Raw genomic sequence first — 125,435 nt, forward strand, 5'->3', positions numbered from 1 at the left:
CTTCTTAACTCCCGCTTAACTGGGCACTATTATTCTGAACCTATGACTCATGTGGGGAAATATTCTCTCAGAACTTCTCTCCCTACAGAATATAAATAAATCTATTTTCTTCCCAACAATCTTGTGGTTTCATAGTCACAGTTACTGATATTAGATTATTATACCATGTTTAATTTCAGTTGATTAAATGAATAAAAAGAAACATCTGTGGAGAATTAGTCCTGGTTTATGGATAATTAGTCTGGACATAATGTTACTGCAAACTAGTTGATGGCAAGAGGATACATTTTCTCAACACCTGATATGTTTCTTAATCTTGAAGAGGGTCACCCATCTGCAATATCATTTCTGAAGAAAAAATACTAGCCTATTCAGCATTATTTGATATATATCCCCTTCAGTTCTGGCACCATCCTCGTAAATCTCTATTGCACCTTCTCCTGGTGACATGTGGTCCAGAGAGGGCTTGAAAGTTTGTCTCCGGCCATGGTTACAAACCAAGAAACACCATTTAGTAAAGAGACACAGGGAGTGGCCAATACACAAGAGTTTGTACTCCAATAAATTCTTGTCCCTTCAAGAGAAGAAGGAGAATATTTTAAATCGCATTACCAGCACTGTCACTTTGAAACAATGGGGAATTTTGCATTCACCTTCACAAGAACATTAGTTGCAGTGACATTCTGTATTTTGAAATATAGTTATTAACTTGGTTTATGAAACCAAACAAAATGCAGGTACAAGTCAATGTACTCTGAAAATTTTATTATCATCATCAAAAGAGCAAATACAATAAATAAACTTACATTCTAAGGCTTCAAATTAAAGAAAATAGAAAAGTGACTTAACAATAACCTATACTAAGGAAGAAGCTTTGTTACAACTATATTTACATATTAGTAGTTTTATTATTTTCACTGGTACAAAAGCATTAACCTTGCTTGCACAATAGGACAGAACAGTATTATTTAGACCGACATAGTTTTGCCAATCTGCAGGTAATTCAAACGAATTACTTTTATGCAAGTGTAAAAAGATTTTCTATTCTGCCGTTTTGTTCTAGTCTATGCATGCAAAACTGTTACAAACAAAATGATAGGCTATTCCTTTTACAAGATTTATTACTTTTCTACATTTTTCAAAGACTTATGGGACCATAGTTTATTTTCTTCTTAAAAAAGTGAAGCAATGTATGTACAATATTGACCCATACAGTAAAGGATTTACAAAAGAGAAATCATTTTGCTGATAGTTTTTTTTGCTAAATGGGTACTAAATGGATGTTTGCTACAAAATACATGTTCAATTAAGTAAGCCTACAGTACTTAATGTGAGAGCTTATATGAGGTGCATTACAGAGAATTTCAAGAAAGCAACATCTTTTTGCTTATAACAGTTCACAACTAAGTAACGATAGACTAGGCTAATGGCATACATCACCTCTGTGACATTTTGACCATTAAAATAATCTAAACTGAATATTTATTGGTCAGGAATTTTTTAAAATTCTGAAAAGCAGTTTGGATGAAATTACATTGTAAAAATGCAGCATCTATTGTGCAATCCCAACTCTTTTGAATAGCAGTGTGTCCAAAATTTTAGCAAAACAATCATTAGAGCTACAAGATGATAAATTAAATCCTTAGGTATATATGAGAATGATGTTATTACTCTATGCAAATTGAAGCTAGATTTTTTTTTAAGTACAGAGACTGCCAACTTCACAGTAGAATAAAAACAAAAACAATCAGGGAATAATACTTGTAAAATTGGAATCTGGCAGATAAAACTAGCACTTAGCATGCATATTTCAAATAATGCAAATATTGTAGATAATTGTTCACTTCTTGAGCAGTTAGATTTAAAAGCTTTCATCCCAAAGTACTGCATTAGCATCTAGTTTAATAAAACATAATCAATAGAACATAAATCAAAATAATGGCCAGTAAGGAATTTGCTTAGTATGGGGGTCATCCAAAATAATTCACCTTACATGGTGGACTACACAACACCTTATAGGTTACGTTATTTTTTTCCTAACCCACCTTTTTTCCATTATTCATTCCATTTGCATTAATCTAGTTTAATCAGGCACATTTTTAATTCAAATGATACATTATTACTATTAAATCATGAAGGAGTGATTGATGCTGCAAGACCAATGATCATGGAATGAAAGAAAGACAAGCTTTTCTGAATTAAACTGTATTTGCCTAATGTGGACATGAACTTGTTATCATCATCTCCTCCCTTTTCTTATTGCTGGTAGCAGAAATACTGGTACATCCAACATTTTTACCAATTTGGCTCATTTATTTCCACCTATTCATCACCATTAATAAAAGCTGGATTTAGGTTTGCTCCTTCTTTGAAGCTTTGTTTAATGATACAGCTGCTAAAGGTAACTACTATTTGGTGGTCTTCTATGCATCGTGTTTAAAAATGCTAGTAAGTTACTTTAGGAAGAAGGACTTTGTGATTGGTTAAGCATGTAAAACACTAAAAGTAGTGATCCACAATGTGTAGGAAGATGATTTATAAGGATTTGCCAGAAAAAGATTCAACAGCAGCCTTTTACCTCAGCCCTACAATGTAAAATTAAAAGTGCTAGCACATAAAATTTCCATAAATTCGGTTTCTGATCAAAGATATGTAAAAATAAACATCTGGGTAATGGCTGCTAGATCACTAAAGACTAAAATAATTGAAAACTCTTTCAATGGTGTACATTGTCTATAAATGTCCATTGATTTCTGGCTAGTTCTGACAAAATATCTGCATATAATCTGCATTTTTGTTCAAAGCCACAGCTACATTCTGCTTCACATTTCATGATGCATTCTATAGTGACATCATTACGTTTAACAGAAATGCTTTCTCTTCAAAAAAAAAGACTGTAGGTTACCCACACAATGGTCCAGCCACTGCATCATTTGTTTGCCTGAAACACAAATGCTTAACTGGTCAGTTAGTACAATACTATCACCAATGGTTGGCTGTCAGCAGTTAACCTGGTATCACAATCCATTTTCTTACTACGTTTAGTTCCATCATAGTCTGAATGACTTCAAGCCATCTCTCTGAAGGATTCTGGTATAACAAACTCTAGTTCGGAATTGCCATCTAAGGAATTGTACCTGTAAACTGGGGTTCCTTCCTGAGGAAAAATATCATCCCAGCTAGAAGGCTTGCCACCCCCTATGGTCTCCGTGGCCTGCTGTGCAGCTCCTTCATCCTCGTCTTCTACATGATATACAATCCCATCCTCATTAATCTCAGCCATTGCGCCCGATGCACTTGCAGTTAGGAACCCATATTGTCTGATCTGTAAGGTTTTGCACGGCAGCAAGCGGTAAAGTTTTGAATCGGAAACAGTCTCATCTTCAGCTGCGCTCTTTCCAGTCTTTTTGCTATGGACTGACCTAATGTGTGATGCCATCACCTGGTAATTAATGAAGGTCTCACCACAGGTTAAGCACTGGTATCGCCGTTCACCAGTGTGAAGAATTTCGTGCTTAGTACGATACTCTGCAAGAGGAAAGACTTTCTCACAGTAATGGCAAGGATATTTCTTCTCCCAGGAATGAACATTGAAGTGCCTCCTTAGGCTAGTCAGGCATGCATATGATCGCTTACAAACAATACAAACATAAAACACTCGTCCATCTACAATTAACTCATAATGATCTTGTTCCCTTTTCATTCGTTTTGCATCTGGAAAGTTCTGTTCATTGATGAACATAGGTCTTGAATTATTTATATGATTACCGGAATTTTCAGGCGTGATTTGAATGCTTGAGTGGCCTCCATCATCAGGTACCTTGTCTCCGATCAGAAGCAATTTCTTGTCAGGGGATCCAGGCTCCTTGTTCTGCTTGGGTTCTCGGTTGGCAAGATCGTCTTTGTTTGGTACCACGATGTGATATGTGTTAGGGTTTGTGTCGATATTTGCATAAACTCTGCAACCTTTAGACAACGTGTCAATGCCAGCCATTTTATCTACAGTTACAAGTTGTTTGCCATCCTGAAGATACTTCACATTTACGGTCTTTGTGCTTTGCTGGGTATTTACAGTATTCTGCCCACTCTCTGTGCTTCCATCAGAGATTTTGACTTTAAAATCCCCAACTTTCAAGGATGTCTCTGGCACCAGAGCAACATGTTTTGTCTGAGTTCCTAAATTGTCAGAACTTACTGGTATATTAGGAATAATAATATTTGTCTGCTTTGAACCCATGCTAACTACACTGGAGGATTGTTTAGGTGGTGAAATTTCACTGCAGAAAATGACATCATCGTTATCCTCGGAGTCTTCACTACTGGGTGAGTCTTTACTGTTACCTTTCGAATCCCTAAACTCTGCACTAGACAGGGAGAAAGCATCAGTTATTCGTGGTCCCAGACCTCCTTCTTCAACGTGTATAATCAAGCGTTCAGGTTCCACTGTTGGATCAGCAGCAACCTTCTGAGAGGTCTCAACCTTGGAGTCTGTCACAGAAGCAGCACTGTTGACACCTGGTGCCGATCCTTTTAACTTTGAAAGCGATTCCCCTAAGTCAGCAAGGAATTTTAGCCCCAGGGCCTGCCCAGACTGAATCAACTCACTTACAAGTTCAGCATTCACACGGACCAACTTGGAGGTGTAGATAAAATTCAGAACCTCTGCAAATACCTCAGCTCTGACGAAGTTCAGTTCAAGGACTTGTCCGTTTACATTGCTAGTGCCATCGAGACTGAAAAGCTGATGGAAGTAGCTACTAGCAGATGACAAGACATTCTTATGTGCTCGAAATTTGCGATCTTCCACAATTATCGTAATATCACAGAACAGTCCTTGGACCCGCTGCTCATTAAGAAACTTCAACAATGTTCCCGAGTGATGAATGTCAGTTGCACTAATCAGTTTTTTGCTCTCCATAACTATATCAAAAACAAAGATAACATTTCCAATGAAAATGAGTTGGCTGACAGACCGTAGTCAAATCCTGTTAAATGAACAAATTTACTTCAAAAATTGTACAATTGTAACAACAGTAAAAGTCACTTGTCAGAGATTCACAGGAAGCATTGGGAAGCCTTTTCTGCTGTACTCCCATATGAAACAGTTTTATTCATTTTACTTTCTTTTAATTGTCTAAAAATAATAAGAATCAATGCAGTATAATGTACAGAATGTGATGGTGAATTTGGACTGTAATCTACAGTACATAAATTTTGAATGCAGGAATATAATCCCACAGGAATACACCAGAATACAGCTTTACAACAATCCCATTTCCACAATTACATCCAGGTATTTTCTCTGATTATCTTGAGGTTAAAAGGCTAATTTAAAATGTTTCACTCAAGGATGGATGTTCTCCCAGTCAGAGCTGCCAATCCAGTGACACATCTGCATTTAGTTTTAACCTCTTAATATTTACCCATTGCCAAGTCACTGATGTTCCACCGAAACTCCTCAGAGTCTCCAAACATTGAAAGAGACTAAGAACACTGACTTTTGAGGAAACAGCCAAGACGGGGATTTCTGTTAAACTCCTGGGGGTACAAATTTGTCCTCAGTCACCTGTCCTGAATGCAAAATGGAACCGAATTTCAAAATGGAAGTACAACCTGGAGCCATTACTATACATGGATGTTTAGCGCAAGCAGTCGAGGACGAATTTCTACCTCCTAATTTTTAAATTAGAATGTACTTTCCATTTGTTAAAAAAAATGGTAATGTTAAATTTCTACAGGGTCTCTCCTAATCTCACCCATACATGGTTTCTCTGATATCGTTGGCCAAACTTTTGGCAAGAGATCAGAAGAATCCCATGGAAATTTTATCCCAATAGTTACGGTGCAATATATTCAGATCATGCCAAAGAAAACAGTTAAAGGATGCTTGTTAGATAATAGATAAATGGTTATCCTGTGGCACTGATGGTAAGTGAGCAAACCTATGAATGGAATGATGTTATGTAAAATTAATTCTAATATATTTCATCTTCTTTGGCACTTTAACATATATCCATCTTTCTGTAATTACACAACTGCTTCTTTACCATTCAAACAGTTCTCTTACTCTGCCTTTGGCTACCAGTTTTTTATTTGCGACCCTATCTGTCCTCTTGGCTTCACTTTCCACAAAACAGTACTGTTATCGCTCTTACTACTTTTTGTTTCAATTTCATGTTTTCTGAAAGCACCATCTCCTCTCTCGCCTGCATGTTTTCAGTATGTGTGTCCTCCCAATGTTGTCCCCCTCCCTTTCTTTTATACAAGAGATTGGCTGCAGTATGATAAAGTGAAGCTAAGGGACGGTGAGTGACACTCTGTGGATCTAAATAAGCCCAGTGTCTGCTCTACTTAGCCTGAGAGGAAACGAACCGAGGGAGATGCAGCACGAGCAGGCTGTCGTGTGATAGGGAGGAGAGGGGATAATCACAAATAATGATAAGCAATTGCTGAAATCAGGAGGCACAAACAAAGACAACAGATCCTTGGAAAAGGTTTGGGGCAACAGGACAGAGTGTAGCACACGTGGGATCACTGAGACCTGTGAGACCATGGAAAATAATGGAGACAAAAGCATTTCAGTGATACACCGCAGTTAGCTTTACCTCCTAATACTTTCACAACCACAAACCACTGCACTTAATCCACTCAGGTGTCCCTAAAAATTGAAAGAACACTGGGCTACAAATGTATCTACATTTCACATACTCCTTAAAGCACTGTGATTCTGGGCAGAAAAATTGATCACAAAAAGCAATCGCTAACTACTAGCAAATCCTGGGACCTTCAACTGTAAACTGCCAAGTGCATGGCACACCTACTGATGGAGCAGCCAAGGCATGCATGGGTAATATCAATCCACATGCAATGCACGGTTGTTAGCTCCCTGTGAAATGAAACAGGGGAAGATCATTAATATTCACCACGCACATGAAAGAAGCTCTTAACGGCAGGGATATGTCTTGCACCTGTGCAATTTAGTTAATTGCGGGGTTGTTGAGGGTTGAATTGCAGATAAGCACACTTCTTTTTAAAGGCCTAAAGACTTCAGGTGCAGCTTATTGTCAGAGTCCAGATGAGCACCGTTATCTATTCACTAGATTGGTGCTGAGCCTGCAGCATTGCAAGGAGAGGTCCAAACAAAGGACAATTTGTCAAAGGAACCCAAGGGTGGAGGAGCAGAAAGGCTCCATTTCACCAAGAATCTTCCAAATGCCTCACTCCTACTTCCAGTGTCACAGATCTGTCATTTTCTGAAGTTACACATCCATGCTAGGACAACCCTATAAGGAAAGGTGAAGGCCAATGTCACCTTGAACTTTGGTTCACTGCAGGTTATGGCAGCTTCTGGTCCATGCTGCATTAGGGATGTTGGAGGTGCTCACTACTCAAAGAGAGCAGACTTCATATCCTTCTTCTTGAGTAGAAACCAGCAAGCATTTCAGGAATCTGCATTTGTCAGAATAGGGGCTTCCTGAAGGCTCAGCAAATGATAGGCAGTACTTATGTGGTGCTAGGACTCTACACATGTACCTGGAACTCATCATGAATTGCAAGGTTTATCACAGCCTGAATGTCCAGCTGGTATATAACCATCAGCAGAAAATACTGATGGTCAATACCATCCATCAGAAAATTCCACCATTATGCAGCATGTCCCTGCCATATTTCAGTAGGAATCATGGTTCTTGGGGGAAAAGGAAATTCCCCTTTATCCTTGGCTCCTCACATCAGTCCAGGAATACTGCAGAGTTCAATTACAATCACAGATGGCACTACGAGGCTAGAGCTGTGCATTGAGATCCCCAAAATGAGATACCCCTGTTAAGATTACTTAGGGGGCAATCTGTCAAATTCTCCAAAGAGGATCTCAAGCTTTATTATCTTAGGTGAAGGCATAGTCATAGAGCACAGAAACAGGCCCTTCGGCCCACCTGAGTCTATGCCGAGCATCAAGTACCTATCTATACTAATCCCATTTACCAGCATTTGGCCCACAACCTTCTATGCCTTGGAGATTTGTGCTTGTCTAGATACTTCTTAAATGTTGTGAATGTACCTGCCACCACCATACACTCAGCCAGTGAGTTCCAGATTCCAACCATCCTCTGGGTGATGAAGTTGTTCTTCTGATCCCCTCAAACTGCTTAAATCTATGCCCTCTAGTGTTAGATGTCTCTGCAATTGAGAAAAGATTTCTATTATCTACCCCTATTTGTGTCCCTCATAATTTTGTATACCTCTGTCAGGTTTCCCCTTAGCCTTCTTCGCACGCTGTGTAAAACAACACTCAAGTGAGCAGAGCCCTTACATGGAGAAGAGGATGAGGATGATCCTGTATAAGGATGACTGTAGCTAGGGGAGCCCTCTCCGGTCATACTTTCACAGCACAGCTTAAAGCCTCAATATTCTTGCGAGGATCCCATTCTCACTAATAGCACCCACAAGAGGTAACACTGTCTGTATCCAAGAGCTGCAAGATTTTGCCACCACTGAAATGCAGAACTTTAAACAGTAAGTTAACATCGTATCACACAGGTGCCTGGCAATGGCCAAGCTCATTAAGTGGAAGTCTCAATGTTATTACCACAACTCATTCCCTCAAGAAAAAGATCCTAGTGATCACCACAGATCATAAAATAACTTCAGTCACTTAATTATCAAGGCTGTATCAGAACGTTGGAGGCTGCAGAAGCTCCAGCGAGAACCTAAACTCCTTATTGCACAAAATCATAATACTGTTTTTAAGTCTAGGTTATGAGAGGTATTTTAAAGCTCCAAAGACACTAAAGAAAGCTCTTCCCCTTTTGGGACAAAGATGGCCACTGCACATGAACCACCCTGAAATAATACTGCAGTCTAACAAAGACACAATGACTCTACTGAGTGCCATTTTATAACTAGACTGCAATAGCTCATGATAAGCCCTTCTCCATCAAAAGGAGAAGCTCTGATCTATGTCACCTATTGGCCGGACACTCTGACACCTGCAGGATGGAAGTCACCAGTGTTGGAGCTGCCCTTATAACAGCACCGTCAAAGTTGCTCCACCACAAGCACTGCAGCAAGTCTTACAGGAGGTTCTTCACTGATCCCAATGAAACATAGGCATGATCAATATATGCTGGCCTCCCCTTGACTCCTAAAATCCGCAAGTGCTAATGAATAACGAGAAACACAAATCCCCATGATGACACAGCTCATATTCCCGTCCTTCTGTCAGTGGTCATCTTAGTGTCCCTTTCTGTACAAATTACGAAAGTCAGAACTAAGCAATTAAACGTCCAAGATTTTTATACATCCAGACAATACCCAGACCATACAATCTTTTTACCAATCACCCTTACGCATTCTTTTAGCGCCCTTCTCCAAGTGCCTTTGCCCGGCCTACTACTTCTACACAGGGCTCCCCACTGTGATTCCAGCCAGGCTGGTGAACAATTGCTCCCTTGCAGCGGAGGAGGTTGCAGATGTCCACGAAGGGCGACCGCGAACAGCTCTGGGCCTGGATGGCTTGGCTTCAGACTGCACCGTTTCTCCATGAGCGGAAACAGTCTAGGTTAAGCTGGCTGACAGGCAACTGTGAGGGCACTGTCAGAGTGAGAGTGGTGGGAGCGTGAATGAAGTCGTTCTGAGAGAGGACAGCCTATTCGTACTCCATGGGCCCACTGACACTCCCCTGGGCCATGGTGTCAGCTAGCCTAGCAATCAGCTGATCGCAAGAGTGCCTTCACAGCCTCAAAGCCCCTGCCAACAGTGGAATCCAGAGCCATGATGGCAGCGGTCTGAGCTTGACTGGCAGCTGTCTGAGCTTCCACTGCAGCACTCAGTCTCTGGGTGGCCTCTGCCTGCGCTGCAATGGAAGCTGAGACTTCTGTCATCAAACACTGCATCGTGGTTGGGTCCGCAAGTGTTGACATGGAGCTGGCCACCACTTCCATGCTGGAAAGGATGGGCTCCAGGCTCCGTGCAAAGACATGTGCAAGGTTGGAGCTGGACTCCCCCATGCTTCTTGACATTTCACGCAGGCTTTCGGGCAGGTCGGACAATGCCCCAAGCATGTCCACGTGCATTCTCATCAGCCTTCGCCTGTAGGCTGCCCCATCAAAATCCTCATCTGAGTCCTCCGGGGCAGAACTGGTGTACGACCTCGCCCTTCGGGAAGCTGGCGCTTGAGCTACCCTCCCCCCCTGGCCTGGCTGACGTCCACACGTGCCTGGTGATTCACCACGTGTAGATCTCGCCTCTAAACTGTCCTCTAGAGTCCGCGAGGTGCCAGGATCTGAGCTGGTGGATGGGAGTGACAAATGCAGTGATGGCGTATCTTCTTCTTCCTCCTCGGACTCCTGCAGCTCATCTGCTTGGGCAAAGCCAGGCGGTATGTCCTGTGTATCTGAAATGAGAAAGGTACAAGAGTATGGTCACGGTGAGGGAAGGGGGCAGGCAAGGGAGCACATCTGAACCACTTGTTATCGGGCAGAAAACATTGTGTTTGGGGGGGGGGGGGGTGAGGGAGGGAGGTGTGACACGGGAGGATGAATTGGTTATGAGCATACCGTCATTATCAATGATCTCCAGTCCACCGGCGGCCACTGGATGTGTGGCATCCGAGCGCATAATCGCCAGCACTCTCTCTTCCAAGCGACTGAGCCTCTGGGCACGGGCAGGGGCCCCTCCAGACTGCTTCTGCTGCTGGCGGTTGCGAGCAATCTTCTCCTGCAAGAGAGAGGGAAGAGTATTAATGAGTGTGTTTCAATGTGTGTGCATGAAATGGCTGCCATAGTTGAATAGTTAAGTGAGTGTGAGATGTGAGATGTGTGTGTGGGTGTCGGGTAATGGTGAGTATGTAACTGTAGGAGTGCATGTGGTGGTAGATGGGATTGGTTGCAGTCTCCACTGACCTTGACCACACGTGTGAGGTCATTAAACTTTTTGCGGCATTGGGACCAGGTCCTCGGGGCATCACTCTGAGCATTGATTTTTCTGGCCACTTCCTCCCACTGGTACTTCATCTCTGTCCTGAAGGGCTTCCTGGGTCCCCTAGCGTACAGGATCTTCCTGCGGTTTTCCACCTCTTCCACTAAGATGTCGAGGTCTGCATCCATGAAACGGGGTGCCCGCTCCCGTGCCAGTGCTGCCATTCTTCTGTGCAGTGGTTCCCAAGCTCCACAATGACTTCCAGCAGTGGTTGGATTCAGTGGTCACCTCCCCTTTAAGAGGTGCAGGCATGACATCAGTTTCAGCAAGTGTGCAGGACTCATGAAATTACTCACGCTTAACTCATGCTAAAGGGATAAGCAACGCAATTGGCTCATCCTAAGCACACATGCTCATGCATGAGGTGTGTGCATGAAAACCATGCACCAATGGCACCAGGACCACCTGGTGCCGGTCCCCTGCGCAGCACCATTTTGGCACATGTTTCTAGGGAACAATACAAAATCTGGCCCAACAACTTTTGAGTAAATAACCAAAACAGGGAATTTTGTTAAACTCCTGTTTTTATTACATTAAAACCTAAAGACTGTACATCTGTGATGTAAAACACGGAGAATTAAATTCCTTCAGGGGCCCCTCAAGCTCCTCTCATGCCTTCAGCAGAAACAGCTGCTTACACTGTTTCTACTGAGCTTCTGTCAGTTATAGCAGGAGATCAGGAGAAGGCCCATAGAAATTTTACCCCATGAACGTCCTGCCTTTTACTCAGATCATGCCAAGAGAACCATTCAAACAGCATTTTTTAGATATTTTTAAAACGTTACTAAACACATGTAGTTCTGCTTATGGTCAGTCAAGGAATCTCCTGCTGCAGTCACAACTAATGAACATCTGCTATGGAAAGAAATGTTACCATTATCTCACTGTAACCACCTCACTTAATTGTTCTGTTTTAGTCTCTGGTTTTTACTTTTCTCTCTTTGGTTGTCATTTTACTCATTGCAGCACTGATATCAATGTCATTTCTTGTGTCTGATCCTATTCTTTTCCATTTTTCACTTTCTTCAAGTCTCATTTCTTTCCTGCATAGCTCCACTGTCTATATGCCATTCTCAAAGCTTGCCTCTTACTTTTCCCTTGTAGGAAATTGAAAAGCAACACCTACAGGGTTGGATGTGTAGGCTGCAGGAGATCATCAGGTTGGTACGCAACACAGCTGAATGACGAAGTAAGTGGAGCCAAGGAACTCCTGTGACTGGGATAAAGCACTTTGATTTTTGTATCAGAACTTGGGGGGAAAGTGGTCAAAGAGCAATGGAGTTTGGGTGGGTAGCAGTGGAAGAAGAGATGATCATGTGAGGTCAGGGAATGAACATGGGTGAAGGTCCGGAGATTCCGCTGAGGTCTAAGAACATTTGACAGTTTGCATTTTGAGGCAAGGTAAACTGGAAGGCTCTCTGACAAAAAAAGATGGAAAACTGGTAGATTACCTGGCTGCTGTAAATTCCACCTTTGTGTAGGTAAGTGGTAAAAAGAATCATGGGGGAATTGATGGGCATGTGAGAGAGAATAAGTTGTTAGAACTACAGGATGTAAAATGTGGGAATGGAACCGATGGGATTTGCTCTGCTGTGAGCTGGCATGGATGCAAAGGGCTGGATGGCCTCCTTCTGTTTTGTAATTTGGAACCAAGGAAAGCATGCGAGTCGAACTGAGACTTTGATGTTCAGGGAGTGACCTGGGCTAGGAACATGGAATATTGTTTGAATGTGTGGAATTACTAAGGCAGCAAGGATATGTAAATATTCAGCACAAAACCATGGGCGTGTACAACAGAGGAAAATCAATATTAAGCAATCAGGATTACAGACCCAGTCCTAAACAAAAGGCTAATTCCAAGAACAGACAAACCCAAGAAACATTCATCAGTCACCGGCAAAATAGAAGTATACTGGTACATATAGCAGTGTCGACAAGAAACAAACCATCTGCTAGGAACACAGACATGAAATGGCGGTAACAATATTTTTGGATGGGGGCAAGATTCATTTAAAGAGTGGCCACTGCACCTTATGGGAATAACACAACATTTTAATAGAACAAAATCTTGCAGCTCTGAAGAAAAATTCTGTTTTATATTTTTAAGTTCACATTCATTCTTAAATCACCCATTGCTCTGTCCACCCTGGACAATAAATATTTCCAGCGCAGTGGTTCTCAAAACCGTTTTGAGCTAAGCCCTCCCAAGGAAGCTCTCAGCATCTAGTTCTGTCTGTTCAGATGTCTGTCTTCTCTTTCACTTCCTTCTCTCCTTCTTCACTTTCATGCATCACTTTCCTCCAGTTCTGTCTTCTTTTCACCCCCAGCCCCTTCAGTCTTTTTTCTCCTTCAACTTCTGCTAGTTTTATTCTCCTTCATCTCTCATTTTCTCCTCACGTTTCAGGAGCCAGGGAGTTTTTGAGGCAGGCAGGTGAGCCAAGTTAGCATGTACTCCAGGAAACACTTAGGATTTGCTTGAGATGGAGGGATAAACAGACATATCTGGAAGCATTCATGGTTTTCAAGCAAGAAATTGGGTTAAATTGGTGCTCGGGTGAGCACGTTGCCAAGTCAATATTCTTAAAAAAGAAACAAGAGCTGTGGATCAAATAGACAAAGGGGAGGGAGCAGGGTGAAGTGAGAAGATGGAGAAACAGTTGAGCTGGAAGGCAGAAGTGGCAAGTAAATCAGCACTTGTAATCTGCCCTCCTAAATGAACCTGTTGATTATCATCACGATGCTGCAGTCAGCCACAGCATTGTAGATATAATTGGAATTTCATTATAAGAACTGGGCACGTGCTGAAGATAGTTATAAACATATATTGATTAGGAATGACTGGCTTCAGTGTGCCAGACTCGAGTGGAAAGGAAATAAGAACAAATAACGCTACAAACGCTCAACAGGTCAGGCAGTACCTGAGGAGAGAGAAACAGAGTTTCATCAGATCTAAAGTGTTAATGATTTCTCTTTCCATGGATTCTGCCCAACCTGCTGAATATCTTCAGTACTTTAATATCAGGTTTCCAGGTGCCACAGTATTCTGCTTTTCTAGGCAACTCAAGAACCACAAAAAGCCAGTCAGGCTGTGGAATGAAATAACTGGAGTGGACTAAGATAGGCTTAGCCTGGTCACTACAGGGATATGGTTGGGTTGTCTAGGAGGCCACAGAGATCAGCAAATTCAGTGAAGTCAAAATAAAAAGGGTATCAACCACAGCAAATCAGGAAACTGAAATATCAGCAACAAAACCAAATCCAGTAATTCAACCACCAAAGAAATACTGTAAATTCATGCCTAGATAATGAATATATTTTCCAGATATTTACAAATCTTTGCAAGGAGCACCAAGTAAGAACAAGAACTATAAATTGGATCATGCAACACCACGTGCCTTGGCATTATGCAATCCAATTTCAATGAAAAATAAAATGCAACTGAAAATTGGGGACTTCATGCAAATTGCATGAAATCTATGATTTTTGTTCTTGGTCCTCTGTGGGCCATGCCTGCTAACACACAGGAGACCCTGAACGTGCACAGTGACATCCAATATACACCTGAATGCCAACATCTATAGTCTTAATAGCTCGTTCACAGCCCATCTATTCACAGGCCAGTCATCCATAAACAAGGTTTCACAGTGCCTGCTTCTGCAGGACCTGCCTGAGAAGGTCACTGCTTCGCATTCTTATTGTGACTCGGGTAGATCTCCTTTAAAGCAGGTAGTATCCTGACCTTCAGTTAACCCCCTCACCCCTCCCCATCTATAGTATGATCACCACCATCCCACAAACACCCTTTGCCTGAAATCCATGTCATTCCTGGCAAATCTATCAATCTAAGAACAAACCAGCGACGCCAGCATTTCCCTCCCTGTCAAACCACAACTTCCAATTACACAGCCCGAATACATTTAGCCCCCAAACTACCAAGCCTTCCTCTCCACCTCCCATTATCCCTACCCATTTACCCATTAATCAGCAATGGCCCCTACTTTTCCAAATCCTACCCTTCCACTTCAGCCCTGGGTCATTCTCCCCATGACCTCAGTGAAGCTAACCACTCAACTATGTCTCTACAATGGTGCAGTGTATGAAGGAAAGGCCTGAAATAGGTAAAGACTGCTCAGCAGTGCACACTGCTTTTGACCATGAGCCCTACTGAATTTCCCATTTGCTGCCTACAAACAAAATTTCCTTAAATTGTCTGACTAATGCACCTTTGGAGGAGCTGAACAAAATTTAACAATTTTATTCTGAAAAGATTAATTGTACTCTGCTTTATGTTGCATTAATAAATATAATTCAATTAGCTGAAAAAACAGGAAACATGCTCAAAGCAAGGTCAGTACTTCACTTGGGGCGCTGGTGCCACTTGCTAATTCAGGGCAGGTTGGTCAGGGAAGAAGACAAGTAATGGAAATTTCTCAGTTTCCCACTGCAACTTGTGCACACTCAGCAAGAGAAGCTAATTGCCTTTGATTTCAACCACATTCTTCAATTGGTCTATGAACTCAATAGGTCAACATTTCACCATTTTCTAATTTTTGGACTTGCAGCACTAAGGAGTGACATCTCTGACAACCTTGAGTGATATCTGAGGCAATGGATGCAGTCTAGTCATGTAGGTAATTGAATGCCAATTTATTATTCAGAAAAAGAGCTAAAATTACATACATTGAAATGATCCTGTCCAAATAAATGAATGAACATGTGTCATTTAAGTAGGCAATTATTGGGTTTCATATTTACCTTGTATAATTATTTTCTTAGGTCAAATTTTCTTTGAAATAATCTGCAAAAAGCACAAATATATTTTAGATTGCAATTGAAGCTTCTACAAAACAACAAAATGTCAGAAACCATTCTTTTAAAATAAACAATATCATGCTCTCATTACAAATTGAATGACAGAGATCAATGCAACAATTAAAGCCATTCATCGTTCAGCTTATTCTGAAACTATGGTAACAAATTAAATTTTAAGGTTATCAAATTCCAGTTCAGTTTCTGGGAGCATTTCACATTTCACAAACTATTATGCCATTACATTGGATAAGTGGACTAGGTTTAATTAAATTCCTGTACTTTTGTCATCTCGGTGGTTCCCCAGGAAAATCTCAAAACAATACTTTACTGTACCTCAGCCTCATAATTTCATGTTTAAAATGTAGTTTGGCCAGTAAGGGTAGAGCAAACTTATTCTTCGGTACTTAAGGTACAATGTAGTTCTCCAAAAGCTTTTTAACAAGCTACGTTATTGAGATTGGTTGAGAGCACATTACAGCCGGGGATATAATTACAATATTTTGTTTTTCACTTTCTCCTCCTTGTCCTGCTTACCACTTTTCTGTGGTGTACTTCCAAAGACTTGAATCACACCACCACACCTCCCCCAGCATACGCACACAGGGACAATACTCATTATTTGCCAGAGTCTTGATGTTGACAGAAATCATGCTAGCAAACAGTTGCACAGAGGACTGCAGCCCTCTTCGAGCGAGTGGCCATTTCCTCTGGGCGAGCATCATCACGATGTTTGGTATGAAAAGGTAGCATCATAGCCAACTCCTATTATGTCTCAATACCTATAGAAATGTTTTCCAGCATTCAACTTCATTGTAGAGCTCACTTTATAAATGAGAATATTTGGAAGTTACATTTTCCCTTCGTAATCGCTACAGCATCCTGACCATTGTCCAACTAATTCAAGAGATCCAAGTCAGACCAAAGCATTACTGAGGAATGCAGTAATCCTTGTACAATCAAGGCACCTCCATTCCTATATTCACTGCACAATTATGATGAGTGATTATTTTAAACATTGTTCCCTTCTCCATCCATGCTGCACCAAAAATGACAAATCATCCAATTAAATGTGTTATGTAACTCTAGATTATATCATCAAAAAATACACAGATGAATGGGTAGGGGCAGCTATCACCACTAGTTTCTGTCCCAATCCAAAATATTTGATTTCCACATCAAATTCAAAATTCATATGGACATCAGACCTGAAAGTATTGTTACTATCAGTATTGCGCATGTGAACTTTAGATTGTAAGATATTAATTTATAGTATATTTATTACCTACTAAATAAACAGAAGATGCATAATTACCTTATTGCTAACTAGAACCTTAAGGTTTAGAAGGCCCAGGAGCGCCATCATATTGGCTTTTCTCCATGAAGTGTCTTAGTGCACTGGTTAACAGTTGTGTTGAATTGAGTGTGGGATATTACTAAAATAATTCCTTATCCTTTAATTTCTTCAAAGAAACACCACACACAGGAATTTGACATTAATGTGTAACCACTGCATTAAAAATAGCACATGGGGCAGCCAACAACTTGCTGTTCCATCTGTAGGTTAATGACTGTTGAAAAATTGCATGTGATAACTGCTTCACCAATAGTGATGCACAAGGAATTACAACCTGAGACATGGAGAATTTTCCAACACACCCCAATGTGATACCAGCTCTTGGAAATTAAATGATCAGCAATCATTACCAACAAATTGGCTTCAAATGTGCCTCAAATAAGCTGTTTGTACTATTTGTGTCCCTTGAACAGCTGCAGTTCTGCCCCTCCCTCCTCACAGAAGTTTCTACTTATTTTTAACAGGTGGAAAATGCCTAAAATAATGCCTTTTCTGTTAATGCAAACACAGAACCAGCTCAGCTAATTCAATCTGACTCCTCAATTACCAATACCCACTATGTAGTTTGTAATCTTCTGCATTGGAACTCTTAAGCTGTTTAAAATATTTTGGCTGTACAGTTCAGCATATAAGTTTATGTTATAAGATAGTTTTATTTACTTAAAAACATAATATTTAAATATTCATTAATAAGAACAAAAAAGGAACTAAAATTTCCCAAGCATCTGTCGAGGCATTTTAAATGGTCACTGCACCATTTAAGCCTGCTGTTGGAATTACATAGTACCCAAGGTATCAGGTGCTACATAATTGGCTTTACTCAAAGCAAGGTATGTTCCTTAGCAGGTTGCACTAGTATAGAATGCATAATGGAAATCAGGTAATCTCGGGGGCAGTGGTCTGCTTCCAAGAGGGAGAGAGGTCCTGAGGTGAGAAGGGGCAAGGGAACGGATGGAATTGGCAATCAGCAGGGAGGTGATTTCTGGTCAAATGACTGGTGGGTGTGCATTGCTGCATGGGTGATGGTTGGGTGGATAGCGAGGAACAGGTGTAGCCAGGGGCACCAACTTATGGAGTGGTTGGGGAAGGTGTGGCTGATACCAAAGAAGGTGAGGCTGTTGGTAAGGAATTAACCTAAAGGAGACCCACACACATTGGGTGGCCAGGTGGGGACTATTTGGAGAAGTTCCCTGAAAGTCACACGGAAACAGGATCACAGGCTCTTAAGAAGGCCTGCCGACAGCACAGGCCACTCTGTAAATAATGAAAATCCTACAGTGTCACACTGAATGCTCTGTGTTCTTCCAGTACTTCCATAATACGCATGGAGCAACCGAAGAGGAAAACTGCAGACTTCCCAATCCACACAGGAGATCCCTGATTTTCATTCATGTTTTATTTTTGATAGAAATTAGATTGTTTAGTGCAGAGAAACGTGGCTCTATGCAGTCTAATCTCTAGAGAAAAGTAGAATCAGGTTTATTATCACTGACATATGTTATGAAATTTGTTGTTTGTGGGCCCAAGATAGACCCTCTGAGATGTTGACGCCCAGGAACTTGAAGCTGCTCACCCTTTCCACCGCTGACCCCTCAATGAAGACTGGTGTGTTCTCCCGACTTCCCCTTCCTGAAGTCCACAATCATACTTCTTTCTGAGGTACCACATTTTCTCCTGGAATTGGTCACTGACACCTTAATGGAAGCCAGTGAGTGAATATCACTTCCCAATAATAGGTGCCTTAGGGTTCAAACTTTAAAAAATCACAAACAATCTAAATCTGCATACTCCCAAGTTAAACTGAGACACACAAAGCTTGGCAGCTGAACAGAGGTGCGGATGGCTTTGAGAAAAACGTAAGAGCTTTTATGGCTTTATTTGTAAGGACCAAGAAGGGTTCCTCCTGGTCACCCAATTCCCCCCCGCCCCCCAACACCACCACAGTTTATATCTAATCCCTCCACTCATCCCATCAGACTCAGTGTTAAGGATCAGTTCACCATCCCAACTCTGTGCCAAGGGCTGCAATTGGACACTCTCACATTTTCACTCGCAGGTACAGACAAATTACTTGCAGCCACGGCCACTTCCAGAGTCCTGAATGGAACCCTTTTGGGTAGAGAACCAGTCAGACCTAAATGTGCTAGCTGTGGAGTCAAAATTAAAGGAAATCCAAACTTCCAAGTTTTAGATGGAAACCCCACATTGTTCCCACTGCCTACTCAGATTCCCTCTGATAAGGCCTAGCCCACTAACACAGAAGTACATTTGCTCTAATTAATCACCAACTTCCACAATTGATGTTTTAAAGCGAGACAGTTTGTATTTACACAGTACCCTTCATGTAGAAAAACAATCAAGGTACCTCACTGGAACATCATCGGACAAAATTTGACACTGAGCCACATGAGATGTGACAGGTAACCCAAGGTTTGATCAAAGAGGTGAGTTCAAGGGGGGGGGTCTCAAGTAGAGATTTCTGGATTTCTGCAATAGTCAAAGGCATGGCAGTCATGGGGTGGAGGCAGGAGACAGGGTGAAGAAAATCAGGTATCAGAACTGAAGCAGTGCAGAAATCTTGGATGGTACAAAGGCCGAATGAGATTCCAGATATAGGGAGGGAACACAAGGATAAGAATTTCAAATTTAAAGTGTTGTTATAGTGAGGACACATAGGTCAGCAAGTGAATGGGAATTGGTACAGCTTAGGATATAACAGCTGCAGATTTTTGGATGCACTCGGGTTTACGGAGGATGAAAGACAAGAAATTGGTCAGGATGCTATTGGAATGTTTACATGAAGGTGTGTAGTACTAAATATTGTTTCAATAGACAGATCTGAGCAAGCGTGATTTTTCAAGCATCTCACTCAGTGCTTCATTCACTTACTCATGTTGCACTGAGCCATGCAGAGGTTTCAATTTGAATCTGAGCAAAGGTCATTGATCTTGATAGGTTAAGCGTTTCCTGCTCCACAGATGCCTGACTCGCTGCGCATTTCCAGTACTTTCAATCATATTTTTATACTTTCAAGATCAGAAGTATTTTGCTCTCTCTCACTTTGGTTCTCGGGAAAGTGAAGTCAGCTAATTCCAGCCAGAACTGCAGCACAGCTCATCCAGCATCTCTGGTTTGAGGGACTGAGTGAGACCAAGCAGGCTTCTCACTCCTAATCATGATCAACTGATTTCATTGTCAAGTTCAGCAGCTTGGAAGTTATTTAGGTTCAGTGGCAATGCTAAACTCACACACAAGAACTGATCATTTGAAAAAGGCACCTGGTTTCATATTCCAGCACAAATTTTGACAGAATAATTTTAAAAAAAGGGCTTATGGCACAAATTCAAATCTACTTTTTTCCTTAAAAACAAACCACATATCATTTTGAAGATGCTGCCAAATGCTAGAGGAATTGGGCCTCAAAATCTAATGAATTTAGCTGACAACTCCAGCAAAGTATTGTTTAAAACATCTGGAAAGAAGCTCTGAACAATAACTGACAGGAAAATATACACCGTGGTAAATATCACCCATCGTAATTGCTAAACTTAGTCTCTTCAATACAATGGAAAAAGATCTGGAACAACTGTTTTTCCTTTTTCCAAACAGACCCCTCCACAACATGTTGCCTGGAGACTTGTACTTGTGGCTTGTGACTGGCCAGGGGTTTGGCTGAAGTACATTGTTTTTGTAGTTCTGAGTCATGGCCTACATGTTAATAATTTGATTGCACAGGCAGAAAATAGTTAAGAATTTGCAGCCTTGACTGCCAACAAAAAAGAAGTAGGTCGTTCTGACTGGAAGTTGGATACTAGATTGATGGATTTCTTAACAGAACCATATTTGCTATGCGGCACTAATTTTTTTTTAAAAATGCACACTTTAAGCAGGATGGGAGAAGTTAATACTACTATCTTACATAACAGTAAAATCAAAACTTCACTGAAAAACCTGAAATAAACAATGCAGTTTTAATTTATTTTGTGGATTATTTAATCATAAAAGCACCTGGTGGTTAAGGAATCTGCAAATGCCTTGGGTTAGCCTGGTACTACATCTTGGCAACAAAACTTTGGGTAATTACTGACTACTACTCTATAGCATGACTTGTTGTATTACAATGCATTACCTCACCAGGCCATGAAATGATTTATTTTTCAACCATTTAGCCATAATGCCCTGGAGCCCTGAAGTGCAGTGTTTTACGTGCCAGACCATGGAGCACACCACAGGTTTCTAAAGCCAGTCATACTGCTGTGAAAAGGTATTTCTTAACAACTTAATCCACAGTTTCATCTTCGCCATTCTTCAGATCCAGGTACATGCACCTCTCGCCCTTCCCCCCTTTGTCTAGATGAGAATTAGTGAAATCTGCAATCTGAAGACAAATTTCTAACACCCGAGAATGCCTTTATTTATTCTTCTTCCTATTCCTCCAAGCTCTTGCAGCAAAGTTTCAAGGTGGTCAATAGGAACCTCCTTGCAAGTCTCTATGGAACATGGCAATTTTGAATGTAAGTACCATAAAAGGTACAGGAGTACACCACATGAACTCAATCTCACATTCTCCTTTTTTCCTTCTTTATAGGAAGGTATTCTACATTTCAGCAAGTTCCCCAACTCCACAATAAGAACAGGTAAAGAAAGAAACATAACACATGACTTTGTTGAACATCAAAGATCAATAGTTTCAGTCATATTAAATACACAGTATTTTAGAACCAGTTAAACAGTTATAGTAGGGGGTTCTTATGTTGGCTCTATGAACCACACCATCCAAAATAATAGAAGCTTCAATCTCCAGTCCTCATCAAGGTAGCCCTTGGGCAAGTTTGGTACATCCAATTTCCAACTAAACAAATGGATAAAACTGGTCACGGTTCCCAAACCTGATTTGAATTTAGTTTCCCTCGCTCAAAAGGGATTATGTGGGAAAGTTATGTGAGGGGATAATCCTGAAAAACTAAAACAACAAGAAACATTTCAAATCAAAATGTTGCTTAACACAAGTCAACTGGAGAAAATTCTTGAGAGGACTATTTTTCACTCATATTACTGATTGCTTTGGATCACAGTCGAAAAGGAGGGCAGGAAACAAAGACCCCTGTGTTTTAAAGAAATGCAGGAAACAGGTCTGGTGAATGTAAAAAAGTGTGGAAAATAAAGGCCCCATGATTTTAAAAGGAGAAGAGGAGACAGTCTCCATATGTGTAAACAAGTATTTGGTTAAGTAAATTAGTAAGTAATTTAATAGTAAGGGTGTACTAAGTCTCTTGTTTATCTATTAAGTGAATTAATCTAATAAGTAAAGGCATGGCAAGGCACCTCAGACCCACAGAATGCACATCCAATATTCTGGTCTACCACAAGTGCAGGAAATGTCATCAGCTGGAGAAGCCCAACTTCCAGCTTATGCAGCTTGAGCACAGCTGACATCAGTACAATCCATTCACAGGGCTCAGTGTTTCATGGATGGCACATTTCAGAACAGGGTCACCCCAAGGTTCAAGAGAATGCTGACTGAGTGACTGCCACAGAGACAAAGGGACATGTAGTTCAGGAGACCCCCAAGGTTAGCTTATTCTTCGACTAGCATTCAGTTCTGAATACTGATGGGAGAGCATTCCTCTGGGGATTGACAGCCAAAGCCAGATCACAGCACCAGAGGTGGCTCAGCTGTACACAGAGGGAAGAGGAAGTTCACAGCAGCAGTAGATATAGGGTAGTTCATAGTTAGGTGAGCTGACAGGAATTTCTAACGTCACAAAAACATAATTCCAGGTTGGTATATTGGTTTCCTAATGCCAGTTCCAACACATCAAAAATTCTGAAGGAGGGGGTGAACAGAGATTGTGGAGCAAATCAGTACCAAGAACACAAATAGAAAATAGGATGAGATCCTGCAGGCAAATATTATGAAGTGAGTAAAGGCATTAAGAAGCAGAATCTCAAAATTAATTATCTCTGGATTATTGCCAGTATTACTCCTCCAATGGGTACGGAAGTGGATGATAGTACACATGAATGTGTGGCTAGCAAGATGCTGCAGAACAAAGGGCTTTAGATTCTTGGGCCAATAGGAGTGGGTCTGGGAAAGGTGGAAACTGCACAAATCAGAAGGGGTTGTACCTCAACTATGGCAACATTTTCTGGTACTGTTTTTTGGGGAGAATTTACACTAGTTTGGCATATGGATGGGAATCTGAGGAAAGATTCAAAAGGGAAAAAAGCAGGCCTGGAAATAGAAGGAAGGAAATTAATAGGACAGTTTGCAAAGTCAAGCAAACAAAGGTTGGAAAAAAAGATTTTAAAAGTCTGTCTGTGCTTAATGGCATATACCTAAATGCAGGAAGTATAGTGTATAAAGCAAATGAGCTGAAAACATTTATAAACACATGAAAGTATGATATTATAGCTATTACAAATGTGGCTTAAAGAGTAACATGAAAGTATGATATTATAGCTATTACAAATGTGGCTTAAAGAGTAACAGGAATGGCACCTTAACATTCCTGGTTACAGGGTTTTCAGGCAAGGTAAAGAGAGGGATTAAAATGGAAGGGGTGGCAATATGGTTCAAGGTACAATCAGAGCTGTGAGAAGGGACGATTTGTTAGAAAGCTCATCAAACGATGCTATGTGGGTTAAACTAAAGAACAAGCAGGGGCAGACCCACTCATACTGATATAGCCCTCTTAGAAGTTTACTATAGACAAGGGAAATGGAAGAGTAAATTTGCAAGAAAATTTCTGGCAAGTGCAAAATCATTTGGGCAATAATAGTGGGGGATTTTAATTACCTAAATATTAATAGCACAAAAGATATAGAAGGCACAGAATTCATAAACTGCATCCAGGAGAACTTTCTTAGCATCTTAAAAGTAGATAAATCACCATTCATGGATGAAATACATTCCAGGATGCTACAAGAAATAAGGAGCAAATTGCAGATGATCTGACCATCATTTTTCAACCCTTTCTAGGTAAAAAGGTAGAGGACTGGTAATGTTGTACCTTTGTCTAAAAAGGGTGGAAAGGATAAACCAAGTAATTACAGATAGTTAGTTTAACTTTAGTGGTGGGAAAATTATTGGAAACAAATTGAAGGAAGAGTATAACCTTCATTTAAGAAGCCCAGATTAATCAGGAACAGTCAATGTGGATCTATTAAGGGAAGTTATGTCTGACAAACTTTATTGAACGTTTTAAGGAGGTTGTAAGGAAAGCTGATGAGAGCAGGGCCTCTGGTGTAGTCTACATGGATTTCAGCAAGATATATGACAAGGGCCTTTTTGGCAGGCCAGTCAAAAAAAGTAAAGACTCATGGGATCCAAGTTAGTGACTCAGTAGCAAGACACAGTGAGTAATAATTAACAGGTGGTCTTATGACTGGAAGGGTATTACCACGGGGTACCAGTACTCTGTCCTGTGCTTAGACTTAAATCATTGATATATACAACAAAAAATATATATTTTCAAATGATACAATGACTGGCTATGTCATTGACAGAGAGGAAGAAGGCTTTCAACTTCAGAAGATATAGGTAGTCTAGTCAGTTGGGCAGAAAAGTGACAAATGAAGTTTAATCCAGAGAAGTGTGAGGAATTATATTTGGGGAGGTGCAACAAGCCAAGGATCTATGGAATAAATGGGAAGATATTCATTGAGGTGTATAAAATTATGAGGAGCCTAGATAAACAAGCCAAAATTCATGGGACATAGATTTAAAGTAATTGGCAGAAGGATTAGAGAGGATGTGAGGAAGTGTGGAGGAAGAGAGGGATCTTGGAGTGTATGTCAACAGATCCATTAAGGGAGCAGGGCAGATAGATAAGGTGGTTAGAAGATACCTAGGTTGCTGTTCTTTATTAGCCAAGGCGTAGAATACTAGAGCATGGAGATTATGCTAGAATTATATTAAACATTAGTCAAGCCACTGTTTGAGTATTGTGTACAGTTCTGGTCACTACATTGCAGAAAAGATATGACTACCCTGGGCAGGGTGCAGAGGACATTTATGAGGACTGGAAAATTGTAACGATGAGGAAACCGGGATAGGTTGGTGTTGTTATCTTTGGAAAAGGGAAGGCTGCTGGGAGACTTAATTGAGGTGTATAAAATTATGAGGAGCCTAGATAAATAAGCCAAAATCCATGGGACATAGATTTAAAGTAATTGGTGGAAGGATTAGAAGGGATATGAGGAAAATCTTTCATCCAGAGGGAGGTAGGGTTCTGTAATTCACTACCTGAAAGGCAAAAACACTCAACACATTGTCCACCTGAAAAGCTATAACCTGCAGGGCAATGGATCAATACCAGGTGCAACACCTGCCCCTACACCACCTCCATCTAGGGACCCAAACAGTCCTTTCAGGTGAGAGAGATTCACCTGCACCTCCCTTAATATCATCTACTGCATTCGGTGCTCAAGAAAAAACATCTCCGCTCTCACCCCCACCCCTCCCAGACCCAACAGGGATAGGGTCCTCCTTGTCCTCACATTTCATCCCACCAGCCTACATATCCAACACGTCATTCTTCGCCACTTCCGCCATCTCCAACGGGACCCCACTACCAAGCATATTTTCCCCTCCCCACCCCTTTCTGCCTTTCACAGGGACTGCTCTCTCCGCAACTCCCTAGTTCACTTCTCCTCCCCCCACCAATCCCGCTCCCACCCCGGGAATTTTACACTACCCCCGCCATTGGTGCAACACCTGCCCCCACACCACCTCCATCCAGGGACCCAAACAGTCCTTTCAGATGAGACAGAGATTCACCTGCACCTCCCTTAATATCATCTACTGCATTCGATACTCCAAGAATTTGTTTCTCTAGGGCTATGGATCAAGTCTATTAAGTGAGTAGCTCTATTTCAGCGTGGACACAATAGGATGAATGGTCAAAAATGTTCTATGATTATACAAATTTGTGTTCAATCTATGAGAGAGCTTAGGTTCAACCAAGATGGACATCAAAATTAAAGCATACTCATTCATGTCAGGATAATATAAAAACATATAAACAGGAGTATAAAAAGTGGCTGAAGAATTTAAAAAGATGAACAACCATATTTTAAACTCTGAATAGAGTTTTCTGTTCCATCAATTTTAATCACACCTCATCGCTTTGTATCCTAAAGAAAATGATTCTTTACTGAGTGGAGTTGCCAGGGATGTGGGCAGTCATTCTTTAAAAGTTAGCCTAGGCAAGAAATCTGAAATCTGATCATGGGTATATCACAATCATGCCTAATCATGTGCTCACCAACATACACAAGTATGGCTAACTAGCAGTACCGTATACAATGGGGAGTGGCAACCTTTGCCCTAAACTAGAAACCTCAAGGTCAAATGAAGGAAGTCAGTATGTTCCCAAGTGAGGATGAGCCAATAGAATATCACACTGGGGCCTTTTTATTTTTCTGTACATGGTTCACCTATTCACCACCGTAATCAGCTAATTCACTTGGAAAGCAGTGTATTAATTTAAATTGTAGTCTTGCTTTATGTGATGCAAATGAAATCACAGAAGGTTTATATAGGTAACATCTGGTGTCCTAAAATAGTACTTGCATAAAGTGATCTACACTTGCCCAACTTGACTCAATTCAGAAAGACTCCATATCAGTCAAATCTGATTTTGTATTATTTGTCTCCTTACGGAAACTCACCTAAGCAGATGTTGTTCAATAAGCATCATTGGTTTGAACAGAAATGTTTTGACCGTTCCAAATATGACCTTAATTCCTAGCTCCAAACCATTAACGTTTGAACAGTTATTATGCAGGACATAAGTGTAAAAAAATTCAATGGAAGATTTGCATCTATGCAATACCATGTCATTTCCCACAGAACCCTATCAAAACATTTCACATTCAATGAAGTGCAACCATCTATGGAAGCAAGCAAACAGAGCAGACATTTTGTACAAGCACTCTCTCGCACAACATTTTTAACACTATTGCTTGAGGACCACTGATCAAAACTTCTCCAGCATGTAACTAAACAGACATTTTGTTCAAGCACTCCCTCACACATTTTTAACATTATTGCTTGAGAACCACTGATCAAAATTTCTCCAGCTTGTAATTTAACAGACACATGATGGCTCAATTTAATCCCTCATTCAAATAACAATAATTTAGGCAATAGAGCTACTGCTCAAGAATTCTTACCTTAAGAATTATAATCAGCAATGAATAGGCATTCTTAAAATGCCCTGAGAAGAGTCTTCCAGAGTGACAACTATTGGGCAAATGGTACTGCCTTAGGTTTTGGGGCATCTTTCGATTGTTCCCCTCATCATTCCTCCTTTATGACAGCGTCCATTTGTATTAGTAAATACTAAAGTCATTGATTAAAGAAAAGTATACCACTAAACTACAAAACGATAATTTAGTCAGCAATCTATTCCAAAAAAGTTGGCAATTAGGACTCACTTTCTTTGTCCTTCTTCAACAGTCTCAAAAGTAAAACATCAGCACAGCAGATTTTCGACGAGAAAAGATTTAGAAATTGTCCTTCAAATGAGAACTTAATCTAGAGATCAGTTCTTTAGATTTTGTGGTTAGAAGCAAATAGCTTCAGACTTTCATTACACCTCCATTTGCTGACAGAATTTTTATGAGATTTAAAGCAGAAATGCAGTAATTATAAATCTATTTCAGCACAGAGTTCTCTACAAATGATCTAGGATTTGTATGAACAAGACAAGTGACCATGTGTCAACTGATCACACTGAAGAATTCTTTAAATCGAGCAGCTCACAGACTAAATCAGAAATATTAAAATCAATACCAAATCAGGTGTAGAGTGCAAAATAATGAGATGGTAATACTGAATTAAGTGAGTAAAAGTTAATCAATCAATGCATAAGTTAATTTTCAGTGCCCGAGAGGTTGTTTGGCAGTAATTAATACTTATCAGGGAATGAAAAATGTCATTACAGTAAAACCATCATTTACTCTAGCTAGTTCTATGGCCATCTGATGGGTAAGTACAGCAACCTTACACCTAGCATGTCTCCGAGCAAAATACTCTCGCAGTGAAGTTTGTGGAGGAACAGCAATTTTCTGGATTCCATGTATAACTACAGTTTGATTTAGTTATTAATAGCAAGCAATGCCAGGCTCAACAAGCAACCTGCTGGAAGAACTCAGCAGCGGGTCGAGCAGCATCTGTGGGAGGAAAGGAATTGTTGACATTTGGGGTCAAAACCCTACATCAGATCCTGATGCAACACACACAAAACGCTGGAGGAACTCAGTGGGTCAGGCAGCATCTATGGAGGGAAATGAACATTTAGGCCAAGACCCTTCATCAGCTCCTGATGCAGGGTTTTGACCTGAAATGTCCACAATTCCTTTCCCCCCCACAGATGCTGCTCTACCCACTGAGTTCCTCCAGCGGATTGTTTGTTGCTCCAGATTCCAGCATCTGCAGCCTCTTGCGTCTCCAATGCCAGACTCAAAATTATTTCTACCACAAAATTCGAGCCATTCCTTTTACAGGCCAAAAGACCTGCCTCTAAACCTCTAAATGCAGCTCATTCAGACTAATTTAAGTGCCGTCATCTACATTACCTAGAAGTTCCTCTTCAGTAACAATCAGCTTCCAGAAAAGACATTCAGCCTCCAAAAATGACATTCAGCCTCATCTCCAAAACAGCTTTTGACTGTGACCTTCCTATCAAGTCATAGAGGTGATAATAAACATTTTCTTCAACTCAGTGTTAACCAATCCAAAACATGCCAGTACCACTATTCCTTCTGCCCTTCTCAATGACAAATCTCAGACTACAAAGCACATAATACCATTCAACAATTTCAGATGATCAGCATTCTTACTTCAGGTTTCCAACATTCATACCACGTTCCTCCAGTAATTTCACAGAATTATTTTGCATGTACACTTCCTCCAGCCTTATTCCTGGCACTATTTTCTTTATTCTCTCTATTATCCCTCTTGTCATTTAATCTTTCAATCTTTCACATTATCACAGACTTTCCCTTTTGTTTCTTCCCTTTCCTTTTTTTCTCCCTATTTTGTAAAACTTGTTTGAACTCCAACTTATCCCACCTCTGATGAAGGTCATTGACCTGAAATGTTAACTCTGTATCTCTCTTGTTACACATGGTGCACACATCGAACACGCTGCTCAATGGGTTTGAGCTATTCAATCCTCTCGATCAATTTGGCCATATTCTGCATGTTAAAAATCCTTGTAGGTCCCTTACTACTGCTTCGCATCTTCATTTAGGATCACATTTTCCAATATGCTTCTTATTTGCTCCTCTTCAGAACTGCAATGAATCCAAAAATGAATGCATGCACCCTTCCTGCAAAAATTCAGGATTACTAATCACTGGCTCCACCTTCCAACCACACATCCCATCCATCCAAACCCCAGAATCTGTGCTTGGCATCTTCCACTGGTTCCTTGTACTGCTGGAAACAAGCTCATTGTCTGTCACTTCAAACCCTTCCAACAACTTCGTCCCACCTGCTTTCTCCAGCTACAAGACCTTGCCTACATGCTCCCCTTGTCTTAAGAAATCCCTCTAAAGTCCTAGTTCCGTGATTATGCCTTGGATCTCCTCACTCGTTCCACCCCCACATTTCTAAATTTCATCCTTTTCCTGCTGGGTGCATCAGTTTGCCTCCTCGTGAAATGTGCCAAACCTCTCCTGGCAATAATGTGAAGCACATTACTAATGCAAGTTGCTGCACTCCAAGTTGGCACCAGTATAAACAAAATTCATTGCAGGGGTTGGCTTCACACCAGTGCAAATTTGGATCCATACCACTATAACCTGACTGTCTGCAGACTTCACATTGAATCACCTCAATTCTTGACTCACACTCTTTGCCCATTCCCTCTGAGTAATTTAGCTAACAGCTGGTCTCACAAACCATCAGCCATTCTTAGTGCTTTAATTTAAAATTTAATTTCTTTTGCATTTGCAAACTAGTAATTGCTATGATCTGACTGCACAACATACCATTGCAGAATTATCATAATGATTCTAAATTCTGTCACTTACCTTCAATAAAATCACAATTCAACTTGAAATGTGCAAAAATTGACCTTAATTCATTGAGTTTGAAAGGGTTGAATGGGAAATACAAAAGAACATTGCCTGCCACCAATTTAGTAATCCATGACCAGAAGTCACACGTAAGTATCGCGTGGAAGTATCCTATTATATCAGCGAAAGTGCATGTAATAATAGAACTGTTCTGAAACCCAGTAATACTCCTACAAGCAGCATACTGCCAGAACATGCAGACAATATGTTTAAATATTGCAATCAAAAATTGTGTTGGAGTTGTTATAAAGGCCCTGGTTGGTTTGATCACTATTGTGCAGCTCATTTATGCTGTCAGTTTATCCAAGTAGCAGCCACATGGGGCCTACTTCAGACGCATGCCTGGCATGCCACAGTACTGATTTTAATTCAGACTGTTCACTGCAACAGAAATCAGGTTTCAGGACAAGTTTCCCATTCCAGCAAAACAGAGGGTCAATTTTGAAAGTATAACTGAAAGGAACAAATCTATTTCTACCAGTCTGTTCTCCATAGGTGTTAACAACACAGCGAAGCCAGAACAATTGTCACGTGTGATTAATAATTCCGCCAGCTGCTGGCAACAGTAAACGGAACATGATAATGGTCTTTAAAAAAACTATGCCTCCATCATACAAAAGGGAAAGGTCAAAATCTTTTAGCTCTATTACCAATCAACTGGAAGACTGAACATCAAGATTCAGTCCCATGTATGTCGACTGCAAGTCACACAACAAAATGGATTGACTGAGTCAAATAAACAGCAATTCTAAAATTTTGTGTGTGATACTACTTTGGTACATCCTTGTTGTGCTGACAAACCCTGCACAACAAAATTACAAGAACATAAGCAATGCTGCACTTCTGACCTCACTCAGTCGGTTTCCTTCAGCCTTTTCTCATTCCTCCATGCTCACTGTACTTTAAGGACCAATACTTTCCCAACTGCTGCCTATAACATCCCAGTACAAGCTGAGTATAACAGTCGATCGGCAATCGAAGAAAATAAATACCCAATCAGCCTTATCTTTTCCAACCTTTCAAAGGGTTAATGGATTTTAATGATTAATTTGGCAAATTACAGCACTGCACATTGAGAAAACTCAACTAAGAACAACGCTCTCAGTTTCTGTAGCTCCACTGCATCTGCTGTGAACAATGCAACCTCCATACATGCTTCCAGTGTGTTTTTCTTCAGCTGTGGATTCCCCTCTGCCGTGCCTGACAGGGCAAAGACCAGTCCATTCAATTTCCAGCACTTCTGCTCTCATGTCCCCTCACTTTTCCCAGATCCTGGATAGGATTCCACATTCTCACTTTCCACCTCCGCCTCCAACTCGCATCCTTCCTCTCCCTCTCTGTTCACCATTCTATAGGATTCCTTGCCTCCAGCACATTCTGGATTAGTTGTCCATCTCCACTGGTACCTTCTCCCTTTCCCATGCCACTGTCTGCCTTTTCACCTCCTCCCTCCCTCCCTCCCCACCATCCAGGGCCTCAAGCACTCTTTCCAAGTGAAACAGAGCAATTTACTTGTGCTTCTTTCAATTTGGTAAGTATATTTTGATTTTTTTTCTTTATTCATTCGTCAGAATCTGGGCTGCAATGCCATCTATTTACTGCTCCTGATATTGTCTTCTCTACATTGAGAAGACAAATGCGGATGGGGTGACTGCTTTACAGAATGCCTCTGCTCATCCACATTAGTGACCTCAGGTTTCCAGCTGCAAGTCGATTTAATTCTCTGTCTCATCACCGTTCTAACCTTTCTATCCTTGGCTTCCAACAAACCTCAATTTAAGTATTTCATCCTCAGATTAGGCAGATTACAGATATTACAATTCAACAATTTCAGATGATTAGCATTTTTACATCAGATTTCCTGCATTCATCACACATTCCTCCAGTAATTTCACAGAACTATTTTGCATGTACACTTTTTCCAGGCTTTTTCCTGGTACCCTTTCCTTTCACACTGTATTATCATCCCTCTTGACATTGAACCTTTCTGTCTTTCACCTTATCACAGATACATTTTGTCCTTTTCTTCCTTTCTTTTCTGTTTTGTAACACTTGTTTGAGCTCCAACTTATCCCAGCTCCGATGAAGGTCATTAACCTGAAATGTTAACTCTGCATCTATCTTCACAGATACCTGACTTGCTAACCTGACTCATCAACTCCTACACCTGGGACTCAACACCTCCCTTTGCAATTGGATCCTTCACTTCCTGACCAACAGACTGCAATCAGTAAGGATAGGCAGCAACACCACCAGCACGATCATTCTTAGCACTGGTGCCCCACAAGGCTGCATCCTCAGCCCCCTGCTCTACTCCCCATACACTCATAGCATGGCTAGAATCTGCTCTAACTCCATCTACAAGTTTTCAGATGATACCACCATAATGGGCGATATCTCAAATAACAATGAGTCAGAGTACAGGAAGGAGATAGAGAGCTTAGTAACATGGTGTTTTAAAAGCAACCTTTCCCTCAATGTCAACAAAACCAAAGAGCTGGTCCTTGATTTCAGGAAGGGGGGCGGTGCACATGCTCCTGTCTACATCAACGCTGCTGAGGTCCAGAGGGCTGAAAGCTTCAAGTTCCTAGGACTGAACATCACCAATAGCCTGTCCTGGTCCAATCACTAGATGCCACAGCCAAGAAAGCTCACCAGTGCCTCTACTTCCTCAGGAGGCTACAGAAATTTGGCACATCCTACCTGTTCTTACCAATTTTTATTAATGCACCGTAGAAAGCATCCTATCCGGATGCATCACGGCTTGGTATGGCAACTGCTCTGCCCGTGACCGCAAGAAACTGCAGAGAGTTGTGGACACAGCTCAGCACGTCATGGAAACCAGCCTCCCCTCCATGGACTCTGTCTATGCTGTTCGCTGCCTCGGTAAAGACCCCACCCACCCCAGGCATTCTCTCTTCTCCGATCTCTCATTGGGCAGAAGATACAACAGCCTGAAAGCACGTACCATCAGGTTCAAGGACAGCTTCTATCCTGCTGTTATAAGACCATTGAATGGTTCCCTAGTATGATAAAATGGACTCTTGACCTCACAATCTACCTCGTTATGACCTTGCACCTTATTGTCTCCCTGCACTGCACTTTCTGTTACACTTTATTCTGTATTCTGTATTGTTTTACCTTGTACTACCTCAATGCACTGTAATAATGAATTGATCTGTATGAACAATATGCAAGTTCATAATTCACAAGTTTTTCACTGTGCCTCGGTACAAAATAATAAACCAATTCCAATTCTTTTCCAGTACTTTCTGATTTATTTCAGAAGTTCCAGCTTCTGCAGTATTTTGATTTTGTAAGAAAATGCTCCCTTAGCTACTATTCCCCTCCGATTTTCTCATATTCCCCTCACCTTCCAAAAGGAATTACTTAACATTGACGCAGCTGCAAATGCACAAACAACTAATATTTCAAAGAAACTCCTGTTTCCTGTGAGTCCATGTAAGCTTGTTATCCTGGATTTATAAGGCAAGTGATGATAAAGCATTTGGTTGCCTTACAACTGTAATCTGCTTTTCCCCAAGTGATTAACAACTATTATTGAGTGCTGGCCAACCTTTCAACTCTAAGAGCCTTTATACTTGATCCCAACCTGTAACATTAACTCTATGTCTCTTTCCATAGATGCTGCTTGACCTGCTGAGCATTTTTAGCATTTTCTGTTTTGTTTCAGATTTCCAGCACCTGCAGTTGTTTGATTTGCATTTTCAATGGGAGGGGGGCAAAGACCGTAATCCACAGATGGAGGAACATTAAACTGACTTATTTTCCCCTCCTCAGCCAAAATCCTAATTACAGTGCTCCAACCAGTCCCTTAGCAAAGAATGGCTTCTTCAGCAAAGACTTGGAATCAATCATGGACCTTCTTTCAGATTTCCCACATCTGCCTTTTTTTAAAACATTGTATTCCTAAATGATTTAGGTCAAGAGTACTACACAATGGACTTAGACACTGAGATAGGGAATGTAACTGCTGAAAGCAAATTATTGGTTATTACCAGTTAATAGATCTTTTTGGTGTTTGTTCTCACTGTAAACTATTGGCATTTGATTTTATTTCCCTCAAAAGGGAGAAACTTCAAATGATGGAACTCAAAAATAAAACAGTAAATGATGGAATGTTACAGCACCTGTCTCTGACACAAGTGGATATCTTGGGTAAATCTCAAAACCAAAATAGTCCAGCAAAAAAATAGTTGGAGGAATGGGGAACTGCAGAAAGCTATCATGGGTTAAATATGCTAAATACTAAGACAGGTAATGGGCATAATCATGTACAATTTCTTTTATTCTGAAAATCAGGGAGAAAGGCTAGGCTATGAGGTCATCTGAGTCAGGCTTTGAAAAAGCACTGGTGGGACAAAAGTTAAGCCAAATTTAAGTGAACAAAGTCTTTGCTGAGTTTGATGGCAGGTCGGTTATGCAATTGGACTCATTTATATTGCATGAATTGGGAAGACAATATTCACAATGCTCCATAGAGTCTTTTGCATATTAAAACAATTGTAAGATCTATGCTTTGCTGGGGCTGGACTAGCAGATTCCTACACCTTTAACCTGTTTACCTGACAATGATGAATGGCATTTGCGTACTAATATATCAATCACTCCACTTACTCAATTAATGTTGGATCTATACAAGCAAACCAAAATTGCATCCTATCCCCTGACTCCCTCCTGCATGTATAAGAATGTGCTCCAGAGAATTCCAGAGAAGAGGCTGCTTTTGGGATGGAGATTAGTTCAGAGGGATTGAGATGGCCAGCTGGGATGTACGCTTTATGTGAAAATCACACCACAGTTAAAATAAAAATGGTCCTTCTTGCAATAGCTTGTCCCCATTGACTTTTCCATCACCAATACTCTCACACTAGTCTTTTTGTGCCAACTGCACAGAGTTATATAGTTGAAAACAAAAAGTGTTCCAATTTAAATGAACTGAATTAAAATTACATATTTTAAATTTCCACAATGGAAACACTTTCCTGAAAAGTTTCATTTACAAAAACAATGTCGGAATACAGCAGCAGACAATACCCCAAACAGAGTTGGGACTTTACCAGTACAGCAAGGACACTTGACGGGGAATTAAAATCTGCATCCGAAGATAACGTTTCACCAACTCTGAAGGGATGGTGTGTCAAAGTGTTTTGAAAGCACGTTTTGAAAGAAACCAACTTGCAAAGGAAAATTACCACAATGGTACAATACTTGGAAGAATCCTAAAGTCAATGCCAGTATTTAAAGCCCCCCACCCCAAGTCACTGCAAGGCCTAAAGGCCTGTAAAACACACCACTGATTTATAACACACACAGAAAGAGGAGATTGTGCCTGCGTATTTTAAACCTCTGACTGGATTTTCCTCTTGTGCCGTCTGCCTGAATCTTTTATAAGGGAGGAGGGGAGGGGAGGGGAGGGAGGGAGGGAAGGGGGGTGCACTGCCACTGAAGATAAAGCTCCAGCCCTGAGAGGAGGGAAATTACCCCTCCCCCACAGACCAAATACCTGAAAGATATGTCGATATAAAACGTCAAGAGGCAGATAGAGGCGATAGTGACAGGTTTTTCTCTTCCTGGTTCATTGGAGGTGGCAGCGCGGCGCCCATCTCCCACCTCACGCCACTTTATCCCCCCTCGGCTTGGGTTTCCGAAAACTCATTTACATTGAGACAGAAGCAGGCAGGAAGTTGCGGGTAATTTAATTTGTTATTTCCCCCCCCCCTTTCTCTCTTTCCCCAGCCTCCCCTCTCTCATTCTGACTTGTACTTACGGTTCCTCTCGGGGCCTTGACAAGCGAGCAGAAGAAAGGAAAAAGAAGAAAGGGCCCGTGCTCGCCGGCCGCGCCGCCCCGCCGCCGCGCTCCGCGCCTGCGGGGGGCGCTGGCGAGCCCCGCCGCCGCGCTCCGCGCCTGCGGGGGGCGCTGGCGAGCCCCGCCGCCGCGCTCCGCGCCTGCGGGGGGCGCTGGCGAGCCCCCGCCGCCGCGCCCCGCGCCTGCGGGGGGCGCTGGCGAGCCCCCGCCGCCCATCCACACTGGGTCACAAGCAGAACTGAGCAATGCTCACAGGGCATAACTAAAAGTTATGTGCTTGCACAGTAATACTGTATGCAGGGCTGCACTTTCAGCAAATTACCACAGGAATGATGTGCACCCAATGCAGTTAGAAGCTCCACTGGTCGGAACACTGTGCATTTGGGCTATGAGGTGTGTAAGCAACAAACCAATGGAGGAACTCAGCGGGTCAGCCTGCCTCTGTGGATGGAAATGGACAGTCGATGTTTCGGGTCAAGACCCTGCATCTGGACCTCCAGCAGATCGTTTGTTGCTCCTGATCCCAGCATCTGCAGTCTCTTGTGCGTCCCTGGAGTGTGTAAGGCTGGAGAAACTGCTGGAGGAACTCAGTGGATCGAGCAGCATCTGGGGAGGGAAAGGGATGGTCAATGTTTCAGATCGAGACCTGACATCAGATCCGATGTTTCGACCCGAAATGATTACTATCCCTTTGCCTCCACAGATGCTGCTCTGCTCGCTGAGTTCCTCTAACAATGTTTTGGTTTTGCTCCAGGTTCCAGCAGCTGAAGGCTCTTGTGTCTCTGTCATTAAAATCCATTTGCTTCAATAACGTTCCTCAAAAATCTGCCCAGTCTGGTCTCTCTGTGACTCCTGACGCATCAATGCAGTTGAATCTTAACTACCTCTCCAGTTCAAGGGCAATTAGGTTAGACTGCCGTTGGTAGCAACTGCGGCTGGAAGATTACCAGCTCTGTGAAAGACACAGTTTGGTCCACCTAAAATTTGTTGGCCTTCCAATAAAAGACGTCCACAACCAAACTGGACCATGGCAAGGTGCTGATGTACATACTGGAGGACGTGCTGAAGACTGGTGTATTGTGGGAAAAGACCACAGTGCCCCACCACTGGACACTGAAGGCAGAACCTGTGTTACAGCCTCTCAGATGTTTCACTGATGCAGTTTTTGGGGATTAAACATTTGTGACATTGACGCAAGTGAATATATTGAATTGCTTGGTACGGTGAATGAAGATAATGTCATGTCCTGATGGTATGGCTATATGTTTTATGGATGTTTTATTTTTGGGGGAAAATATGGTAGTCAAATATGTTTCTCTCTGGCATTATATATTCCCTGATATGGCCAATAGGATTGATTAGGTGAAGGTAAAGCTATAAACCTGAAGAACTTAGATTTTCTTTCTTGTAGTTACCTAGCTTTCAAAGGAAAACTTAACATAGTAATTTCTGCAACTGTATTACTTGACACTGGCACACAAGGGTTTTTAGCAACATGAAGTCAAGATGGCCATATCCCAACTGAAAAAATAACAAGGCTTCCATAGCAGATAGTATCGACCAGCTATATAGGACCATGCCGTATGTATGCCTGACTCATGAGATGGGCACTCTACCCTGTCACGTCTCTGTTAGAGGGAGAAAAAAATTTAAGGATATGTTCCTTCACGGTGGCCATGTCTGCAAAACGAGCAGGCAGACAAAGCATCCACAAGATAATCAGAATGGCAGTGACGAACATGGAAGAAGGCCGTGAACCACGTCTTTTTACATAAGAAGATAGGAGAGGAAGTAGGCCACTTGGCCTCTCAAGTCTGCCCTGACATTCAATATGATCTTGGCTGATCTGCCCCAGGCCTGACCTCCTCTTCTGTGCCAGTTCCCCATGGCTCTCAATTCCCTGATCTTCCCAAAATGTACCTACCTCCTCTTAAAATGCACGCAATGATCTAGCCTCCAGAACCCACAGGAGTAGAGAATCAGAGTTTCATCACTCTCTGCAAGAAGAATTTTCTATGGACTTCAGTTTTAAATTACTGTTCCCAGTAATTTAATAGATCCAGAATTAATAGGCTAGTATTGGTAATAGCAAACACGAAATTGTGGTAAAACCCATCCGATTCATCACTGTCTTCCCCTGCAGAAAATCCGTCATCTTTACCTGGTCTGGGGAGTGGTGAGGGGGAGGGGGAGGGGTGAGAGGGGGGAGGTGGCGGGGTGAGGGGGGTTGGGGAGTGAGGTGGGGGTGGGGGGGTAGGGGGTGAGATGGGGATGGGGTGAGGGGGTAGGGGGTGAGGAGGAGGAATGGGGTGAGGGGGTGGGGTCAGGGGGGGTGGGGGAGTGAGGGTGTGGGGGAGGGGTCAGGGAGGTGGGGGAGTGAGGGGGTGGGGGAGTGAGGGGGTAGGGGGTGAAGTGGGAGGAGACACAGAGAAGGTGGGAAGAAGTAATATTTGCCATTGACATAGGAATAGACACATCAGTGCACAAATAGACCACAATGAACTTTGTTGCACTACAGTGGACTTTAGTTTTTTGTTCTAATTGTGTTCTTTCTTGTATAACTTTGTATAATTTATGTTGTTGGTTTATGTTTCTCTTGTCCCCACCGTGTATCCGATGCTCTGCGCCAGTGATGCTGACGGAAGGTGTCAACGTGTACTGGTGCCTACTGTGTAAACCCGGCTGTGGCTTCACTCAGTCTGCACACCTGATACAGCCGGAGCGCCTCCACTTGCCCGTGGCCCACGTCCCTGCACACCCTTCCCCTTCCCTCCTCCCCTCCCCTCCCTCTCCCTCCCCCCCCTCCCCCTCCCCTCCCCCCCTCCCCTCCCTCTCCCTCCCCCCCCTCCCCCTCCCCCTCCCCCCCCCTCCTCCCCCTCCTCTCTCCCCTCTCCCCCCTCCCCCTCCCCTCCCCCTCCCCTCCCCCCTCCCCCCTCCCCTCCCCTCCCCTCCCCTCCCTCTCCCTCCCCCCCTCCCCTCCCTCTCCCTCCCCCCCCTCCCTCTCCCTCCCCCCCCCCCCTCCCTCTCCCTCCCCCACTCCCCTCCCTCTCCCTCCCCCCCTCCCCTCCCTCTCCCTCCCCCCCCTCCCCTCCCTCTCCCTCCCCCCCTCCCCTCCCCCTCCCTCACTCCCCCTCCCCCCTCCCTCCCTCACTCCCCCTCCCCCCTCCCTCCCTCACTCCCCCTCCCCCCTCCCTCCCCCCTCTCCCCCTCCCCCCCTCCCTCCCCCCCTCCCCCCCCCCCTCCCCCCCTCCCTCCCCCCCTCTCCCCCTCCCCCCCCCCTCTCCCCCTCCCCCCCTCCCCCCTCCTCCCTCCCTCCCTCCCCCCCTCCCCCCTCCCTCCCCCCCTCCCCCCTCCCTCCCCCCCTCTCCCCCTCCCCTCCCCCCCCTCCCCCCCCTCCCCTCCCCTCCCCCCCCTCTCCCTCACCCTCTCCCCCTCTCCCTCTCCCTCCCCCTCCCCTCCCGTCCCTCCTCTCTCCCTCCCCTCCCCTCCCTCTCCCCCTCCCTCGCCTCCCCTCCCTCTCCCCCTCCCTTCCTCCCCTCCCTCTCCCCCCCCTCCCCTCCCCCCCTCTCCCTCCCCCCCCTCCCCTCCCCCTCCTCCCCCCCCTCTCCCTCCCCCCCTCCCCCCCCTCTCCCTCCCCTCCCTCTCCCCCCCTCCCCTCCCTCTCCCCCCCTCCCCTCCCTCCCCCCCCTCCCTCTCCCCCCTCCCTCCCCCCCCCTCCCCTCCCCCCTCCCTCCCTCCCCCCTCCCTCCCCCCTCCCTCCCTCCCCCCCTCCCCCCTCCCTCCTCCCCCCCTCCCTCCCCCCTCCCCCCCCTCCCCTCCCCCCCCTCCCCCCTCCCTCCCTCCCCCCTCCCCCCCCTCCCCTCCCCCCCCTCCCCCCCTCCCCTCCCCCCCTCCCCTCCTCCCCCCCCTCCCCCCCTCCCCTCCCCCCCCTCCCCCCCTCCCCTCCTCCCCTCCCCCCTCCCCTCCCCCCCACTCCCTCCCCCCCTCCCCTCCCCCTCCCCCCCGTCTCCCCCCCTCCCCCCCTCCTCCTCCCCCTCCCCCCCGTCTCCCCCCCTCCCCCCCTCCTCCTCCCCCTCCTCCCCCCTCCCCCTCCCCCCCCTCCCCCCCTCCCCCCCTCCCCCTCCCCCTCCTCCCCCTCCCCCTCCCCCCGTCTCCCCCTCCCCCCCGTCTCCCCTCCCCCCGTCTCCCCCCTCCGTCTCCCCCTCCCCCTCCCCCCCGTCTCCCCCCCCTCCCCCCCGTCTCCCCCCCCTCCCCCTCCCCCCCGTCTCTCCCCCCCTCCCCCTCCCCCCCGTCTCTCCCCCCCTCCCCCTCCCCCTCCCCCTCCCCCCCGTCTCTCCCCCTCCCCCTCCCCCTCCCCCCGTCTCTCCCCCTCCCCCGCGTCTCTCCCCCTCCCCCTCCCCCCCCCCCTCCCCCTCCCCCCCCCCCTCCCCCTCCCCCCCGTCTCTCCCCCTCCTCCTCCCCCTCCTCCTCCCCCTCCCCCTCCTCCTCCCCCTCCCCCTCCTCCTCCCCCTCCCCCTCCTCCTCCCCCTCCCCCCCGTCTCTCCCCCTCCTCCTCCCCCTCCCCCTCCTCCCCCCCCTCCCCCTCCTCCTCCCCCCCCCTCCCCCCTCCTCCTCCCCCCCCCGGGGGGCCGGGCTCCAGCTGCCCCTTCCCGCCCACTGCGCATGCGTCCGACCGACGCGCCCCCGCCCATCGGCGAATCAGGGGCGGCGAGGAGCTGAGCCAATGAGGAGCGAGGGTGACATCCGGGTACTGGTGTTTCCGACCTGTGACCTTTCGAGTGCTTGTTGTGCGACTTGTGATGGTTCCGTCCGGTGAGGTCGGTCCGAGTGTGGGGTGAGTGTGGAGGGAGGGAGGGAGGGAGGGAAGCAAGCGGGGGGGGGGGGGGGGGGGGGAGGGAGCAGGGAGGAGAGTGGGGGGGGGAGGAGAGTGGGGGGGGAGGAGAGTGGGGGGAGGGGGGGGAGGAGAGTGGGGGGAGGGGGGGAGGGGGGGGAGGAGAGTGGGGGGAGGGGGGGGAGGAGAGTGGGGGGAGGGGGGGAAGGAGAGGGGGGGGAGGGGGGGGAGGGGGAAGGAGAGTGGGGGGAGGGGAGGGAGGAGAGTGGGGGGAGGGGGGAAGGAGAGTAGGGGGGAGGAGAGTGGGGGGGGAGGGGGGAGGAGAGTGGGGGGGGAGGGGGGAGGAGAGTGGGGGGGGAGGGGGGAGGAGAGTGGGGGGGGAGGGGGGGGAGGAGAGGGGGGGGAGGGGGGGGAGGAGGGGGAGGGGGGGGGAGAGGGGGGGGAGGGAGGGGGGGGAAGGAGAGTGGGGGGAGGGGGGGAGGAGGGAGGAGAGTGGGGAGGAGGGAGGAGAGTGGGGGGGAGGGAGGGGGGGGAAGGAGAGTGGGGGGAGGGGGGGGAAGGAGAGGGGGGGAGGGGGGGGAAGGAGAGTGGGGGGGAGGGGGGGAGGAGAGTGGGGGGAGGGGGAGGGGAGGGGAGAGAGGGAGGAAGTGTTGGGGTGGGGGGATGCAGGGGTCAGGGGAGGCAGGTTAGTGCCTGTCTTTAGATGGTCATTTCTCAAGAGGCATTAATGTGATGGTGCGAGGAGCAGCTTCAGCTGGAGGACCCGGTGGGGGGTAGTTGGGCAGTGGGGACAATCACAGGGGAGGCGGGCAGTGGGGGAGAGACCCTGCAGAGTTTGTGGGGCCCTCGGTTGGTGAGAAGTGTCCCCGGTGGGTTGGTGAGGGGTGGGGAGGCCGGTGGTCGGGGAGTCACAAGATCACAAGACAATGGAGCAGAAGCAGGCCATTCGGCCCATCGAATCTGCTCCAAGGAAAGGGGAAAAAAGAAATGGGGAATGGGGGAAAGAGAAAAAAAACTTATTCTAATCCCAATTTCCGGCCTTATCCCCATATCCCTTGATATCCTGACTATTTAGATATCTATCTATCTCCTCCTTGAACGCCCCCACTGATCTGGCCTCCACTGCTGTATGTGGCAAGGAGTTCCACAAATTCACCACCCTCTGGCTAAAGAAATTTTTCCTCATCTCTGTTTTGAAACTGTACCCTCTAATTCTAAGATTGTGCCCTCTGGTCCTGGACTCACCCACCAAGGGAAACAGCCTACCCACATCTACTCTGTCCTTTCCTATCAATATTCTAAATGTCGCTATGAGGTCCCCTCTCATTCTTCTGTACTCCAGTGAGTACAGTCCAAGAGCCGACAAACGCTTCTCATACATAAGCCCTTTCATTCCTGGAATCATCCTCGTAAATCTCTGAACCCTCTCCAACGTCAACACATCCTTCTTAAGATGTGGGGCCCAAAACTGCACACAGTGTTCCAAATGAGGCCTCACTAGTGCCCCGTAGAGCCTCATCGACACTTCCTTACTTTTATACACTATACCTCTCGAAATGAATGCCAACATAGCATTTGCTTTCTTTACCACCGATCCGACCTGGTGGTTAACCTTTAAGGTATCCTGCACGAGTACCCCCAAGTCCCTTTGTACTTCTGTACTTTGAATTTTCTCTCCTCATTGAATCTCATCTGCCATTTCCTTACCCATTCTCCTAAACTGTCTAGGTCCCTCTGCAACCTTCCTATCTCTTCAATGCTCCCTACTCCTCCGCCTATCTTGGTGTCATCCGCAAACTTAGCCACAAAACCATTTATTCCATTATCCAAATCGTTAATGTACAAGGTAAAAAGGAGCGGTCCCAACACCGACCCCTGTGACACACCACTAGTAACTGGTAACCAGCCAGAACGAGATCCTTTTATTTCCACTCTTTGCTTCCTGCCAACCAGCCAATGCTCCACCCATTCTGTTATCCTACCCGTAATTCCATGACCTCTCATCTTATTAATCAGTCTCTTGTGAGGCACCTTATCAAAGGCCTTTTGAAAGTCTAAATACAGAACATCTGCCGCCTCTCCCTTATCCACCCTACCTGTGATTTCTTCAAAAAACTCAAATAGGTTGGTCAGGCAGGATCATCCCTTCACAAAACTATGTTGGCTAGGACCTATCTTGCCTTGCGCCTCTAGGTATTCCGTAACCCCATCCTTGAGGATAGATTCCAATAATTTTCCCACCACTGATGTCAGACTAATAGGTCTGTAATTTCCTTTATGCTGCCTCCCACCTTTCTTATACAATGGAACTACATTTGCGACCCTCCAGTCCTCTGGAACCATGCAGGAATCTATCGATTTCTGGAAAATTATCGCCAATGCATCCGCTATCTCTAAAGCCACCTCATCTGGTCTGGGAGACTTATCAGTCTTTAGCACATTTAGTTTTCCTAGCATCTTCTCCCTAGTAATCTTAACTGAACTCAGTTCCATTTCGTGAGACTCCTGACTAACCGGCACATTGCTGATGTCCTCCACGGTGAAGACCGATGCAAAATATTCATTCAATTCCTCTGCCATCTCTCTATTGTCCATTATAATAGCTCCTGCACTGTTATCAATTGGTCCTATTATCAACCCGTGTCTCTCTTTTACTCCTTATGTATTTAAAAAAGCTTTTAGTATCCTCTCGAATGTTATCTGCCAACTTCCTTTCATAATTCATCTTTTCTTTCCTAATGACCTTCTTAGTTTCTCTCTGCAGGTTTTTAAAAGCTTCCCAGTCTTCTGTTTTCCCACTAATTTTTGCTTCTTTGTACGCCGCCCCTTTTGCTTTTATTTTAGCCTTCACCTCTCTCGTTATCCACATCTGTGCCTTTTTTCCATTCAAAACCTTTTTTCTTGGAATATATCTATCCTGCATTTTCCTTATTTCCTGTAGAAATTCCTTCCATTTCTCCTCTGCTGTCCCTCCAGCTAGCTTACTCTTCCAATCAATTTGGGCCAACTCCTCTCTCATACCATTGTAATTTCCTTTGTTCCACTGAAATATCGATACACCAGTTATCAGCTTCTCCTTCTCAAACTTGAAACTGAACTCAATCATATTGTGATCACTGGTTCCCAGTGGTTCCTTTACCTTTAGTTCCCTAATCACCTCCGGTTCATTACACAGCACCCAATCCAAAACAGCCGATCCCCTGGTGGGCTCTTCAACAAGTTGCTCAAGAAAAACGTCCCTTAGACATTCCACAAACTCACTCTCCTGAGTACTACCGCCATTCTGGATTTCCCAGTCCACCTTCATGTTAAAGTCCCCCATAATTATCTTCACATTGTCACTCTGGCATGCTTTTTCTATCTTAAACTGCAACTTATCGTCCACTTTCTGACTGCTATTAGGGGGCCTATATATGACTGCTACTATTGTCCTTTTACCCTTGCTAATTCTTAGCTCCACCCACAAGGATTCCACCTCCTCTGACCCAATATCCTTCCTTTCTATTGATTTTATATCACTGAGTCGAGAGGTAAGGGTCACTGCAGATCCTTAGTGTTGTTCACACTAGCAGTGTGCCCCTTCCCAAGTCTCCAAGTTCTTCCCTTCTGAACTTGAGCAAAAAAAAAGCTGCTGGAGGAACTCAGCAGATCGAGCAGCGTCCATGGGGGTAGAGGAACTGTTGACAGTTTGGGCTGAGACCCTTCATCAGGGCTGAACTTAAGTCCAGTTTGACAACTTGGGTAGAGGAGGGTTGTGGGATTGCTTTCAGTTAGCTTGGAGGGTTTGTGTGGGTAGAAAGGGAATGATGGACATGTATTCTGAAACATTTCCTTAAGTAACTTGTTAAACCTTTCGGCTTTGTTTGGAAAACTCAAACTGTTGTAGGGGCAAATCCTTGAATCGTAAAACAAATTTACAGTTAGTACTGGCCAAAGTGGACATCTTTTCGGCTTGTCTTACTTCCCAGCTCTTGAATCGTTGTCTTATGTAGGCACTTCAGTACACACTCATGGCTGCCTTGAAAGTGATGGAGATATCTGCCTCTACCACCTGTGTGGACAATAAGAATACTACTACTTGAGCTGCAGCTAATAGCCATTGGTTCTTCTAGAAAATAATAACCAGGATTCCTTTTCCTAATAATTATATGTTGACATCACTTCAAGACAGGTCTGATTTCATCAGCAGTGTTCGTACTCACACATTAATAAAGTGTTAGTGAAGAGGGCCAGTACTTGTGAACGAGTACCCACAGTGGGGGGGGGGGGGGAAGGAAAATAATTGTCTTTTTTTGTACAAAGCAGTAATAAAATACCTAGAACTTGAAAACAAGTAACACTGAATTTAATAAAAGGATTACATTTTAGGTAAATATTCCGAGTCATTGTATTCAGTGAACTTGATGTAGAAACCAAACAATATAGTGCAGATTTATCAGTTAATGGCAGTTATTTCAGACATGGATTGAGACAAACATAAGTAATCAGAAGCGATTTTCCTCACTCTTGTGAAATTTGGGGGTGAATCAGTTCCCTTAACAGATGTCTGTCATGCAAGGCACTCATCAACAAGCCCTGTAAACAAAAAAAATTCTCAATTTCCATCACTTTGGATTGATGTACCTGGATTATTATATATTAAACTAAAGTTACGTATACATGCTTAAGGTGTTCCTGAATAATCCAAGTAAATACAGTACTAGAAAATGTCAATGAATCTATTAGATTACAGGTCCAAAATAAAATCCCAAAATAGATACCCCACTGTTAATGGAATATTTTGTTATTATTTTACACATAATGTTTTGTTTTACAGGTAATATTGAATATAAATGAGCAACATTCTTTAAACCTGATGATAGACGATGCCTCCTGTGCGTCGGTCAAGGAGTGGCAGCCCAGACTCATCCTTCAGTCCTAAGAGAAGGCGGCACAGCAGCAGCAATGACAGTAGGTCCCGTAGCCCTCCAGTAAAATGTAGCAGTCATCACTTGGGTCTCAGGCAATCTCCATCAGTTGACAAAAAGCTTAGAAAATCCAGATCTAGGTCAAGAGAAAGATCCAGCACACACAAGCATGAAAATGGTGTACATCGTTCAAGGTCAAGATCAAGAGATCAGAATTCTCGTTCCTATCATGGGCACTATAACAAGCTTTATATGGCACATTATGGAAAAGAGCAAGAAGATTTACTCCAACAGAGACATGATGCCTTTATTGCCAGGTCAGACAAGTTATAAATATTTAATGTCATAATCTGTAGATTTGTCTAGAAAATGTCAAATTAATAAGACTTCTCTGTCCCCAAGTATGGTATATTTCTCTAAACATAGAAATCCATTATAAATCTCTCCTCCCAAGAGGTTTCCTTTTACCATTAGTATAATAACACAAGGTTGCTGTTGAATGAAGGATAACTCTAGTGGTGTAATTTAAAAACAATGCAAGGAGAGAGGGTCCTGAGCATATCTCACTTCTCAGGACGCGAACTTGCTTACAAACCTAGCATTTAGTTAGTACCCTTCCTTAATTATCTAAAAGCTGAAATGAAGTGCTAGGCAGTTAAGAATTAATTGCTCTGGGCATGGAGCCATAAATGGTCTAGAAATTTCGCAGCTACAATGGTAGAATTGAGACTCGTGCCTCTAGATTGTTATTCCAGACCTCTGGTCTGCTAGACCAGCAACTTGTATATCCACTTGAGAAAGCTGATGAGGCCTTTGTTACAATATTTGGTTCAAAAATTGGTATTTCAAAATATAGTATTGGAGCAGCAGCCTGGATATTTATGGCTCAAGCCTCAGCAGTGGGACTTAAACACAGAATCTCCTGGCTCAGTCCTGAGTGCAGCAATTAAAAAAAGTTATTAGATCCCTGGCTTTATATATATTAGATCCAGGAAGTTGCATTAAACTTAAATAAAACACTAGTTCAGTCCCATGTGAAGTATTGTGTCTAATTCTGGAAACCACATTTTTGAAAGAGCGTGAATGCTTTAGAGAAATTATGAAGGAATTTACTGACTAGCTCCAGAATGTGGAATATTCCAGAGTGTGGAATTACCTGGATAGACTGGGAATGGTCAGGTTGTTCTCCTTAGTGCAGAGAAAGCTGAAGGGAAACTTAACAGAAGTGTTTGAATTCATGAATTAGTTAGGTAGAAAAAAATCAGAAAGAAACTGTTCTGGATGGGCAGAGAGTCAATAACAGAGCAGAGGGCACAGATTAAGATTGGTGAAAGGACATGAATTTCTACAAAGAAAACTACCACCGTTGGAGTGAATATGATTTGGAATGCAATGGCTGGTGCATTCTGATTCAGCAGGAAATTAGATTTTAAAAAATGGAAGAAAAAATTGCAAGGATGGAGAGAAAGCATGGAACGGTGATGTTGAAACTATTGGATTCATTATCCCGACAGATGGCGTAGGCTTCTACGTTGCACGATGCTGTTGAAATGTGAGAACAGTTGCGTTTGTGTTGTTTCAATGTGGTCCTTTGCGTTCCATGCTGCTCCTTAATCAGATTCTCATGGTAGGCACAAACTTCACTACGAATTTTAGATGGTGCTGAATACCCTTTGGATAGAATAAATTACTTGAATGCCTTTGTAAGTCGCTCCATTGATTGGAAGGTCCTTTTATTGATACTCATATGATGGCGTTAGGCATGGTATTCCACTCATGGTCTTCCACTTAGTGATTGGGGGGAAGAAAGCTGTTATCTGTCACCCCAACAGCAATGCTTCCCGGTCTCCACTAGCCATTTGTGGTTCCAACCCTTGTCTGACTGAATGTGATAATCCAGATCAGTAAGTGACTATATCATCACATCCTGCCCTTGATACAAACTCAAAGGGGATGTCTTTGAGTTAAACTTCCTCTCTGTAAAGGCAAACAGTGGCTTCTGCACCTCAAACTCAATGTAGAAATGTGGCTCCAGCCTTGCACCAGAAGATTGCTCAAATTAGAATCAAACATTAATGCATCAGCTAAACCGCATGCTGCATGTTGTAACATTGTTATTTCAAATCAGGAACAAAGTTCTTTATTTCAGGACTTCACATAACAAGTTAGTCTGCCGTGAAAGTTACAGCTTGGATTGATTTGTCCCTTTCTGCAGTTTCTTATATTTTTAAAGTCCTTCCTAGATTTCCTGTGTTTCACATATCTGAAAATCTATCTTATTGGTTATGGCAGATGACTGACCCTTTCAACTAGAAATAACACTCCTGAACCCTAGTTGAATTTGAGAAGTAGCCCACAGTACATCTTGACTTAGTTTTGTTTGGCTTGCAGAGGTGTTGAACAACCTAGTCTATGTAGCCCCGGCTTGTTTTGTTTCTTGGATGCCTTGCCTGAATCTGTGCAGACAGTACCCAGGTTATGACAGGTTCTGTTCCTGAGACCCTTTCGTAAGTCGGAAAGGAACAGTGTGTGGGAGAGGATCACAGAAACAGCTGTGACCGGAGAGTGAGCAGGTGTGGGAAGAGTGGCTGCTAGCCGACCTCACTGACTCGGTTAGCGAATGAGTCTGCTTGGTGCTCCCAGCTCTTCTCCACTCAACACAGGCCCTGATTGTTGCGGGTCAGGTGGGAGATTGAGGTGGCAAGTGGGGAGAGAAGGCACACAGAAATGCCCCATTCCCACCTGGTACAAGATGCCTGCAGCAGCCATTAAATCCATCCCCATCCACCTCACTGGGCTGCCAAACGCTCATCCCTATGTACGGGATGCCCATAAGTGGGCTCCCAAACCTTCATTCGTATGCATGGGATGTGCATTGGTGGGGCATTCATAACCTGGGGAGAAGCTGTATTGTGATACTTTCTCCTACTTCTTTGTTAGCTTATCTACAACTTCAATGAAACCTGAAGCTAACATTATTTTATTTGCAAGAATTTTGAATGTTTTCATGTGCAGTATTCCAATCTCTAACTGCAATGCAACAGTGTGATTCACTTGGTTTGGATTCCAATACAATAGACTAGGCTTTGGTTTATTAACTAGCCAGAATTATCATATCAGTGCAGATCTTTCTAGAAGATCTTCTACAAAACAAAGCTATGAATAAATTTAGTTTGAGAGCCACTATCTCTTCAGTAAAACATCACGCAGATTAAAATGTAACAAGTGAACTCCAGCGGCAAAAAATGAAAGGAAACAATAGCAACGTTTAAGAGGCATTTAGACAGATGAACAGGCAGTGAATGGAGAGATAGAGACCATGTGCGGGCAGATGGGATTAGTTTAAATTGACATCGTGGTCAGCACAGACATCATGGGCTGAAGGGCCTGTTCCTGTGCCGGGCTTATGTTTTATGAAAAAGAAACAAAAATATCTGCCTTCCATATGATTGCTTTTAATAGTCTATATCTTCTGATGTGAGCCTTACCACAATTCTTTCAATTGTAGCTTATTCTGGGAATTGTTGCTCCTTTTACTGCAGCTTTAAAACTTTCTATTTCTCTGTTTATAATTTTTTTCTTTTGTAGTCCTGATTTTTACTTTGGTAGCAGGCAATAGGAATTTACAAAACAATGTATTGGGAGTCCTGGATCCTCCCAGTTTGTCTCAGATGTCTCCCTAATTGCCAGTTTGAATTGAGACATTGTGGTGCAACTTAATGCAATGTGTAGCAAAACTTCGATAATCCACCATCCGATTGTTTGGAAATCCTGAGAATTCAGCACCTGGTTCCCGTGCTCCCTCTAACACACCAGGGCCCTGGTTCTGCTATTCCCTCTAACGCACCTGAGCCACAGTTCCCATGATCCGTTGAAATGTACTGGGTTCTAGAAAATTTGTTATACTACTGTGTAACATGTAGAAAAAAGTGAATGGAACATGTGTTGGTGTATTATTTGGAATAACATCCAATAGACTGGAAAATTAGGCAGTCTGACCCCATCAAAGTCCCAAGCGTCCTGGATTAATAAGAGTTTTACTATATGTACAATACATCTGGATGATTGATGATTTTGCATGACTTTCTCTAATTACCCAAATCATCAGTGCAAAAATACATTCTACTTTAAAGCAATAACTAAGAAATGCAGGGAAGACTTGGCACATCATGCACATCTGTGATAAGTTAACATGTCACACTCATCGACTCTGAAGGGTTATGCCTGAAATTGTAGCTTGTCACATTCCATAGGTGCTGAGCTTAACTATTGGAAAAATATAATTTAAAGGAATTCATATTTACAATATTCATTAGAAGCAGTCTATTCAACAAAAGTTAACAAGTGATTGTTTTGTGAATGTTTCTTCCAGGCGTCTAAAGGAACGAGAAAGAATTGGAGAACTTGGTGCACCAGAAATATGGGGACTGTCTCCAAAGTTCCCGGAACCAGAGTAAGCCCCTTGCCAATTTAACCAATTTAAATGACATTTGTGCTTACAGCTTGTAGATTAATTTTTCAATAGTGTCATCTTCATTTTGATGTAATCAAACTTTTAAATGTGTGGCTTTTTACTGAAACTTGACCAAAAGTAAGGAGCAGTACTTAGTTCAAAAGTAATAAAATAATTCCTCCAATGTTTATTAAGCAACATCCCTGCCCTATTATAAACAGAAGATCAATAAATTACTAAGCAGGGGAGGTGATATCTGTGGCAAAAGAAGCAAGCACTAACATTTCAGGTCAATGGCCTTTCAGAACCCAGTTCTGATGAAAGATCATTGACCTGAAATGTTAACCCTGTTTCTCACGGATGCTGCCTGATCGGCTGAGTATTTCTAGCATTTTATATTTTTATTCAGATTTCCAGCAGCTATGGTAATTTGCTTTTGAATCCTGTTTGTATTCATTTTGATAGCCATATGGCATTTGTACATTATTTCAGGATTCAATATTTTAAACAATATAAATTATTTTAAATTCCCATGAGTTTGAGATTATTTTTGAAAGAATGTGTCTTATGTTAATGGAAATTCTAGAGTGGAATTTTGCTTTTGTTTGTTAGTTCAGATGAGCATACTCCAGTCGAGGGTGAGCAAGGCGAGAAGAGCAGTGGTTCAGACTCCAGTACAGAAGGTAACTGTTTATAATGTTATATTTCCAGGAAATCTGCAGTGGAGCCCTTGTGGTGGGTAGTGGAAATTGACCGATAACTCAGAAACTTTCATTTTTATTGAATCAGCCCTGGCTGTTGGCAAACTATTCTGATGACAGTGTCTCTCATAAAAAGAAATGTTTCATATCCAGGCTCACAGTGCAGGCTTAATTCTTAGTGTTAATTTTCAGTTTCCAAGAATGTGTCAACAAGTTTGGGTGCATCAGTCTAGTTTTTGCATACCAATCCTGTGGCAGCAGAGACCATCTCAGTTCACGCTGTAAACTCCAAACTAATTTTTAACTAAGTGGGTGATCCACTTTCCTTCCAACAATTATTTTAAGTGGTGGTATTTCTAGTTCCTGTTGACCTTTCTTACAAGTCATTGTTCTCCAGATGAATTATTTTCAGGTGTTAGAATGCAATTGTTAATCTATGCAAATAGGTTACACATGATGTACTTCTAAACAACTATGTAAAATAAAACAAACTTATTCCAGGTATTAACCTTTCAGAAATCCAATTTTATTTTTGCTTGTGGAAATAAGATGAGAAATAGCATGAGAAAACTGCTTTATGAATGACAAGTATTATACAAAGTGTCTTGGACATTTGTGATACATAAATTTTTTTGATCTAATAAAAGTAGAAAATGCTGGGCTAACTCAGCAGGCTGGGGTGCAACTATGAAGGGGGAGAAAGAGTTAATGTTTTAGTTCAGTGATCCTTCATCAGTGCTGAGTATCCCCAGCATTTCTGTTTTTCAGATTTTCATCATCAGCATTTTTTTTTGCTTTTCAGATCTTTTCATGTGTCTGAATTGATCAAACCCTGCAGGGATATGATAACAAACTTTACGATATGTAAAATTGGTGCCTATATTTTTCTAAATAAGACTGATCTAATTCTTTTTGGAGAAATTAGATCCATCCAGATGTCACTGAACCTTGGACGTGCCTTCATTAAGTAGATTTTTAAATATTATTTGATACTTAAATCTTCATTTAATCTGCAATATTAGGTTGTCAATATTTCAAACTGTATATAAAAAATGATTTTGCCACAATCTAGTTTCTCTTGCCATTGTCCCAGTCAAGAAGTGTTAACTCCTTGCTGGGATATGGTTCTTTAATATCTAGTTTGATTGAACATTACTCCTGGGGGTCCTAATGGTGAAAGTAAGCTGCATGGTCAGAGTTCGGCTAAGCCCAATTTTGCTCCCCTCTAATACCTACATCCAATAGGATAGCAACCTGAAGTGGAAATATTGATTTCTCACCCCCTAAGTTACCAGCAATGATGCATGACTGAAATCAACTAATGCCAGACAAGCGATCATAGCTTTGGCCAATTTGACTCATCTACTCACTCAGGTAAACCCAGTGAGAAGTCAGGGAGTGAACCCATATTCATTACTACTCAATGTATGCCACCTTCAGTAGGGGTTCATTATTCTTGTGTACGAAGTAAAGCATTTTCAGCATGTGTACGTTAGGTATAAATCTTGTAATATCCCATGGTCTTTTAAATCTCCTGCAGAGGAAAAAAAGAAGAAAAAGAAAAAAAGGAAGAAGAATAAAAAGAAGAAATCAAAAAAGAAAAAGCATAAACATTCAGAAGAAAGTGAATCAGATTCTGACAGTGAAAGTGACTTAACTGGTAAGATATTAGCAATCAATTAGGCCCCCTATTCACACGCACTCACCCACTCACACTTTGTGTTCTGGGCACACAGAACAGAAAGGAAAGAAACAGGCTGCGGAGAGTGAGTGGCAGTGGTGGTAGGGGGGAATGTACTTTGCAGTTAGTGCACATTGGGTGTTCGTCACCTGTCTTCAGAATCAACCTGCAGAGAGCTATGAGCATAGCCCAGTCCATCCCAAAGCAACCTCCCCTCCAGTGACTCAGTCTACGCTTCCCGCTGCCTCAGGAAAACAGCTAATATGATCAAGGACCCCCCCCCCCAGCCCGGTCATTCTCTCTTTTCCCCTCTCCTGTCAGGCAAGATACAAAGGTCTGAGAGCACGAACCACCAGGCTCAAGCACAACTTCCATCCTGTTAACAGACTCTTGAATGGACCTCTGATACGCTAAAGGATGAACTCTTGATCTCCCAATCTAGCTTGTCGTGGCCCTTGCACTTAATTTGTCTACCTGCACTGCAGTTTCTCTATAACTACAACTCTATATTCTGCATTATGTTTTCTTTTTACTACCCCAAAGTAATTACGTATGGCAGGATCTATCTGGACAGCATGCAAAACAGAAGTTTTTCATTTTTCTCTGTATCTCAGTAATGACCTAATGCCAATACACCACTGTTGAAGGGCAGTCCTTGGGCTGGAGGGATCTTCTTCTGGGGTTGAATCAGGCACACTATCAGGTGTGAGAGGGAGCAAAGCAACCCAATCTTCAGAGCTAAGCTCCACCCTGCTTACTTGCTGCCTCTAAGCAGATGAAGAACAGCAGCGTGTACTCAACATGAGCCACAGGATAGCATTATTAACAGGCATCAAATGTTTTTAGCAAGTGTTTGTAGTTTAAGCTGCTACCTGCCTCCATCCCCCTCCCCCACATAAGAATTTGCCTATTGGTGTTTGCAATTTGCCATTATTAACCAAAAGTCAATATTACTTTTCCACAATTTTGTCTCTTGTCCTGAATTTAGGTAGGGCCTTAAAAATGAAAGGAAAAATAATGTCCCATGCATTATCATCTAAGGATTTAAAAATTTCTATTAATTTCCTCTGGAAGCCCATCACAGCAGTGGTCAATTTAAAAGTAGGTTACTGGATATGGGCAGTAACCTTAGGGCAACGGGGGGATGTGATACAAGTCCCATGTTATTTCTACTCTATCAATGCACTTAAAGATTTATTGAATGCACAACAGACAACAAAAGAAATAGTTGGAGCAGGATGATCAAGGGAAAAGTAGGTAAGAAAAGGCTGAAAAAACTTGGAAATTTGGTGTCAAACCTCCCTTTGGGTAAACTTTATCTGTATTCTCTAATGGGTATGATGGCCATAGTTACATGTTCTTGTCTTTAACTGGAAGGCTGATTATTAAGCAGTTCAATAATTTATTCACGTCTATACATTAACTGTAAACTCTTGACCAATACAACAACAAAACTTCCATTTATATAGCACCTTTAGCAGAGCAAAAACATTCTAAAGAATTTCATGAGAACATTGGAAACCGAAACATTCTGCTTGGCCACCTTGAAGATGACCAAGAACAAAGAGATGAGTTTTAAGGAGCGTCTCAAGGAAGATGAGAGAGGTAGTGAGATGAAGAGATGTGGAGGTAGAATTTCCAGTCTTGGAAGCTGAAGACGTAGCCAATAGTAGTCAAGCACTTAAATCCAAAGTTGAACAAGAGGCTAGGATTAGAGAAAGGAGACCATGGAGAAAATTGAAAACAATATTGTGTTCAGTTCTGGTCGCCACATTATAGGAAGGATGTGGAAGCTTTGGAGAGGGTGCAGAGGAGATTTACAAGAATGCTGCCTGGATTAGAGAACATGTCTTATGAGGAGAGGTTGAGTAAGTTTGGGCTTTTCTCCTTGGAGAGACAGAGGATGAGAGGAGATTTGATAGCGGTATATAAGATTATGAAAGGCATAGACAGAGTGGACAGCCAGCATCTTTTCCCCAGGGTGGTAATGGCCAATACTAGAGGACACCCATTCAAGGTGTGTGGAGGAAAGTTCAGGGGGGATGTCAGAGGTAGGTTTTTTTTTACACAGAGAGTGGTGGGTGCCTGGAATACACTGCCTGAGGGGTTGGTAGGGGCTGATATGATAGGGCCATTTAAGAGACTCTTAGATAGGCACATGGATGAAGTAAAAATCGAGGGTTATGGGAGATGAAGTAGAGAGAGAGGATAGATAGAATATGGATAAGGTTTATAAAGGTCGGCACAATGTCGTGGGCCAAAGGGCCCATACTTTGCTGTACTGTTTTATGTTCTATATACATTACAGTGCGACTGGGATTTATTCTGAGTTATAATACAGGCAGCGGCATTTTGGAAGGCCTCAAATTCGCACTCCCTTTAAACTCCACTGGGTTCACTAGAAAATGTATTATACCGCTATGTAACATGTTTAAGAGTGTGTTTGCATATTAATGGGAGTAACGTCCATAGTCCGAAAATGTGTTATTTTGCAACAACCGAAGTCCCAAGTTTGCCAGATTATCAGAGTTTTACTGTTTATTAATTGTGCATTAAATTTATTTCTTGCATGTTTTATAGATCAAGATAAAAAGAAAAAGAAGAAGAAGAAGAAGAAATCCCATAAAAAGTAAGACATTTATTTTGTATCCGAGTCCAGCTTTTATTTGCTTAACCTAATGCAAATTAATATTTTTGGCATTTATTTTTACTGTTGGTTTATACTTCCCACGGTGTTTTTCTGTCATTGGGCAGATTGAAGTAAAAGACAGGGAGGGTCAAGATCATGGAGGGAATTTAAAACTGTTGTAAAAACTGATGAAATTGAAAGAACCACAAACTAGTTTAACATGAGTTTCTCATTCAGTGTGAATTGGGATTCAGTTGTAAACCTTTACCAAGTTCCAATAGTTCATTTTTGGAGAGATCAACAATTTGAATTTTTATTTTCATAAGAGCTATGATTTATATGTTTTCGTTACAAGATAATGAAATGATCGACAGAAGTAGACTATATAAATTTCTGCAAGTGACTTGATATGGCTATCTTATTTCGTTGAAAGCTATAGCATTGACCTTAGGAATGATACTTATTTTCAACTTCCAACTAAGTTTAATCGGTAATCAAATGCTATAGAATAACTAGTAACTTAACTTGTATATCCAAATCATAATTTCGAATACTCTTTATTTTCTGCAATCTGTTTTGTAAAATTCATTGTCATTCATTAGTTTTCCTCATATCATACACTAATATGCAGACAGAACCTCTTAGCTATTTTACGTGGCCCTTTGACTTATGGCTGCCATTACACCTGGTGACTGCACTAAAGTATTTGATCTTTGAACCATCAGTAAAGAGTTTTTTTTATGCTGGGGTTGCTGGTGGGGTCGAGGTTGAACAGGCTTTCAGAGGGAGTGATCTTGCACACCCCGTCTTCCAGAACTTTTAGTGGAGCTAGGAAATGCCCTGTCCCTAGTTGTGGTGATGTCACTACAAGCTAAATGACACAGCCAACTTAAACACGTCTAAAAGCAGCCTCACCTGCTGCATTCAATTTGCTGGAATGTGGGCTGCATATTAGGATGAAAAAGTGGTCCATTTAAGTTGGTTTGAGGTCAGGGTTAAGGTAGGTTTCTGTACTTGCAGAATAAAAGTAAGGAAGCTGTTCCCATCCCACTTTTATGTTTCATTCCTCTGACCATAACATTTTTCTACTTTTAGATCAACTTCATTTCAGGGAAAAGTAAATGGACCTGGTCTTAGTTTCAAATGGTATAATGGCATTCACAAATAGATAAATACTGTGGCCTAGTCGGTTGTGTGCACACAAGTTAAAGATGGCAGGCAGGGTGACTGGAGTGTATATTGGTGAAAGTATTGTTGTAAATTCAGTGATTCAACATTGCCTTTCATTGGATTTACCCATTACAGTAAAATAAGATGTACTGTATGCTCGTGAACAAAATCTTTGGATGCAAATCACATAATATCACCTCTCCCTCCCCCTCCTCTCTACCTCCCTTCTTTATCCTTCCCTGCTCCCACTCCACTCCTTCCCCAAAAAGCTTTAATAGCAGGGGATTATGTTATGGGGAGAAGAAACAATAGTATCTTTAAGAAAGTAAATGTCTCTATTTAATTTAACAGAAAGAAGCCAAAGAAAACAAAAAAGAACAAGAAGAAAGTGTCAGAATCCAGTAGTGACGAATCTGAGGAAGAAAATTCACATGAAGCTATCTGGGTAGAAAAAACACGTAAGTATGTACAGACAACCACCGTGTTACAGCAGTTCGATTAACAGAAATTTGCCCTTACAGAATTCACAAAACACTGCCAAAAATTCGGGTATGGAATAAAAACTTGCTCTTTTGACATTTATGTAGAAAAAAAGTAAATAAAGATTTTTTTCAACTCTCATTTCTTGACACATGCACAGATGACGCTTTATCGTGTTATGAAAAATTGCAATAGGGACATTTTCAAGGAACGTAACCACTCTCTCTCTGTCCCGTAATGCAGGGATCGCCTGTAGTTGTATATATTTTCAATCAAAATCTTATCATTTTTCCTGCTAGCTTTTTGTGTTGAGTGATCTTTACGGGGGCTTGCCTACGTAAAATTTTTTGGATTGAGGAAGTTTCACCAGAAATTGAAAAACTAACTAAACGAGTTTTAAAGTGTGGCGAAAAGGAAGGGGAATAAAAGGGGATGGTCCATTGACAGGGTGGAAGGTAGAACATTGTTGGTCAAGTCAGAAGGGAGTGGCAATCAGTCGAATAAAGAAACAAAGTGAGTTTAGAGGGGCTACAAATGGAGATAGTGGAATGGTTTATCTAAGATTGTTGCATTCAGAAAGCTGTAGTGTGGCTAACAAAACATAAGGTGCTGTTTCTGGAGCTTGGGTTAAGCTTCATTAGAACAGCACAGGAGGCCAAAGTTGGGTGGAAAATTAATGATTTTTCTCAATTTCAGTCTTTTTGTGTTAAATATGCAATCTAATTAATACCTTTCTTGAGAAATTGGTAAACATTTTCCTTTTGAAGGTGCAAATGAGGAGAACACCTTGTATGGACCTGAAGCTCCAATGCAACAGGCTGCTCAAGATGATAAGCCTTTGAAGTAAGTGATTGTATTTTCTTTAGAGTTAATTTGAAGCTCATTTTTAACACACAATTTGATTTCAAATTGTAACTGGTAATGAATGGTACCTTTTAGCAATGTTATTTAAAATACTGACACAGAGACTCGAGACTGCAGATGCCGGAATGTGGAGCAAAGAAACAAACGGCTGGAGGAACTCAGCAGGTCCAGATGAAGGGTCTCGACCCAAAAAGTCAACAATCCATTTCCCTGTACATATGCTGCCTGACCTGCTGAGTTCCTCCAGCAGCTTGTTTTTTTAATTTTAAAATACTGATGGTTTCCTTTTTTGCTCAGTTTCAGCCTCATTCTGAATTTCATGGGGCATATCTTCTTCCTATCCCCATAGTGCTGGTCACCTGTGTCCTGGGGCACACTGTTTCTTCCAGTGTGGCCCTGATGCAGTTTTGCTCAGGGATTCTGCCTCCCAGCTTATTGGCAAGACCCAAAACAGCTTTGGAGCAACAAACAATCTGCTGGAGGAACTCAGCTAGTTGAGAAGCATCTGCGGGAGAAAAGGAACTGTCGATGTTTCGAGTCGAAATCCTGCATCAGGACTCCATTCCTCCCACAGATGCTGCTCGATCTGCTGAGTTCCTCCAGCAGAGTGTTTGTTGCTCCAGATTCCAGCATCTGCAGTTTCTTGTATGCCCAGAAAAACTTTGACAGGCAGGGAAACCATGAGCTCACCAGCTATCAGAAGTCCATGCACAGCCAGATGTGTGCACACTTAATTTTCTTTTTCCCTGCACCCAACTTCATTAATTATTTCAATGAAGTGGGAGCTGGGAAACCTGCAAAGGTTCCCATGAGGAGTCCACCAGGTATCCTGCAGCCAACAGTTTGCTGAGTGGAAGGCTGTGCTGCAGCCTCCGCATAGAAATGGCCCAGTCATGGGCTTGCCTGTCACCAGATCTATTTGGATATCGGTGGAATGTTAGTCCCAGCCCATCTATATGTTGCTCACCATCTTGAGGGCAGTTAAGCATGGATCATAAATGCTGGCCTTGCCAACACTGCTCCGATCCCAGAAAGTGAAGAACTAAAGGTCACTGCTTGTGTACTTTACCATGTCTGTCTTCTAGTTACGGTCACGCTCTGCTTCCTGGTGAAGGGGCTGCCATGGCTGAGTATGTGAAAGCCGGGAAGCGTATTCCCCGAAGAGGTGAAATCGGTCTGACCAGCGAACAGATTGCTTCCTTTGAACATTCTGGTTACGTAATGAGCGGTAGCAGGTAAGAAACTTATTCTCACACTGCACTTTAAGTTATAAATGCACGTTCTGTGGGATTTATTTATTTAAACCTGGTGAAAGGAAGGAGAAGGTCAAGTGTCAATTATGTAGATTCCAACGTCTTTTGTATTTTCACCAAAAAAAGGATTAAAACTCCTCTTCTCAAGGGTACACCAGATGAGGGTCAGCTGCTCAGCAGTAACATATTGACGTAGCAAGCTGGAGGGATGAATTCAGTGGAAAATAAATATCTTTTAAGGGTTGATTTGGTGTGCGAGTTCTTTTGCAACTAAGAGATAAGTTTAAAGGGCTTTGAATTGCATCAAGGAGCAACTAAGATATTAAAGACAGTAATGCAACCAATTAAGGAAGTGATCTTCTTTGCTATCTTAGATCAGCCAAATCTGTGTTGGATCTAAAGGTGATCTCAGCCAATTCATTGATAGGAGGGAGTCTATTGGAATCTTTGATTAAAATAAGATGCATGTTTAAATGTCCTTCACTACATATGAGAACTACTCAATTTTTTGCATTACTAATATGCATGCAAACTATGTATAAAGTTATGAAAGTGACCTACTTTGCAAATAGTCTTGGAGCCCAAATGATAGATTTATATAGAAAATACTGAATATTGCTGCGTTGACTCTTGTTCTGTACTTTTGTTCAAAACATCGGATGCTGTTCGGTATTATTTAAAATAGATGCAATTAGAACTCCTGATCATACAGAGCACAAGGGGTGCTAAGTTGTAAAATTTGCCGCTAAATTATTGGTTAACTTATAAAATGCCTGTTTAATAACTCAGTTGTTGTAAAATACCAGGTGAATGACTGGAGCATAAAATAAATATTAGACGAGTAGAAGTTTCAAAATTTAAGCAAATGACAGGTTTTCAATGACCATTTTGCTTCTAACATGCATCCAGTTATTATTGGATATTACAGTCATCATTTTATTCCTTTCGGGTGTGTGAATAATGCTGACAATTCACATTTAACCTCTGACTCGAGTTTTGGCTTTCTTTCGTGTTCAGACATCGCCGTATGGAGGCTGTGCGTCTCCGTAAAGAGAACCAGATTTACAGTGCGGATGAAAAGAGAGCCCTAGCTTCATTTAACAAAGAGGAACGACTAAAGAGGGAGAACAAGATCCTCTCTGGCTTCAGGGAGATGGTGCAAAGAAAGACTAAGGGCAAGGAAGAAAAATAGAGATTAATTTTTAAATAGTTTCTATAATATTTAAAACCTGGGAATGTGCAGCAGCTCAGTCACTCGAAAGAGGTTTGCTTTTCAGATGGTTGATTATAATGCTGGCCATTTTCAGATTTTATTTTTAATCTTCATTTTCAGCATCTAAAATGCTTTTGTTCAAAATCTTAATATAATCTGGATGTTTCAAGCTTGTTTTCACTGTAGTTGGTTCAAATTGAATGTTAATATTATATACTTAACCTTAATTTCCTATCACCTTTCTAGTTTTGTATAAACTTTAGCTCAGTGCTAATTTGATGTAAAGTTATGATATTAAAATGATTAATATAGCTTGGTATGTGATGGATTACTTGTCATTTGTATTCCACTCGTATTGATTAGTCAAGTGAAGAAAAAAAGTCCTTTACAAATGCTTGATTCTACTGGCACAGAGACCCAAGCAACTTAGAAATGATTTCCAACAAATGTTTGATATATATCATTCTGATTGGTGGTGATATCCATGATCAAAGATCCACCATTTAATTATATAAGTGGTACAGTTAACCTTTGATTAACTGGAAGTCAGCACAGCCCCAGGTAAGTTTAGGATGGTGAAGATTGATTCTGCCATGCTATTGATATGACCAGATAAAGATAGCATTTGATGTTTAGAACATACAAGAGAATTATTTGCTCCTACCTGAGTAATGATTCAAACAGTGACAAAAATTAACACATTGCTATTCCAATTTACAAACTGATTTCCCCACAAAATATACTAGTGATGCCCAGTGGGATGGAATGAAGTAAAATGGACATTCGACTCTTGCAGTGTGGTTATGCACTGTTGCACTTAACCAAAGCAAAAGTATTTCCTGAGTAAATGCTCATTTGCAAATTAGTTTGTTCCTGTGGATATTAAGTGTCTTCAGTCACATCACATATTAAAACAACAGTATTGAAGCTGGTGTATATGAAACTGGTTTATTTAAACGTAAAGATCATGAAACATTTTTTCAAAAATTATTTTATTGTACATTAATTTTGAAAATCATGCAATATAAAATATCTTGCTCCATGATGGCTCAATCAGAGAAACTACCAGGGTATTGCTGAGCTTACAAAGCCAGAGATGCCCTGGCTTTGATTCCAGGCCTGTGATCAGATATCTGGGGATTTGCATTTACATTGACCTTGTGCCTCCAGGATATGTTAAGGAAATGCTCCCAATATTATTTGAGAAATGGATATTTGTCATTGGAGAGGGCAGCTGTAATGCTTCCTGGGTGACACCTGTGGTTGGTACAGCAAGAGTGCTCACTTGTATGGGTGAGGTAAGCTGGAAGTCTTGAAATCATGTCCAAGAACATGTTGGCACTCTCAAAAAGGGAGATGACAAGTTTTAAATAGCGTGCTGCTATTCACATCATGATTCACAAATGGATAATGGGAATTTAGGCAAAAGGGAGCAAAGAGTAACTGGAGACTATTGAACCATCTCCGTGTAAATCATATTTTTAAAAGAAAAGGTTGTTAGAAGTAAAATCAAAACACAAATCCACCAAAGATAACTTGGCTTCTTCCAAATATGTGCACTGAACCCTAAAAATCCACTTCTTCCATTAGTAGAATTTTGCTTTCGATGATGTCTTTTAGCCACCTTTCTTTGAATCTTGATTGGCCAGGTCTTTAAAATAAAAGGCACTGCTTAGTTCTCTGCTTTTAAAATTAAGTTGTTTCAGCATAATCCCTGGATAAAATATCCAATAAGTTGAAACATTTTAAAAGAAATTAAATCACTTTCACTAGCTGTTAATGTCCTAAATCGGATTAGCAAAAGCAACTGCAGATATCATAAAGAACACTATGACCAATGGAGATGATAGCTTTGATTATGGTTTGAAAATCAATCTCCACCCATCCATTGTCGTACAAGTGGTCTCAAGTGTACAATACTATCACCAAGTTTTAACTTGAGATGTCACAAGCCACCTTGGTTACTTAGGTAGTCCTACATAATCAACAATGTCAATCAACAAATTCTCATTTATTTACTCACCTTTTTCTTAAGAAATAACTTTGTCTTTTTAAGATGTAACAATTTTACCTTGAGTGTTAATTCATCAAATTATGTCAATAAGCACTGAGTACATCAGCTGTCAGCCTCTAATATGACATCTTGAACTAGAAATCCTATCATTAAACACAACTGCTATGCAACGTTTTGTTTAGATTGAAAGCTGATTGTTAAAAGTGAGTGGTAATTTAGTACATGCATAGTGTGCTTTGGGAAGCAGTAGTGCAGACTACTGTGCATGTGGTACTTTCACACAAAGATTGCTCAGTCCGTAACGGTGACATCAGTCAGTAGTCAACATGTATCTTGTATCTATGTTGCAAAATCCTAATATAAGCAAGCAATTCAGAAATGGTCTGGGCCCTAAGCAGGAGTAGACCTTAACTTTTAACAATAGATAAATCTCATTTTTAAAATTTGTTATTTGATCTTTCAATACAGATAATAGGGGATTTTTATTTAGAATTAATTACTGGTACTCCAGCCAGTTTAAGTCTCCATATGTAAACATTTCTACATGCTCTAAGTCCTTAATGTTCTATAGTAACTCCCTGAAATCAGTTTCTCCCAGATAAGGAATGCTTTTATGGCCCATTCAAATGTATCACAATTCTTGTAAGGTACATAGTGCTATTTTTAATCAATAAGCAAAACTGCTGTTAGAAATCAGAAATTAGGATGAAAGGTCATCAACTCTTTTCTCTGAAACATTAATTCTGTTTCTTCCTCCACTGATGCAGACTGACTTGCTGAGTACCTCCAGCATTTTCTGTTTCATGATAAAGTATGTAATGTTCCTATGAATATGTATACATTGTAAAGTGCAGATAAAAAGTCTATGGTGTATAAACAACGATTGTTCCTTCATTAATAATTTAAATGTCTAGATCAATGAAAAAAGCAAACAAAATCGCAGATTATGGAAATCTGAAATACAAGCAGCAAACAATAGAAATACTGAGTGGGTCAGACAGCATCTATGGAAGGAAGAAAAGAGTTAATATTCCAGATTAATGACCTTTCATCAAAAGTTAATTGTCTCTCCACAGATACTGTCTGACCTGCTGAGCAGATCCAGCAATTTCTGTTTGGATTAATGACCCAGAGGCACAAGTTCAAACCCCACTGCAACTGCTAAGGAATGTGGGCAGAGTTAATTAAATAATTGGGAAAAAAATTACCAGCAATAGTGGCCATGAAATTTTTAACATCACAAAACCCATTTGGTTCACTGTAGCTTAGGGAAGGAAATCTGCCTTCCGTCCTTCATGTATCTCCAGACGTATAACAATGTTGTTGACTCTTAACCATTCACTGAAATGATTTAGCAAGCCAATCAATTCAACGACAATTAAGAATGTCCAGCAATAAATGCTGATCTTGGATTCTGATATAGGATTTATCCCGTATTGAGCACAAGTACAAGATCTTTCTAAAGCTCAATCTTCTTGATATTCAAAACAGGAAAAAATCAGCCAGAATTATATGTAGAAATCATGCTTTACCCGGGCTTTTTGGATGGTATTGCCATGGGTAGTTCCGTGGTCTAAAGTTTAGACATAATACCATGTACAAATCTAATATGAAGGTTCAAATATTGGAACATATTTACTTTCTATCCATGATGTTAGTGCAACATTGAAATGAAAACCAATTAACACTGTCACAGTTTGGCCATCTATCAATAACAGATTTCATGGAATTTATATTCCAGATTTTAGTTTAAAGTTGATCACGAGCACATGGAGAACATGAATGATAGAACCATAGGGAATATTGAGGAACAGATGGTGAACAAGTCCAAAGATCCCTGAAGGTGTCAGCACAAGTAGATAAGGTGGTGAAGAAGGAATACAAGATAAGATTTCTTTATTAGTCACACGTACATCGAAACAGTGAAATGCACCTCTTTGCGTAGTGTGTTCTGGGGGCAGCCCGCAAGTGTCACCACGCTTCTGGCGCCAACATAGCACGCCCACAGCTTCCTAACCTGTACGCCTTTGGAATGTGGGGGGAAACCGGAGCACCCGGAGGAAACCCACACAGACACAGGGAGAACGTACAAACTCCTTACAGACAGCAGCGGGAATCGAACCCAAGTTGCTGGTGCTGTAATAGTGTTACGCTAACCACTACGAAACACAGACACAGACACAGACACACACACAGAGTTCTCTCCAAACCCCTGCCCGAGCCCCCCTCCACCCCATCCCCCCATTACCCAGTTTTGTTCCCCTATCTGCCTATCACCCATACACTTCACCCACTGGGTCTCCCCTCCTCCCCCACCTAGCTCCATCTACCTATCACCCCCCCTCTCTTGCCTGGTTCCACCCATCACCTTCTAGCTCCACCCTTCACTTCATTATCCAGGCCACAGAATTTAAGAGCAGGGAGTTCAGGGTACTACTTTATAAAACACTGGTGAGGCCACAGCTGGAGAACTGTGTACAGTTCTGGTCACCACACTATACAAAGTGTGTGATTGCACTGGGGGAGGATGCAGAGGCAATTCACCAGGATGTTGCCTGGAATGAGTATTTCAATTATGAGGAGAGACTGGATAGGCTGGGTTTGCTTTCCTGGCAGTGGAGGAGGATGAGGGGGGACCTGATTGAGGCATACAAAATAATGAGGGGCAGTGACTGGGGAAAAGTTTCTTACTATCTACTCAAAGTATCTAAAACTAGAGGGCATAGGTTTAGCATTAGTCTTCAGAGACATGGGGGAGGGGGAGGGGGAGGGAATCTGGGGAAGAACTTTATCACCCAGAGGATGGTTGGAATCTGGAATGTGCTTCCTGAATGGTGGTGGAGGCAGTACTCCCATAACATTTAACAAGTAATTAGAGAGACACTTGAATCGCCAAGGCATAGTAGTCTGCAGACCAAGTGCTAGTAAATGGGTACTTAAGAGTCAGCATGGACACGATGGGCTGAAGGGCCTATTTCTGTGTGGTAAGACTTTGTGACTCTGAATCCTAACATAGTGAACTTGTGTGTAATTTAGTTTGGTAGGATACTGTATAACATTCTGTTATAACATTAGCTTGGGACTTTAGTTTTGTCTTCAGCTGGAATTTGTGATATCTGAAGTGGTTGAAGTGGCTTGGAAATCACTTACCTGTTAGTTAATTCTCCCTGGGGATGTCGTGGGTAGCTTTAAAGAGGTGCACCTCTCTCTATCAATCATGAATGACCCTATTGTTTCTGCTGTATGCAGTATGATATTATTTCATTTGAAATAGGACAAATGGGTAATCAGAACCTAACTTTAGTTGATTGTGAATGCAGTAAATGGCCACTAAACCGCTCCTTTATGAAAAGCAAATTATTACTGCTGAACTTGTATGTTTTTGGGACTGGTTTTCAGGAAAACTATTAATTGTACTAATGTACAGTGGAAAGGAGATTAATACCAGGCTACTGCCACCACTCAGTATTCAAATGGGAATTCTGGAGAATGGATGCACTGGTAATATATAACTGGGTCAGTTCTGTTCCCCACAAAGAGAAATACACAACTCATTCATAGCTGCAGGAGCTGCAAGTCTGTGAAACTCGTGAAATGGAGCTGGTCATTCAGATATTTTAGTGCAATACCCTTGGCATCAGCATCTCTCTTTTGAGTTACACTGGTGCGAAAAAGGAGCTTTGGAAAGAGCAGGTAATGGACTGTGCCACCAACACAATGGATCCCATTCACCTGTGGTGTAGCCTGACCCATGATCTGTGGCTCTGGACATACCCATCCCACTGACGGCTCAGTTGTTTTCTGCCTCGTGCACGACACCACTCTAAGTATGGTTTAATCCACTACCTTGTCAATTGGTTTAGTATTGTTGACGCTAAAAACGTTTCGGTATTCTGATTTGATATTCAGCAATAAGTAAAAATAGATCTGAAAACTCATAAAAGAGACTTAAAAAATTCAAAGAAGACAAGCCAAATTAAAATAACGTGAAAATATGGCAGGAGCTTCACAGTGACAGAGCCCAAATTGCATGCACCTGCTCTAAGCTTAACTTCTTCCCATCAATGCAAAGGATTTGCTTCATGACCCATAATTGTTCCCTTATTTTGGGTGTAAAGCTACCACTGTTCCCAGGGACACAGGAACCTTCTGAAACACAGGTCCCTCTGTGCAATCTGCATTACTAGTCCAGGAATCCAGACGTGTACATTCAAATTCCACAATAGCAATTCGAGAACGTAACTTAGTTTTTAAATATTTTCAATAGGAGATTGCTTAAGACTGCCTGATTGTTATAAAAATTCAACTGGCTCACTAATGTTCTTTAAGGAAGAGTAACCTGCTATCATTGCCTGGTCAGGCACTATACATAACTCCAGATCCATGCCAATGTGTTCACCAGTAGACCACAAATGGACTAGCAAGTTGTACAAAACCTCTGATAAAGCTGAAGGCAGCACATCAACAAGGGATGGGCAATAGATGCTGAGCTTGCCACAAACAAACACGTTCTGGAAATGAATTAAAAACACGCAGGTAATTGCTGTATATTATGAATAAATTATCTACCTGTGCAGAAGTCTGTTTGATTCACAAAAGAAGTAAACTTCAACTGGAAAAACCTAAAAACATTCAGATGTTTATATTAGTAAAACCTTTGCACTGTACTGCTATCGCAAAACAATGAATTTCACGTCATATAAGTCAGTGATAATAAATCTGATTTTGATTCTGATAACTGACGTTACATCCATTTTAAAACCACAAGGAACAATCATTAACCGGTTCACATTTTCGTGTGCTTGTTACTACTTTAGCTTAATCCTTTAGGTCTTCAGTAATACTATGTTTCAGAAATTCACGCAAAGGTGTAGAATTTCAGGTTTTTCAGAGCATTGTCACTAGTAGGATATATTGCATTGACTGGAGTTTAAGGATCAAGAGATCATGGAACTTTTTTCCATATTTTTCTGAAAAGCTGGATTGAATACCCTAATCCCAATCACATTCAACAGACAGCAACCTGTTTCACTCACTGAAAACATATACCTCACCAATCACCGGAAAAGTCATCCAGGGACACATTATTGTCATCTCACTGGCAGCAAGCACAGATCTTCAACCTTTGGTATCATCTCCATTGGAAAAGTAAATTAAAACCCTTATAATTTAATGGTTAAAGCACTGATCCTAAGTCTGTGATGGGTCCCTGAAGGTTTAGACACTGATACCAGATTGGTGATGTTTCCCCAATTGATGAGACTCTGATCCCAGGTCTGTGCTGGGTCCCAGACGTTTGGACTCTTGTTCCCTGGTCTATACTGGTTCCCAACAGTTTTGGCACTGATCCTGGCTCTGAACTATACCCTCAACAGTTTAGGCACTAATCCCAGGTCAGTACTGAATCCTTGAGGGTTCAGGCACTGATCCAGGTCCATACTGTGTCCCTGATAGTTTTGTGGCTAGAGGCACTATTCCCAGGTCTGTGGTGAATCCACAGTAGTTTTGTGGTTGGAGGCATCCATTCCCAGATCAACACCAAGTACTCAATGTTCCCACTGGTGCACACAGGCCTCTCCTGTCCCTTCCTGACATAGACACAACTTCACCAGATTCTGTTACTCTCATAAACAGCAAAAGCCCATTCACCCTCACAATCAATCTTCCACATCTATTCCTGTAAGGAAACCCTGTAATATTGACTGCATAAAACCTGAAATCTCATCTAAACAATGGTGTGGATGTACGTCACACTTTTACTCACAGGCGGTTTAACTTTAGAGATTTCAATAATAAAATAAGTAGAGGCTGTTGCTCGTGGTATGGGCTTCCTTCGTGTTGGAATACTCCATCGCACTCGATAATGATGATGAATGTGGTATTCCAATTCTTCTTCACTCAGGTAATCCAGGCAGTGAAGCCAGCAATTGGAGAACTCCCATGTCTGTTAGAATACAGTGCAATTCTTAGTAATTACATTATGATTAATTTACTGTCAGGATTGTAAGCTTGTTGTGCTACAGTTGCCTCTCCACACTCACAGCAGCTCAGATCTTTCCATTTCTCAGGTGGCTGAGGTTCCACAAAACTATGCAGTGCTACCCATGCAGTTCTTCTATGTGTGACCTTACAGCACTTGTCAGTAGGATTTTCCAAAAGCAGCAAGCATTACAGCCGTCACATGTACATCAAAATGCACAGTGAAGTACATCTTTTGCGTAGAGTGTTCTGGGGGCAGCCCGCAAGTGTCGCCACGCTTCTGGCGCCAACATAGCATGCCCACAACTTCCTAACCCATACGTCTTTGGAATGTGGGAGGAAACCAGAGCACCCAGAGGAAGCCCACGCAGACACGGGGAGAACATACAAACTCCTTACAGACAGCGGCCGGAATTGAACCCGGGTCGCTGGCGCTGTAATAGCGTTAAGCTAACGGCTACACTACCGTGCCTGCCATTGACCACGTGTGCATGTGTAGAAATTGAAATGGCACAAATAACAACTTTTATCAAAGAGTATATAGCACCAGGTCCTCCTCATTGCAAGTGTGGTCAAAGTAGCCTTATTTTTTATCTCCACTCTAAATAGTGTATCACAAAATCATATTAGTTACTGCCCATTTTAAGGCTTGGATTGCACACTCTTCCAACACTGACAGCCATACTTATTCACACCATTGACATTGCTCACCCAACCTCTGGCCACATGTGGTGCTCTACACAAGCCTTCATTCTCATTGCCAATCACATCCACTTGTGCTTTGCTGTGGTGGATAAGAGTGACATGCCTTTTAACACCAGCCCAACACTTCCATACCTGCCTTCCAATGACACGGTTTAATTCGAGGGCTCTACATGAAGAACTGGCCTCCAGTATCATAAAAAGGCAATATTTCTCTGCCAGCATATTCTTTTAATGTTTACAACGACAACGTTAATCATCATTAATTAACAATATGAAAGTTTGTCACAAAATGAAATGGTCAAAAAAAAGAGCCCAATTTATACCATACGTCCTTACAGTTCAGAAGGTGACAGCTCTCGGAGAAATCCTATCAATCCCACTTCTTTCCCTGTAACCTATTCTTTCACGTGTTCATTCACATCCAATGTTTCTCTGACCAGCCACTGACACCAGGGGTAATTTACAGGATCCAATTAACCTATTAATCAGAATATCTTTGGGATATGGGGAGGAAACCAGGATGCACCAGCTAGAAACCCACACAGCCACGGGGACACCGTGAAACTCCACACAGACAGCAGGGGGGTGGGGATCAGGACACAACCTGGGTCACTGTGATTCAGATGCACTTACCTGCAGGGTCACTGTGCTACCCTGCCCTTGCATTCACAATATACTGACACTGAAAGTAAAACTTCCATTTTGGCATGTCCCTGATGGATGCATCACAGCTTGGTATAGCAACTGCTCTACCCAAGAACACAAGAAATTGCAGAGAGTTGTGAATGCAGTCCAGTTCATCACGCAAACGAACCTTCCCTTCATTAACTCCATCTACACTTCCCGCTGCCTCAGGAAAACAGCCAACATAATCGAGAGCCCCTCCCACCCCAGTCATTCCTTCTCCTCCCCTCTTCTGTTGGGCTGAAGGTACAAAATCCCGAAAGTACAAACTACCAGACTGAAGGGCAGCTTCTATCCCACTGTTATCAGACTCTTGAATAGACCTTTCATATGCTAAAGGAAGAACTCTTGAATTCTTGCCCTCACAATCTACCTCCTCGTGACCCTTGCACCTTATTGTCTACCTGCACTGCACTTTCTCTGTAACTGTAACACTATATTCTGCATTCTGTTTTCTTTTTACTACCTCAATGTACTTATGTATGTCATAATCTGTCTGGATGGCACACAAAAGTTTTTCACTGCATCTCAGTACATGTGACAATAATAAACCAATACAATATTGAGTGACTGAATCCTAGTATTTTAATTTGTACATTACTAATACCACCACATCAGAACTGGTTAGGCCTGGTAGAACTTACACTCAAATCCACAATTCTCTACATGGCTAACCCCCCTATAATACTGTCCTGGAAAGGTGGGGAGATGATCAGAGCAAGTTATCTCGGCTTGTTATTGCAAACCTTTAAGAGACTGACCACTGAATGGCAAAGCTTGAAGTCTATATAAGCCATATGTTGCCAAAGGATTTTAGGGACAAGGGGCAGCTGATAAAAAGAGATGGGAAGATAAAAGCCAAAGGAAAATCACAACACAAAAGAAAGCTGAAGCCCATTATCTGCATATAATAAACTTACAGAGATATATTCTTCTATTTGCTTTGCCCCAATGGTAACAGTGAAGTCCTTGCATGTAACCCATTGGATGTTACGGATTTGATAAGGGCTTTTTCCTTACAAAAGAGATGAAAATTGTATAAATGGTTAAAAAAATTGCCTGAAGACATGAGTGACACAGAATGCTACTTTATTAAAATAAGAGTGCATGCATTTAAATGCACAGCTTATTGCATCAATCCATGTTGTACGATTGCAGTATGTTTATGGGAACTATTCTGCACCAGTGTGGTTCTGGGAACAGTGTCGGGATACATCCCTGCTAAATTATTACAACTGTATTCAGAGTACAAACATACATTTAACAATACTAGGCAACATCCATCCAAGCTCTGACCATCGGGTATTTATTACCTTGAATATCATTACAAGTCTTGTGTCTAGTAGACATCTGTACAAATGCTTTTCATTTAACACTAACATTCTATAACCTTGGAAATACCCTTATAAATCTGCAACCTCTCTAGTGTTACTACACCTTCCTGTGCTGTGGTGATCTGAATTGTACACAGAACTCTAGCTCTGCCCTAACAAACATGTTATACCACTCTGATATTACCTCCCTGTTCTTATATTCTGTTCCACAGACAATAAGAGAAGTATGCTGTATGCCTTCTTAATCTCCTGTTCTACCTGTCCTGCCACTTTCACAGAACTGTGGACATGCAGTCCGAGGTTCAGCTGAGTTTTACACTTCTCAACCTCCTATCAATCATTGTGCATTCTCCTGCTTCATTTGTCCTCCCCAAATGCAACACGAGGTTTCACCAAATCATATCCCTCTGCCTCTGCAAATGTCTGTCCAGATGCCAACTACCCATTACCCATTGCTTCCTGTCACTGAGCCAGTATTGGATCCAACTTGCCATTTTTCTCTGGACTCCAGAGGTTTTGAAGGGGCCATGGGTGCACAGCCTGAATGTTACCTAGCAGTCATGTGCATAACCTCACTGGGTTATTGGGTAGGAATGTGGGGAGGGGGAATGGATTTATGCACCTGCACTTTTCAAACCTTTTCAAACTGACAAGTGGAACCTTCTCAAAGGTTTTGCAAAGCACCACACAGCCTCAATCAAATGCATCCCCATCATCAAACCTCTATGTTACTCCTCAAAATTGAAATCAATTAATTATTTCTAGAACTAAGCAATTTTGCATGTGCCACATTAGGGTACTTCTAAAGATATGATAAGGAGTTATGTAAATGACATCACTGAATTATGTGAACATATAAAGGTCTTTTACTTACCCTCTTTTATCATCTGTTCTTCAAGGTACCTTTTGGCATTCTCCAGTACTTTTGCTACAAGAGCTTCAGCCTGTTTTCGCAACCTTTCGTCGAAATACTCCTCATCCATGGTGCCCTGCTGAAATAAAACCTTTTGCATGGTTACATTTAACCAAACGAGAGTTGGTGGTTGAATTATTGTTGCTAAAATTTTTCATGCTCTAGAGACCCCACCTCTTTAATTAAGTTTTAAATCAAATAATAATTTATGGCGGTGGTACAATAGCAACATGCTGCAAATGTTGGGCATCTGAATGGGAGCAAAATGCTGTCAGGAAGCCTCTGTGAAGAGAGGAACGGGGTTAAACATTAAGGTCGATGATCTTTAATAAACCAGATTCTGCAGTTCTGCTGAAAGATCTTCGCCCAGGAACTTTAACACGCTGCATATATTCAATTTTTAAAGTCCTAACGATAATTTATTACCGCTCCACGAAGCTGTTCCGCTGATTGTTTGCATGTGTTGCTGTTACTGAGTGGTACAGTCCCTTCACAGGTAATTCCATGACAGCAGTGTATCCCGGTTACGCAAAGTAACAACAGTAACCAGGGCGACGCCAATTTCCACCAATAGGACGTCTTCAACGTGTAACAATGTTGAGTCAGAACCACTGAAACTGATCGCCCAGTGTGAGTTCGGTGAAGACTAGGAGATGGGAGGGATCAATTCTTTTGGAAAGTGTAAAAAATTCTGAATATGTTAAAATTAAAAATATAATGTAAGCTATTGGACTGTAGATCGATGAACCTAAATCCCCTTATTTGCAATTTGTTAATCTTCGTGGACTGGTATTTGCAGATTCAAATCCACAATCAGTGAGTACCGAAGGGTGTGCAAAGCACAGCTGACATTATGCATCAGGATGCAATGTTGCACGATGAAGCAATTAATGTCAGCGTGGACGGGATCTGGATAACATTCGTACTAGTTCTGATTTTGTGAATGAAGAATTGTGTACAGTTTTGGACTCCTTACCGAAACAATGATTCACTTGCTGTAGAATTAGTACAGTGAAGATTCACCAGCGCAGTTCCTAGGGTGGCAGGTTTGTCACATGAGGAGAGATTGGGTTGGCAGGACCTCTGTTTTTGAGAACTTAGAGGATTGAGAGGTGACCACACGGAAACACACGCAGTTCTTAGAGAGCTCAACGTGACAGACAAGGAGGAGGATTTTTCCTGTATCTGAGGAATCTAAAAGAAGGGGTCACACTTTTTATATAAGGAATAGGCCATTTACGGGGAGATTTCTTCACTCGAAGGATGATGAATGCTTGAAATTCTCTAACCTGGACTGCACCGATTTCATTCCAAACTGAGGTTGACCTTAAAAGAATCAAGGGATGTGGGAATAGTGCAGTAAAATGGTGCTGAGATCTTGCAGCCATGATCTTGCTGATCAGGCTCGAAGGATCATATGTCAGGTGTAGCTTTGGCAGGACAGCTGTTCAGTAAGGCAAGTCAACAGATGGAACTTCTAACCAAGCATTGGTTACTGATGGGGAACACATCTCACCAATAGCAGTAGCTGACGCATCCATGTGTCAGAAGTCGTACACATAATTCTTAAAGTTATAACCCAACTTTAATCCAACATACTGCACTGGTTTCTTTTTTAAAAATTAGCAAATTTGTGACATTAATAATTATCTGCATACATTAAATTGCTCATTCAATAAGCTATTTATACATAAAACTATACAAATAACTCATTATTCAAAAAAATGCATGTTTACACAGTCAACAACCACTAATTTAGCTCAACATATATCCATTCATTTTCCAAACCTCTCAACAATGGTGTTGGTTTATTACTGTCACTTGTACCGAGGTACAGTGAAAAACTTGTCTTGCGTACCGTTCGTACAGATCAATTCATTACACAGTGCAGTTACATTGAGTTAGTACAGAGTGCATTGATGTAGTACAGGTAAAAACAATAACAATACAGAGTAAAGTGTCACAGCTACAGATAAAGTGCAGTGCAATAAGATGCAAGGTCACAATATAATCTTAACAATGGACACATGATATGGATAAATTCAATAAACGTCTTCCCCTGTACTAAAGGACACTAAAGCGTGTAGTAAGTATCCTGAAATGTCGGCCAGAGCTGGGATCAAATGTGTGTGTGCGCGGATGGAAGGGTGACCTGGGTGCTGGGTAACCGAGGTATTGTCTCTGCAGACATGAGCCTGCAGTGCCCGAGGCAACGGTCACATGATGGGTCAACCTGGATAAAAGGTCGACGCAGGTAGGGGCGGAGAGAAGTGACCAGGGTATAAAAGAGTGAACACACCAGTGGTGAGGTCTCTTGGATTTGGGCTCACCACAGGTTAGGTCGCGACTGACGCTGTGGACCGATTGGAACGGGGCGCTGCAGTCAAACGGGTTCAGGCGCGCTTCCGAGATAAGTACCTTAGCAACAAAATGTGTTGTGTGCAGCATTGCGTGTGCAAGACTTATTTCTATCGGATCTGCGAACAATCCTGCTTAACTTTGGTACAACAAAGTGTTATTATAACTAAACATAATCATGAATATAGCTTATCACATCAATTTCTAAACACCAATTGTGAATGCTCAAACTTTACATAGACCAGTATACCCATTAACTTCTACAGTTATTGCAACTACAGTGAAACTCCCATAATAAGAAAAGCTCTGGATTTTGGTGGAGCCAGATGAGCAGCTTTTCTGGACTATTGGTTGTTATTCATATTAATGCCCCAACACGTTTTTATGTTACACAGTGTCATAATAAATTTCCCAGTGAACCAGGTAAGCTTAAAAGGAGGGAGAGAAATGGGACCTTAAGTCAGTTTAAGGAGAGTGTGGAACTGAGGCCTCAGCAAGCTGGGAAGGAAAATTTGATTCAGAGCCCTGGTGGGCTGGATGGGATCCAGGGTCCCGGTGAGTGGAAGGGAACATGGGGACTGGGGCCCCAGTGAGTAAAAGGGAGCGGAGGAACCAAGACCCTGGCAAATCAGAAGGGAGGTTTGGATCCTAGGCCCTGGTGATTTGGAAGAGAATGTGGAAGATAGAGCTCTGGCAAGTTGCAATGATTCCAAAATTCAATAATACCACGAGGTCAATAATACCAATTTCTAATTCAACGTTGTCTTAGTGCCTCCTATCTCCCTACCTTCATGCAGACTCTATCTCCCATCGCAACTCCCCATGGACCTTTCCTTTACAATATTTTTATTAAATCCATGAAAAAAATACAGAGTACATGCATAAAAAAGAGAGTAAAAATACTACAGAATACATTGTGTTAGATCATACTTGAGATCACAATACTCTAAATTAATAATCACATGTAATAGTTAGTTAATAAAGGAAAATTGGAATATTTTATTATAAAACAAAACCTACTCCCATTACCAAAACCCGAAGCTGTTTGATAAAAAAACAAGGAAAAACCCTTGAAATGTAACAATGTCAGCCAATGTCTGTATTTTAGTCACCAAATCAAAGGTTTTGAAAATAATTCAAAAAAGGTTGCCACAGGGTTTAAAAGTCTAAATTAGATTCAAAAACTGAACAACAAATTTTCTCTAGATTTAGGTATGACATAACGTCCCGTAACCATTGAGCGGGAGTAGGCGGAGTAACTTCCTTCCATTTAAGCAACACAGCTCTCCTGGCTATAAGAGAAATAAAAGCCAGCATGTGTAAATCAGAAGCCTTCAAAGTTATATCTTTTTCTCCAACAATCCCAAATAATGCAGTCAAGTTCAAGTTACTTTATTGTCATTCATCCATGCTATAAAACCACATGGCGGAATGAAATGTCATTTCCCCTAGACTCACACAACAGAGGACATACATAAAACAGACGACATACAATAAACATGGACAAAGAAAAATTGTGCAAGTACAAATAGTGCAAAAAAATGGTATATACAAAAAACAAATTTAGTGCAGAGTTAGTGCAAAACCGAGTTGGACGAAGAAAAATAAACATGTTCAGCAGCAGCCAAAGTTCTTATATGTCATTGTGCAAACCAGGGCTTTTGATGCGGCAATTGTCTGAAACTGTCTCCAGGGTATTCAGGAGCCTGATAGCCTGGGGGAAAACACTGTTGTACAAAGGACAAAGGTCAAAGGATTAAGTTTAAAATTTATTTTGAAAAGTACAGAAAAAATTTGAAAGACCTGACACGTCCAGAACATGTGAATTAAAGAAGCCACTGCGTTACTGCATTTGTCACAGTAAGGAGGTATATCGGAATAAAAAACAGGATAGTTTATCTTTAGACAAGTGAGCTCTATGGACCACTTTAAATTGAAGAAGAGAATGACGGGCGCATAATGACGAAGTATTAACCAATTTAAAAATTTCATTCCAAGTTTCCTCAGAAATTGACATCTGCAAATCTTGTTCCCAAGCGTTTTTAATTTTATCTAGTGGCACCTTACTCATTCCTAGTAACCTGTCATAAATATTAGATATTGAACCATCGTGAAAAGGTTTCAAATTTAAAATTACATCTAATAAATTTTTATCAGGACTCATAGGAAAAGAATGTAATTGAAATCGAAAAAATCTCTAATTTATAAATATCAGAAAAAATGAGTTTTTGGTAAATTATACTTGGTAGACAATTGTTCAAACGAAGAAAGGTTTCCTCCAACAAGCAGATCCTGAAAACAAGTAATACCTAATTTGTCCCACTCTTTAAAAACTACAATCAGTCATAGAAGGTTTAAAAAAATAATTAGAGAAAATGGGACTGGACAAAGAAAAACTCAATAAGTGAAAATATTTTCTAAATTGTAAACAAATCCTTAAAGCATGTTTAACTTCTAAATTATCTTTTAGTTTATTTAATGAGATAGGAAGTGAAGAACCAAGCAGAGAAATAATAGAAAATTTTTTTTAACAGAGTTAGCTTCCGAAGAAACCCACACTGGACAAGCCTCTTGTTTAATGTAATGTAACCAAAACGTAAGATTTCATATATTGACTGCCCAGTAGTAAAACCTAAAATTAGGTAAGGCTAAACCTCCGTTCTTTTTAACCTTCTGAAGGTGAACTTTATTTAGTCTAGGATGTTTATTATTCCATATGTAGGAAGATATAATTGAATCAAGAGAGTCAAAGAAAAACTTAGGAATAAAAACAGGTAAAGCCTGAAATAGATATATGAATTTAGGTAAAATATTCATTTTAATAGCATTAATTTGGCCAATCAATGATATAGAAAGGGGAGACCAACTTGATAAAACCCTTTTTCACATAATGCAGTAAGGTGAAAAAATGTTCTTTAAATAAATGTTTATAATTTTTAGTAATTGACATCCCCAGATAGGTAAAATGATTTCTTACAGTTTTAAAAGGAATGTTAATATCAAATGGTACCAGGTTATTCAGAGGAAAAAGTTCACTCTTGTGTAAGTTCAATTTGTAGCCTGAAAAATGACTAAAGCGAGAAAGCAAAGAAAGCATAGGAGGTAAGGAGGCTTCAACATTAGATATAAAAAGTAATAAATCATCAGCATATAATGAAACTTTGTGGTTAATACCTCTTCTGGAGATACCAACGATATCTCTAGATTCTCAGAGAGAAATAACCAGAGGTTCTAAGGCCAAATCAAAGAGCAAAGGACATCCCTGTCTGGTTCCATGTTGAAGTTTAAAAGATTTAAAATTTTGAAAATTAGTAAGAACTCGAGCAGAAGGGGATGAATAAAGTAATTTACTCCATTGGATAAAATCGGGCCCAAAGTTAAATTTCTCTAAAGTTTTAAATAAGTAATTCCATTCAATCTGATCAAAGGCCTCCTCAGCATCTAGAGATATCATACATTCCGACATTTCCTTAGAGGGAAAATAGATAATATTCAATAAACGATGAATATTAAAATGAGAATATCAATTTTAATAAAACCAGTCTGATCATCGGATATAATTGAAGATAAAATATTTTCCAATCTACGAGCTAGAACTTTAGATAAAATTTTAACATCCACATTAAGTAATGAAATTGGTCTGTACGAAGCACATTCCGTTGGGTTCTTATTTTTCTTAAGAATGAGTGAAATAGAGGCTTCATAAAAAGATTGTGGTAATCTACCCAATTTAAAAGAATCTGAAAAAACAGCACTTAAATGAGGTATAAGCAAAGAGGAAAAGGCCTTATAGAGTTCTCCAGGAAATCCATCAGGACCTGGAGTCTTTCCAGAATGTAAAGATTGCACAACCTTGGCGATTTCCTCGTATGTAATAGATTGATCCAGCTGTTTTCAGTTTTCAGTAGAAAGTATATGAACATTTAATTAGTCAAAGAAATTATTCATTACAGTTCTAATTTTCCTAAAGATAATACTGTAAAGTTTAAAATAGAATTCTCTAAAAGTATCATTTATTTCTAAAAGATCAGTTGTCCTCTCACCATTGGCTTTCTTTAATTTGCCATCTAGCTCTGGAGATTTTTAATTGGTTAGCCAATAATTTACCTGTTTTATCTCCATGAACATAAAATTGACTTTTATCTTTTAAAAGTTGACTTTCAATTGGATATGTTAAAAGAAGATCATATTTAGTTTTAGTTTCAACTCGCCTTTTATATAAATCCGGATCTGGATCCAAAGTGTATTTTTGATCTAATAGTTTCAGTTGATTAACTAGATCGGCTCTTTCTCTGTTAGCTTTTTTCCTAATGCTTGCCGTATAAGAAATAATTTGACCTCTAATAAAAGGCTTTAAAAGCATCCCAAACGATAAGACTAGAGATCTCTTCTGACGAATTCTCTTTAAAAAAAAGAGTAATTTGTTTCTCCATAAATTTTAAAAAGTTTCTAGCAGATAATAAGGTTAGGTTAAAACGCCAAAATCTGTTTGTCTGAGGGAGCCCAGGGAGATTTAAAGATTGAAGCACGGGAGCATGATCTGAAAGAGCAATCTCTTTATAGTCACAGGATCAAACTGATGGAATCATTTGATTATCATTAAAAAAGTAGTCAATCCTGGAATATGTGTGGCGAACATGAGAGAAAAAAGAATATTCCTTATCTTCTGGGTGCAAAAAATGCCAGGCATCAATGACACCACTTTTCATTTAAAATGATTGAAGAAATAAAGCTGATTTATTAGGAGCAGCTAATTTAGTGGATGACCTATCTAGTTTGGGATCTAACCAGCAATTAAAATCTCCTCCTAACACCAAAGAGCAAAAATTCAAATCTTGTAGAAGTAAAAAATATCGTTCAAAAAATCCTGGGCCATCTGTATTTGGAGCATAAATATTAGCCGATACCATTGGTCTGTTATTTATTTTCCCTGATACTATAACGAAACGACCATTAGTATCAGTTATTACCTTATGTTGATCAAATGAAACTGTCTTATCTATAAGAATTGAAATCCCTCTAGATTTAACTTGAAAAGAAGAATGAAATTGGAGCCCATTCCATCGATTAAAAAAACGTGAAATATCACAGTTACGAATGTGAGTTTCTTGTAAAAAGATAATGCAGGCTTTGAATTTTTTAATATAGGCAAAAATCTTATTTTGCTTCAAAGGATGATTTAAGCCTTTCACATTAAAACTAAGTAAATTAATAACTCAATCCATTATAATATTATTTAAATGTAGGTAAAAAGAGAATGATGAACAAACCATTGGAATGTACCATCAAAAAGTACTACAGTAGAGTTCCAGATAAGGTAACTAAGCAACAGATTTGGCTGACAGCCCAAAACAGCTTCCCAGGAAACACCCCCCCCCCAACACCCAAAGAGAACAAGCCATCTAAGAAGCAACTGGCACCTACCTAAAAACAGTTTAACTCCAATTATCTCTGCTCAATAACTTCAAGGTTAGTAAAATTCCAACCCAGTCACAATAAGACAAACAAAAAAACCACAGTTACGAATGTAAAAAACAAGTGTTCTTAGTTCAGCACAGCTTTTACTTGTTGCTTTTTTCTTATTTCAAAATGTATTGGAAAAAAGATTTAAAAAAAGATTTAAAAAAAATCAAAAAACATAAGCATCCCAAGTATTTGTCACGAACCAGCAACAAAAGAAACACACTGAGCATGATTCAGTGTTAAAAACTATTTTCTTAATCACTACTTATGATAATACGTAAAATAAAAGTAAAAATGTTAGTATGTTAGAATTCAAAAATGTTAAACCTTGAACGTTAACCCCAAAAACTAAACTCTTCGTGTGCGTGTGTGGCAAAGTCCCAAACTCCAAGTTCAGGAATGGTTCTTAAAGTTCAGTTCCGCAAGCCATAAGGTGAAACATGATCAAGGGCTTCTTCAACAACCACCGTTGTCTGAAGATAAGACGTAGATGTAGAGAAACAGAGAGAGAGTAAATACGAAATCCAAATGTTCCACGATGGAACCCAAGCGACACTTCAGTGTTTACTCGGTAGTGACTTCCTCACCCCGAAAAGCATCCGAACCGTGGTCGTCCACACACAAATACCTGTTTCCTTCTACAGGTCAGCAACAAAGTGAACTCCACCGGATTACTTCCAACTTCCATACATGGATTTCAGTGGCAGACACAGTTATTGTTTCTCATCCATCGATAGAGAAAACTAGCAGGCTGGTGTCTCTCTCCCTTCTCTCTCTCTCTCTCTCCTTCTTCTTCTGACCTCTTCAACAACGTCATTATGTCCTTTATCTTCTATTGACGTAAGCACGCCCCACACACACATACACACACACTCTCTATCTTAAAAGGACTTTCACTGAGTCCGTAACATATTAGTAAGTGATTACTAGAAAAAAAATAGAAAACAGAAAATGTTCATAGCAAGGAATATGAAATCATTCAGTGGGAGTTTCCAGAAATATCTGGGCTTCTTCGGATGATCAAAACCATTTTTGCGAGCCTTTTTTCAGTATAATTCTGAGTCTTGCAGGGAAGCGAAGAGACAGCTTGTACCCTTTCTGATACAGAACCAACATAACCTTTTTAAATTTAACCCGTTCCTTCATAACCTCAAGTGAGTAATCTTCAACGATTCTGATCTGACAATCTTGATAGTTAATCATTCCTCTACAACGTGCTTCACGAATTAGAAGCTCCTTAGTTTGAAAGTCATGGAGAGAGATGACGATTGATCTGGGTTTGACTTGCGTAGGAAGTTTAAAAAAAGGTATTCTGTGTGCTCGATCAATCTTAGGCAAAGATTCTAGAATAACTGAGTCAAAAACTTTGCAAAGAATTCCGTAGGTTGATTACCTTCAGACTTTTCTGGTAATCCTAGAATTTGGAGATTGGATCTTCTGCTCCTGTTTTCTAAGTCGGTAATCTTCAGCTTTAATCTTTCATTATCTTTGGCTTGCTTTTCACAAAGGTTCTGTAAGTCATCAATTTTCCCATCCAAAACTGAAAGAGAGGCTTCATTCACTTTAACTTGTCCTTCACGATCTTCCAGGATTCTTTGAATAGAGTTGACCTTGGCATTAAGCTGTTGAAACTGCTTGAAAATAGCTTCCAGAGTTGCAGGAGGAACATTTTCCTTAGTGATTTTCATAGCCTTAGCACCCCTTGTATTCATAATAAGATAAAATTGCATTTAAATTTGCTACTGAGGATGAAAAGGAAGGATTTCAAATCGGGTTGAAGAGGTTAGGTATAGTGACAGCAACAGCAAATAGCTGTTACTCCATCAACAGCCAGCAGAGACTCCCCCATGGACCTTTCCTATTCTCTGCTGACCCTTCTAAAGTGAGGACGTCATCACTCTGGCATTCCCCCTCTGGATGGTCTCCAGTGCCTACAACTCAGCTATCGTGGTTCCCAGCCTCACTCTCTGGACCTTGCCGACAGTGTACCGAGCTGAAATCGGCACATCTGGGCCTGGGATCCCCAGGCTATATAAATCACCTTTGCAGAGCAACACAAGCTTCCCCTGAAGGCGTCCAAGTCAATCTGAGCCTGGTTCAAGCCACTTAGCAGATCTGTGAACAGCAGGAACCCCATAGACCTCACACCATTTAACAAGATCTCTTCCACTTAAGCAGCACCAGTTGAAGTGGTGTCACTAAAAAATCCCACATCAAGCTTGTCACCTTCCACTTTCTAGTGGATTCAGCAATGATGCAGCCCCTATCCTACCAATCTGGTCAAGCAGGTGTTTTGTATTATCTAAGCAAATTGCAGGGTCCTCCTCAGAACTCCTTGTTACTGAGGACTGAAAACTCACATTGCTCACAAAAGGGAACAATCATTTTCTGCCCATGCCATTGTCTCAAACTGCTCATCAAGGATTATTTGTCTGGACATCTCACCATGATTTACATTTCTGGTTTCCCAGAGCTTCCTTTCCACCTTATGGTGAAATCCACAAGTGCTCTCATCACGGACACCCTCCACCTAAGCATCTCTCACTGCCATTATACTTCCCCACAGTGAAGTAAACATGGGCGCAATTTTTACTGATGGGCACTTGAACTTTAAATTTTCAGCTTTCAAAAACAGTCTTGCAATTCTTTTGATGTTGTGGATATTCCCAACTAGTATCATTAATACTCCCAACTCAAACCAAAACTATTAGAGCCAGAGCGAGTGGGGCCATGAAAATCAGTTCTGTCGACCTGAAACATTAACTCTGATTCTCTTCCCACTAATGCTTCCTGACCTACCGAGTATTTCCAGCATTTCCTAGATTTTATTCCAGTGTGGCCAGGGAGCTTCTTGGCACCCGCCAGGCAGAATGGAACTCCTTGTGATGCTGAGTTTCTTGAAGACCACTGTTGCTTTACCAACATGAGTTTATACCTTGTCACATATAAATCTGTCAGATCTAATTAATTCCCAGTTATGTGATTAATTATTTAATAAAGAACAACAAAAAGAAAAAAAAACAAAGGAAATTAATGGAAATAAAATCAAGTTGCACAAACTTTGAATTTCAATCTTTCAAAAAGCAAGTTATCTAATATATTTATTGCAAAACCAACATTATTTTGGTCAATGTTGTCGATTTGAACTATCATTATTCCAGGGAATTATTTGAACTTTTGCCCTTAAGTAATTTGCCATTTTATATTATGATATTTGATATTTTATGCTATCACTTAGCAGATCTGTGAACAGCAGGAACCCCATAGACTTCACCATTTAACAAGATCTCTTCCACTTAAGCAGCACCAGTTGAAGTGGTGTCACTAAAAAATCCCACATCAAGCTTGTCACCTTCCACTTTCTAGTGGATTCAGCAATGATGCAGCCTCAATCCTACCAATCTGGTCAAGCAGGTGTTTTGTATTATCTAAGCAAATTGCAGGGTCCTCCTCAGAACTCCTTGTTACTGAGGACTGAAAACTCACACTATATTATGGAGCGGGAGCTTTGAAAAGAGGTGAGTCTCTGTGCTTGTGAGTTTCATCTTGCAGGAGTCCAAAAGAGGCACATTTGCAAATTGTTAATAGTTGATTGGCTAATTAACAGCAGCCAATAAAAAGAAGGTAGGGTCAAACAGAGTGGCCATTGTTGGAGTGGACCAGTGTTAGAGTGGACACGGACACGGACTGAGGCTTTGGCAAGAGGAGGTGGAGGCTAAGGTAAGTTTATTTCTTTCTAGTGCCAGGCTAGAGCAGTTAGAATGGCTCCAGGGCCAGTGCTGTGTTCATCTTGTAAGGTGTGGGAGTTCTGGGAGACCTCTGGACTCCCTGATAACTACATCTGCATGAGGTGCATCCTGCTGCAGCTCCTTACAGACTGTGTTAGGGAACTGGAGCTGCAGCTGGATGACCTTCGGCTCCTATGGGAGAATGAGTTCATAGGTAAAACAGGGAGGCAGTCACTCCTAAGCTGCTGGAGGCAGGTAGCTGGGTGACCGTCAGGGGAAGGAAGGAGAATAGGCAGTTAGTGCAGAGTTCCCCTGAATAAGAGAGTGGTAGTGACAGGGGATTCAATAGTAAAGGGGGGGGGGGGGGCAGACTGGAGATTCTGTGGATGTGAAAGAGACTCCTGGATGGTATGTTGCCTCCTGGGTGCCAAGGTCAGGGATGTTTTGTAATGGATCCACAGCATTCTGAAGGGGGAGGGTGAACAGCCAGAGGTCATGGTACCTATTGGTACCAATGACAGGTAGGAAAAGAAATGAGGTCCTGAAGAGGGACTATAGGAAGCTAAATAGGAAGCTGAAAAGCAGAACTTCAAGGGTAGCAATCTCTGGATTGCTGCCTGTACCACATGCCAGTGAGGGTAAGAATAGGTTGATTTGGCAGATGAAAGCCTAGCTGAGGAGTTGGTGCAGGGGGCAAGGTTTCAGATTTGTGGATCATTGGGATCTCTTCTGGGGAAGGTACGACCTGTACAAAAGGGACAGGTTACACCTGAACTGGAGGGGGACCAATATTCTTGCAGGCATGTTTGCTGGAGCTGTTGGGGAGGGTTGAAACTAGTTTGGCAGGGGGATGGGAACCCGAGTGATAGGTTAGAGGTTGATTCATTTAGTCTACAAGTAGATGCAACATGTAGAAAGACTGATGAAGGATAGACAGTTGAAAGGGCAAAATTGCAGTCAGTTGCATGGGCTGAAGTGTCTACTTTAATGCAAGAAGTATCAGAAACAAGGGTGATGAACTTAGAGCATGGGTAAGTTCATGGAACTATGATGTTGTGACCATTAGAGACTTGGCTGTCACAAGGGCAGGAATGGCTGCTGGATATTCCAGGGTTTAGATGTTTCAAAAGGGACAGGGATGGAGGTAAAAGGTGGGGAGGGGGGGGGGGGGGTAGCTTTGCTGATCAGGGACAATGTCGCAGCTGTAGAAAGGGAGGACGACCTGGAGGGATCGTCTATTGAGTCAGTGTGGGTGGAAGTCAGAAACAGGAAGGGAGTGATCACTATTGGGAGTATTCTACTGAACCACCACCCGCCCACCCGCACACACACACACACACCAGAGATGCTGAGGAGCAGATCAGGAGGCAGATTTTGGAGAGGTGCAAAAATAACAGGGTTGTTGTCATGGGTGTTTTCAACTTCCCTAGTACTGATTGGCATCTCCTTAGTGTAAAGGAGATAGATGGGGCAGAGTTTGTTAGATGTGTCCAGGAAGGATTCCTGACACAGTATGTGGACAGGCCAACTGGAGGAGAGGCGATTACTGGACCTGGTACTAGGCAATGAGTCTGATCAGGTTTCAGATCTCTCGGTGGGAGAACATTTTGGAGGTCAAGGTTATAATTCCTTGACCTTTACCATAGCCTTGGAGAGGGATTTGAGCAGACAATATGGAAAAGTATTTAACTGGGGAAGTGGGAATTATGATGCTATTAGGCAGGAACTTGGGAGTGTAAATTAGGAACAAATATTTTTGGGGAAGTGCACAACAGAAAAGTGGAGGTTGTTTAGGGAGTACTTGCATGGGATTCTGGATAGGTTTGTCTCGTTCAGGCAGGGTAAGGATGGTAGAGTGAAGGAACCATGGTTGACGAGGCATAGAATATCTTGTCAAGAGGAAGAAAGAAGCTTACCTAAGGTTTAGAAAACAAGGATCAGACAGGGCTCTGGAGAGCTACAAGGTAGCCAGGAGGGACCTTAAGAATGGACTTAAGAGAGCTAGAAGGGGGCATGAGATGCCCTTGGTGAGTAGGATTAAGGAACACCCCAAGGTGTTCTACATCTATGTAAAGAATAGGAGGATGACTAGAGTGAGGGTAAGACTCCTCAGGGATAAGAGGAAACATGTGCCTGGAGTCAGAAGAGGTAGGGGAGGTCTTGAATGAATACTTTGCTTCAGTATTCACCAGTGAGAGAGACCTTGATGTTTTTGAGGATGGTGTATGACAGGCTGATATGCTAGAGCATGTCAGCATGAAGAAAGAGAATGTGCTGGAACTTTTGAAAAACATTAGGATAGATAAGTCACCAGGGCTGGATGGGATATATCCAAGGTTATTACGGGAAGCAAGGGATGAAATTGCTGTGCCTTTGGTGATGATCTTTGCATTTTCATTGGCCACAGGAGTAGTGCCAGATGATTGGAGGGTGGCAGTGTGTTATCCCTTTTCAAGAAAGGGAGTAGGGATAACCCCAGGAGTTACAAGCCAGTGAGTCTTACTTCAGTGGTGGGCAAATTACTGGAGAATATTCTTAGACAGGATTTATGAGCATTTGGAGAAGCATAGGCTGATTAGGGACAGTCAGCATGGCTTTGTGAGGGGCAGGTCATGCCTCACGAGCCTGATTGAATTCTTTGAGGATATGACAAAGCACATTGATGAAGGTAGAGCAGTGGATGTGGTGTACATGGATTTTAGTAAGGCTTTTGACAAGGTTCCTCATGGAAGGCTCATTCAGAAAGTCAGGAGGCATGGAATCCAGGGAAACTTGGCTGTGTGGATTCAGAATTGGCTTGCCCATAGAAGACAGAGGGTGGTTGTAGATAGAGAATATTCTGCCTGGAGGTCAGTGACCAGTGGTGTTCTGCAGGGATCTGTTCTGGGATTCCTGCTCTGTGATGTTTATAAATGTCTTGGATGAGGATGTGGAAGGGTATGTTAATAAGTCTGCAGATGACATGAAGGTTGGTGGTGTTGTGGATAGTGTAGAAGGTTCCTGTAGGTTATAACAGGACATTGATAGGATGCAGAGCTGGGCTGAGAAGTGGCAGATGGAGTTCAACCCAGAAAAGTGAAGTGATACACTTTGGAAGATCGAATTTGAAGGCAGAATACAGGGTTGATGACAGGACCCTTTGCAGTCTGGAGGAACAGGGGGATCTTGGGGTCCACATCCATAGATTCCTCAAGGTTGCCGTGCAGGTCAGTAGGGTTGTTAAGAAGGTGTATGGTGTGTTGGCCTTCATTAGTCGGTATTGAGTTCAAGAGCTGAGGTAATGTTGCAGCTCTATCTAACTCTGGTTAGACCACACTTGGAGTATTGTGTTCAGTTCTGGTCACCTCATTATAGGATGTGGAAGCTTTAGAGGGTGCAGAGGAGATTTACCAGGTTGCTGCTGGATTGGAGAGCATGTCTTATGAGGATAAGTTGAGCGAGCTGGGGCTTTTCTCTTTGGAGAGAAGGAGGATGAGAGGTGACTTGATAGAAGTGTACAAGATGATAAGAGGCATAGATCGAGTGGACAGTCAGACTTTTTCCCAGGGTGAAAATGGCTAACACGAGGGGGCATAATTTTAAGGTGATTGGAGGAAGATATAGGGAGAATGTCAAAGGTAAGTTTTTTTTAAAGAGTGGTGGGTGCACAGAATGCACTGTTGTCACAGGTGCTAGAGGCAGATACACTAGGGACACTTAAGAGACTCTTTGATAGGCACATGAATAATAGAAAAGTGGAGGGCTATGTGGGAGGGAAGGGTTAGATGGATCTTAGGATAAAATGTCGTCACAACATTGTGGGCTGAAGTGCCTGTACTGTGCTGTAATTTTCTATGTTCTATATGCTACATATCCAAATGTGGTGTTCACTGAAATAGATTGCTGAGTACATTTATTAACACTGATGGGTTCAAAGGGTTGGAAACTATTGAATAGGAGCTATTCAAAACCAAAGAATGCAATTCCTTGTTCAATAACCAAACAGGTTATTTCCATTTTGAAACGAGACTCTTGGCTAAAGTGGTTTCCAATTCTCACTGAGTAATGTTCACATTTGCATTTATTAGAAGATCTAAAGCTTACATATTTTGGAGAGCACCTTGTGTTGCACGCATTGGTCCAACTGGTGCACATCTACATGTGTTAATTTAGGCTGCACAGAGCTTTCAGAATCGAGCAGGAATATGAACAATAGCATTAAATATGTTATGAGGAAGAATGCGCTATAACCTGTGTTCAGATGCAATAAAACTGAAATCTTTGGAAGCTTTGCAATGCCATGGAGAATCCAATGTGAGTTTGAAGAAAGAAATGATTCCATAATGACTCAATTAATCCTTTTGGACATTTGGACAGTCAGTGCAGTAATTTTTCAATGATGCCTCACTGATGACACACTGCTAGATCTTAGTGCTAGCTAGTCCTTGGTTGGCAAACACATCTGATGTGAAGAAAAGTATTGCCTAAGACAAAATGCTCAGACCACAGGCAGTGAGAAGTCAGTGCACATTGTAGCTGTCACAGCATAATGCAGTGTTATCAATTTCCAATACCAATTAAACTACTTGAGGGATTCTGCCTGGTTTTAACAATGTGTAGTTTGATTCAAGTTGTCTATCATTGAAGAAATTGTTTTGGATGGGGTCGTAGTTTGGGATGGTGACTGGATAGAATGGGACTCCCTTTCATTCCCCAAAGAGCAAGAGCTCTATAGGAACCAGGTAATGCAGCAGGTCTCACCATGAGAGCTTCATAAAGCTCAGTCACAATGAAGAAAAATAAGGTGCAATGAGAGAATTGAGTGCTCTGCTGCCTTGAAGCTGAAAAGCCAGAGATTTAGTTCAGTGTCGAATGGGCCGAAGGGCCTGTTCCTGTGCTGTATTGTTCTATGTACAGTAGCATCTTTTGCAGCCTTAGATCTTCCTTTAGCACTTTAAAGCCAATTAATTATTTTGTGTTCAGTCACCATTGTAATACAGGAATGTGATTTTAAAAGCCAATAATCTGATTAATGTTGCAGTTTGACACCAGGGATAATTCTTCTGCTCTACAAAATGATGCCAGGGAATCTCTGATGTGCACCTGGAAAAGGCAACAGCATTTGGTGAATTGTTCATGCAAAAATCTGCACCTCTGACAGGGCAATGTTCCCTCAATACCACGGAAATACAACAAACCAATTTATCAATTAGATTTCGGTGCATCAACATTTGGAGTAGGATTTGAACACAAACTTCTGAAAGAAGCTGATGGTGCTACTGATTGAGCCACAAGAGTGCATTTAGTTTTCTGACTGAGCATAAGCCCTAAATCAATATCATTAAAAACTACAATCATTTATTTCATTGTTTCTGGGAATTTAGGGAATAAATTGGCTGCAACATTTTCCAACTTTACAATAGCAATGCCAATTCTGAAGTGTAAAATGCCTTTATGGTAGCTAGGGCCCCAAATCTTGACTTGCTCACCTTTCACTGAGAGAATATTCATACTGAGATTACAATAGGGAGGAAATGAGAGCACGTACAGAGACACGAGAGACTGCAGATGCTGGAAATCTGGACCAATACACAAAGGAGCTGGAGGAACTCAGTGGGTCAGGCAGCATCTATGGAGGGAAATGGACAGTCAATGTTTTGGGTTGAGATCCTTTATCTAGTCTGGATGAAAAGAGGGGAGGTAGCGAATACAAAAAGGTGGTGGGGGAGGAAGGGAGTAAGAGCTGGCAGGTGATAGGTGGACCCACGTAAGGGGGATGCTAGGCAGATGGGGGAGGGAGGAGAGTGGGAATGATGCAAGAAGCTGGAAGGTATAAGGGTGGAAGTGACACCACCTACAGACATATGAGAGCAACAGAGATAGAGAAACACAAAAATTAAGAGAAACCTCCCCAGAAAGGGTAACTATTAATGCATTATAAGGACATAGAGGTCCCATTGTTTTCTGCCTTCACTAACGTAACTACAATGTTGTAATAACACAATATTTGTGATAAATTTATGAAAAACTGTAAGCCAACACAAAGGGCGATTGACTGAGAGACTGGGAAGAAGCACTTGCATCAACCTGTATGATCAGTATTGTTGCATTTGGGCCAAAAAAAAATGGTTAAATGACCTTCATGGAATATTATTTGGGACATCTGCTTTTAGTGCTATCCTGAGAATTTAGTAAAATTTAATCAATGAACAGATGAGGTAAGTAAATCAGAAGATATTGTTTCACGTGTAGAATTCTGCATCGTGTGGGGAGTTCTGTCATTGGGTTCTTGCCTCTGCCTTGGCAGAATGAGATTGCTCCTTCATTCTAAGGGGAGTGAAGATGCCTTCAAAGCACCTTTTGCTTTTGGGTAACAAAACTTTGAGTTTCCAAGCCATATCTTCCAATTCACATTTGTATCAGGGTTCTTTGTTTTGTCTATTGAAACATATAATTTTCTTACATTTTTACTGCACTAGATGTCTTTTCTATAAATTAACTTGTTCATCCTTCAATTTGTTACTCCTGTTAAATTGATTGTGTGTGCAAAGTCAATGTGGGATTTGTAGTGAACATTTCTCAAGTTTGTTAGGAGGGGGGTTACCTGTTGCTCCTACTTGAAATTATTGTTAAGTCCATTGTCTCTAGAAATTGGGAGCACCATGACTATTTCAGTCCCTTCCCAATATTGGATCATGTGATGGCAGCACGTGTGATGCTTGCTGTGGTTATTTTTCTCAGTCTAACCTCAGCTAAGCCAGCTGCTTGAAGGACTGTTGGGACCTGCCACCAAAAGGTACTTTATCTTACCTGAATTTGTAAGACTAACACACAGAGCAGCTGCACAGATTCCAGCATTAACTGAGCAGATTGTAAACAGGGTGGGAAGTTGAGAATTCATTAGGGGTAGAAATTTGATGCAGAGGGAGAAAAAAGTGGTCTTTTTATGTTTCATACTCTTCATGGTTACATGTTTTAGGCAGTGAACATTTAACATGAGGAACCAGTAATGCTTCACTAATAATGTTAATTAATGTAAAATTGATTCATTTACAGGAATGCCTAACTAAAACAGGTGAATTATTATATAAAAGTTTAATTAATAAAATGAAGCTACAGGTGCCAATATAGCTTCTCGTCAGCAGGGGAGGTGCCAATTGGGTAGAATGCAGGGGGTTGTGAAGAGCAGTCTGATCCTAGACTGCCAGATTTGCATTAAGTGTCTACAATTTGATGAATTTTGGCTCAGAGTTGCTGAGCAGGAGTCAGAGCTGCAGACATTGTGATGCATCGGAGAGGGGGAGCCTTTTGACCCGGAGACTGGGTAGTGGTTTAGATGTAGTTGTCGAGGATTCATCATATCAAAGTGAATACATTTCTCTAGGGTCTTAAAAGTATCCTTAATTTTAGGAACTGAAGAGCCTCATTCTATATTTCTGAATTTTTTTTTAATTGGATGTTTCTAGACATTTAAATCGGGTATCACATCTTTAAAAAAAAAACTAATTCTGTAAAATAGAACTGCCAAACAGATGAGTTTTATTATTTACTGGCACAGTGGGAAGTTGAGAATGTGGTAAGAGTAGAAATTCAGTACAGAGGGAGAAGATCATGGTCTTTTTACCTGCTGTGTTTCTACTGCCCCATCCCTCGCACTCAGTCCTGTTCATGATGGGTCCAACTACCTGATAGGTATAGATCCACAAACACCTCTCATCTTCCAGCTCAGAATCAGATTTATTATCACTGACATATGACGTGAAATTTGTTGTTTTGCAGGAACAGTACAATGCAAGACACTGTTACAAAAATAAATAGTGTGAAAGAGGAATAATGAGGTAGTGTTCATGGACCATTCAGAAATCTGATGGCAGAGGGGAAGAAGCTGTTCCTGAATTGTTGAGTGTGGGTCTTCAGGCTCCTATACTTCCTCCCTGATGGTAGGTAGTAATGTGAAGAGGGCATGTCCTGGGTGGTGAGGGTCCTGAATGATGGTTGCTGTCTCCTTGAGGCACTGCCTCTTGAAGATGTCCTTGATGGCGGGGAGGGTTGTGCCTGTGATGGAGCTGGCTGAGTCTACAACCCTCTGCAGCCTCTTGCGATCCTGCGCATTGGAGCCTCCGTATCAGGCTGTGATGCAACCAGTCAGAATGGTCTCCACCATACATCTGTAGAAATGTGTCAGAGTCTTTGGTGATGTTCCAAATCTCCTCAAACTCCTAATGAAGTAGAGCCCCCAGCATGCCTTTTTTGTGATTGCATCTGGGTTGGGCCCAGGATAGATCCTCTGAGATGTTAACACCCAGGAACTTCAAGCTGCTCACCATTTCCACCGCTGACCCCTCAATGAGGACCGGTGTGTGTTGTCCTGACTTCCCCTTCCTGAAGTCCACAATCAGTTCCTTAGTCTTGCTGATGTTGAGTACGAGGTTGTTGTTGTGACACCACACAACCAGCCGATCTATCTCATTCCCGTACATCTCCTCACTGCCATCTGAGATTCTGCCAACAACTGTGGAATCATCAGTGAATTTATAGATGGCACTTGAGCTGGGCTTAGCCACACAGTCATGAATGTAGAGTAGAGCAGTGGGCTAAGCACGCATACTTGAGGTGCGTCTGTGTTGATAGTGAGGACGAGGTGTTGTTTGACTGACTGTGGTCTCCCAATAAGGAAGTAAAGGATCCAGTTGCAGAGGAAGGTACAGAGGCCCAGGTTTTGAAGCTTGGTTACTAGTACTGAGGGGATGATGGTGTTGTAATCGATAAACAGTAGCCTGGTGTATGTCTTGCAGTTGTCTAGGTGCTCCAAAGCAGAGTGTACCTAGGTGGCCATCTTCATGTCTGAACCTAGTTGGCAAGTTGCATGGACCATCCTGAGAATAGTCCAAGATGCACAAATCCAGTTCCAGTAGTGTAGCAGGTAGGGGCAGGAACCTTAGATAATTCCACCCACCCAACCAGCCCCCTTTTCTAATTCCATAGCTTATCTCAGACAGAAAAGAACACAAACTAATCAAATTTTACAACAAAAAATTCAAGCTGAGAAAAAAATATTCACTTCAATATTTTAATAAATCCTTAACACCAGAGCTTCTTGCCAAGGATGGGGGGGGAAAAAACAAAGGAATCATATTCTACTGTTGCCGTGGAGATTTAAACAAATTATCTGAGCACCTGGGTTTCAGTTTATGCTATCAGTGTACAAATAACATTTTCACATTTGTTTTAGCCACAATACAGCTACATATAGAATAATTCAAAGGACTAAAAGCTAATGTACTCTTGTTTAATGGTGGTATTGTTCCTTCACCCTTTGAAGTTACTTAACTAATTGTAGGTTAATTGCTAACATAATTATTCCTCAGTTCTATTAAACCAAGTGAGCAAATAGATGTCACAATTATGCAACTATCAGAAACATTTTCTGTTAATTTGGAATTTTAAATAGAGCATTCATTCATTTTGTGTCTTTGGAGTGAAGCACATATTTAATGGACAATTATCCTCTTGTTCTGACATGCATGATGTAGTAATGAAGCTGGAAATTCAGGAAGACATCTAATGAAGATCAACGACAAATACTTTATCCAAAGGATGAGAGATTTCTGACGAATTGATACATTAGTACCAAAATCAAACAGAACTAGCAATCAGATTAACTTGGTCTCTTTCATTCAAAAATCTAACCAGCAGTTGAACTTCAAATAGAAGAGACATTACCTTAGAGTTCTACACAATTAGGCCACATACTTTAATATTTTTATCAATCAGTAGTCATCTCTAAAACTCCATGAATACTTCCCTGTCAGTTTGCTGTAATTCCAATCCAAGTATATAAAAACCCTATGACTATGGCTAACGTTAAAGAATTAAAATTATATATTTTAGTGTTTTTCAATAGACCATACATTCACATCATACAAATTATTGTATCAGCATAGGGTGAGTTCTTCTCAAGATTCCCTTACATCTAATGGGCAAGTGCCTGTGGCATGATACTTTACTCCCTTAATGATATTCACAAGTTTTCTTTCTGAAGGTGTTGCAGAGTTCCATGGTACTGTGTCATCCTTAAAGAATAATATTGAAGGTACATAGATTTCAGGCCCAGAGCCTATTCTCTGCAGATGAATGGCTGCTGCTACTTGTGACACATTTCAATCACTCTCTTAAATTAACCCAGAGCAACAAACAATCTGCTGTGTCCTGACGCAGGGTTTTGACCTGAAATGTCAACAATTCCTTTCCCCTGACAGATGTCGTTCGACCCACTGAGTTCCTCAAGCAGATTGTCTGTTGCTCCAGATTTCCACATCTGCAGTCTGTTGTCTCACTTAAATTAACCCTCCCACAACCTCATGGCTGAAACGTGCAACTTATTTTTGATACTTTTGGTCATCACAACAGTGGTCCCATTATCTGGGAATAAAACTAATGTTTGATTATGTATGAAGTGGTATCTCTGAATCCACACACGCACATGTATTTTACCTTTCTCTGTTTTTATTTTAGTTGAGGATTTATTTGTCAAATTACAAAGCTACTGCAACCAACAGCAACCACAAAAGATGAGAATAACTAGCAGCTGCTTCTCCATTGCCTGGTTTCTATATAACTTCCAAAAGCATTTTTTTTCAGGAGACAGAACTAGTGAGTGAGGTGCAGACTAGCTAGCTATGAAAAAGCATACCAATAATTTTCTTCAATGATGGTTGGCATGGCAATATGTGTGGATTCTTTGCCGATTGGAAAAAATGTGCTGAGGAATTCTGACAGTATTACAGAAGCCAGAGACCAGTATCTCGGGGATTGGATTTTGCTGTCAATTTTAAAGCAGGGTTTTTCAAAGAGAGGTACCTTAATTCCATGATTCTTGTGGACATACTTCTCAGTTATGTAAATGTCAAAATGAATCAATGTTATATTCTATACAGCAGTTACATCATTCACCCATGTGATTAACAGTGTGCACTGTAGCTCCGGCCTCTGAATCGGAATGTCTGACTTCAGAATCTCACTCCATCCAGCACAAAAATCTGACCTGACACTTCAGCATAGTCCTGAGGGAATATGGCACCATTGAAGATACTGTCCTTTGATTGAGACCTTAAGCTGCTCTCTCAAGTGGATACAAACAACCCCATAGGCACCATTTCAAAGAAGGGCAGAGGAGTTTTCCCTGGGCAATATTTATCCCTCAGACAACATCAGTAAGAAACAGATGATTTAGCAATTATCACAATGCTCTTTGGTGGAGCTTGCTGGAGACAAACTGATTGCTGCATTTTTGGCATTCCAGACGTGACTGCACTTCAAATGAACTTCACTTACTGCAAAGCTCTGAGTTCCCCTCTGGCTGTGAAGGGTGCTGTAGAATTAAAAAGCTTTTCCTTGAGTGCTTTTACCCTTTCAATGTCCAAAGGGAGAGAAACAAAAATGATTTTACAACAGTGGTGATATCCTGTAAGTTTACAAAGGCTGGACTGAACCTGTAGGTAAATCCACTCAACACTATACCACAAAGGGCAAAATGATCCACCAATCTATTTATGGTGTATTCATTGACCTTGTGAAGATGACCAGAATTGGTCTAAAGTAATTAGGATGGAAGAGTATCTACCTGCCTGAATTTATCCCCCTAGAAAGACCCTCAAAATTTTCCCATTGCATCTTGTTTGTTTGTGAATGATCCCAGGCCTTTTGGTCCATGCAGAGACTACCCACTCTTTATGTGAGGAAGAAACTTCTCTTATCAATCAGCTGTATACAGAAATCGGGATGTTCTTGGACAAGATGCCCTGCTCTTCCAGAAGCTGTGTTATAATATTATTTCAGCACTGAAATACATGGAACAGGATAACATTTTTGAATTGATGTCGTAGATATGAATTAACCTCACCAACACGGGTTAGAATTTGACATTCCTGTGTAAATACCTTTTATCCTGTTAGTGTTAAATTACATCTCTCGCTCTGAAAATGAACTTTTAAGAGTATGAATCATTTTTCTTCCAAGTTTAATTATTACTGGAGACTAAAGAAAATTAATTTATTTCTGTCTCTTTTCTTTCTCTTGTTCTCTCTTTACTTCTTTCCCACTCTTCATTTTGTGCTCTATATGACATTGAGTTCACAATTTTAATGGTCACTCTTATTTCAGTCTCAATGCTGCCCACTAACAAGTCTAATCAATTAACAAGCGTTCACTGCTCATACAGGTCCCTGATGTTGAGTATAAGGCACCATGTTTTTAATGGTAGTCAGACAGTAACTTGCCATGTAAACCCCAAAAGAGTTTGAGTAATTTCTAACAAATGGTGCTACTGAGGGAAAAGTTGATTTTAATGCTACAAAATGTTTTCTTTCAGAAATGGGTCATGATTAGATTTTAGATCAAAATGTTAAGGCTGCAAACAACACTCATAGTTAGAGAAACAAAGGACTGCAGATGCTGGAATCTAGATGAGAAACACTATGATGCTGGAGGAAGTCAGCAGGCCAGACATGGTGTATTTTGTTTCTTAACTGTAGGAATGGGTGGATGACAGATCTAGTAGCAATAGCCATACTTAAACTGGATCAATTCCCAATACGGAAGATAATATTAACTGCATTACTCTGTAGAAACTGGTAATTTAGTTGTCATTGTCTCCCCTCTGTGACTCAACATTTTGCAAAACTGCTCACCAGGTTACCAGAGAAACTATTACTTTTTAAAACAATGCTGTTGGCTTTCACCAACAACTTTCCACATTCTCCTACCTGCAACTCAAATTAAATTTGGAATCTTTGGTAATAATCAGTTGCAAGCTTGATTTCTTTTGTCTTCCTGATCAATGCTGGACACTCTCCTTGTTATCTGCTGAGTCATTGTCCTTTAGGTTTTCTTTGCTGCAGGACTGGGTTCTCTCTTGAGTGTTCTGGGGGACTGTGCTTGGCAAGTGCATCACACTGCATTTGTGGAAGTCATTCTTTGGCACTGAAAGAATATGAATACACTGCTAGTCACTGGAAATCTATTCACACTACTCAAATGTACTAGGTCATGAAGCAAACAATACCATTTGGATAACATAAGGTGAAATATGAAATGACATGTTTGCACTTTGTCATTGGATGTTTTATGAATAAATAATCCATGACAGTCACTGAAGTTAAACTATTTGTAATATCAGATTTTTAATGTAATATATTCCAAACCAACTAACCAATGGTGAGAAACGCAATTGACCAGCATAAAATGTGTTTTTTTTTCTGGAAGCTTAAAGGATATGTGATCCAGCATGAGATTTAGCATAATCTGCCACTGAGTGGATTGTTATTAAAAGTATAAGATCCAGCAGAATTATACAAGCTTTCCCATCATTGTGAGAAATGCCAGCAGTAAAAATCACCACAACAAGGAAAAATTGAACAGGGCATAAGCAAGGGATGTGATCCCTTGTACTTTGTGGCTTTGCTGGAGGGAATTAAATATGTCACTGATATGTATATAAATGTAATATTCTTGATAACCAACTCACATCCCACATACTTTAAACAATTGATCCAATGTCCCGCATTAAGAGATTCCATTGAATAGGTGGGTGCTGAAGGTTCTTATACACTCATTTCTACCTGTAGATCTTAAATGGGATGTTTCATTCCCAGACTGTTGTTGCAAGATTAGAGTTATGACTGAACATATGGCTCACTTACATTGTGCACGGACATAAGGACCATAAAGGTGTGAAATTTGATCCCTGGTTTATGCTCAGATCTTAGGCTAATACTGAGGGAAATACAATTAATCCAGGTTTTTCAGAGGGGACAGTGGTAAACTCAGCAACACGCACAAAATGCTGGAGGAACTCAGCAGGTCAGGCAGCATCTAAGGAGAGTTGACGTTTCAGGTCGAGACCCTTCATCAGGACTGGAAGGGAAGAGGGAAGAAGTCGGAATAAGAAGGTCAGGGGAGGGGGTGGAGAACAAGCAGGCGGGGGATCACCTGCCTGCATGTAATAGGTGAGTTCAGGTGAGAGGTGAGTCCAAGTGAGAAGGGGAAGGTAGGAGGGTGGGGGAGGGCAGAGATATAAGAAGCTGAGACGTGATAGGTAGATGAGGGAAAGGGCTGAGGAAGAAGGAATCTGATAGGAGAGGGAAGTGGACCATGGAATAAAGGGAAGGAGGTGGGGAATAGATAGACAGGTCATGAGGGCGGAGGGAGGGATGGGCAGGTCATGAGGGCAGGGAAGGGGAAAGAGGAGGAGGGGGAGGGGCCAGGGAATGAGGAAAGACAAAGGAGGAAAAAAAGGGGAGCAAGGAGAAGGATGGGATTACGGGAAGTTAGAGAAATCGATGTGGAGGCCGTCAGGTTGGAGACTCCCAAGGCGAAATATGAGGTGTTGTTCCTCGAACCTACGTCTGGCCTCAACTCAGTCCTGTTTCTCATTGTTGACTACAATCCAATGACTGTCAATGAAAATTCCCACTGAGGATTGCAGGTGAACTGGCTTCAATCCCTGACAACCCTGGGACACAGAGGAAGATTTGTTTATACAGTAAACTTTCAGTGGAATCCCAGCTCTCATGGTATCATTTTCCACAGGGAGATGGCTCTTCAACTCAGAAAATTACCTCAAAAAAATTGTAGTTTTCCAATGCATGAGAAAATATAAAATTGACAAAAATGATTAAATTGAATGTCAATCCCGACTGTCGTGTGTACATCACCCCACACTCGCTCCACAGCCTAACACCACTGCAGCTGTGTCATCTCTTGAAAGAGGCAACTAGACTGGGGGAAAAGGGCAGGGCCAATAAGAGGAAAAGAAATCTGAAATCTCCCTCTCTCGCCCCATAGCCGATCAAAATCAGTCTGGAAACCACTTGGACAACACACACAGCGATTGCTGAACCACGTAGTTTTTGTTTTGCTACAATCCTTGCCCCAGCTCCCTGTGAAGAGGCAGGGGAGCATGGAGGTATTAAATGGTTTCTTTTTTTAATAACTCCGGCATTCATTTAAAAATTATTACAACTGAAGGAAAAAATATTAAAGTTACTTAAAATATAAATAAGAATTGTTAACTATAAAGAAAAACTAATACAGTAATTAAAACATTAATGTGAAATAATTTCATGAAAGGAACATTAACAAGGAGATAGATTTCATCAAGGGGTATGGAGAGAGACTGGAAATTTGATATTGAGATAAAGTATTCGCATCAATAGCTTAAAGAGCGGAGTGGCCAACTCCTGCTCCTATGGTTCTCTCTTCACAGATGCTTCCTGACCTGCTGAGTGTTTCCAGCATTTGCTGATGGTATTTCTGTGTTCCTCTTTGCCTTCTAATCTGCAGCTCCACGTGTCCCACGGAAATCATTGGGATCTTGGATTCTATTTCGGGTAAATGCTGCGGCAGGTCAACCAGACTTGACCCTGTTGCTCGACTCCACTGCGTCCTTAATCTGTCAGCAGACTTCCGTGTTTGGTAACACAGGAGTGAAGGTCACGGATTTAAATACTCAAAAGTGCCCGCGGTTCCAACATTAACAAGTGCGATCTGTCCCCACAGCTGCGTTATGTGCACTTAGTTTCAAGTAATTCATGAAGCTTGGCTACTTTGAGGATGCTATATAGATCCAAATTGCTGCTAATGTTGAAAGAAAAATCCATTGATTATTTTGTTATGAATTTGATCATTGCAAATCAGCTGTTGATTAAAACTAGCGAAAAACTAAGCGAAGTAACTTCTCGGATGTGGCGATGAGCAGCAAGTGGCTTCTGTTACTTAGGGAGTTACTTACAGCCAGATAGGAAATTTCTTAATTAAGGCAAATTTATCCTTTGCTACTAAGACTGGCGGTTTGAATGTTTCGCCAATTCAAACGGGCAGCTCCGATTTCAGTAGAAATGTCGGTTGTCAACGCCACCGCTGTGGAGCACACGGGATGTTATCGGTCACATTGAAATGGTAACATTCCGACCATGCACCTGAACTTTAGGTACGCGGTGACCACGATTTTCTCAACATTTACAGTAACAGTCGGAAACTTGCCCCGGACACCACCCGTGGTGGGAAAAGATTACCGCCGTTCACAGCTTTCATATCTGACTCCCAATGGGTTTTGGTATCAACAAGAAATCCAATGTAAAACCATCTTTGTTGTAATTCTTGACTAGGTTCATTAACTTAAGGGTAAAATCGCGCACAGGACGTGAAGAGGCCATCCGGTCCATCCACAGTGCCCTTACTAGCTCTTTGAGCTCTTCCAGTTAACCCCGCTGGAGACACAAGAGACTGCAGATGATAGGATCTGGAAGCAACGAGCAAAATGCTGGAGGAACTCAGCGGGTGGCGCAGGACCAGGTGAAGGGTCTCGACCTGAAACGCCGACTGTCCATTTCCCTCCACAGAAGCTGTCTGACCTGCTGAGTTCCTCCAGCATTTTTCCACAGCCACTCTCTCTCTCTCTCTTTCTCTCTCCACTCCCCCCTTCCCCTCGCACTCGGACATTGGGACATCCAAGACCCCCAGCTTATCGTTCACACTGACTCTTACCACTTAAGAAGGCTGCCTTCGCCTCTGGCGTGGCACTCTTCTCCCTCTGGGTGGGTCTGTCTGGCGTAGAAGAAGTTTTCAGACTGGACACAAGGGTGGAACAGGTATCGAAGTCCTTGCACACTCGGTCCTGGGTGTAGGCACGCTTTGCTTTGGAGGGAGTGCATCCCATGGCGCTGACCCGAGCCGTGCTCACCTCGCTGAGGACAGACGGGCTGTTTAAATCGACGGCGACAGATCGCTGAAGACATCACTGAGACCCATTGAATGCAGGGATGCCACCCCCGTCCACTATAACCGTCCTGCCATTAGATTTCTGATCAACATCGGCCGCCTTTCCAAACAGCAGATTCCACATGGAAGAATTATGCTGAGGACTTATGTCGACGGCTCGGTGGGGAGAGGCTTTCGTGTTCACTGCTAACTAAGCAGTCGCCTTTTCTCCCTACCTGAAGAGCGAAGTCATCTTATCGTTTCCTTCAGAGTAACAGAGCTATACAGCACCGAAACAGGCCCTTCGGCCCAACTTGTCCGTGCCGACCTGAGCTAGCCCCATTTGCCCACATCCCTCTAAACCTTTTCTATCCACCAACCTGTCGAAATGTCTTTTAAACGTTGTAACTGTACCTGCCTCCACCACCTCCACTGGCGGCCCTTTCTATACACCCATCACACTCAGAGGAGCACCACTAAAAAACATGTTTATGGTCTTTAGAATTTGGAATCCACGGCCTGATGGGATGATGTGCCTCAATTCAATAGTGACTTTCTAAAGGGAAGTTGAAGCTTAAGCAAATAGAAAGCAACTAACTGGATTTCTTGTCAAGAGAACAGGTATACACTTGATGGGCTGAACAACAGGGCAGGCACCGTAGTGTAGCGGTTAGTGTAATGCTATTACAGCAGCAGCAACCCGGGTTCAATTCTGGCCACTGTCTGTAAGGAGTTTGTATGTTCTCCCCGTGTCTGTGTGGGTTTCCTCCAGGTGCTCCGGTTTCCTCCCACGTTCCAAAGATGTATGGGAAGTTGTGGGCATGTTGTGTTGGCGCCAGAAGCGTGGCAATACTTGCGGGCTGCCCCCAGAATACTCTATGCAAAGATGCATTTCACTGTGTGTTTTGATGTACATGTGACTAATAAAGATATCTTAACCTCCTTCTCCTCTGAACTATTTTATGTTTCTATTGATTCTATGTCTGATTGGAAAAGTATAAAAAGCTGAAGACAAGAGTCCATCCTGGGAGTGGGCTCGACCTAATGGTTGGAACTGGATGTCCATGTGGATTAAACCAAAATAAAAGATGTTGATCAGATTTACTCAATCTATTTGATATCCAGCAAATTATTTACAGGAGAATTTAAATGTACACTATTCACTTCTCAATGATTATCAAGGTTTTAATGACAGTGTTAAAGTTGTTGAGATTGGGGAATTAGTGTAAGACAATAGTCCAACATCCTTTAACACTGTGCTGCACTTACAGAACTGGACATACAGGTACAAAAATCTAATCAAAGTAAAAAGATAACAGCCTTTCAAAACCCCAGGATGTTCCGAGTCCTTTTACAGACAGTGTACTTTTGATGTGTAGTTGATATAATTGTGAAAGGAACAGGGCAGTCAACTTGCACCAGGTTTCCACAACAAGTAATAACAAGCAAAGAATCTGTTACATTGACGTTGAGAGAGAAATATTAGCCCAGACATGGGGCAAACTCTCTTGGTCTTTTTCAGATTAGTGCATAAGATCTTTTAAGATCATTCAAGAAGGCAGAGAGGGCCTTGGTTTAATATTTCATCAAATGGTATAGCGCACAGCACTGCATTGAAGACCCTGCCTATAATTAAATGGGTATCTGGAGGAGGACTTGACCCACAATGTTCTGGCACAGAGGCAAGTGTCAGTATCTCCATTTCTCTGTTAGTACTTTGCATGAAAGCAAAGCCGATGACATAAATCCACCCCTCCCTCGTGAAATTTTCATTTTAATAAATGCTGCAATTCATTTCATACTGAGATACTCAAGCTGGAATTTCTATCTCCTTTGACGTATTGTCATTGATTAGAAAAAGATGTCAAATATAGCAGTTTGATGGAAAAAGGGTCCTTTGTGTAAACCTAACCAATGATTAGGATGTTTTCACATGTGCAGCTCAAGCAAGACCTCACTGAGAATAATTGCAACTTGGCTTGGAAAAGAAATGAAAACTCTGAAATTTTTTAAATCATGAATGACTCAGCAAAATACTGTTCCAGAAAGCTAATGACACACCTAACCAGCACGTTTCACAGAGGGTTTGTAGTCTTGCTCATGGAAGCATCAGGCGTGGAGTAACAGAAATGGTCTGCGGAAAGTTTCTCATTGTGTGTTGCATTGTATCTCTGAAAGCTCCCAGCTTAAGCAGAGGCATCCCAACTGGTGCTCCCTTATCAGCGTGTGAGAGCATGATGCCCAAACATGCTGGCGTGGTGCCACAGTCCAGTGCTGCTCCGTATATCATCAAATCTGAAGCAAGTGTCTTTGAAACTGGAAAACCAGTACAAGGTACGTTTCTGCGTAATGCAGGAATTACTCGCTCGCCGGTAATAGTTGCTGCAATGAAAATTTCCCATGCTACAATTAATCCCTTTACTGCTAAGGCAAACATGGTATGCCTCTACTGTAAGTCTAGTGAGCATTTACAAAACGGGGACAAGTACACAATTCAGTGGAATATGTTGAAAGGTTTTCCCACAGAGGATAAAACTGAGTGAGTGAACCATAATTTACATTATGTATTGGACCAGCTGCTTGTTTGCTGTGAATTAAGATGAAATGAAATGAGGTTGGCAGAAGCACAAGATCAGGGATTAGGTCATTTAGTTTGTGGTGGAGGCAGCCTTTTATTTATCCACTTTTTGGGACAAGGGCAGTAGTGGCAAGGCCACCATCAACTCTCCATCCCTAGTCGCCCTTGAGAAGGTGCTGGTGAGCCAGCCACCATCTTAACTACTTTGGTGCTCCTGCTGAGCTACCCCCATGGTGTTGTTGGTAGGCAGTTCTCGAATATAGAGCTAGCAATGTTACTTTCCATTTACCTGAATGAGCATAGCTCCTAGAGTACTCAAGAAGTTCGACACAATCCAGGAAATAGCAACCCACTTTATTGGCACCCCATCCACCAGTATAAACATTAATTCCCTTCACCAATGGCTACTGTTGTGTTATTCACAAAATGCACCTTGCGACTGGTGCTCCTCAACCATCTAGTGAAAGCACATGTCCAGACACGCTGGAGTTGTGCCAGTCTAATGTGCCAATGGTGATCCTCAGCAAGTTGATTGTGGGGACTTGATGATGGTAATGCATTTTTGGTACTATATTTGATGTAGAACTAATGTCCTCCAATAACCAGCAAATGTATTGGTATTGGTTTATCATTGTCACTTGTACTGAGGTACAGTGAAAAACTCTGTTCGTACAGATCAATTCATTACACAGTGCAGATACATTGAGGTAGTACAGAGTGCATTGAGATAGTACGGGGTAAAAACAATAATAGAATACAGAGTAAAGTGTCACAGCTACAGGGAAGTGCATTGCAGGTAGACAATAAGGTACAAGGTCAAACAAGGTGGATTGTGGGGTTAAGAGTCCATCTTATCACATAAGGGAACCGTTCAATAGTCTTATCACTGTGGGATAGAAGCTGTCCTTGAGCCTGGTGGTATGTGCCCTCAGGCTCCTGTATCTTCTGCCTGATGGGAGAGGGGAGAAGAGAGAATGACCCGGGTGGGTGGGGTCTTTGATTACAGTCATATAAGGCAAATCAGAATCAGTTGATATGTTACAGGTAAATTTAATCAGCCCTTCAAACACGTGCCAGTGTTTTGTGAGAGGAATCCAAATAGTTACATTTTGTGTTCTTTCCACTTACCCTGCAGACTTTATTTATTCAATTTGCTTTCAAAGCTTTGAACAAATTATTTTACACGCAGTGTAATCCAGATCATAACTAAGCATTGTGTGGACAACTTTTTCCTCATGTGACCTTTGAGTTCTTTGCTATTGTACTTCAAACCCATAACCTCTGGTGCTACACCCGTCAATGGGGACAACTTCTCTTTATTTCCATTTAGACCAGAGATTTGGTTTTTCCTTTTCCTCCCAGTGTGACACCACTACTCCCTCCCAACCAACCTCACTCCCACCATTCTAATTAGAAATCTTGCAGAAAAAATCTTACAAGAATCATGCCCCTCTAACTTTTCCATGCCCCCTGGCAGTAGTGAAGTGTTGTGTTGGGGGAGGGGACTGTGTGGCAATCCCCCAGTTTGAAAACCTAGGATTTAGATCCTTGTGGTACCTTTTTTTAAAAAGAAAGATATACATTTATGTAGCACTTCACAATATCCCAAACTCCTTTACGATGAAATCATTTCAAGTATTCCACTGTTGTAATGTACGAAACAGAGAAGCAAGTGCACTTAAGTAGTAATGTGACAATGACCATATTTTGCATTAGTGATGTCGATGAAGAGGTAAATATAGGTTTGGATAGTAAAGATAGATCCTGTCTTTTTCAGCTACCTGAGACAGCAATCTTGCAGTTGAACATCTTCTCCAGAAGACAGCACCTCCCACTTTTTTTTTAATAATAAACGTTTATTCACTAAAAGCACTACAAAAGACAACCAGTGTCAATACACTACATCTAATACAGAAAAGAAGAAACTAAGCAACGACATACTATGGTAGAGAATGCAAACTAATACTAATGAAACACACGCGACGTTACACCCGTTAACACGACACGCGACACTTCAAATAAGAATCGCGTTCCTACCGTCCACGACACATGCGATCCCGAGGGGCCCACCGAGCACAGAACTCAGCTAGGGTGCCCGCGGAATCCACGTGCTCCCTCTCTAAACGCACCCACGCACGCACGTAAGCGCGGAAGACAGGCAGGCAGGCCGACCTGCCGGTACGCTCGGCCACCCGCCACCGCGTCCCGTGGATGGCCAGCTTGGCCAGGCCCAGCAGGAGACCCACCAGGAGATCCGCTGCGCGCCCCTCCCCGCGCTGCACCGGGTGCCCGTAGACCAACAGCGCCGGGCTGAAGTGCAACCAGAACTTCAGCAGCAGCCCCCGCAGATACTCGAAGAGGGGCTGCAAACTCTCGCACTCCGCGTACGCCTGGTACACCGTCTCCTCCCGCTGCAGAAGTGACAGGTGGCCAGGGTGACAGCACCTCCCACAGTCCAGCATTCCCTTGTATCCCACTGCAGCAGCTTATAGTATTCAACTCTTTGGATTTGAATCAGTGATCACCTACTATTAGCCGAGCCATAGCTGGCACAGATAGTGGAAGGATGGGATTGCTCCTTCCAATAGAGAGAAAATATGGAAATACAATATCTTTGAACACAGATTTCTGTGCACCTCCACATACTAGCTGCGAAAAGTCCGGGGTGTCTTTGTTTCTGTAGTTGTCTCCAGTCTGTGAACTGGCCAATGCAGCAGTACTAATACTGTGCAGCTGGTTTGTTTTCAAAAGTTCTACTTTGAAGGATGGAAGTGTGATCACCTGTTATTAATGTTATCTTCAGTTCAAATAGTGGGGCCACGATATCAAGGATTCTTACTGCAAGCCCGAAAAGATGGAAGCAGCTCTCCACTAGGAGAGTGGCAAAACCCACCTGAAAACACCCAACTGTTGCAGGTAAAGTCCAAAACAGCAAGCTCAGAATTGTTCGTTTCTAATACAATATTTAATTTGTCATCCATGAACTTATTCCATTGTTTGATTTTTTTTTAAATTCAGTGCTTTGGAAACCCAAGATCTGCTGTTACCTGCTTAAACACATCTCCCCGGAACAATTCCATCACGTTTGTATGGGTCCCTCCTGAGACAGCCTGTCCCACTGCGGTTAAGTTTGTGTACGTATTATCATGTAATAATAGACAAAAAACAATGCAAAAACTCTCTCTGGTTAATATTAGTCTTTAACTCCATCACTGCAGGTGCCGAGCATTCTTGGTTCCTGTTTGGTAACAAATGTATGTCGTAACAGCTTCAAACCTGATAAAGAACTGAAATAGTTTTTCTTTGGTTCCCAATCAAGTCAAATAAAAGGAACTATGTGCTTGGTAATACCACCAATTAGGCACAATGGCATCTGTTAGCCAGTGGAGGACTCTTTCTGACAAAGACATGAAACCATTTTAAAAACAAAGGGGAGGGAATACATATGAAAAAAATCAAAACAAAAAAGTGACAAATCAGTACATTTTACAATATAACCTTCCAGAATCACAAATTTAAAACTGGATCAATGACACATTTATGGTTTTATGTTCCAGTGCATTAGGAAATACTCTTCCTTGAATGTTGGTCAAAATTTGGCATTATCTTTATTATTTAGGTTTGGTTATGTATAACTGATTACATCCATGGTGCCACCCAGAAATACTTTAATTCCTGATCTTGCTATACATCATCTAGAAAGACAAATGCTGCCTTTTCCATGCCTAATTGCCTACCAATTAACTCCTTCCTTTTATGGAAGGATAAGGATTTATATCAGTGTTCACAGATGGAGGTATCTCTTTAATCTTTCTGCCAAGAGGCTTGCTTGCTCCTTACAAGTCCAAATGTTGCACCATTAAATCGACAATAAAGGACATTATGGTTGAGCCAAAAACTCTCCTTCCCCGTTACCTCTGGGAGGGTCAGCTCCATGTAACAGACTCACCGGTGGGCAACTGTGGTTACTAGGGGATGAATGTAAAGCACACGTGTCATTGGTGACCTAACCAAGTTTGGTGTGTGTTTTGCTACAGTAGATGCCATCTAATGGCATTTTTGATTAGGCAAAATTATTTATAATTCAGCATGTAAATCATAAATAAGAACAGTTAAGATGAAAAGCCACCTTTCTTTTTATGTTCTGCACTGCAGGAACACAAGAAACTGAAGGAGGAGTGGGCTATTTAATCACTCGAGCTGCTCTACCATTCAATTAAATGGCCAGTTCTGTAGTAAATTTATCTTCCTTGCTGATCCTCATATGCCTTGACTTCCTTAGTATTCATTCCTACTCTTGAATAAGCAAGAAACCCAGCATGCACAGCACTCCGGGTTTAGAATTCCAAAGATTCACAATCCTCAGGATAAGTGTGCTCCACCTCATCTCTGTCTTAAGCGGCCGAACCCTCAACCTTAGATTGTGCCCCTATTGATGCTGATCTTTCACAGTTGGTTTCTCAATAGACTAGTTTGAGCTGACCTTAGTTTTCCTCATCAGGCCTTCTGTTTCAGGTGGAGCAGGGAAAATATGGTGGGTGGGGTTTGGATTTCAAATCCAGGGTAAATCAATGGCTTCTGATATCAAAGCGATACGTTCTACTTCCCATTACAGAGCAACTGTAGCACAATCCTACGAAATCTATTGGCTTAATGTACAGTCGCATCCTTTAACTAAAGGTGAGCAATAATGTAAGTTTGAATGTTTTTTTTAAATACCATGTTAATGGAATTATTTGGGATTATATTGTTTTTAATTCATTTCTAATCATGAAATCAAAATGCACCTGTTCACCTGAGAGCTACATGACCATAAGCTCTGGTGTCCAATCTATTGGTTATGGTTCCTTCTTGGAAGCAAAAAACACAAAATAACATCTTGGGGAATGTGATGCTATTTGAACTAAGTTATCCTCATTGGTGGAATTCAGACTTACCTTCAGTGAGCCAGGACTTCCCTACCAACACATAGATGCGCTCCTGACCCCAGCTAACTTTACTACCTTGAGTCTCTCTCTCTCTCTCTGGCCATATCCCAGTCTCTAGCTGGAACAAACCCAAAAACTGAAGTGGCAACATTGTACCATGGAACACTACAGCACAGTACAGGCCCTTCGGCCCACAATGTTGTGCCAACATTTTATCCTGCTCTAAGATCCATCTAACCCTTCCCCCCCACATAGCCCCCTATTTTTCCATCATTCATGTGTCTATCTAAGAGTCTCTTAAAGGTCCCCAATGTATCTGCCCCCACAACCTCTGCCGGCAGTACGTTCCACGCACCCACCACTCTCTGTGTAAAAAACTTATCCCTGACATCCCCCTTATACCTTCCTCCAATCACCTTAAAATTATGCACCCTTGTGTTAGCCATTGTCACACTGGGAAAAAGTCTCTGACTGTCCACTCGATCTATGCCTCTTATCATCTTGTATACCTCCATCGTCACCTCTCTTCCTCCTTTGCTCCAAAGAGAAAAGCCCTAGCTCGCTCAACCTATCCTCATAAAACATGCTCTCCAATCCAGGCAGCATCCTGGTAAATCTCCTCTGCACCCTCTCTAAAGTGACCACATCCTTCCTATAATGAGGCAACCAAAAGTGAACACAATATTCCAAGGGTGGTCTGACCAGAGTTCTATAGAGCTGCAACATCACCTCACAGCTCTTGAACTCAATACCCCGAGTAGTGAAGGCCAACACTCCACATGCCTTCTTAATGACCCTATTGATCTGCGTGGCAACCTTGAGGGATCTATGGACATGGACCCCAAGATCCCTCTGTTCCTCCACACTGCTAAGAGTCCTGCCATTAACCTTGTATTCTGCCTTCAAATTCGATCTCCCGAAGTGTATCACTTCACAGTTATCCAGGTTGAACTCCATCTGCCACTTCTCAGCCCAGCTCTGCATTCTATCAATATCCTGTTGTCCAATCTCTCTTTTTTTTATTAAAGACCATATACATTTTTAATGTAATATTCTGGTTAAATTTTGATTTATGAATTTAAAATAAACTACACTTGGCAAAACTGGACACCAGAGGCAATTGGGCATAGTGTTCCTTATGTAATCTACATCCCCATCAACTATCTGTCCACCAATGAACAGACTTCCTGATTTGCACAAAGTATATATCTGGTGATCCCGGTGATACAAGTTATTGATTAGGAAATATCTTAAGGTATGAAAATATTCATTATTATATAATTCCTTTCCAGCTCCAGGAACCACGTGTTGTGGGGTGAAGTTCACCTATGCAATTGGCATCATCACTGCACTGTTCTTATGTTCCTTCCTAATCATTGGATCCAACAGCTAACATGTTATGCAGCAAATATGTAACACCAGAAGATTCATGAGAATATGTACCCTAACAGCTTGTTTCACTTATGGGAGCCTATCCAAAAAGTAACTAGGTTTAAGAAATGATAAAATAAAAAACAATCCTTTCAGAATCAGATTTATTATCACTGACATATGCCAGGAAATTTGTTGTTTTATTACTTTTATGTCTTACAACAGTGCAAGACATAAAAATTACTATAAGTTACAAAAATAAATAAATAGTGCAAAAGAGGAATAATGAGGTAGTGTTCATGGACCATTCAGAAATCTGATGAAGGGGAAGAAGCTATTTCTGAAACATTGAGTGTGGGTCTTTAGGCTCCTGTACCTCCTCCCCAATAGTAGTAATGTGAAGAGACCATGTCCCGGATGGTGGGGGTCCTTTAATGATGGATGCTGCCTTCTTGAGGCATCACCTCTTGAAGATGCCCTCGATGGCTGGGTGAGTTGCGCCTGTGATGAAGCTGGCTGAGACTACAACCCTCTACAGCCTCTTGCGATCTTGCGCATTGGAGCTTCCATACCAGGCTGTGATGCAACCAGTCAGAATGCTCTCCATTGTACATCTGTAGAAATTTGCAAGGGTTCTTGGTGACATGCCAAATCTCCTCAATCTCCTAATGAAGTAGAGCCACTGGTGTGCCTTCTTCATGTGTTGGGCCCAAGATACATCCTCTGAGAGATAGGTGCCCGGGAACTTGCTGCTCATCCCTTCCACTGCTGACCCTGCAATGAAAAGTAGTGTGTGTTCTTCCAGCCTTCCCTTCCTGAAGTCCACGATCAATTCCTTGGTCGCCGAGTGTGAGGTTGTTATTGCGACACCACTCAACCAGCCGATCTATCTCACTCCTGTACACCTCCTCATCACCATCTGAGATTCTGCCAACAACAGGTGTCATTGGCAAATTTATAGATGGTGTTTGAGCTGTGCCTAGCCACAGTCATGAGTGCAGAGAGAGTAGAGCAGTGGGCTAAGCACGCATCCTTGAGGTGCGCGTATTGATTAGCAGCAAGGAGGAGATGTTATGACCGATCCGCACTGACTGTGGTCTCCTGCTAAGGAAGCCGAGGATCCAGTTGCAGAAGGAGGTACAGAGGCCCAGGTTTTGAAGATTGCTGATTAGTACTGAGGGGATGATGGTGTTGAATGTTGAGCTGTAATCGATAAACAGCAGCCTGATGTACATTTTGCTGTTGTCTAGGTGCCCCAAAGCCGAGTGGAGAGCCAGTGAGATTGCATCTGCTGCAGACCTGTTGTGGAAGTAGACAAATTGCAGCAGGTCCAGGTCCTTGCTCAGGCAGGAGCTAATTCTAGCCATGACCAACCTCTCAAAGCACTTCATCACAGTAGATGTGAGTGCTACAGGGTGAAAGTCATTGAGGCAGCTCACCTTGCTCTTCTTGGGCACCGGTATGATTGATGCCCTTTTGAACAGGTTCTGACTTGACCTGCTTTTTTCTTCTAATTCATGTATATTTTTATTGCATCTTTTCCCAACCATCAAGTTGTGCTGGCTTATGACTGCAGATTGTGCATTAACTTGCAGGTGATCCATTTTCCTGTGTAACATGGGCAAGAAATGAGCAACTATCTTTGGCATGCTTGACCTTGTTCAATATCCACACATGGGGTTGGGTGAAGGAATCAGACATACACTTAAAATGCACATCCAGTCAGCAGGGCAACTGCCCAGTGCATTACTGAGGCTCAAGCCAAACTCAGCAGCCACATGATTCAATCACTATTTAAACAAAGCAGAAGGCACCAAACAAGCATGCCTTTGAAGCTCATTAGTAGCCTGAACAATTCTTTCTCACTTTGCTTTGTCTCTGGCATGGATAAGTAAAAATAGAGCCAAGGAAATTGATCAATGGATAGAAGGCTTCCTGCTCCTTTAGCTATGTAAATATTGGGAAAGCCTAGAACCTATTTTTAAAGACGAGCTTCTACTTAAGACCAGAGCTTGTAGAGTGAAAGTGCCACATGCTTAAACTTGAATCCTGCACTGGGATGCAACAATTAGGAGTGTCTCAATCTGTATAACCAAGTTCCCTCTATCCCTTTTCAAAGGGTAGCTTGCTTGCCTGCTTACACCCTTTCCTCCAGAATATCTGAACATCAATATGATGGCCAAGATGCCTCCTCTCTCTGAGATTTTTAACATTTTACTGTTTTATCAGGTGCAAAACAAGCATCCATGCAGAACTTCCTTTCTAAACTCTTCAACATATCTTTTTTTTCCCCCTAGACATAAGTATAGATACTAGTAACAAGATGAATTATATCCATAGATCAACTAAATTATGATCATTTTATTTTGTAGTAATTGCATGATAGACATAGAAATATATCATTGTATGGTTTGCAGTTGTTTTCTGAAATTTCTCCATGTAAGTGTACAAGGGTTCACTATTCTGTGTTCACTCTTACTGGGCTTAATTTCTCTTTGACAATGTGCCTATACAATTTGCAATGTTTTCAATGCTCCAAAGGAGAATTCAAACTGACAAGGTATGTAGAAACCTTTAAGTGAATATACCAATAGCCCCTATCAGCATTTTCCCGTTCTAACTCGCTCATTTCTTCCTCCCCACTTGCCATGTTCCAAACTTATCTGCAATAGAAAACGCAAACTACATATCCAGTTCATGTTTGTAACTTCCATTTTGTGGTAAATTATATAGTTTATATTATGAAACAAGGATTAAAGTTAACATTTTAGTAATGCTCCTCTTGCAGGTCCACGAATTTGTTGATCAAGATGAAAACCCCATCAGTCGATATTTTCTAATCCCTGTTAAAACAAAGGAATTAAATAGGATATTTTATATAAATACAAATATCTATATATCTATGTATTTATGTATATAAAATTTAACTCTAGCATCCAATTTGCCTTTTTTTTTTGACTTGCATTGTAAAATTAACTTTAAGTGGATTCAATTAGAGGTCAAATTAAGATATTTCAGCATTCATATTCCCCAAGTATTTACCTTTGATTTGAAGTAGGATTTGCCATCAGATACTCTTCTGTCCCTTTCTAACAGAGTCCATTGATAAGGTAAACGAGCGGTCCTTTTTTCCTAAGCATAAACAATCATTGAAATGTGTTAACCAAGTTCGATTTTAAAAAAAACTGTCATTGGTTTTCATTATATACTATGCCGCAGTTAATCTAATTTAAAAAGCATTTTAGTATTTTTTAAGAATAATAACAACTGGTAACATATACATATTTTGTTGCCAGGATTGAACTTTCTCAATACATTCTTCCACTGAGATTGGATAAAATATACTCACTCCCCAATTTATTAAAAAAAATTATGTAAGGCAATCCAAACAAAGGAACTTTAAGATATAATTGGTTGGGGGGGGGGGGGGGAAGGGGGGAAGACCCAATAAGGGATGGGCCAATTAGAACATAAGTTAGGAGAAATTTCTCCATCCCAGGGGGCTGTGGATGCTCAGTCATTATGTATATTGAAAACAAAAATCTACAGGTTTTTGGACAAGGGATTTGGGGATCAAGCAGGAAAGTGCATGGGGAGGTGCTGGAGAAGTCAACTATGGCACTTAATGATAAAACAGACTCAAGGGGCCACGTGGGTTAATCCTACTTAAAATTTTTATTTTTAAAGATAGAGATTGCACTTCACATTTTACTTACAGGAAGGATTCAATTCAAGACTACACAAATATGATATTCTCAATCCCAGGTGATCTATGGAAAGATATTATGCTAAATTAAGTCATTCCACAGAGAGGAAAGGATTAAGAATGTGTCTGTTATCCATGAAAACTAATGTTAACCAAGCTTTATCTTACGTCGCACTTGTTGAATGTTTTTAGTGTAACAGACGCAGATGTAACTCAGCTGTCAGCAGAATATAATTTGATTATTTTGTGCTATGATTTGCTTTGAACAGTTATCTAATTCTCTTTAGATTCCGCATAAAGAACATCTCCACTTCACAAAACATGAAGCCTCAGCCATTCTCTCCTGACTGGAGGTGAAGAGGAGACTTGATGGGAGTTCAAAAGTAGCAACTGCTGATACAGTTTAATCAAAAACAAATTTATTAGGCAAATTGAGAGCTGGAGGTGAGAAATTTATTATAAGAAAAGAATTAAAAGAAAAACTGATGTTGTTTTTCTTTTAATTTACCATTTAAAACACCACTGAAAGAAAAACAGATGTTTGGAATATTTAGATGCAAAGGGTTGATAAAATATCTTGTCATATTTAAGAAAGGAAAACTAATACTAACTTCAATGCAGGGCTTCCTTCGGTGAAGTAAGGAAGTAAATGTAGCACCAACAACTCTCAAAAAAGCTCAACATCATCCAGGGTAAAGCAGCTTGTTTGATTAGTACCACATCAACCACCCTCTACCACCGGCACACAGCGGCTTGCAGTGTACACCCAGGCTAACCCAATGACCTCTCCACCCACGAAGGGCAGGATTCAGCTCCCAGTCACACAACATAACTGCCTGGAAACTTATCCCCCGGGCCTTCATTGCGTCTGAATCCTGGAACTCCCTACCCAACATGGGAACACCCCACCAGACAGCGGCCCCGCCATCGTTTCCTCAAGGACAACTAGAGCTGGGCGATGAGCGTTAAATAAACCACAAGAGCTACAACACCGCTGCACGTCAGTAACCGCAGCTCAAAGGCTATGGGGCGCCCCGCGGTGCTGGAGGAAGCTATAGAAATGCAGCTTCACGGTCTTCATCACCAGTGCATTGACGTTACTTCTCACCACCTGCATAAGGCCACAGTTACCTTGCCACCGTTCGTCCACCGGTGAATGTAGAGGGTGGACAGCCCGGGGATACTCAGGCAGACAGCCATGAGGCCGAGCCCGGGGAGGATCTCGTACCACATCCCCGGCCGTCCCGCTGACCTTCTCTGCACACTGAGCATGCGCAGGGAAGGATCAACGCCGAGCATGCGCAGAAAAGGTTCCGCCGTAGAGGAGCATTGCGCATGCGTAACAAGGATAGCCGGCGGTTTCCTCCCCCCCTCCAGAAATAAAGGCACATGGAGCATGCGCAGTAATGAGACCTAACTGGGTTTAATCCGAATCGACGCCCGCTGCTTTTTGCTCTGGGCGCGATCCCCTTAAAACCCCGAACGTTTGGAGTGCGTACGTCATCCTCACTGCATTTCGCGCGGGGGGGGGGGGGAACCACCGGCTGAGATCTCGCGGCAGTTTGCCAAGATTGGTCCCGCCCCCCCTCTCCCGCGTACCCACCAATCAGGACAGGAGGCGGCGGTGACTGACGTGACGGCGAGCCCGAGCCCCGGTTGGGTTGAAGTTGGAGGGGAGTCGGGGCAGAGGCCTGTGTGAGGTGGCCTCTGTCGGTATGAAGGAAGACAAGGAGAACGCCAAGCCCAGGGACAAGAAAGCGGAGGCTAAATATGAGGAGCGGGCGGAGAGACCCGAAAAAAAGGAGAAGAAAGAGGCTCTGACCAAGGTTTGTGAAGCAACGGGCCTCACTGGGGCAGAGTCCCCTCAGTGGCTGGTGTTCGCTCACACACGGTGTCGGTGCACCGCCCGTGATGTGGCTGCTCACACTGTGCTGTGGCTGGGTGTTTGTTCACACCACCCCCCCCCCACACTGTTCACACTGTGCTGTGGCTGGGTGTTTGTTCACCCCCCCCCCAACACTGTTCACACTGTGCTGTGGCTGGGTGTTTGTTCACACCCCCCCCCCCCCAACACTGCTCACACTGTGCTGTGGCTGGGTGTTTGTTCACACCACCCCCCCCACCCCACACTGCTCACACTGTGCTGTGGCTGGGTGTTTGTTCACACCACCCCCCCCCCCCCCCACACTGCTCACACTGTGCTGTGGCTGGGTGTTTGTTCACACCCCCCCCCCCCCCCCCACACTGCTCACACTGTGCTGTGGCTGGGTGTTTGTTCACCCCCCCCCCCCCAACACTGTTCACACTGTGCTGTGGCTGGGTGTTTGTTCACACCCCCCCCCCCCAACACTGTTCACACTGTGCTGTGGCTGGGTGTTTGTTCACACCCCCCCCCCAACACTGTTCACACTGTGCTGTGGCTGGGTGTTTGTTCACCCCCCCCCCCCAACACTGTTCACACTGTGCTGTGGCTGGGTGTTTGTTCACACCCCCCCCCCCCAACACTGTTCACACTGTGCTGTGGCTGGGTGTTTGTTCACACCCCCCCCCCAACACTGCTCACACTGTGCCGTGGCTGGGTGTTTGTTCACCCCCTCCCCCCCCCCCCCCCCAAACACTGCTCACACTGTGTTGTGGCTGGGTGTTTGCTCTCTCTCTCTCACACACACACACACACACACACACACACACACACACACACACACACACAACACTGCTCAGTGTCTGTACTGTGGCTGGGTGTTTGCTCACATCCAGTCCAGGCTGGGTGCTTAACCTTAGAAAACATAAAATAGGGGTGGGAGCAGGCTATTCGGCCCTTTTAGGCCTTCACCATGCAACAGTCATGCTTAATCATCCACTCTGTTCTGCTTCTTCCTGTATCCCTTGATCCACTTGTTGAGAAATGTGTTTATCTCCATCTAGATTGTATCTAATAACTTTGACTCCACTGCTTTCAGTGGTGCCGAACTCCACAGATTTGCCAGCCCCTGGATGAAGACATTTCTCCTGATCTTTGTTCTGTTGGCATACCCTGTATTATCAGAATAAGATTTATTATCACTGACATATGGTGTGAAATTTCTTGTTTTGTGGCAGCAGTAGAGTGCAAAGACATAATCTATAAATTTACAAAAATAGTGCAAAAACAAAAGGAATAATGAAGTAGTGTTCATGGATCATTCAGAAATCTGATGGCAGAGGGGAATAAGCTGTTCCTGAATTCTGAGGTTGCGATCCCTTGTTCTGGACTCTCCAGGCATTGGGAATGCTCTCCTTGTATCTAGTCCTGTTAGAATTTTATAGATTTATATGGGATCCCTTCTCTTCTATTTTCTACTCCAGTGAATGTACATCTAACCTACCCAATCTCTCATTATATGCCAGTTCTGCATTCTGGGAATCAAGAGTAAATGTTTGTTCTTTCCAAGGATAAGGGGACTCCAGATGGGGTCTTAGCAAAACAACCTTCCTCCTCTACTCAAATCCTCTTTCAATGAAGTTCAGTGTCCTATTTGTCTTCCTAACTGTTTGCTGGTCCCTTTTCCCAACCTGCTAATAATTGGATAAGAACCTGTCTTTCTAGAACCAAAGTGGATATCCTCTTATTTGTCAGTGTTAAACTGCATCTGACATGCACTTACCCACTTTAAAGTTTTATTTCTACAGCATGGTAACAGGCCCTTCTGGCCGAACGAGCCCATGCCGCCCAATTACACCCATGGTAACCTACTAATCTGTACGTCTTTGGAATGTGGGTGGAAACCAGACCACCTGGAGGAAATCCATGCAGATACAGGGAGAACATACAAACTCCTTACAGACAGCGGCGAGAATTGAACCCTGATTGCTGGTGCTGTAATATTGTTACGCTAACCACTACACTACCGTGTCACACATGCCAAAGTTGTCTAAATCACATTGGTACCTCTTTGCTTTCTCCACTCCTCTCATATTCTTTCCTTGCCCACATTCCAGCTTTGTGTCATCTGCAAATTTAAAGATGTTATATTTAGTTTCCCCATCCAAATCATTGACATGTATTGTGAATAGCTGGGGGGCAAACACTGATCCCTGGGCACCCATAGCCATTTATTACCTACGGTAACACTGAATTGTATCGTGATGTGGCTGGGTATTTATCCCACACAATAAAATGGAAATGCCCTGTGCCGTGCTTCTATTTATCTCTCACAGTTGTATTCACTAGTTCCATGTTGAGCTTTGTAAATTAAACCCATGTTGTCAACACTAAAGCTACGATGCTGTCGTCGTACAATTCCAGTTGCTTTCGGGAAGCCTGTATCTCTTGGATTAATTATAAACATTTAACTCTAAAGATTGCATTGAACTCATAATTGATATAAGAAATCTAATTTATGCTGACAAGAAGAGCCTCCTAATGCTGAATTAATCTATACCTGTTGCTGAGTCTCCAACTGCTATAGATTTGCCCTATAGTACTGTCACAATATTGTTAGCATTTGCTGTTTAAAAACTATTTTAAGAGAGATTTTGCTGTGTTTAACTGAGTCTGATGGTAACTTTGACTATTTTATGTCATCAAAGATGGCCAGTGATCCTCTGACTAACTGGAACAGGGCCTTCAGATCACCTGTTGTAGAACGGGCAATTGGATACTTGGTTTTGTGATTGAAAGATTTAGTTGTTCGAAAATTGAAATGCACAATGGTTATCTGATTTGAATGACCTGTTCCAGAATTGAAAGCTATTTTATAAACTGCGATAACAAACTAAGTTGTAGGTAAATAACTGATTTTAATTCTCCTTTCCAAATAGGTGGTGATCCGCCGTTTACCCCCTAGTTTGACAAAAGAACAACTGGAGGAGCAACTTGCCCCATTACCTGAACATGATTACTTTGAGTTTTTTTCTACCAATTCAAGGTGAGTGGTTAATGTTTACAGAATTGCGTCAAATTTTTTTTTAAATAGACAACGGCTGCCTTACCATGCATTAAGTCAGAGGCTTGTTCTTAAAATCTTGTTTGAGTTAATGGGCTTGACCTGCTATGGTCATAAGAACTAGAAATGCTGACCATTCCTTCACCTGAAATGTTAACTCTGTTTCTCTTTCTGTAGTTGTATCTCGATCTGTTAAGTGACTCCAGTGTTTTCTGCTATTTTAGATTTCCAGTACCTACATTTTTCCACGCCTACATGACTAACTGTGAATATTAGTCAAGTGCTAATGTTGTGGGGCTATATTCAATGTCTGGGGACACAGAATTTAATTATGCAACAGAACAGTTAAATGTTCTCATTGACTGTAAACCTGATAGATTGCAGAGCAATTTTGGGATCCCACTGGCATAATGAACAGCATATCTCTGAAGCTAAATCTTGTTTTAAGTGTGGAATGAAATCTTTTAGATTACTGTATTCATCTCAGACCTAACCCAACGGCAATCTTAAGCAAAGATCTCTGAACAGTGTATCGTGCTGATAATTGGATCTAGTACTGACTGAGAATGATCCTTTTTTTTGGTGCTTGCAACATGTAGCACAAGCAGTTCTCAATTGTGATAATGCTTTGAATAGAAATACAGAACTTTGTGACAATAATCAACTTGATTTATGAACAGCCATTGCTGGATTATCATCTTGAGGCATGTTTGATGATCTCCATGACTGGGATCTACCTAAACAATCTGCATTTCATGGAGTGTATTATGAGTCACTTTGACCTGTTGGGGAAACTCCGACAAATATTTTTTTTAAAGATGGTAATAGTAGCAGTCTCTAAGTCACAGCATTTCATGTTTAGTCCTGAAGCACATGTTTGTAAGTTGGAGTTGAATTTACGAATTTTAAATTTATAAAACTTGACTGGCTTTCATGAGGAAGATTTTCTTGCTGCACAGAATATTGAAATCATAAGCACTGATAGGTTTTCTTTGGCATAACAACATGAGAAACAGAAGGAAGAGTAGGCTGCTTGGCTCTTTGTGTCTGCTCTGTCATTCGATGAGTTTATGTACCATTTTCCTGCACTGACTTCATAGCCTCTTACCTTGAAATTCTATTGATTTTCCTTGGAAATGCTTGGTGACTGAGTCTTTACAGCCTTGGTAAAGATTTCCACAGATTCACTACATTGTAAATGAAGAAATTTCCCCTTGTCTGATCTGTATGGTCATCCCCTTGTATTGAGACTCTGACCCTTGGTTCCAGACATCCCAGATGTGGGAAGCATTATCTACCCAGTAAAGCCTAATTAGAATTGTCTACATTTCAATGAGATCACCTCTTTTTCTTCTGAACTCCTACAGGCCCAGTCTGCTTAGTCAGATCTGCTCCCCAGATATCACTGGTGAACCTTCACTGCACTCCTCCTATCGTAGGTATATACTTCGGTAGGATGACCAGAACTATATGCAATATTGCGGATGTGGTCTCACCAGGCCCTGTGTAATTGGAGCAGGACATATCCGCTCTTGTGTTCAAATCCTCTTGCAATATATGCCAGCATATCATCAGCCTTCCTAATTGCTCACATTCAGTGATTTGTGTAGAAGAAGGCCCTTCTAAATATTGGCACTTTTCAATCTCTTGCAATTTAAAATAATACCACTTTTTTTCCTTGGTAAAGTAGATGGTTTTGCATCTAACACCATGTCTCTAACACCATGAAGCCTCTGTGCATTTTCCTCACAACCCACACTGTCCTGTAGCTTTATATTATCAGCAAGCGTGGGTATATTACAATTGATCCAAATCATTGATATTAAATATGAGAGAAATACAGGACTGCAGATGCTGGAATCTAGATGAAAAACACGATGATGCTGGAGGAACTCAGCAGGCCAGGCAGCGTCCGTGGAGATAAGCAGGCAGTCAATGTTTTGGGTCAGGACCCTTCTTCAGGACTGAAAATAGGAAAGGGGAAGCCCAATGTGATAAGCTAGGGCCCCAGCACTGTCCAGTTGTTTCCACAAAACAATTTGCGTCAAATGCACCCTTTCAAGTTATTTCTTACATAAAATCTCTTTTTCTCTCTACAGTTTGTTTCCCCACATATTTTCTAGAGCATACATAAACTTCAAAAACCAAGAAGATATTGTGCTCTTCAGGGATCAATTTGATGGTTATGTTTTTATTGACAGCAAAGGTATAGTACTTTTAACTATTATTGATAGCATCTCATTTGTTTTGCAGAATTTGCGTCCATCAAGTCACTTGCCATTATGCCTTCTCAAAAGTATCAAATGGTCATTTTTGTCAATTTTAGTATAGTTTAAATGAATATTATTTGTATTTTTACCTCTCCTCTCCTGGGATATGATCATATGTTAATGTGCTTTAGAAAGCATTATTTTACTGTGGAAAGCTTCTCTTTGCAATGCTACCTAGTGAAGAAAAGATTATTTCCATGAAAGGATTGGTACTCTGGGCGTTACATTTGCAAACAAGTATCATAGAACAGTGCAGCGCAATACAGGCCCTTTGGCCCACAATGTTGTGCTGACCTTTAAACCTCGCCTAAGACTATCTAACCCCTTCCTCCCACATTTCCCTCTATTTTAAATTCCTCCATATGCTTATCTAGTAATTGCTTGAATTTGACCAATGTACCTGCCTCCACCACCGCCCCAGGCAACGCATTCCATGCCCCAACCACTCTGGGTGAAAAAAAAACCTTCCTCTGATATCTCGCTTGAACTTCCCACCCATTACTTTAAAGCCATGCCCTCTTGTATTGAGCATTGTTGCCCTGGGAAAGAGGTGCTGGCTGTCCACTTTATCTATTCCTGTTAATATTTTGTACACCTCTATCATGTCTCCTTTCATCCTCCTCCTCTCCAAAGAGTAAAGCCCTAGCTCCCTTAGTCTCTCCTCATAATGCATACTCTCTAAACCAGGCAGCATCCTGGTAAATCTCCTCTGCACCCTTTCCAATGCTTCCACATCCTTCCTATAATGAGGTGACCAGAACTGGACACAGTACCCTAAGTGTGGTCTAACCAGAGTTTTGTAGAGCTGCATCATTACCTCACGGCTCTTAAACTCGATCCCTCGACTTAAGAAAGCTAACATCCCATAAGCTTCCTTAACTACCCTATCCACCTGTAAGGCAACTTTCAGGGATCTGTGGATATGGATATGGAAAGTATGAGGAAATGTCAAATAAAATGATAGTCTGTCTTAAGTTTGATTTGCTATTACTGTACCTCTGGCTATGAATGTGAAACACATAATAAAGCATAGTTTCACTCCAAATAGGCAGATATCCATCTCGGCAGGCACATAGTTGATTTAATTTTTTGAAAGATATCCTTTGACATTTTAATTTTAATCACTATTAGCTTTTTGTAGGTAGATTTATTTCACGTGTGAAAGGCACTTTCCTATGGTTCAAAGGTTGGTGAATGTTATTTCACCCAGAGAAAAGGTAAACTGAGTTCAGCTGTTTTAGTTCAAATGGCTGTCAAGACTGTTTAATAGAGAAATTGAAAAATTAATTTTTTTGAACAAATTGTTCCAGCCTCCATTCTAATTGTTATGCTTCAATCACAAGTTTGTATTTGCTAAAATTTAAATCTGATCTCATGTTAATAGCTAAACCTTTTACTGGTTTCCTACATGTTTTGTCTTTCTCTCTCTCTCTTTTCCCTGCCAATAGGTCAGGAATACCCTGCTATTGTAGAATTTGCCCCATTTCAGAAAATTCCAAAAAAGAAAAGCAAGAAAAAGGATGCAAAAGCAGGAACTATTGAAGATGGTACGGACAATATACATTTTAGTGACGGTATGGAGTGCCTATTTTATTTTTATAACATAAACATTGTTGTAAATGGTTTTGTCTTATTCTGTTCTGTTTTGTTTGTGCTTTCATGAATTTTGGGTAGATGTTCAGAGTGTAAATTATCCTTGGTTATCCCTATTGTACCAACTCCAGGTACAAGCTTGCAAACTAATTGACACTCCATTGCAGTACTGAAGTAAAATCTTTGGAATAGGCTCCATCTGCTGTCACTGGCAGACATCAAGTATCATGTGGCATCAACATGAGCTCTTTCTTCACGTTTCTCAATCAGCACATTTTTCAAAATATGGGTATTGCTGGATAGACCAACTTTTTATTGCCCTTGGTAACTGCTGAGCAAATAAGAAGCAACCATATCTGTTGGTCTAGAGTTGCATACAGCCCAGAACTTTTAGGGACATTGGTGAACCAGATGGTTTTTAGTATCAGTCAGGTAACTTCGTGATTACAATTACTGATTCAAATTCTAGATTTTTTAATTGATACCTGCTGTGGTGGGATTTGAACTGCTGATTTTGAATTGTGAGCCCAACCCTGTAGATTACCCACTCGGTAGTTAATACTTCATTTTGACTACCCAGATTACACTGTCCCTAGAGAGAATCGATTGAACACTAATAGCAATTTGAAAGTGATATGTACATGTGGCGACTCAATTTCTTGCATTGCAGAAGTGACTACAGGTCAAAAGTATGACTGGCTCCAAAGTGCTTTGAGATATCCTAAAAGAGATATGAAAGGCTCTGTAGAAATGCAAGCGTTTCCTTATTGTTAGCTAGAAGATAGGCTTTGGGTTTCTGTCTGGGCAAGGGGTTTTATCAAGCAGCTTGTTGGGTTAAAAGAATTCCAAATTGTGCTTTCAATCCATCATTAGACTTCTTTTGTGCTGAACTAATTTTAATTCCATTACCTTGAGGGAAATGCTAGTGATTTAGATGAGAGACAAATGTAGAAAAAAAATCCTTTTCTGATTTCAAGTTGGAGAAAGGAGGGAATGATTTTGGTAGAAAATGCTGGAAACGCTCAGCAAGCCAGGCAGTATCTGTAGAGAGAGAATCAAAGTTAACCTTTCAGGTCAGTGCTGCTGCTTCTGATGAAATGATGACCAAAGTTTCAACAGAATAAGGAGCATAGACCTGAAATGTTAACTGTTTACTCTCCAGAGATAGCTGGTCCACTAAATATTTCCAGCATTTTGATTTTGTTTTAAATTTCTGATTTCTAGCACCTGCAGTTTTGATTTTCAAACACCTTAGAATGCTTTACATACTATAAATTTGGTTAATGATAAGTTCTTTGCTCTTTACCTTTTTTTAAAGCAAATGGCCTAGGATGCACCTACTTAGTTAATTGTAACATTGCTGGTTCTAACCCTGGAGCTCAATGACATTTTATCATGCAGATATTAATTACTGTGGCTTATTTTAATTTTCTTTCAGCCATGCAACTTGTATTATGTATTTTGTTAACAACACTATTAAGAGATGTGGTACAACACAATATTCTGTAGTTGCTTCTGTACCAGTATTGCTGGTAATTGGAGAGGAGCCTATTGTCTAAACAGTCATCTTGGCTGAAGGAAGTGGCGTTGAAATATAGACTTGTTCTGTTTGGAGAACAGGAAGTACCATTTGTTAGGACTTTGGTTTCCTAGTGAGGAGACCAGTGCTCCTTGTTACTATCACCATGCTGACTGCTAAGTTTTTTGAAATATACACTTTTTAAATGAGATTTATAACAATTACGGGGGGAAAAGATTTACTGTGTGCCCGATTCATGAAAATTTCACCATTCTGTTTTTTTCCACTGGCTTGGAGGTTAACACTCTCCCTTCAAATTCAGGAGATTATAGGTTTGAATCCGACTCCAGTGACATAAATACAGAGTCTAGGTTAACTCTTTGCTGCAGTACTGAGTTTGTGTATTGTAGGTTGAAGCATCAATACGTAGTACCTTGCACTGATAAGGACTGAACATTGCCAAATCCATGGTCTGGATAAGCTCAGAGCAGACATGATGTGCTGCTCCAGAGATCAAAGTTCAGCATATGATTTCTGGACTGTTCTGAATGATCCTATTGTCCAAACAGTAGAAGCTTGTGTCACATGTTTTTAGTGAGGGAAATCGAGCTGATATTTTTCAAAAGGGGAAGACGCTGATTAATTAAATGTAATAACCTAGAATCATTGTGTTTTGATTCTTGATCAAGTTTGTTTTGGAATTAGTTGAATTTCTACCCATTTTCTTGTATTCTTTTACCAGATCCCGAATATAAGAAGTTCTTGGAGAGTTATAATAATGTGGATGATGAGAAAAATTCAAACAATCCTGAAACACTTCTGGAGGAAATTGAAGCAAAAACAAAAGAACTAGCAGGTAAATAGAGCTACTTCAAAACATATAATGTTTCCAAATTGTTATTTGCTTGCTCTTTTACAAAAGAAGTTGCAGAAATGATGGTCCTGTGAATTATTGCATTTAGTAATCTTGTGCTCTTTAATGTTTGAAGCTTATAACATGTTTGAAACTTTTTTGTTTTAGTAATTGTTTCTAAGTTTGGGGTTTAATGAAGATCTCTGAGAAATGAGTACAATAAAAGCAGATTGATTTATTTTCTTTGCTCAAAACGAGCTATCTACGTGACTCCTGATATCTTTTTGTGCAATAATAGAGGTAATGGCATGTTTTATTGTTCTAACCTGTATTTGTAAAAGTTTGATAATAATGTGCAAAAGTGTATCTTGGTCATTATCATCAAAATGTCATCAGGCCTAACATTGAATGCTTGGGTACATGCCATTTGAGTTACTTTTTTTTTAAAAAGTACCTTGTTTATGTAGTATTCCTGAATGATTAGGGAATCCTGTGTTTCCGCTTTTCGCCACCCATCCCCTAATTACATTCACGCTTGTCCTGGTTACACTTAAGAAATACAGCATTAATGACAATCAATGGAGCTGGCACCATTTGTGCATCTTGGGTCTTTTACAATGACTCTCTGAACTCGTGACCATTTATACTTGTATCTTGAGCAGTAATTTGTCCCCAGTGGTGGTACATGTCAATGTATAAGGTTTTCACAGCATTATATTGTAATTTTATGGAAATCAGACACTTTTGCATTAATGTAAGCATAACTTCTTTAATTAACAGCCAAGAAAACAACTCCCCTTCTGGACTATGTAAAAACTAAGCAGGTAAAGACTTGGTCCTCTCTTTGATTTTGTCTTTTTGAAAATTAGTTCTGTTTTTTTTCTCAATATATATTACTAATTCACTACTAAGTGTCACTATTCTCCCCTACCAGAGAATAAGAGAGGAAAAAAGAGAAGAAAGGAGGAGACGAGAGCTGGAAAAGAGGAGACTCCGAGAAGAAGAAAGAAGAAAATGGAGAGAGGATGAAAGGCGGAAAAGGAGAGAAGCAGAGAAGCAAAAGAAAATGGTAGAGAAAGGATTTGATAAAGAAAAGGATCGATCAAAGGATGAACCTAAGATAAAGGTAGACTATAATGTCAGTATTCCTATAAACTTGCTATAATAACTTGTGTAAAACACCTAACAAGAATACATCTCAATGGATTTGCAGCTTCTGAAGAAGCCAGAAAAAGGGGATGACTGTAGCATGGAAAAGCCAAAGGACAAAATAAAGAAACTGGACAGAGAAAGAGCTAAAGAAGACAGGTTGTTCAGTGGCCAGGGAAAACGCCTGGAGAGTTCCATCAAGGATGATAAAGGAAAGAAGTATGTGGGAATAAACTGAATTCATTGTATCTGCTGTCTTGCTACCTACTTCAGTATGTGCATTCCCTTGCCTGTGATTATAAATCAGTGCTAGAGTGCTTTACATTTAAACCATAGAACCATACAGCACAAAACAGGCCCTTCGGCCCACCATGTCATGCC

At 41.8% G+C, this 125,435-nt stretch overlaps 5 protein-coding genes across 7 annotated transcripts in view; 3 read left to right on the plus strand and 2 right to left on the minus strand.

The window, feature by feature from the left end:
- Window positions 1–750: 750 nt before the first annotated feature.
- On the minus strand, window positions 751–36,120 carry zbtb33 (zinc finger and BTB domain containing 33). Of its 2 annotated transcripts, XM_052021457.1 has the most exons (6): window positions 36,027–36,120; window positions 15,733–15,775; window positions 10,902–11,210; window positions 10,557–10,716; window positions 10,217–10,393; window positions 751–4,920 (listed from the first exon to the last, which is right to left on the minus strand). In XM_052021457.1, the coding sequence occupies exons 3-6, from the start codon at window positions 11,139–11,141 to the stop codon at window positions 3,068–3,070; spliced, it is 2,430 nt and encodes an 809-aa protein (XP_051877417.1). In that variant the 5' UTR covers window positions 11,142–11,210; window positions 15,733–15,775; window positions 36,027–36,120; the 3' UTR covers window positions 751–3,067. The 2 variants fall into 2 exon arrangements, with proteins under 2 accessions (XP_051877417.1, XP_051877418.1); XM_052021458.1 differs by lacking the exon at window positions 10,902–11,210.
- Window positions 36,121–40,797: 4,677 nt separating this feature from the next.
- Window positions 40,798–60,559, plus strand: nkap (NFKB activating protein). 2 transcript variants are annotated; one of them, XM_052021419.1, is made up of 10 exons: window positions 40,798–40,899; window positions 45,713–46,120; window positions 50,176–50,256; window positions 50,869–50,939; window positions 52,498–52,617; window positions 55,219–55,267; window positions 56,789–56,895; window positions 57,685–57,760; window positions 58,867–59,016; window positions 60,052–60,559. In XM_052021419.1, the coding sequence occupies exons 2-10, from the start codon at window positions 45,762–45,764 to the stop codon at window positions 60,224–60,226; spliced, it is 1,188 nt and encodes a 395-aa protein (XP_051877379.1). In that variant the 5' UTR covers window positions 40,798–40,899; window positions 45,713–45,761; the 3' UTR covers window positions 60,227–60,559. The 2 variants fall into 2 exon arrangements, with proteins under 2 accessions (XP_051877379.1, XP_051877380.1); XM_052021420.1 differs by having other exon boundaries at window positions 40,811–40,882.
- A 41,732-nt stretch (window positions 60,560–102,291) lies between these two features.
- LOC127573821 (putative defense protein Hdd11-like) lies at window positions 102,292–107,431 on the plus strand. The gene is made up of 4 exons (XM_052022329.1): window positions 102,292–102,496; window positions 105,544–105,656; window positions 105,759–105,888; window positions 107,256–107,431. The coding sequence occupies exons 1-4, from the start codon at window positions 102,292–102,294 to the stop codon at window positions 107,429–107,431; spliced, it is 624 nt and encodes a 207-aa protein (XP_051878289.1).
- A 3,954-nt stretch (window positions 107,432–111,385) lies between these two features.
- ndufa1 (NADH:ubiquinone oxidoreductase subunit A1) lies at window positions 111,386–114,039 on the minus strand. The gene is made up of 3 exons (XM_052022048.1): window positions 113,877–114,039; window positions 112,082–112,171; window positions 111,386–111,882 (listed from the first exon to the last, which is right to left on the minus strand). The coding sequence occupies exons 1-3, from the start codon at window positions 114,015–114,017 to the stop codon at window positions 111,862–111,864; spliced, it is 252 nt and encodes an 83-aa protein (XP_051878008.1). The 5' UTR covers window positions 114,018–114,039; the 3' UTR covers window positions 111,386–111,861.
- An 83-nt stretch (window positions 114,040–114,122) lies between these two features.
- Window positions 114,123–125,435, plus strand: part of upf3b (UPF3B regulator of nonsense mediated mRNA decay) — a 17,352-nt gene continuing 6,039 nt past the window's right edge. The window contains exons 1-8 of the mRNA XM_052022047.1: window positions 114,123–114,571; window positions 117,546–117,652; window positions 119,770–119,876; window positions 121,389–121,514; window positions 123,795–123,908; window positions 124,686–124,729; window positions 124,840–125,031; window positions 125,119–125,273. Of these exons, the coding sequence (XP_051878007.1) occupies window positions 114,461–114,571; window positions 117,546–117,652; window positions 119,770–119,876; window positions 121,389–121,514; window positions 123,795–123,908; window positions 124,686–124,729; window positions 124,840–125,031; window positions 125,119–125,273 (956 nt within the window). The 5' untranslated portion in view covers window positions 114,123–114,460. The remainder of the gene's footprint in view (window positions 114,572–117,545; window positions 117,653–119,769; window positions 119,877–121,388; window positions 121,515–123,794; window positions 123,909–124,685; window positions 124,730–124,839; window positions 125,032–125,118; window positions 125,274–125,435) is intronic.

This window comes from Pristis pectinata, chromosome 8 (assembly GCF_009764475.1).
Source record: "Pristis pectinata isolate sPriPec2 chromosome 8, sPriPec2.1.pri, whole genome shotgun sequence".
Classification (NCBI taxonomy): Eukaryota; Metazoa; Chordata; class Chondrichthyes; order Rhinopristiformes; family Pristidae; genus Pristis; species Pristis pectinata.

Excerpts from the sequence above, each read along its gene's own strand:
- LOC127573821 (XM_052022329.1), top strand. The coding sequence starts at position 102,292 with ATGGTCTGCGGAAAGTTTCTCATTGTGTGTTGCATTGTATCTCTGAAA. Across the intron at positions 105,657-105,758 it reads AAAACACCCAACTGTTGCAG|TGCTTTGGAAACCCAAGATC; the intron begins GTAAAGTCCAAA and ends TTTTAAATTCAG. Across the intron at positions 105,889-107,255 it reads GTTTGTGTACGTATTATCAT|GTGGAGCAGGGAAAATATGG; the intron begins GTAATAATAGAC and ends CTTCTGTTTCAG.
- nkap (XM_052021419.1), top strand. The coding sequence starts at position 45,762 with ATGCCTCCTGTGCGTCGGTCAAGGAGTGGCAGCCCAGACTCATCCTTC. Across the intron at positions 50,940-52,497 it reads TTCAGACTCCAGTACAGAAG|AGGAAAAAAAGAAGAAAAAG; the intron begins GTAACTGTTTAT and ends AATCTCCTGCAG. Across the intron at positions 59,017-60,051 it reads TACGTAATGAGCGGTAGCAG|ACATCGCCGTATGGAGGCTG; the intron begins GTAAGAAACTTA and ends TTTCGTGTTCAG.
- ndufa1 (XM_052022048.1), bottom strand. The coding sequence starts at position 114,017 with ATGCTCAGTGTGCAGAGAAGGTCAGCGGGACGGCCGGGGATGTGGTAC. Across the intron at positions 112,172-113,876 it reads GGTGGACGAACGGTGGCAAG|GAAAAAAGGACCGCTCGTTT; the intron begins GTAACTGTGGCC and ends GTTTATGCTTAG. Across the intron at positions 111,883-112,081 it reads AATCCTACTTCAAATCAAAG|GGATTAGAAAATATCGACTG; the intron begins GTAAATACTTGG and ends TTGTTTTAACAG.
- zbtb33 (XM_052021457.1), bottom strand. The coding sequence starts at position 11,141 with ATGGCAGCACTGGCACGGGAGCGGGCACCCCGTTTCATGGATGCAGAC. Across the intron at positions 10,394-10,556 it reads GGAGATCATTGATAATGACG|ATACACAGGACATACCGCCT; the intron begins GTATGCTCATAA and ends TTCTCATTTCAG. Across the intron at positions 4,921-10,216 it reads TACACGTGGTGAATCACCAG|TTATGGAGAGCAAAAAACTG; the intron begins GCACGTGTGGAC and ends TTTTTGATATAG.